The sequence below is a fragment of the Melanostigma gelatinosum genome (genome assembly GCF_949748355.1).
Source record: "Melanostigma gelatinosum genome assembly, chromosome: 6".
In the NCBI taxonomy this organism is placed as follows: Eukaryota; Metazoa; Chordata; class Actinopteri; order Perciformes; family Zoarcidae; genus Melanostigma; species Melanostigma gelatinosum.
Genome location: NC_136639.1, coordinates 11132001 through 11274175, shown reverse-complemented (window position 1 = coordinate 11274175; position 142175 = coordinate 11132001). Strand labels below are relative to the sequence as shown.

General features: G+C 42.9%; 11 protein-coding genes across 12 annotated transcripts in view; 5 read left to right on the top strand and 6 right to left on the bottom strand.

Moving 5' to 3' along the window:
* The window catches only part of LOC306779206 (non-POU domain-containing octamer-binding protein-like), a 1598-nt gene extending 310 nt beyond the window's left edge, over nucleotides 1-1288 (top strand). The window contains exon 1 of the mRNA XM_079271023.1: nucleotides 1-1288. This exon is cut by the window's left edge and continues 310 nt beyond it. Within this exon, the coding sequence (XP_079127149.1) occupies nucleotides 1-1122 (1122 nt within the window). The 3' untranslated portion in view covers nucleotides 1123-1288.
* A 4826-nt stretch (nucleotides 1289-6114) lies between these two features.
* On the top strand, nucleotides 6115-16438 carry npc1l1 (NPC1-like 1; the record flags this gene model as incomplete). Its single annotated transcript, XM_079270758.1, has 21 exons — nucleotides 6115-6156; nucleotides 7045-7206; nucleotides 7367-8272; nucleotides 8465-8758; nucleotides 9379-9602; nucleotides 9716-9816; nucleotides 9918-10090; nucleotides 10260-10388; nucleotides 10698-10880; nucleotides 10980-11094; nucleotides 11217-11482; nucleotides 12050-12139; nucleotides 12235-12425; nucleotides 13613-13740; nucleotides 13848-13980; nucleotides 14072-14127; nucleotides 14217-14367; nucleotides 14535-14766; nucleotides 15095-15208; nucleotides 15911-16073; nucleotides 16182-16438. The coding sequence occupies 21 exons, from the start codon at nucleotides 6115-6117 to the stop codon at nucleotides 16436-16438; spliced, it is 4110 nt and encodes a 1369-aa protein (XP_079126884.1).
* Nucleotides 16439-17429: 991 nt separating this feature from the next.
* Nucleotides 17430-34774, bottom strand: LOC306778061 (rapamycin-insensitive companion of mTOR-like). Its single transcript, XM_079269419.1, has 37 exons — nucleotides 34699-34774; nucleotides 34523-34570; nucleotides 33451-33548; nucleotides 31288-31352; nucleotides 31073-31204; nucleotides 30839-30902; nucleotides 30129-30255; nucleotides 29817-29986; nucleotides 29378-29445; nucleotides 29022-29089; nucleotides 28851-28933; nucleotides 27855-27942; nucleotides 27511-27601; nucleotides 27338-27404; nucleotides 27082-27162; nucleotides 26809-26909; nucleotides 26401-26566; nucleotides 25885-25986; nucleotides 25750-25796; nucleotides 25504-25639; nucleotides 25189-25388; nucleotides 24948-25074; nucleotides 24579-24743; nucleotides 24267-24343; nucleotides 24080-24158; nucleotides 23851-23960; nucleotides 23672-23759; nucleotides 23448-23540; nucleotides 23232-23338; nucleotides 22630-22859; nucleotides 21393-22479; nucleotides 20409-20668; nucleotides 20115-20321; nucleotides 19843-19995; nucleotides 19476-19599; nucleotides 19241-19379; nucleotides 17430-19136 (listed from the first exon to the last, which is right to left on the bottom strand). The coding sequence occupies exons 1-37, from the start codon at nucleotides 34745-34747 to the stop codon at nucleotides 19056-19058; spliced, it is 5178 nt and encodes a 1725-aa protein (XP_079125545.1). The 5' UTR covers nucleotides 34748-34774; the 3' UTR covers nucleotides 17430-19055.
* Nucleotides 34775-39582: 4808 nt separating this feature from the next.
* On the bottom strand, nucleotides 39583-42574 carry cUnh5orf34 (chromosome Un C5orf34 homolog). The gene is made up of 11 exons (XM_079269481.1): nucleotides 42269-42574; nucleotides 42027-42116; nucleotides 41564-41929; nucleotides 41231-41493; nucleotides 41030-41128; nucleotides 40745-40865; nucleotides 40565-40656; nucleotides 40411-40489; nucleotides 40239-40321; nucleotides 40118-40164; nucleotides 39583-40008 (listed from the first exon to the last, which is right to left on the bottom strand). The coding sequence occupies exons 1-11, from the start codon at nucleotides 42470-42472 to the stop codon at nucleotides 39827-39829; spliced, it is 1626 nt and encodes a 541-aa protein (XP_079125607.1). The 5' UTR covers nucleotides 42473-42574; the 3' UTR covers nucleotides 39583-39826.
* Nucleotides 42575-44389: 1815 nt separating this feature from the next.
* Nucleotides 44390-50152, top strand: rnf34a (ring finger protein 34a). Of its 2 annotated transcripts, XM_079269970.1 has the most exons (8): nucleotides 44390-44548; nucleotides 45060-45278; nucleotides 47241-47630; nucleotides 47881-47943; nucleotides 48483-48687; nucleotides 48864-48893; nucleotides 49131-49172; nucleotides 49661-50152. In XM_079269970.1, exons 1-8 carry the CDS (start codon nucleotides 44543-44545, stop codon nucleotides 49846-49848), a joined length of 1143 nt encoding a protein of 380 aa, XP_079126096.1. In that variant the 5' UTR covers nucleotides 44390-44542; the 3' UTR covers nucleotides 49849-50152. The 2 variants fall into 2 exon arrangements, with proteins under 2 accessions (XP_079126096.1, XP_079126097.1); XM_079269971.1 differs by lacking the exon at nucleotides 49131-49172.
* An 18134-nt stretch (nucleotides 50153-68286) lies between these two features.
* On the bottom strand, nucleotides 68287-77052 carry kdm2ba (lysine (K)-specific demethylase 2Ba). The gene is made up of 10 exons (XM_079269866.1): nucleotides 76935-77052; nucleotides 74032-74259; nucleotides 73717-73860; nucleotides 72886-72972; nucleotides 72208-72498; nucleotides 71297-72120; nucleotides 71033-71196; nucleotides 70780-70941; nucleotides 70181-70399; nucleotides 68287-69512 (listed from the first exon to the last, which is right to left on the bottom strand). The coding sequence occupies exons 1-10, from the start codon at nucleotides 76986-76988 to the stop codon at nucleotides 69331-69333; spliced, it is 2355 nt and encodes a 784-aa protein (XP_079125992.1). The 5' UTR covers nucleotides 76989-77052; the 3' UTR covers nucleotides 68287-69330.
* Nucleotides 77053-78994: 1942 nt separating this feature from the next.
* LOC306778206 (calcium release-activated calcium channel protein 1-like) lies at nucleotides 78995-82636 on the top strand. The gene is made up of 2 exons (XM_079269642.1): nucleotides 78995-79328; nucleotides 80409-82636. The coding sequence occupies exons 1-2, from the start codon at nucleotides 79215-79217 to the stop codon at nucleotides 80952-80954; spliced, it is 660 nt and encodes a 219-aa protein (XP_079125768.1). The 5' UTR covers nucleotides 78995-79214; the 3' UTR covers nucleotides 80955-82636.
* A 1276-nt stretch (nucleotides 82637-83912) lies between these two features.
* LOC306779016 (histone-lysine N-methyltransferase SETD1B-A-like) lies at nucleotides 83913-92179 on the top strand (the record flags this gene model as incomplete). The annotated part of the gene is made up of 17 exons (XM_079270757.1): nucleotides 83913-84050; nucleotides 84188-84292; nucleotides 84390-84660; nucleotides 84758-84870; nucleotides 85009-85420; nucleotides 86280-86875; nucleotides 86980-87096; nucleotides 87192-87270; nucleotides 87373-87554; nucleotides 87711-87843; nucleotides 87934-88314; nucleotides 89101-90158; nucleotides 90458-90616; nucleotides 90698-90823; nucleotides 91270-91389; nucleotides 91765-91902; nucleotides 92006-92179. The coding sequence occupies 17 exons, from the start codon at nucleotides 83913-83915 to the stop codon at nucleotides 92177-92179; spliced, it is 4302 nt and encodes a 1433-aa protein (XP_079126883.1).
* Nucleotides 92180-92960: 781 nt separating this feature from the next.
* Nucleotides 92961-120662, bottom strand: LOC306779015 (4-hydroxyphenylpyruvate dioxygenase-like; the record flags this gene model as incomplete). Its single annotated transcript, XM_079270756.1, is given in 15 exon segments — nucleotides 92961-93071; nucleotides 93150-93266; nucleotides 93516-93632; nucleotides 93636-93638; nucleotides 93722-93793; nucleotides 93893-94055; nucleotides 118501-118578; nucleotides 118665-118768; nucleotides 118878-118967; nucleotides 119113-119189; nucleotides 119493-119535; nucleotides 119816-119920; nucleotides 120231-120293; nucleotides 120450-120476; nucleotides 120648-120662. Coding segments are annotated over 15 exon segments (1173 nt in total). The 5' UTR covers nucleotides 120651-120662.
* On the bottom strand, nucleotides 104978-107267 carry LOC306778954 (sodium-dependent phosphate transporter 1-B-like; the record flags this gene model as incomplete). Its single annotated transcript, XM_079270695.1, has 5 exons — nucleotides 104978-105194; nucleotides 105325-105409; nucleotides 105500-105685; nucleotides 105766-106021; nucleotides 106799-107267. 5 exons carry the CDS (start codon nucleotides 107265-107267, stop codon nucleotides 105039-105041), a joined length of 1152 nt encoding a protein of 383 aa, XP_079126821.1. The 3' UTR covers nucleotides 104978-105038.
* Nucleotides 120663-130442: 9780 nt separating the features above from the next.
* Nucleotides 130443-132088, bottom strand: aplnra (apelin receptor a). The gene has a single exon (XM_079270971.1). It carries the CDS (start codon nucleotides 132066-132068, stop codon nucleotides 130980-130982), a length of 1089 nt encoding a protein of 362 aa, XP_079127097.1. The 5' UTR covers nucleotides 132069-132088; the 3' UTR covers nucleotides 130443-130979.
* Between the last annotated feature and the right edge of the window lie 10087 nt (nucleotides 132089-142175).

The window sequence follows — 142175 nt, the reverse complement described above, 5'->3', positions numbered from 1 at the left end:
GTAGGGAACCTACAACCCGGAGTTGCCGAGGTGGATCTCGAGAAGCTGTTCAACAAGTATGGCAAGGCAAGTGAAATCTTTATCAACAAGGAAAGAGGTTTCGGCTTCATTCGCCTGGAGACCAGGATCATAGCAGAGATAGCCAGAGCCGAGCTGGATGATGCTCTGTTCAGAGGGAGGCCCATACGGGTGAGGTTTGCAACACACGGTGCTGCTTTAACTGTGAAAAATCTGCCTGATTTTGTGTCCAACGAGCTGCTGGAGGAGGCCTTCGGTTCCTTTGGTCAGATTGAAAGAGCCGTGGTCATAGTGGATGACCGAGGGAGGCCCACGGGGAAGGGAATAGTGGAGTACACCTCGAAGCCAGCTGCAAGAAAGGCTCTGGATAAGTGCAGTGATGGTGCCTATGTTCTCACAGCGTTTCCCCGACCTATTACAGTAGAGCCTATGGAGCAGCTCGACGAAGAGGAGGGACTGTCAGAAAAAATCATAAACAAAAACCAGCAGTATCACAAAGAGCGTGAGCAGCCGCCACGATTTGCTCAGGCGGGCTCCTTCGAGTTTGAGTACGCCATGCGTTGGAAGGCCCTGATGGAGATGGAGAAGCAGCAGTATGACATGGTGGACCGCAACATGAAGGAGGCTCAGGAGAAGCTGGAGGCTGAGATGGAGGCCGCCAGACACGAGCACCAAGTGATGCTGATGAGACAGGACCTGCTGAGGCGGCAGGAGGAGCTGCGGAGGATGGAGGAGCAACACAACCAGGAGATGCAGAAGAGGAAACAGGCTGAGATCCGGCAGGAGGAGGAACGCCGGAGGAGAGAGGAGGAGATGAGGATGCGCAGTGAGGAGATGCTGAAGAGGCAGCAGGAGGGCTTCAGAGGCAACTTCTCTGAGACTAGGGAGCAAGACATGAGGATGCACATGGCCAATCACGGGATGAACAGAAACTCGCTGGGCGGCAATGCTGGTCCTGCAGGTACTCCCGGCATGGCCGCTGAGAATGCTCCACTGATTCCGGGGCCGGGGAACAACAACATGCCCGGAGGAGGCCAGGCTGGCTTCCCTAGAGGCCTCCCTGGGCCCGGAGACTATGGACCTAACAAGCAACGCAGATTTTGAATGTCTCTATTGTCACAGCCCGGCTCAGAGACTCGCTCACTGCATTTTAAAGTTCAGGAGTGTTACTTTTTTGAAAACTGTTGCATGTATTATTTTTCTTCATGTACCTTTTTTATTTCTACCTTGAGTTGTGTTTTTAGTACTAAAATATCATACCTCTAAATGAGCCATGTCTTTCACTTTATCTTTTCACCTTTAGTGTGTTTTTCATAGGGATAGAAAATGTTTTCGTCCTGGACATGTTGACTATTGTGGAATAAATTCATGATTCCGTAAGAACTTTGTTTCGACATTAAAGATTTCTCTGTCTTTCAAAGCAGCGTGGAGCCTCGTGTGTCACCATCAAACACCGTTTGTCTACATGTCGGTAATGTACACGTAGGGCTCATTCTGGCCTTTGGTTTACTGCGTATAGTCACAGCTGTCGGCTGGGTTTCTGGCATTGATTAGAGTATTGATTTAAGGAGCACTGATGAATCAATGGCCTGAAACACAATTCCAAGGCAGCATATAATCAATACCATCCAACGCCATTGAGTCAGGCGTAATATGATGCCACAAGTCATGTAAAGTAAAGGTTTAGCAGTACAAACTAGTGTGCTGACATTTTTTTCAACACAGCTGGAGCTAATCTAGTTAGTTGGTCAGTCTAAGTTAATTATACTTGCCTCACATTAAGGTGTGCCATCCATTATGGCTTCCTGGGACCTGAAGTTGAAACGGGGCTTTTCCTGCTATGGCATCATAAAGTGTGTGTGCTGTTATAAAGGCATGTAATGCTCACAGATTTATATTGATTGTCGACTCTCCGGGAAATCCTCCACCTACTAAACTAGATGTTTTGTGACTCATCCACCCTCTAGCCAAGGAGGAAGCTTAGAGAGTTGCTAATCACTCTGACTGAAGAATAAGGCACAGTCCAAACACTCATGCCCACACAATGTGTGCCACTCAGGGCAATAACACCTGCGTACCTACACAGTGACAGCAGTATATGTGAGTGTCCTAAAATGTCACAACCCACTGACTGCAGACAGAAGGACGGTGAGTGTTTTAAATTGGCAGTAGGAGGAGGGTGTGCTTCAGATGCACATTTTTCACAGTTTAATAAATGGGATGGATGTGGCTCACCACACCAGAAAAAGTATAGATGGTGTCAATTAAGCATTCAAACGTTAAGCTTTTCATTTACAGCCCTGTGATCGACTCAGTTTTAAGGTCAAAGTTCATTGATCTCAGTGTAAGACACAAGTATTTAAAGTTTTCAAGCACTGTTTCAGCTTGAGATGAAACCCAAACAGCATGCAGAGGAAGTTAATGGTAGTCGACTGAAACTGTTAAAGCTTGCATCATAGTCAAACAGTTGCAGCGTGCATGTGCCAGACCAGTGCAGTGAAAGGAGCCAGGTTATATCATTATACTTTGTCGCTCTGGTTGAGCAACTGCCCGGTACAAACCAAACATCAATGTTAAAGTCAGGGAAGTGACCGTTAGAGAATCAAATCAAGTATCTTAGAGTCTCCTGCTAAACGTCTTAAGTGTCAAAACATCCAGCTGTTAGATGATGGAAATTGAAGATAATTGAAACTGAACTTTATTTTTATTATATAGCACCTTAAAACAAACATGCAGCCCAAAAATGTATACATTTTGTCGCAAGACTAAAATCTACAACAATGAAACAATAAAATGCTAAAAATCAAAGTAAAAAGAATCACCTGGGATAAAATAAAATTCTGTCAAAACAATGATTAAGGCCTAAAAGCGAATGCTATAACATTACCCTAAATTAAAAGCGTTATTAAAAAGATGGGTCTCTAATTTCCTTTAAACATTCAGAGGGAGCTTGTCTTTCGGTTTAGGGGCAGAACAGGGGACACTCACCGCTGCTTTTAAGGGGCACAAAAGGAACGCAGTGGTGGAGGAGCATAGTGATTCGGAATGAACATAAAATGAAATGAAATCTCTGAGGGTTAGGTTGTTTAAAGCTTTATAAACTAGTACAAGAAGTTTGAAATTGATTCTAAAAGATAGAGGTAGCCGGTGCGTCTTTACATGTTGTATCATCATTTTGAAGTTATATCACGTACAATTGTTTGGGCACTACTTTGCAAGTATCTCCATGTTTTTAAAAAGAACAACATGACAAAGGTTTTACATCTTCTCAGACTGTTGTCAGCTGATAGCAAAGACCTTTCTGAAGAAACTACCCTTCACCTTTATCGGAGTCCAAAAAGTCAAGACCGTCCTGTCCGCCCAATAAGAGATCAATAAATGGTTATTGATAAGGATTCTATCATAAAGAGGGGAAAGTGTGCATTATCTGGATGTGAGATCAGCAAGCGCTCCGTGAACCTCGGAGGACAGCTGGCAAGAGATTTTCTACAGCTCTCTCTGTAAGATTTTTCTTTTTCATTTCGATCATGAAAAGAACGAAAACTGTCTGAAAAAGAAAAGCACCGTGATTCCATGGATCTTTGTCACCAATTATTCCTTATATTTAACATTCTGTATATGCAGTACATAATTATACATGACCATTTGCATAATCATTTAAAGCCTTCATGATTATATAAATGCAATAGATTTCAGACTATAATAAGTATCACACCATGCAGTATAATATTAAGTGTTTAACCTTCAAACAGCATTTACACAATACATACTAATACATAATATCAGTTCTTATGTCTGAATCTTTTTCATTTGCACCACAGAAGGACACGTTACACCCATATGCACCACGGGAAAATGTTAAACAGTGTCAGTGCACAGAACATTTAATGCACTTGTTTCTGTCACTTGTACAATTAATCCACAGAAATATGCATTTTGATGAAAGTACAATATATGTATTATCAGCACTAACATATATTAAACATAAAAGTTCTTATTGAGTGAAGTAGTAATTTTCCATTTCAGTGTTAAAACACAACAACCAAAAAAACAAACTAAATAAAAATGTAATAATGTAATGTGACTGGTGTTGGTTTAAATGAACAACTGTATCATGTTTTATGAACACGATCATATGCTTTCCATGTAAAAGCGTATTCTATGCAATTTTAGTGATGAGATAAATATAGTGTAACAAAAGTATAATGTTTTCCAAAAAATGTAATTAATAAGTGTAGGAACTTCCATGTTTGTAATCCTTTATTAATGTATTTGGGACAATGGGAACAACAACAGAACAAAAGGTATAATACAATGCAATCAGATCCACCATCACAACAACAGAACGATACAAATGACGGTAGCTTTAAATCAATATTTCTTTGACAGCCTCAACAGAAATGTAACATTATCAAGGTAAACATCGAGGTATAGAATGAATTCTACCTTCAAAAGGTATCTTAAAAATGTTGATTGTTGTTGATAATCTTTGTGTTGTATTTTATTTTTTATTTTATTCCCTCAAATGTTTTTGTTTTGTTTCCTCTCCTCAAGGAACAACTGGTTAGTTACTCTTAATTACTTGGTATTATGGTGCTCAATCAAAAAAGGTTTATTACCAACAAAACATGAATGTTGTATGCAAACCTTTGCATATATAATACATCTGTTGACGCTGTTGTCTGTTCTTGAATATTTAATTATTCTTCATAAAATGTATTTTTGTACATTTAAAACCTATACAGTATATGTAGGCTTTGTAATCAAGACCTTACTGTTTACGCTGAAGCCCACAATGCAGCAGCACACATTCAAATCTAGCCTGCGCACTGGGTTTTGGGATTTACCAGGAAGTTGATTATTGAATTTTGCAAAACAATTTCATGAATGGGCAGAGTCCCTTGCAAATGTGGAGATAGGCACTCATAAAGAATGGGTGCCAGTACCTCTCAAGGTTATTCAAACATGATAATAAGACAGTGGGAATAAAGTGATGAATAGATCAACAAATAACAATATAAATTGTTTTATTCACAGAGGTAAAACACTGTAAATATAAAAAGCAAGTACTTTTTCAAAGTAATAAATTCAAAATAATTTCAGCGCTGCACAGCCACTGTTACACATGATTTTACATCAGTGATTTGAATAGTGGGCAGTTTTTGGTTTGCTGAGGCCAAGTTACAAAATTCGATGTGTTGTCGTGACTTATCAGCATAAGAAAGAACAATGAACGTCACCATATCTGCCCCATTACTTCTTAACTTTTTTACCATCTCTGTTTATCACAAATTGAAACGCTTATCGCCCTGATAGCTCTGATGCACCTGCGACACGATCGTGGAGTCTTGGTTGAAAGTCTTATCTCAGCCATGTCCTTGACATGTGTTAACACAATTTAAAAACAGTTGATCAGATATTGTGGGATGTGATCAAGGACGCGATTAGTCATGTTCACTTAGAATTAAAGCCTGCTCATTTCACTGGGTTTGTTGTAAGATGTTTATACCAAAAGTGATTAAAAAACATCTTGTTGGGACATGAGCAGATATGGTCCTCTCTCCGTACATTACAGATCAGATAGCCTGCGCACACCTGTGTCACTTAGATGATGGTCTAAAGGTCGCATTCAGTGAACATATATTTTTTAGGTCAACCAAATGTGTGTATGTGTCTTCAATGGGCCAAAAGTGACGGAGCGTTAGTAAATATGAAGTGAAGAACTGGGTGCGGTTGTTATGTCAGGTTTTCCTGTAGTTTCTCACTGCTGCTTCGGATCTCCTAAGCAACGCTATCAAAATTCCCCTTATCAGACAGGAATTTAGTCATCCATAGCTGTGATTGGCCAGCCGCCGCATCACACCAGATAAGAAAGGTGTGACATCACAGGGCCGATGACCCTGTACATGTCATGATGTTTCTCCTTCCCGACCCCTATCACTGTTGGACGGGCGGACAGACGATAGGAGAGACTGTCTCTCACTGTCTTACTTTGTCTGATGTATCGTCCAACAGGGCAGAAGTGATTTATATTCTCAATTACATACTGTACTTGTGGAGCCTGACTCTTCCCGTGCTGAAAATAAATCTGGAATCATGTTCTGTGTCGCAGCCCTGATCACCTTTCTGTCTTGTGTGGTAAGTTGGTGCGGCCATTTTTCTTTGGAACCTGTGACTAAGTTGTGTAACTGTATTCTCAACACTGTACACTTGTTTCAGTCAACAGCATAATAACTTCACATTGCTTTGTCTTCATACTCCAGCGTTAACATTTTACAGGGCTTAACTAGGGTATGATCTGGGACCGGGATTGAAAAGTAGAGTAGAAGTAAAATGACTTCAGTTGAATTTGTCTCAGCAGTAAAGCGCCTTAAAGTTCAAAGCAAAACTGGTATTAAAGTGTATTGTCACGTCTTTGATTCATAGCGAAGGTTAGAGAAGTGTTCTCTAACAAAGACCTATAGTCTGTTATATAAATATTTCCTCAGATAAAATGGATAAGTAACTGTCCTTTTTACTAGTTTATAAATCAAAAATGTAACTGCAAGTAAAGAATATCATGCAAGACTTACTTTAATATGAAAATTAATTATCAATTAGTAATGAATGTTTGGATGTTGTTATCTTCTCTTGTTGCCACAGATGTGCATTGTGGGTGTAATAACGTTTAACATACGCAACATATTTCAACTCGAACATACTTGAATATTTTTCGTTTTATTTGTCTCGCTGGCATTAAGAAGCTGCCATGGCAGCACACAGTAAGCCCATTGCGCTAAAGTCATGAGTCACTGAACTTTTTATTCATGATTATTGTATTTATGTTGACGACAGTGTTTCTTTTTAAAAACATGGAGATACTTGCAAAGTAGTGCCCAAAAAAATGTACGTGATATAACTTCAAAATGATGATACAACATGTAAGGAGTTGAGATGTCTCGAATTGTCACAAGTGTGCCTTCTTCTTCAATTACATACAAGCACAATGTGATTTCCCCTTCTTTGATAAATCCTTCTTCTGTGCAGGTGCTGTCACAGGCCCAACATGAGCCGGGCTACTGCGCTTTCTATGAGGAGTGTGGTCTTAACCCGTCAATAGGAGGATCTCTACTCCCTCCTATTGTCCCCTGTTTAGACTACAGCCGTGCCCGAGCCCTCACAGGGCAACACTACAGCAGGCTCAAAGAGGTCTGTAGATCCTGCTTAGCATTTTAGTGAGGAACAGGATTGAATAAAGCCTGGTAGAGCAGGTTTATTCTTAAGTTTTTTTTTGTATGTTCTTATAAAATCATTTTCAAAGTGTATTTGAGTCTGTCAGTTTATTAAACCGCCCATGTTCTCGCTGCAGGTGTGCCCCATCTTGGACCATGGAGAGAGCAACACTTACGCCTGCTGCTCCATGAAACAGTTGTTGTCCCTGGAAATTAGTCTGACCCTGTCCAAGGCGGTGCTGGTCCGCTGCCCTTCCTGTGCTGAGAACTTTGCCCACCTGCACTGCATCAACACCTGCAGCCCCGACCAGAGCCAGACAGTAAAAGTTGTAAAGGTGATGAACGTCACTAGCGATAACGAGACGAGGGAGGCCGTGACAGGTTACCAGGCGTTCCTAAGCACCGCCTTCGCAGACGGCTCCTTCCAGTCGTGCAAAAATGTCAGGATCCCCGCCACAGGAGGCTTCGCCATCGCCGCCATGTGTGGCCGGTATGGTGCCACGCTGTGCAACCCCCAACGCTGGTATGACTTCCAGGGAGACTCCAGCAACGGCCTGGCTCCAATGGACATCGACTTCGAACTGATACAAGAGGGAGACACTGAGGGACTACCCAAGGGTGTGATTCCCTACAATGGACGTGCTCTGAAGTGTAACGAGATCACATCATCCGGAAGTCAGGGCTGCTCCTGCCGGGACTGCCAAGAGTCGTGCCCGAGCATGCCACCTCCTCCAGTGCCGCCCGGCCCCTTCAGACTGTTGGGGACAGACGGATTCCTCGTGATTTCTATCATCATGCTCTGTCTCCTGATGTTTGCCTTCATTTTCTACCTCCTTGTGTCTTACTTGGTGAGGTCTCAGAAAAAAAAGGATGAAGAGAAAGGAAAGGGAAAAGGCAAAGATCAGAACAGTAACGATGTGACTCAGCAAGTCATTGATCCGTCAGAGGTGACTTGTGCTGACAGGAACAGCATGGCTGCTCAAGCTTTCCTAAGCTTAGAGTTTCGCCATTGGGGAACCCTCATGGCCACTTATCCTCTCACGGTTAGTTTCACCAAAGTACTTTTAACCAGGAAAACGTAGAACACATAATATCAGGCATTGATACAGGCATTGATACAGACATCTGCTTTGTTGATTTACTTGAAAGGTTCAATACTGTGTAACTTTTGCTGTCTAAAAAAAAGGTTGTCAGCCAGATGGTATTAATATGTTCATATTTTATCTTTATTCAAGGTGCTCCTGCTGTCGGCTGTAGTCGTGGTTGTTTTCTCTGCTGGCCTCAAGTCCATCGAGCTCACCACGGACCCAGTCGAGCTGTGGTCTGCTCCAAACAGCCGCGCCCGCCAGGAGAAAGACTTCCACGACTCACACTTTGACCCGTTCTTCAGGACCAACCAGCTGATCTTGACAGCGCCTGGCAGAAAAGGCAACATTTACGACTCTTTGCTGTTTGGACCGCAGAACTTCAGCGGAATTGTATCCAAAGATCTCATCATTGAGCTCCTGGAGCTCCAGACACAAATCCGGGTAAAGAGACCAGAATCCAAATTGACAGTCACCATGTGTACACAAAGAGAGTACACCACCATGACTTGATAGTCACATTATAGCGTATCTAATCTAGGTTTACCCTGCCCTCATCTCCTCTCTCTTTCCGTCACTTCCTTCACATTCCCCTTCCCTACTATTCTCTCTCGTCTCCCCCTTTTTTCTCTTCTTTATTGATGATGTGTCACTTGTTTTTCTTGAACAATAGACTTCTACATTGATAGAGAACCACCCTCCCACCCTACTGAATAGTGTAACAGTGTGCAAGCTGCTGACAATAACCCTGATGAAGACCAATGTTGCTGCGCGTAGGTCATTAGTCAGCGTCGTTTTATGTTCATATTGCCATATAAAATAAAGGTATTGTAAACCTTAGCGTGCCTTAGGTTGTATTTGACGAATACCTGCATTTTATACTTTTATGAGACTATATTTAACCCATGCAATGAATCCTTTACAAGATTAAATAAGCACGGGACACCTGAAGGCTCCAAAGAGCACCTGTACATAATCACCACAAAGACACAGTTGACAGCATTTAAAAAAAAAGTTCAATGTATGATTTTAACACTCTGATGCCTCTTCTATGCCCTCTTTAGGACATTGAGTTCTGGTCAGAGGATCTGAACCGCACAGCGAGTCTGAAGGATGTGTGTTTCGCCCCACTGAACCCATCCAACCCCGCCCTGACGGACTGTGCAGTCAACAGCTTGCCACAGTACTTCCAGAACAGCCTGGACAACATTAACGCTAAGGTGAACATGACAGCGCTGGGAGTGACCAAAGAGGTGGACTGGAGAGAGCACGTAATCTACTGCCTTAAGTAAGGATTCATCAAACAGACTTTCAAATCAAAAAGGAAAAACTCTGATCGATCTGTGATTGCTCAGAAACTTGAACACAACTTTCCCCTTTCTTCTTCCATCGCTTCTCAAGCTCTCCCCTGTCCTTCCAAGACATCACTGACTTACGTATGAGCTGCATGGCTGATTACGGAGCCCCCGTCTTCTCCTTTCTGGCTGTGGGAGGCTATGAGGGTGAGTAACTTTCGGAACTATCGTCTACACACGAAAAACAGCTGTACAATAAACACAAGAAGGGCGGCCCACTTGAACATTATTCTTCTTGCTTTTGCCAGATAACGACTTAACCAATGCCGAGGCTCTCATCATGACCTTCTCCCTCAACAACTACGCTCGTGACAACCCCAAGTACAAAGTGGCAATGCAGTGGGAGACAGAGTTTCTGAAAATTGTCCAGGCCTACAAGAAGAACCCAGCGGCCAACTTCACCTTTGCGTACATGGCAGAGGTGCAGTAGAATATGGACTCTGGCACATAACAAAAACATTCACAACTGTGCATTTTCCTGCTGTCACAGCTTTTTTAAAGGGGCATGTTGAGTTCTTCCCTCCTCTCTACCATCTCTATTTTATGCCCATAATTCTTTTCCTGACTCTGGTTTCCCCCTCGGTCTACAGAGGTCTCTGGAGGATGAGATTAATCGGACAACATCAGAGGACATCCCCATCTTCATGATCAGCTACGCTGTAATCTTTCTTTACATTTCTGTGGCACTAGGAGAGTACTCTTCATGGAAACGCATACTGGTGAGATTTCAGAGCGTATCTATCTTTTGTAATAATGCAATATTTTACTTTTACTCAGCTTTTTTTTTGGTCGGTCCACTACTTTGGCTAAGTCTCCACCAAGAAAGTAAAACTGATAAAGCAATACTTATCACATACACAATAGGGAGAGACTGCAGTATTATGGCTGGGTCAACTGCATAGCGCTTATCGTTATGGTGACAATGAAGTTATACAATACAGAAGACATGATACAGCAAACTTTATGGTACAGAGAAAGGGTTCACTGAGTTGAATATGCATCTGGATTATTATCTCTGCCTACTATAGGTGGACTCCAAGTTCCTGGTGGGTCTGGGTGGGATACTGGTGGTCGGCTGCTCTGTCGTGGCCTCTATGGGCTTCTACTCCTGGATCGGCATCCCCTCCTCGCTGATCATTCTGCAGGTCGTGCCTTTCCTGGTGCTCGCTGTTGGAGCTGACAACATCTTCATCTTTGTTCTGGAGTACCAGGTGTGTATACTCGTGTGCACAATACATGTCCAGCGCTGCTGACTCTGTAAGAGAAGTATATCATTTTTAGTGACGTTACCCTTCGATCCCTTTCCGCAGAGAGATGTGCGGAGGCCCGGAGAGAAGAGAGAGGAGCAGATTGGTCGTGTCCTTGGAAACATAGCTCCCAGCATGCTCCTGTGCAGTGCCTCCGAGTCTATCTGCTTCTTTCTAGGTAGGAATATTTGCACACGCCACATGAGCAAAGCACTACAATTCTGTGCACATACAGTGTGTAAGAAGGGACCATTGAATTTGATGCGTTAATCTCTAACTGTGTCTGTTCTGCTACCCAAGGGGCCTTGTCCACCATGCCAGCAGTGAAGTCCTTTGCTCTGTACGCTGCTCTGGCCGTAGTCATGGACTTCTTGCTCCAGATGACAGCCTTTGTGGCGCTGCTGTCCCTGGACACCCGGCGTCAAGACAACAACCGCTGTGAACTGCTCTGCTGTGTAACAGTGTCAACCCAGCGTCCCAAAAAGCCAAACGAGGGCTTCCTGCTGCCCTTCATGAGGAAATACTACGCCCCAGTCCTACTGAACTGTTACACCAGGATCATAGTGGTAAAGCTACTAACCCTTAAACTATGACATGAGATTATACTTCATAACAGTTAATCTCAACCCGTTACCTCTGGTGTGCCTTTAAAGTTCCAGTGTTTAACATTTAGGGGCATCTACTGACAGATATGGAATATGATCAAATAAATATGTTTTCTTTAGTATATAATCAATGTTATAGAGAAAAGAAAACGTCCTTAGGACGAGCTGTTTATTTCTACATACAGAGCGGGTCGTCTTCGCAGGGCCGGCTGCCATGTTTCTACAGAAGCCCAGAGGGAACAAACAAAACACTGGCTCTAGATAGGGCCATTAGCATTTCGTGATATCGTAGTTCCCCTATACGCTTGGCACGCGGGGGAAGTTTCAGTCGGTTGCGATTTCCTACCTCACCGATAGATGCCGCCAAATCCTACACACTGCACCTTTAATGAGTTGGCATTGACATAAAATCTAGCAAACTGAACATAAACTCATGCTCTCGTAAAAAAAAAAATGATTTGCTTATCATGCACCAAGGCCCTTTAACTGGATATTTGTTGAAGACATCCTGCGCTGTGTTCTCTTCAGATGGTGGTTTTCATCTTCATGCTCTGTGGGTCCATATTTCTCACGTTTAATGTGACCGTGGGTTTGGATCAGGAGCTGGCTATGCCTCAGGTCAGTAAGCACTGCTTCATCAATATATAGAAATGAATGCCTGCACACTCCTGTTTCAGTGTAACCTTACAAAGATTATTCTGTTTTTGGTGCAGGGCTCTTATATGCTGGACTATTTCCAGTATCTGTACAAATACTTTGAAGTTGGAGTCCCTGTTTATTTCGTAACAAAAAAGGGCTTCAACTTCACCACTGTGGCGGGCATGAATGCAACCTGCTCCAGCGTGGGCTGCGATCAGTTCTCACTCACCCAGAAGATCCAGTACGCCACCGACCACCCTGAATTGTGAGTTTCTTCATTTTCTTAATATGGACAAGAGAAACGATAAGCTTTTAGACAAGCACCCTTTTTTTATTACAGTATTAACAATGTGGCCGCTCAGCTAAACTCTATAGTACATCAGCCAGTTCCTCTGCTCAGTTCAGTGAAGCGTTTCTCTCCCTTTGTCCTTCACGTTAGTATTTTTCATTGACAGATCCTTGAACCTGCTGATACCATAGTAGAAACCTCTTTCTTACATACTGGCCAATCAAATCAGTTTATGATGAACTTGGTTACATGAACGCCTCTGAGCAGATAAAGGGTGCTTCTAACTGATCGTGCCAGAGAGCAAACACCTAAAGAAATCCCCTAAAATGACTGGTTGTGTTTTATTTAAACCATTGTGTTGTGGTTATGGTCAGGATGATTCATAGAGTACTACATTTATGACTGTATTCTGCAGTATAATATGTATGTTTCCACGAAACAGATAAGTTGTGACGCATGAATGCATGCCAACACTTACAGTAGATAATTATATTACCTGGGGATCACTGTGACACTGCTGTCAGTATGATATCCTATCAGCTACAGATGACTTGAAGGGGATTTTTATAGTTAGAGGGATTATAATGTATCTGTTTGTTTCCTCGAGATAACAAAGATTATGGAGCTAATTTATCATTGGCATTATCCGTTACTTAATGTTACTGGCAAACGGTAAAGCTCTTCTCATCAAGTGGGAATTCGCCAGAATTCTAATATCATATAAAATTGAAAGATAAAAGGATAAAAAAGCTGGATAAGGAATGTATAGGTTATTCAATTTAACGTTTAGTTTCCAAATGCTGGCTTAAATGAGCTCAAATGGTGTTAACTTCAATAACGTCAGTGTCACTGTCAAAAGGTAAAAGAATAGTTTAGATTTTAGCTAAATGAAAAGACAACAACATCATTCCTGTGTGGCTGTCTCCCCGTTTCCAGTCTTGATGATGAACTAAGCTAACTAGCTGCCAACTGTAGCTTGATTTTTATTATACAGACATTATTTACATCTCAGTCTCAGTAAGTATTAATGGACGGACACTGTTGTTTTTGTTCTATTCGTGGGATTTGGTTACAAGAAAGATTTAGAATAATACTTGTCTTATTCTGAAATACGGACATTTATATTCCTGCCTTCCTAAACCCACTGACGATGTGATCTGTAGATCCTACTTGGCTATTCCTGCTAACTCCTGGGTGGATGATTTCATTGATTGGCTGAACCCTGGATCCAGATGTTGTCGTCTGTATGCCTCGGGTCCAAATGCTGGACAGTTCTGTCCAGCAAACGAATGTGAGAATTACCACATTAATACACGTTCTTTACTGTGAATTACCTGATATGATGAAAGACATTACCCTTCTTTTATTAACACCTGCTCTGTTTCCATGTTTCAACAGCTGCTGCTTTCATCTGTCCCCGAAAGTGTATGAGAACTCCTTCAGATGGCGTCCTCAGGCCCAATGTGGACGAATTCAACCGCTTCCTCCCTGACTTTCTGGCTAACAGGCCTGACCTGCAGTGCCCCAAAGGGTGTGTATGCTAGTGGAACATGTGCACATTATACACAAAAACAACAGAACATGAAAACAACTTTCTCACTGCTTATCTGCCCTTTTAACAGTGGTCTTGGAGCATATGACAAAGCTGTGGTGAGAGATCAGAGTGGAGAAATTATAGGTAAGTCATCTTAAAGCAGTCTCGAGCTCTTTTAATCTTTTAATGGAAACGGTGAAGTAAGTGAACCTTTTCTTCCCCCGTGTTCCCAGCCTCTCGGTTCATGGCTTACCACACACCTTTAACCAACTCTCAGGAGTTCACTGCTGCACTGCTGGAGGCCAGAGAGCTGGCCCACAACATCACAATGGGCATGAGAGAAATACCAGGCACCTCACCTGACTTTGAAGTGTTTCCTTACACGTACGTACTTTTACTTCCAGCAATCCATCGAATCTTCCCTCCTCTACAAGAACCAGCATTGCTTCTACAACTCTGTGGGCTCTTTTCATTATTGACATGGCGATTGCCATTAAACGTATGCAGTCTTGTCATTTCTGACTAATATTTCTCTTCCCTCCTTCTCCCAGGGTGACGAATGTATTTTATGAGCAGTACCTGACTATTGTGCCAGAGGGACTCTTCAACATCTCCCTGTGTCTGCTGCCGACCTTCGTAGTGTGCTGTCTGCTGCTGGGTTTGGATCTGCGCTCTGGTCTGCTCAACCTGATCACCATCATCATGATCACAGTGGATACCGTTGGTGTCATGACACTGTGGGGCATCGATTACAACGCAGTGGCCCTTATCAATCTAGTCACAGTAAGAACACGTCTGTGATGGGGATTAAAGACACACTCCACCGATTGTCCAAATTAAGCTTGTTGTATTTGTCATGAGGGGCACTACTCATCCAGTACAATGTGTCCGGTCTCTCTAAAGGGAGCGTTTTAAAGTTTAAACAAAAAGCAATCTTAAAGATGTCATGGTGACGGGGTTATCTTGACTTGGGCGAGGAGACTTCAGATTTATGATAGAAAGCCTGTGTTACAAATTGGAGGTTTGGAGTTTGAAAAGCATGGGTGTTCACCAGGTTCCTACCTAGTGAAAGATGCTATTGTTCAGGTCCTTACATTCTCTTTCTTTGCAGGCGGTGGGAATCTCTGTGGAGTTTGTGTCTCATATGACAAGAGCTTTTGCACTCAGCACTAAACCCACACATGTCGAGCGAGCTAAGGAGGCTACAGCCAACATGGGCAGTGCGGTAGGTGAACTTTAAAGTGGACACTGTTAATCCCTCACTGTGAAGACCTCTCTGATCCACTGTGGTCTTTGTCCTGGCAGCTCTTTGTCTTGCAGGATCTGGGTCTTCAGTTGATGAGCCACACCTGGGCCCGGTTTGGGTCTGGCTATAAAAACTCACCACCTTAACATGGAGTCCATTTTTCTCTCTTTGCTGACCTGGTTGCTTTTAAAGTTTTGTTTAAGACATTTTCACACATCCAAACATGCTTACATTACTGATTACAGACCTCCACACTGCAACACAAATGAAGAATCAGAAGAGTTAAAATGAATAAACCAACAATACATAAACCAACCATGGAAGTCTGTAATCAGTAATGTAAGCATATTTGGATGTGTGAAACTATCTGACGCTAAACCAAACAGCAGCCGTGTCAGCAAAGGAAGAGAGGGGACTCCATGTTAAGGTGGTGAGTCTTTATAGCCAGAACCAGACCAGGTCCAGGTCTTGCTCATTAGCTGACGACCCAGATCCTGCAAGATAAATAGCAGCTGGGACAAAGAAGACAGACCCCTAATGGATTGAAGGGGTCACAGTCACATCGAACTATTTAAATGAACTTTTAGTGACACACACAGTGGATTGTATAAATATACACATACAAAAACAGGTGTTATATGTGTTCAATATATATGTATATATATTTTTTGTACTCGTTAGGTGTTTGCTGGTGTTGCTATGACCAACCTGCCGGGCATCATTGTGCTGGCATTTGCCAAAGCACAACTCATTCAGATCTTCTTCTTCCGATTAAATCTTGTCATTACCCTTTTGGGGATGGCTCACGGACTCGTATTCCTCCCTGTGCTGCTCAGCTACTTTGGTATGTACTTTGTATCTGCCTGTTTATTTATGCAACAAAGCGGTTTGAAGAACTACTGTATATTAAAACAGGGTATTGTTTTCACATCTTGATGTTTCGTTTTCTCAGGTCCTGGTGTGAATAAAGCAGTGCTGCTGCAGCTCCAGCAGGAGAAAGCAAAGGCCAACCAGGAGCTGGAGCTGAAAAACGGCATGAGACAAATCTATGATAACATGAGCTATGAAGACAATGAGATAAAACAGGTCCCAGACTCAAACTCCACAAAGGCCCCCACAGACGCCCGCAGACCTTCACAAATGATGGAGAACCAACAGGAGGCGAGAGAGGAGAGAGAGGAGAGAGAGGAGAGAATTGACCATTTCTGAGCACCAACAACAGAACAGTTTTTTAAGCTCTGATGAGTGAATACCTCTGTAACTGAACAAGGATGGACAGAGAAAAGCACAGAGATCGCAAACAAAGAGTCATGTGTTTGTCTCTGTATGGAAATCATTAACTTCACTATGCACCTCAATCAGAAATGGGACGGTGGGTCTGAAGTCAACAACAAACAGTTGCACAATATTTCTGAGCAATGCAAGAGTGGGCTATTGCAATGAGAGTCAACCTTCCTGTCACAATGTGGAGAAACTACACGCCTGTCTTCAAAAGCACTCCAGTTATTGTTCAATTGTGGAAGTATATGGGACAGGAAGTCGACGAATGTTTTTGAATTAGTAATCTTGTGTCTTTTGTATTGAATGTAATTTTCTGGTGTGTGAATACTTCACATTAAGCACTGTTAAGAGTGAATTCAGAGGAACACACTCCAGCTTCTCATATTATAGTTTCCAGTAAGGTGGCATTGCTGTAAAATGTGTAATCAGTGACAAAATATTAAATACGTTTAAACATTTGGCATCGGAAGTTATTTATGGTACTAAAAACAAGCCCCCATACAATAGACTCTTCTTAAAAATATGACAAGTCAATTGGCTGTGTAATTAAATAAATTATGCAGATGTGTTTTTATATGTACCACCTGTTAATGCCCTTCCAGCATTTAGCAAATGCTTTAAGCTAATTGAACAGACACTTAAATGCAATGATTTCTATATATAATTATTAATAGCAGATATATTTTCATTACATCTGCATTTTCTGTGAGGCAAAGGATTTGTCTGGTCACGAGAGCGTCGTGCTCTAAATGTCACCAGCGTTCACCGTCTCCTGATCCAACATACGTGTCACAGCTGATCTTTAATGTCTTGGCTGAAACTGTTTGTTTTTTTTAGTTGCCGTGCATGACTAAATTCAGATAGGACTTACAAATGAAGAATACAAATAAATGATTAAAGTGGCAAACGTTTTGGGTATTTCAAATTTTGTTTTATTAACAATGCATCCCTTTGATAGAATTGTACGTTTCTTTCGGTCATCAATGCCCCCCAGAAACATACCGCACACATTATGCAAGGGAAACCACAATTCAGGCAAAAAAATTAAAAAAAAAAGAATAAAAACTAAGTTTAAATTATAATACAGTCTTGAGGAAAAAATATAAATAACTTTTTTTCTTCTCTGGTTGAGCTCACTCTATGGTACAGACATATAATAAATAGATCGGATCTGACATTACTCAGCTGATCTATGAATCATCTCTCTATGAGTCCACTTGTGTAGCAGCATTATAGCAAAAACAAGCCAATGGAAACAGAGATCCCCGCTTCCCTGGAAACCTTTTACAAATCCTTTAGTCGTCGTCGTCATCTCCCCCCCCATCATCTCAGCCAATGACAGACAGTGATATTGCATTGTGGAAACAGATTCAGGGGGAATTATATTCCTACAATGTAATGGCATCATTTAATGGCAACCTACTTATTTATCTTTTTAAGTTTTACAAGCAAGAAACACGTTAAGGTGACATGACAACTTTGCCATGCTTGTTGCACATGCAGCGGAAGTGAAGCACAGAGGTAAGAAGGGACAGAGTTGGGGTAGCTGCTGGGCTTATTCAGGTTTTGCAGAGTTTGGTACTAAATCTGTAATGAATCATTCTACAGACAACTTGTACAACTGAGCATCTTTCCATAAGATCAACCCACCATCTGAGAAGCTTACCAGTAATGCAATGGCTGAAGAAAAACATTAAAAGGTCCTCGGCAAGTAAAGGATGGCATAAACTAGCTTGGAATTACATGCTGTTCTCCTCACGTACTGTGTTGGGGTGGCATATATAGTGCTTTAGAAAATACAATACTGGTGATGTTTGATTGTCTGAGATATAAGAAATAGAAAAGTAATTGGCTGTCTGTGCGGACGAGAGGCTACAGGTTGTAGGAAGTGTTTAGGCAAGAGAAGCAAAAGCACACATCTGGCTAGAACAGATCACAAGTCGGGGTGGGATATGAACCAGAGGCTCCGGATACGTTTTAAAAACAGCAGGACCCCTTCTGTAGTGTGTTGTTTCATAAGGAAAAAAGAACGCGGGGGTCCGAGGAATCACTGGGTCGACACAACAACATGCCTTATTCATTTCATTACAGAAAAACACACACACCACCTCTGGAAAGAGATCAAATGTTGATAGATTCTTTTCTTTTTCTTCTTTTAAACACATGAGTCTTTGTGTTAATGATCCCGCTTGTCCTTTAGCATTATGTTGATGTATTATTGAGTGTTGCTTAAGATTGCCAACCAATCTGAAAACAGTATTTGGTTAAACTGCTCCCCCTTTTTCCTGTTAAAAAAAGTCTTAAACAGCATTAGGCGTGTCGGGTTAAATTTTGTTAACAGATATCGACATCCTCCGTTTCCAACAAAGGCGAGCAATGACCACCTCCTCCTCTTCCTCGGCTATGGTTCTCTGTTTTGAGCAACAGAAACATGCCAGACGCCTCCCCAACCTTATAACTTATATACTAATCGGTCGTTTGTTTTCTTCCATGTATGGAGGGTGGCAGGTCCGAGGCTGTGCAGGGAACACAAGGGAGAGGATGATCAGGATTCTGCAGGAGGGTCACCATCTTCTTCAACAGGTTTTGGTAGCTTCGTCAGGATTGCCTCTGCTTCCTCATACATCTGAAAAAAAAAAAAAAAGGAAATGGGAATATAATACATGGGATGGCAAATACAAAGATGTAGAGTCTGAGAAAACGCAGAAGAACTGGGGTATAATGTCTTACAGGCATGAATTGCACGTCCTGGAAGAGTTCCTGTATGAAACGTCTCGACGTCAGGCGAAACATACAGTGGGCTAAGAGGTGGGAAACCTCGGAGTACAAGCAGATGTCGTCAAACGCATTGGGAAACTTCTCCTTTATGCTGCAGGAAAGAATAAGTTAAAAAACAACTTATATTGTTCTGCAATTGAACATGAATCTCAAATAATGTACAGAGAATAAAGAGGGGGAGCTTTACGTCAGTAGTCCTGTTTCGTGGCCTTTGGTTCCTACAGAGGAGCTGAGGTTGATGATGAGGCGGAGCACCTCCTTCCTCAGCAAGACCCGGGAGGCGGGGCCGTCTTCTGATATCGCCTTGCTGCCTACAAACATTCAATATTCACCACAATGAATACAATATAAAGCAATGCCACGCAGAAAATCCTTTTCTGGTTTATTTTGTTATGGAACTAATTATATATTGATAGAATCAAAACACACACTACAACTGCTTCACTGACCCGACAAAGGAACAAAAATTAATTTTACAAATGAGACATGTTTTTTGTTGTTGTGTAAAACATGGACCTCACACCCCAGCAGGTTGTAGTTACTCGTGTTCTTACCTATAACAATATCATTAGGCGTGGGCGTGCTACAGATTGAGCCCTGTGACACAGCAGCGTCGCTGCAGCCCGACACCCCGGAGAACTTGGACTGAGGCATCGCCTCCAGACGATGGCCGCTCTGCCCTCCCCATGATGGGAAGTCGACAAAGTCTGACACAAAAAAAAGAAAACAACACAAAACATAATTTGTTATATTCTGCACAGAGTTGAAAGAATGACTGTGTGTGTGTGTGTGCGTGTGTGTGTGTGTGTGTGTGTGTCTCTCTCACCCGTCCGAGGGTGTGTGCTGTTGATCTGTGGCTGTTTGGGGTATCCGAGTACGCTGGCTCCTACACAGTAGAGGCAGTTTTCTTCAGTGTGTTCCTGCAGCCCCGTCTCCTCTGAACCCACCGTGTGGTTCTGGGTATCACCTCGGCACACAATCAGCTCAGTGATACTAAACTGTTGCTTCAGTGATGGTAGAGCAGGGCGATCACCTACAGAGGGGGAAAACCAGGCTGAGCACAAACACAACCATCTGTTTTAATTAAAACGTTTAAAATCAGGCATAAAGTTGAACTCACCGTCTCCATCGCCAAAGATGAAGCGTTTCCGCTCTTCCGACGGCGGGCTGACCCTCTGCTGAAAGTAAGCCGATTCTCTGATGTGGAACATGTCGTTGATGTCCATGGGCAGCGCTAGGCCAACATAGTCGTCATTACACCCGTAGGTGGCGCTAGAAACCATGGAGCGCACTGAGGAGCAGCGGTGCAGAGTGCTTTGGTTGATGGGACTTAGTAGATCCTCTTTATCCAGAGAGGCAAAGCTAAGAGCCTTCAGAAACCTAGGGAGGGCAAGAGGAGAGGTACGTGAGAGGATCCGGGGGGAGAGACTGCGACAGAAAAAGGATCATGAGGAATAAGTGAAAAAAAGTGTTGGATAAAAAGCAGAGACACAGACTTAGTGAACAGAAAGTTAGAAGGACGTTGGGATCACGACGGGTTCTGAAGCCTGAACCACTGCAGCAAGCTACCAGGCAATGCAATGTCAAGTACCTAGAGGCACAGCTTTAAATACACTAAAGCAAGGATTAGAAAGTTAAAGCTACACATGAAAAATACCTGGAGGGAACAACCAGCTACTGAGCGTCTACACGTGGCTTATTCACACTACAGGACTGCAGGAGTCAAAGCAATGGGAACACAACTGCAGGCATAGAGCTAGAGCGAGGACGTCTTTGTCTGGATCTGTGCTAGAAGCTACATCTCTACTGAGGAGGACACTGGGTCGGTCCACCCACCGCGGTGCAAGTGTTCTGGACAGCCTGCGGTACGGATTTAAGATGCTGGGGTCTGGACAAGTACCCCTCCTGTCTGATATCCTGACAGACACAGAAGGTGCACAAGAAACACACTCACACCTGTTATTGCCAAGGAAGTCAGAAGTCTACGAGACAGAAGTCTCTAAAACGACTTAATTCACATCTTTTCATTCATGTGACGACAAACATATTCAAAAACAAAATAATACAGATGCTTTATGTCATATTGTAGCGATGGCTGACTTACCTGCGAGGCGTTAATCTGGAGTCCAGGCTGCCGGTCTTCATAGTGATGGTGTCGGTGAACAGCACGTCTTTGGCTGGCGAAGCCAAAGCGTCGCTGTGAGACAGAGACGGGTGTATCCTCTGCTGCTGCAGCCTCTTCAGCGTAGCGTAGCCCAGCGCGTCCCGTGGGCTGGTGTACATGAAGCTGCAGTCCGCCAGGCTCTTGATGGTGGTCACTGAAGGAGACTTGAGGGACTGAGCTCGTCGGGGGAGAGTGTGCGAGGAGCCGGGCGGTACCAGAGAGACAGTTGAGGACTTGGACATGTGGTTGGTCTGAGCCTGGGGGGTGAGAGAAGAGAGCGTTTTGACAGTCTTGGCTGACACCACTGTGTTGAGGCTCACGCAGTCGGAGGAGTCTGGTTCGGGTTCTGGATTCTCGGGGTTTCCCACCGTCTCCCTGGAGGGACTGGAGCTCATGGAGCTGATGCCGCTGGTTGTGGTGTCCGTGTTAAAGCTCTGGCTGCGGCTTTTAAACTGAGTACCTCCGCCTCCTCCCACATTGCCTCCGCTAGACGAGGAGCCCCCATCTCCTGCCAGACGCTCTCGGCTGCTCTGCTCCCTCTCCCCGCTGGGGTGCTCCACGGCCCCGTGCCCTCCTAGACCACTTAGTCCAAGGCCTGAGCCTCCTCCCCTGGCCAGCCTGCCCTCCACAAGCTGCTCCTCGGAGCCCCCCCTGATCCCAACAAAGGATGTCTCCAGGCTGACTGTGGGACTCGTCGGCATTCCTCTGCCATTAAACACGGTGGTGAAGACGTCCCCCTGGTTTGGGCTGTAGACGGAGGGCTCCGTCACTGTCCTGTTCCGCCTCATACTCCCCGTCTTGAGTTCAGTAGGTGTGCGAGAGCCTGCTGGGGTCTTGGGGTCGCTGGTGGAGCGCAGCTTCTTGCTGGGGAGGGACAGGGAGTTGAGGAAGCGAGTGCGAACGAAGCGCGTGGAGGCCAGGATGGTGAAGGGGCTGCGGTCCTTGACTGGTTTGGAGTGGAGATAGAAATTGGGCTCGTCTGACTGGTCCAGAAAATCACACTTGTCATCGTCCAGGATGTACATGTCTGAGAGCACAAGGAGTGAATTAAGAATACAATAGCAGCATAAGAACGTCTATCATAATTCCCAGAGTACCTCAAATGCACCTGATTACTATGATAGTGTCCGTCTACAAACAGTGGCACTAAAGCACAGACAAAGTAACTCCTACGCACTTGGTTGAGACTCGCTCTCGCTGTTGTGGCGCGAGCTGGTGGATTCAGAGTTCAGACTGAGCGTGCTCGGTACTGAGGAGAGTTCAGAGGTCAGCTGTGCGTCGACCTCTTCTGGAGTGACAGGCCACAGCGTCCTGCGACTGTGTCTGACTGAATCCCAACCATACTGCTTCAGCACCTCACAACCCTGCCGGGTCTTGGAGATGACACCCAGCACATAAACACACGTCCTGTGGATGAGAGAGAGGACAGTTAGGAAACACACTAAATGTACAATTGAGTTCCGTTGACCCATTACATATTCCCAGAAATATGTCATTGCTTGATTTTGTTTTGTGCTGTAGATGTTTCGCGACTAAGATGTTTTATATGACTAAGGGCAGCTGGAGTCAAGATCCTCATTTCACAATAGTTTTGGCAGACTGAGAGACCAGAGTATTTAAAAAAAATAGAAATTTCAAAAATCAAAAAATGCAGATATATTTTTAAATGCCTCAATGCCTTTGGGGGCTTTCATAAGCAGCTCGTTTCTATTTTTTGCATTTGACTCTAGACAGTTTATATATAGATATTTTGAGTTTACTGTGAAATGATCAGCCTACCCTCGTACTGACAGCACGTCACAGTGCTGAGCCAATGTGAGGATGTCAGGAATGACATTCTCCTCCTGCAGGAGATTCAGTCCCCAGTTTGAAGAGCCAATGTTGCCCTGCATGGGAAAAAAACCCCAAATGAACCAGAGCCATCTCTTTGTAGCTATTACTGTTATCAGGACAGAGTAAGTGAGGTGCCATAAATTGATAGCAGGTGATGCTGACCAGGGCCCAGAGAGCAGCCTTCAGCTGTTTGATGCCTTCCCAGGTGTCCAGCATCGGGGAGCGAACCGTGTAGCTGAGGTCAGGAACCACACTCTGGAGACAGGCAGGGAAAAAGACGGCCGTTAGGAAGAAAGGCCGCTAAATCTGCAGAACCCACCGCTCCCCAGACAGCGAATGTAGAAAATGAAAGATTTGAAAGCCAACAAATAGCCTGAAGCAGTTACCTGAGCCTCCAATAGATGACATCCTGTCTTATCGTGGACCAGCTGACCATACAAGTGCACGGGGAGATAGACATTTGGTCTTTGTAACCTGGAGACGACACAAGCAGAGAAATTAGACACGCACTCTACAGCGTATCCTGTGACCCGTCGCCAGGTGATGACACACTCCAGCTTCTCACCTTTGGTTGCTGCGTCGGACGTAGTTGTCTCCGTCGACAGGTTTGCGGTAGGTTGTTAGTGCTTCGTTAAGCTGCTCCTCTATCAGGTCCACGTACTTAAGGTTGTATTCCTGCAATCAAAAAGTAAAACAAAAACCTCTATTGAAGTGTAGTCTTAGTATAATATAGCAGCCAAATCGAATTAAATGTGACTTTCTTTTTGTGCTGTATGCCAATGTCCTGATAATACCTTCTGCCATTTGTCCAGCTGTTTGCTGACGTAACCTCTCTCATTGAGGTAGGAGAAACCTTTGGGAATGGACAGGAACCTAAACAGCAGAAACAGTGTATTCAAGAAGGCTTTTGTACGACATACAAGGACTGAAATGATTTACTCTCAGCTACTTCTGATAAGCAGCGCTGCTGTAAACACCCACCTGAGGAGCAGCAGGAGACCCTTGTCTCCCAGGTGGGACAGAGCTGGTTTCAGTTGGATTAGAGCATGGAGGTTGGCCTGTGAAGCAGCACGACATACCGAGTTAGACAACAGGAAGGGTGGACACACGGCCACTGTGAGACAAACACCATCCACTCAAACTATTTGCATTTCAACACATTCAAACTAATAATAACCATGAACACTTTTCAAGTAAAAGTTTGTGATCTTTTTTACTGCTCAATAGAGGGAGTAATGCATCCTAATCTGACAAACTGTACTGACAGTACTCAACAGTACTTCAGGCAGTCACCTTGTCCTCGCAGGCCTCGTCCAGTATGTCCAGGGCCTCCATGGACACAGCCTTGCTGTGGTCGTGAAGCTGTGTGACCAGCAGCTCCATGCCCCAGCTGCTGAAGAACTCCACGTTCGCACGCAGCAGCACACGGAGGTGTTTGGTGGCATACAACCTGCACGCCTGAGCCATTGTGGGAGAAAGAGGGGACATCAGGATGCAGATCTTGTGGGTGGAACAATGCAGCAACGAGTGCATCATTTTGTATCCAACAACTCTATAATTTTCACAATCTGGGGTGATTGAATACTTGAACATGTCCTGCTTTGGACGTATTTATTTGTTGTGGTTGTATGCAACGCCCTCTTGTTGGTGTGGCTTTCTTACATCAGTAGCAGCAGTGAGGATCTTGGAGAGGATCACTCTGGCCAGACCGTCTCTGCTGTAGTCCAGTGTGGATACAGCGAGTTTCAGCACAGCATCCTGGTTCTTCACACAGCACAGATTCAGCAGGCTGCAAAAAACAGAAAAACAACGGAGTTGTCGGCAGAACCTCAATAGAATTCGTCAATTTCTCGAACAACCATTTCTGAAATCCTCACGTTCTGCAGCATGTCTGTACACTTACCACTGAAACAGGCCACATTTCTCCAGCAGTTTGACTCCCTGCGGGTGTGCAGAGAGTGTCCCCAGGAAGAGGAAGTAGTGTTGGCTGAGTGTGGTGAGCAGACCGTTACTCTGCAGACAGCGCTCAGGCTTCAGCCCTGAGGACGAGGACAGCCATGACACCATGTCCCTCACCACGTCCTCCAGGTAACCCTGGCCATCCTGGTGACAGCGGGAGGAAGAAGACAGAAAGGGTCGACAGGAGAGCCAGGTTACAGAAAGACAAAAGGTGAAACAGGTTTGCGTGTTTTTCTGTGTACTTGCACACTTCTCTAACCTCGTCTGACTCCATGAGGAACTCGATAAATTGACAGCCAACCACAGTGAGTTGTCTGGCCTTTGGGTGATCCAACGCCAGCCCTGCGTACAATTTACTACTGGGCTTATAAAAGTACAGCAGCCTTCGCACAAACCTGCATCACACAAAAAAAACAAAAAAGGTATTTAAAATAAGAGGTCAGGAAAATGACATCAAAGTATTTTAAATGCTGCACTGGGTTTTGATGATATGAAGGAGTCTTACTTGTGCATATGTTCATCTTTGTTGTTCCTGAGGTTTACATGTGGCCACTAGTGGAGAAAAAAAACACAACTACTAAACATTGAAGAGGAAAAAAAATACACAACAGTCTGTGGTGCTCCATGGCATCATCCTCACCTTAAGGATGGTGGCAATGAGCAACCAGTTCCACTCCAGGTTCTGCTTGTGGTTGAGAATGTGACTGTCTCTAAGGTTCATCATCAGCGCTTCCTCTGTGTCCTGAACACAAACACAGAAAACAGGGATTTGATCAGTAAAAAAGGGAATAAAAAGCTGTAAAGATATTAAGAAGCACGAATAATAATGCAGCTCTGATAGCTTTGCACTATTTGTATTCATTTCTTTAAAACATCTGCTTTATATTGTGCCAAACAGCATGTTTAGAACAAACGCTGACAACCTGTAAATAAGACAAGAGAAGCGAGGTATTTATGTTTTAATCTGTGATGGAAGCTGGCTTCTTCTCACTTTTCAGTGTTTGTGCCAAGCTAAACTAAACACAACCCAGACCTTCGTACTGAAGATACATTAGATGGAAAATAAGCATGTTTCCCAAATGTGTTCTTTTAAACTACTTCAACATGCTGCTGAGACGCAGAGGGTAGAATCTGGGAAAAGCATGTTCATGTTTACCTTAATGGCATAGATGTCCCTGTGGACACGCGAGTGGGACTCTCTGCGGTTATGGGAAGACACAGACTTGCGGATGATGTGGTCCAGGTAAAGACTGTGTGGTTTCAACCCTTTCTTCTTCTTCTCATGGAAACACTTGAGATTGTTGACTGCTGCGCTTGCCCGACTGTAACAATAACATACACGGGGGAATGTTTGGATTTTTCAGAAGTTAGGTTGAAAAATGTTAACAGACGTTATGGTCATAGTTCACTTCTGTACTGCGTTCACTGTTACAAGAGCCATTCTGTTTACCTTCATGAGAGAGGAAGTTCAGAGACAAATATGTACTGCAGTTCTCGTAAATAGATTGGGGAGGACTGAAAATAATACAGACAGATGCACACATGCAATTCTGAGTGTACTTACAGTCGTTTCTGCTGTGCGATATCAAAGGAGGCTGCCATGTTGATGAGGGTGGGAAGGCAGTGCAGGTGGTGACTGTGAGAATGGGGAAGGATGGTGTTTGCCTAAACAAGAGAAGGGCAGGTGGGGGAAAAAGAGGGGATGCATTTCATATAAGAATCACAATACCTCAGGCGTAGCAGTGACAGACAAGCACAAGCTGTAGTTTGTTCTCTAGATTTCATTGTGGCAAACAACATAAAAGTGTTCGAGACGCATTTTGCATTTTAATATCACCATGTGTAGAAGTTCTCCCAAGAGGATAGTGGCTCTTATAGCGAGCTGATCATCGCTGCTGGTCACAACTTCAACAATACCCTATGGTGATGACAGAGAGAGGATATAGTTTAAGAGCAACATGGTGTGAAACTGTAACACAATACAATCAGAGAGGCCATGATGTGCGATACCCCTAAAAAACATTCAAGCTGAATATTTGATACATCAGCCCTACGGTGCAACGGTCTAAAGAAGACACACTGCGTCAGCTCACCTCTAACAGCCCGCTGGAGATGAAGGCAGAAAGAACAAATGCCAGGTAGTTGTCCATCAGATCAGGCCTAATGACGCAAACAGGAAAAGAATAACTCCGTGGCTCATATAAACACTGAAGTAGCCGTTTTGTCATATTATTTGCAACTTCTATTCTCTCATATCATCTCCCACCTAGAGCGGGCTCGATGGGGCAGGATGACTTTGGCCTCAGCAGCAAGAAACCCATCAGAGAGTCTCCAGCTGTCCTGGAACCTGGCGGGGTCTGAGGAAGACCAGAGCAAAGATGAGCTTACTCTGTGTGCCTAAAGCATGGACTTATTTGGGTTGAAATAGTACCAACGCATTTTAGAATAACACTTTGCAGTATGCTTTCTGTCATGATCAAGGCCACAAAGTCAAACTGCAGTTCCATATAAATAAAGTACTGCAAGTTAAAACACCCAAATTACTAGGAACAAGATGCTGGCAGGAAGTGTAAAAAAGAATTCTGAAGATCCAAAAGATGTTTCTCTCACCAACACTTAGAAGAGCTTCCGTGAAGTCTTGAGTTACGATGGGCACAGGGAGCCTGAATATCTCATAGAACACCTCCAGCAAGCCTTTCTGCAGGGAAACGACATGAGAGCAATCAGACACACAGTTGACTCGGCACAAACTACATCTGCGAGCGCTCAAAAGAGCACTTCTAATACCTCAATGTTGGGGCTGTGTCGTGCAATACTCAAATTACTAGAGAGCAGCCGTAATCTTTCCCTGAAGCCACGGGAAACACAGTCATAATGTAATATCGGTGCCACGGCTGCCTTCGAGTACACGTATGTATCTCACTCTGTGCTCTGATACTCCAACCAGACTCGACCCAGTTAAGTGATCCATGTTAAAAAAAACAACACAAGTGAATATGTTGTAATGGGTGTGGTGGAGGAGTTTAGGCTGTTGACCATATAAATTAGTGTGAACGTAACAGTAAAGCAGCAAAATGTAGAGAGTTGAGGCAAAATCTCTACAGGCAAATTACTGATCCATTGAGCCCTAGCTAAGCCCCCCCCCCCCCCCCCCCCCCCCCACTGCTACTCCGTCAAGCTATCAGCACTAACGCTGCTATGCGTTTATGGATATATCCAGGATGTCAAAGTGATGCAGCAGCAAAAAAGGTTAAAAAGATAAATATAGAAGCTAAAGCTACAGATCACAGTGTAAAAGTGAACCATCACATCAGCTGGCGAGGCAGAACAACACTGTTCCCGTTAAGCCGGGTAGGTCTTTATTCACTGTTACAACCATTGAAAAGCAAAAGCAAGTGTAGGCTTTTTTTTCAGGGTTTTTTCTGCCAGAGAGGGTTCATTTTAACCCAAACCAGGATCTTTCCTTAAACCTAATTAAGTTGGTTTGTTGCCTAAACTGAAGGAGATTTCTGGCAGATGAAAGTGAACGTCTCCAGGTCGGACCCTGATCTGTGATTGGCCAGTCTGTGTTCGAGGGGAAAGCATTTCAGTGTTTTAATAACTCACCCTAACTTCCATATTTGGTATGCAAAGTAAGCCAATTAAAGATTGGATTCCAGAATTTCCAGCCTTGCATAGGTTGATAATCCCTGAGAAAGAAAGAGACGAAAAGTAAAGTCAAGCAAAAGTCAATCTATTTACAAATAACTACATTTATTACTACATCCAAGTCCTCACCAGACCAGGAGCGAAAGGCTGCCACTATGGCCATTCTACTCGACAAGAAACGGGCCTCTCTGTCCTCCCTGTGAACAGGAAACCGCACACAAACACATTAAAAACACGACACCACAAAGGAAGGGTTCAAACTACACCACGTAAGAAAAACACTGAAGGACGTCAGGGAGAACCACAAAAAGGCCTTTTTATATAAAAGCTAATCTTCCAGAGTGATTTAAGAGATTATCGTGATTTAGCCTGCTTCACATCCTCGGGCAAGTCATGCTGAAGTCAAGCAGCCCTGATAACAAGGGTCACATCAGACGACCATCTTTTCGTTTCTAGTGTAACAGTGACATTCTTCACACACTCACTTGAGCTGTCCTTCGGCCGTGTCTGCGTTGTGACGGTAGTGAAAATCTGTGAAAGGCGCGAGGATTTGCTGGAGGGCCGAACACAGACAAGAGAGGAATGAGTGCCAAACACAACAGACTTCATTCGTTCTTGAACATTAAGGGGAAGCATTCCTAAAATACCCCCCACGAAACATCTTGCAGTGATTATGAAGCTGCCTCAGATCTCATATGACATCCGTGTGGATGGTATGAATGAGGTGATGAAATGCTTCTGTCCCAGGTGTCTGTTTACAGACCACGAGGCTTTAGAGAACTGCTGTAACTGATTACTGTAAGCTCCATGGGAAAGAGACGGGCAACCTGCGGCGGCTAATCCTGACCGGAATGACTCCCAGCACACTGGCTCATTTAGAAACAGCAGCTTCCCCAGAACTCATATATCTGTGTGTGTGTGTACCTCCAGTTCTACGTCAACACGCACGTACTGACGGGTGCGTGGGTGGTTGAGTAGATGGAGGATGGTGGTGATCAGAGCTTCGTTGATGCGACTCAGCTGACAGTCAATCACACTCTTCAGGATGGTGCTGAGGCCTCCACGTTTGGCCACCACCTCTGGGTTCTTCAGAGCTACACAGTCAGCGACAAAGAAATATTAGTGGCTTTTTCACGTTCCACTGACGTCGTGACTTCCCTCACAAAGTGTGTGCAGAATGAATGGTTCGTTTACATCGGCGTTGTGTGTTTCCGTCTCAAAGGGCCAGAAACTCACCTAGCTCACATACGATGGCGATGGCCGCGCGGACCATGCGGTCTCTCTCCTGTAGTCCATCGGTGCCCACGGCGATCAGAGAGTTTGCAACAGAGGAAGGGAACAGCATCGCATTGACGGTGATAATCTACAGAGGGAGGGAGAGGAGGACGATGAGAGTCATTAAACAAGTCCAAACAGAGGCACAAAAATAGCTTTTGCGTTGCCAGTTTTTCTAGGACTCTAGAAAATGAAGATACTTTTGCATTCTAAGAAAAAACAAATGTGATAAGAGAAATGTATTTCATAAGAGGCTATGTGTCATGGAATGAACAGGGGGGTTGTTTCACTGCCTGGATTGCCAATAGTCCTTTTCTGAAACCAGACCCTGACTCTGTGTGTGTGTGTGTGTGTGTGTGTGTGTGTGTGTGTGTGTGTGTGTGTGTGTGTGTGTGTGTGTGTGTGTGTGTGTGTGTGTGTGTGTGCGTGTGTGTGAGAGAACAGAGAGTTTACAGTAAACTACAGAAAGGGCTATAAATAACTGTGTCTGCAACCTTGTGCAAACTGTCCACACACTGACACTGCTGCTAAACACAATGATCTTTCTGGTGGCACTAAGGCTGAGCACTGGGGGCCTCTTTCTTTAGCATTACACCAGTGACTGAATCAATTGGTGAAAGGCAATGAAGGTATGGAATAAAGAATAAAAACATAAATACATATGAGCTTACCTTTCGGACTAATCTCAGAGCCTGAGTCCTCTCCCCCTCATTGCTCTGCTGGATGTCAATACATCTAAACAAGCACACAGGCTTAATTAGTCATGACTTTCTTATTACTACAGCCAGCAAGCAGGAGAAAAACATGTGTGACTGAAGGACAACATGTCAAAGGACCTGGAGGGAAAAAAAAAAAGGATTATTATTTGAAGCAAAGAATGAAATGTTTCCAGAGCAGGATCTCACCTTGCTATCAAATAGTCCACCTGTAGTCTGAGGACCTTCTGCAGCACGGTGGTGTCTCTAATGAGGTAGCGGAGCGCCCGCAACCCTGCAGCACGCACTTCCTTAGCCTCATTCAGCAGAGCTAGTCGCAGACTAGAGGTTCAAAATCAAACACTTAGACGAGCATGTCGATAAAAAAGTACTTGGTGTACAATTAGTGACTACTGGTCACCTACCAAATGATGATTTCTTCGTATGTAAACCCGAAGTTTTCCTCACGGTGGCTAATGCTGCATAGCAGCTGTAACACAGAGACAGAACAAAACATACATTAGTTGATTCATACAAGGAATGCATTGACACGGCTTTGGTCAAAGATATTGTGGTAGCACTACAGCCACTCAAGGTGTTTATAAGAGAGTTCAACAACTCTAAAATGACACCATCTTTCAGCTGCAAAGCTCAATGTTTTACAATGTTTGAGTCAAAAAAAGCATCAAACTAACAGACAATCTAATCTAACAAACAGTACAACACTATCCTGCCGAGTTCTGCAGGGGCCATGCCGGTGTGTTTGTTATATTTTTCCACTTGTCTGTTAAGTGCAGACTCGTTTGGAGTAGGTATTGTTTTGCTTTCACTGGTGGTAGATGGAGGTTATTATCACAAAAGCGTTGGGGCAACACGTTCACGGGTCCAGTAGTGAGAGTCAGCTTGTTGTTTATGAGTGCACTTGCACTGTATCTGAAAATAGACAGCGATAACAGAAAGTAAGAAATAGGTTATGTTGTATTATTCTGCCTGTAGCCTATTAGTTCCTGCTTTCTGTACCCTATGAGGCTTAGCAATGGAAAACAGAAACTGCCACTTTTAGAATGTTCCTCACCACAACTCCTCCGTCATGAACGGAGCCCACACACAGCTCGTGTAAACAAGATTCAAATTCCGTGCACACAAAAGCCGTTCATTTCAAAAACAATAAGCCTTCAGCGACAGTCAGTGTCAACCAGCAGACCGAAGCTAACGGCACAGTCTGAAACTCATATGCGCAAAGCAATGCGCTCCTTCGGCAAATGATGCTGCCACCTTTTTTTTTTTTTAATCTGCACCCTGAGGCACCTTAGCTCTCCCAACAAGTCAGCGCTACTCCATCACAGTAGTTCAGTCCACCCTCGCTTGTCCTGATGCAGCAGCAGAGGGGCCAATGGGTGACTTGAACAGGTAATTTTAGCACATCTTCTTCCTTAAAGCAGACCGTAAACCTCATCTCTCCTTTGTCATAAAGCACAGAGGAAAGTAGGAGGAGAGACGGAGAACGATGGGTCGGCTGATGAGAGGCATGGTGAGTAGGGGGTTGTTCTAAACCAGCTGTGATGTCAGAGCTCAAGCAGGGAGGAGGGGAGAGGTTGGGGAGAGGGGCATGTGACACTCTCTGGGGGGGGGGGGGGGAGGGGGTTAGGTCACCCTTGCAGTCCTGGAACCCTTATAAGGAATCAGAGGCATGAGGCACTCACACACACACACACACGTCATGGCTATTACCCTCCTGTCAGTTGTAAACAAGAGAGTTAGGCCCACACTCAGCCTTTATCCTGCTACAGTGGCAGCTGCAGTTTTCTGGAGGCCAGCACTTATTGGCTGCACAGCTTCCAACGAATGGTCAAAATATGTCCACCTTGTCTGCCTTGGTTAAAAGCGGCAGGTCGCTCAGCTGAAATCAGCAACGTCTGGGCAGGAACTGAGGATGGAGTAAATGGCTTCGATGCCTCCTACTGTCCATGATCACTTGTTTTATATTTCAGTTCACCTGCGCACACACACACGATGCTTTCATTGACTTGTGATAAATTTGGATACACACCGCACCATATGTACCGGGGAATCTTTGCTTTTACCATCACCACTGCAGTGCAAAACTAAGACAGGACTGACCGTTTATCATCCGTGCACAAAGCGCTCACATTGAAACCGACCGATTGGGGAAAAACAGACGTTTTAGAAATGAGAGCTTGTGAGGTTCATAAGAACGTTAAGATTAGAAATCCCAAGTTTCAAAGTCAAAGTGTTGCTTGTGACGCACATAAAGTCAGAGAGCTTTCCCATCCCTAGAGCTCCGGTTACACTCACTGTCAGCGTCACAGTGACAGGCACAGCTAGGCCTGCTGGCAGCAACACCCAAGAGGAGAGGATCAAGGAGAGGTTAGTGGTGACACTACAGAGGAGGGGGGAGCACTGCTAGTCTTCACAGATGTGAGAACAGAGAGTCCATCTTCTTGAAAAAGCTGCGTGTTTGTATCCACAGCTTCAACGGGGTGTTGGTTTTGGTAGATAACTCATTCTCAGTGTTGTCAACTTCTGCCCAGAGTAACAAATAAAACAGCATAACTTGACAACATTACCTTTATGAAGTTATTCAGGTGGCCCAATTTTCGCATGTTACTGACTCCATGTGGTTTGGCCACATTTTGAAGGATTTCATGGAAATTTTCTGATGGTTCTGCCGGAGAAAGAAAAAGGAAATACAATGTAACTAAGACAAGCATTTAGCCATAATATTGGTTGATGAACCGTAACTAACATGTTTTCATTTATTGATAAGAGAAAATTACTAAACCGAACACTCTGTGATATTAGATTTGAAGAAATTAAACAAGCATTGAAAGGGATTTTAAACCAATAAGAGGTAACCAAATGTGCATTTGATGTCAGGGCAGTGATGTGAAATCTATCACGATGGGATCGTACAAAAACTCTTGTGACAAACCACCATAATGTTTTACACACAAATGAGCTGAGCTGAAATGAAACATTGAGGTCGACCAACATCCTTCACACAGTTATGTTTCAAACCCATGATGAAACATCTCACAGATTGAGCCCATCCGTATTGGCCTAAACTTCTTTTTTTGGTGTTGCATTTATCTGCAATTTCGGGTGCAAAATATCCTCTGGTTTACACGGTTACATCATAAAAACTAGCCGGTGTCTGGGTTCTACAGACCGCTGCTCCATGTAAACAAACTGCTGTATGTACTTGCTGCTGTAGAAGTCACTCTGACCAAAAAAAAAAAAAAAAACACCCTGCGCTGTCTAAATGCGACTCATCTCACAGCCTTGTAACCCACTTTATCACACAGCCAGCAGATGAACGACGCATGACTACAGCACGTATTGGCTAAATAGCAGGCTACTCACGCCAATCAAAACAACAAAGCGTCGTCATGGCTGGTTAGCCTTTGCAAGCTAGCTAACGCTAAATCAGCTAGTTAGTTAGCCCGCTGCCTGTGATGATACCGCATTGTTATTACACGAAACAGAAAGAGAAAACCGAGGAAATGACCACAGCAGCGACAGGACAACTGCACAGACTAACTGCATTTTCACGTAATAGGGCTAGTGTTTGCAGAGGAGCCCCTCATCCATTTTGAGCAATAATCTCTTTGAGGGTGATGTGATGAAGCTTCACGTTACCTCTGGTAAGATCCAGCGGTACGTTCTCCTCTCCGCTGTCATTCCGACCTGTAAAAAAACACACACACCGGGGACACGGTGAGGGCTCACACCGGGGTCATCACGTGCGCGATAACGTGTATTTTTGTAATATGCCATGATTACAGACACCACCGTGTCGAGTTGTTCATGCTCACCTCGCATCCGAAGACTCCGGATAGGACGGCCACGGAAGCTGGCCGCCATGTTTCCAGGAACATACACAACACCGGAAACTTCGCGGCTTCGCGCGAGACAAGAAAACAGACAACGGGGGGGGGGGGGGGGGGATGTCGCGAGCAGAAAGCAAGCAGACTTCCCAGATCTGAGATCAGGTGGATCCTGCTCAATTCCCCTCTAAATCAGTCTAGATCAGATGATCTAGACTGATTTATGGTCAGTGAAGAAGACGCGAGCAGCTTGACACCGGATAGTTGTACATTGTAATTTCAAATTGAGTCAAAATGAACTTCACCCAATCATGAATGTGTGCATATTTATTTTTGTATGCATTACCAATGAATAAACCATGATGAAATTATTTTTTACATATTTGTAAAAGCAGGTCAGACTCTTTAGAAGCTCAGCGCCACCAAACTGAATAATATAAAGTGAAAGTAACAAAAGGGTTACTTTGCATCATTATAATGACCAATATCACGTATAAATCATAACTCCATTAATACATGCATTATATATGTAGAGAATCTTTATTAACTATGTTCACTCTTCAAGAAAATGCACAGTGATTTGAAACATGAATGACAGTCACTAGATTCAACAACAATGTACAAACATTGCAAATGGCATTAAAATGATCCAGGGTTCTGATCCATGCCCTTTACATTGTCACAGTCATTACTGTAGACAATTTCATAGATACAGTCTGTAGAAAAACGAAAACATTTGAAGTAGGTTAATCTTTTTTTCTTTTTAATCTTTGTTTACAATGAATCCCAATGAATATTTGTTCTGCAGGGGAGGAAGATGTATGCCGATCCTTTACATTATCACAATGTAAAATGTACTCCATTCAAGTAAAAGTAAAAACACTGTATTCAAGTTGTGTAAAAGTACAGAATAGTTATCAGTTGACTGACTTAAAAATGCTTAAATGAACGTTTTTTTGTTGTTGGAAAATCTGAGTTACAATATGTTAATGCATATTAACAAGTAATAAATCAAATGCAGTGGAATAAAAATAACAATATCATCCCCCCCCTCTCTCAAAATTCCACTCAAGTACTTGAGTTGCCTAATTTTCCACCTCAGACCGCTGGTCTATTGATATTATATTTTGAGTAACTCAAACATACCTTCTTTGACAGTAACATAATCAATGTCCTCATAATCAACATCATCGTAAACATCATCTGTGGGCACAAAGACAATTCATGTTTCGTATGTTATATTGCCATGTCCTCCATAGTGCCAAACACATAAGAATAAATGTGGACACATTCACCTCCATCTGTGTTTGGTTGTGGCAGCGGAAAAACTCTGATGGGAAAAGAGACAAATCATTATGAAGATGCTGTGTGATGCGGTTGAATCAGAACTGAGGGTTGTAAATCTAAAAGTTTAAAATAAAGTGTACGGACAGAATACCATAAAAACATGCAAAAAGGATTGTCCTGGCGTAAAATGTACACTTATCTGACTCAGTCTCAACAAAAAGTGTACATTATAAGATCCAGTAGCTATTATTTGTATAAAGGCATTGTGTTGTATTCAATTACTTCACACACATTTGAGATTTTCAAGGTTTCAGCTGTAAAAGCAACATGGCAGCAGTTTATGATAGCTGCAATATGCAGGTCAGCCACTAGGTGTCACCCATACATAACAATCCGCATTGTGTCAAACTGGACTGGAGCGGACTGGAAAAGGATGGAACTAACTATTTTAAATAATTATTGTCACTTGCACTATAACAGCATTTCTTTAGACTGTAAATCACATTTATTTCTGTGTAGATCAATTTGGTTGGTTCTTTTAAATGAAATTACTTCCATTTTTTGGTTAAACACTGACCTTTTGTCTCCCATATCATTACTTTAAATGCAGCCACTACAAGAGTAACGAATGATCAAATGTGATCCGTCCATTCAAAACAAATACAAAAAGAGTGCAACCGTGGGTCTGGATTATTAACATTAACATCATCCTCCCTGACTGTTTCAAAAACAAGAAGGAAAAAATGTGAATGTGTATTGTCATATTTAAATGAAATACATTTAAAGCAATAGAAACTGCTGATAATGTTGCACGTTAAGTCCACTAAAGAGGACGTTAAAAAAATCGTAAAATTAGCAGAGATCATATGTGTGACTGAGAAACGTAACATATATTTTTGTCTTTAAAGATGTTTGTGGAGAATTTAGAGGCATTTTGCACCTGCAAACCTCAGCTGGTTCTCCGATGTCATCATAGATGTCTGACTCTGGTTCAGACTGGTAAATCCTAGTCCCGTTCTCCTCCTCTTTTAAATCGCCATGGCCTGTTTTGACAGACTCATTCTTCACATAGTCATCTGAAAAAACATATGACAAAACATCAGCATAGATCATTGCTTGGGCATTATGTTAGTGTATATTTCCCCATCACCTCCTTGTCCTCTACATTGTGTTGCTGTTAGTGAGCACAGTTGTCGCGCTGGGCTACCTGTTTTGTGGACATGGTTTGCATCCTCTCTTCCACTATTCTTTGCTTGTTCCGTCCTTTTATGAAAAAAAAGATGTAGTGTATGAGTATACAATTCAATATTTGCCTTATTTCTGCCTGATTCTTACCATCTATGATTGACTTCTTCGTACAAGTCTTCTCTCATATCTGCCTGTAGAGACAAAAAAAGATCAAAGTGATGAAAACGAACATAAATATAATTTCCTCATTGAACCAATCACATTGGGTCACTGGCAGGATGAATAGATTACCTCTGCCCTCTTTAATGGATATTCTGTGAAAACAAAGCAACAAGTAATTCAGCAAGTCACTGATTAAAATAATGGTAAATTTATTGAGTAAAATGAAATAAACATAGGCACGACCTGCAAGGGGGAGCGGTGGAGGGTTCATGATGCCGACATCTTCATAGCTCTCATCCTCGTCCAACTGTTGATTCCTTGATTATGGTCAGAAAGAGATTTTATCAATTCAAACTATTCATGGGCAGACTGGGAAGTATTTTATCTTTGCAAGTGTGCATAACAAAAGTCACATTTCTTCGAGGGTATTGATGAGACTAAGGTTCTGACAAACGACAACAGCTTCCTGTGAGAGGCAGCAGGCAGAGTACTGCAACCGTGAATCCACAGTGGATGAGATTGATGAAGCTCATAACCAACGACCATGATGACAGATGCTGTTATAATTTGTTACAGCAGCTCTACAATATGGACACTTACAAAGTAGCTGCATGGCTGGATAATGGGCACGGATGTAGACGTGCCGGTAGAGGTGGAGGAGCAACAGGACGTGGTATCTTCGTCCCCAGTCCTGTCACACCAAAATGCCATCTTAATTTAACACTCCATCAATGAACGTTCGACTACATTATAGTATTTGAAGAAAACAATCGTGTGGGAACAATCCAGCATTTAAAGTTGTTTCTTACCATCATTGGCATATTTTAGATTCATTCCGAATCGATGAAGGTCTACACGAGGAGGCCTCAGAGGCTTCAGAGGAGGGCTTCCCAGAGCAAGCAGAGCAGGAAGCCTCTTCACAGGAACAGTGCTCTCTCTTTGGAGGTTATTTTGGGTTCCACATGTTCTGATGTAGTTGGGTTTCTGCGTTTTGGGAAGTTTGGGGGGTTTAGTGCTGATGATGTCCACCACTCCATCATTTCTGTGACTCAAACTTCGCTGTGCCAGAGATAGTTTGTTGTGCTGGTTCACTTTGGGAGACAAAGGCACATCTAATTCCTGGGTCTGTGTTTTCAAATCTCCCTTGAAGGCAGCTCTTTTAGCTTGAACAGAGGATACAGCGTGCACGTTTTGTCGAACTGCGGGTTTATAGGAAGCATCTGGCAAAGAGTTGCAACTTGTGTTGAATTGAGCCATGAGTCCCGAGATGTATAGCTGTCTTCCCTTTAAAGAGAAGGAAGACAATCCTGTTAAATCCTGTAACGTCAAGACAAAGATTACAGATTAACAAGCATGAAAATATGGAACATCACATGCACTCGTCAGGAGGCACAAAGATGAGAGAACTATGAATGAGGATTTCACAAAGTGCACAATTGCTTGAAAATAAAATGTGTCAGTAACCACTTACCAGATCTTTGATTCTGGTTTGATGTGCTGGTGTGTGTCTGTGTGGCCAGAGGCTGTGTGATACAGCTGTTTAATGCTCCACCTATGCAGGAAGTAGTCACTCTTAACAGAGTGAGAAAAGGCAAGTGGTGTCTGCTTAGTGTGATTCAACTAACATCCACCTTCTGATTAGCCTTTAAAAATGAATGATTCAATAATTCAAGACATACAGTATCTGAGAATTTGTGACCTTTATGTTGAAAAAGACTGACTGTAACGGGAATGTTCAGATCCAAATACAGAGAATAAAAGTCATAGCATATGAAATGATATACCAGATTAATAACTCTTGTTTACAATACAAAATGCACTTAAAAGTACCATTACTAACTCCATGCAGCAGGCTTTGGACACTGGAATCCTTTCTCCTAAGAGCAGGAATTTGCAGTTTTCCTTTTATTATTTTAATGGATTTCATAAAAACATTTTGGCGACACACTGTTACAAAATAAGATTCTGGTCCCTGACATGCACATTGCACCTGAGGCATGTGGTTCAAAGGAACACCACAGCAACCTACAAGAACACTCATGCACTTACGTTTACAGCCCAGAAATAGTCAAAACTGAGGTCTTTTTTTATTAGTCACACCTTTTACATTGCAACCACAATGTGTCATGTGTGTAGGCAGGAAATAAATGTTAAAGCTATTTTCTACCACTGCAAGTTGACAGGAAGGGATTGTGTGGTGATAAAGACATGGTAATCAGCAACTGGGAAAACATCATCTGTGTGAATGTTGTTGGAGGCATGCCAGAGTTTGTAGTTTTGGCAGTCAGTACTTAAATACAACCTTTGACAGTTAATAGTAATTCCAAAATAAAAGCCATGTACCAGCATCGATATCGATAAATCTTTATTTCGGTCTCAACAAAAAGCAGTAAAATAGGTTTACAGCTTTTAAAAAAGGCATCAATCTAATATGTTGGGGTTTTGTATTCTGAAAACGTTTCTCTGAGGCAGGACTCTCTCAAGTCAGTGTGGCTGCAGATATGAGAGCATCAATGTCCTGTATGGCTTTGGATGTCTTCTCAAGAGCCTCAGCGATGCAGTTTTCATTCACTGGTTCATGAGTCACCTCTTCTGCAGAGCTACCTTCCGGTTTTGCACAACATTTCTCACTTCTTAGCAGGTGGTTGTTGTCCAGCAGAACTGGGCAGAGGTTGTTAAAGAGCATGCACGATGTTCCTCAGCATTATCTACCAGCTGATATGACAATATAACATTTCTAACTTGTCCACAGCCCCTTTGCAAAGGATACAGTTAAATCGTTTTATCTTCTCCAGTTCTGCAGCTACAATATCTGACCTACATGGAATTGAAATAATGTTAAATTACACATTTATTGATAAAATACCAAAAGAATATAAAATATAACTCACCGACTTTCTACCGTCTGTGTGACATTTACACGCCGCTCAACCAGATTTTCTTCAATCCTTGCTGGTTTAGAAATACGTCTCCCCTGGAAACAAAAATTGGCAACAATTTAGAAGCTTGAACACTGTAAATACCGCAGATATTAACAGTTGAAGTAATGTGGGCAGGGACTACTTCATTGACATCTTGCAAGCAGCTGGGAGTGACAGGGAGCTTCAGTGATTGCTTGGCCTCGTTGTAGCAAGTGAGGATCCTGAAACACAGTGACGTGACGGTCATTGACTGCGAGTCGTCAAAATCATCCGACTGTGATGAAGCGGCGGCTCACCTGCTTGCACGACTCACAACCGAGCTCACAGAGTACAGCTGTCCGGGTACGTCCGGTTGAAGGTTGTTCAGGTGGTATGTTATCTCTTTCGCCTGTGAGATAGACACAATCAATTAATGCCCGATTGGGGATATTTTAATTAAATTTAAGACACTTATATGATGAGAGACTGAAATTTACCCGGCGTGACAGGAGATCAGGTTTGTAATGGGTAAAATAAGTGTTGAGGACACCATTGGAGCGGATGACTGATCCGTCTCCCGGGCAAACCTCGATGACGGAGACCGGCTCACTCAGTATCCTACACAGGAGACATACAGGTCAACTCCGTCACAGCACAGCTGTGTATATATATCAGGCATCCCTTCATTTAATTGCAAACAAGCTTATATTGCCATGTTTTATCCTAACAATCCGTTTAAAATCAGAATCAGCACAAAATCTTTCCGGTCCTTGCATACCGACCTGTAGGTGACTCCTTGACACCACATCACTTTCACCAACTCTGTTGGAAGATCTTGGTCTGGATGTTCTTTTTCGGCCAGTGGTTCTTTAACCTTCCACCTTAAATAAATGAGTAAGTAAGGAAGCTTAAATCAGTCGGTGAACATTGTTAGATAGTGCTCTACATGTCTGATATTTACGCAAGTGACTTGATCATTCAACCTGTGCCAGTGAGGTGATGAACATGTGAGAGGCAGCGCCTGAGGAAGGTGAGACCGTCTCTCTTTGATGGATATGTCTGACATTGTTATTCTCCCCTGTGCCTTTGCGAGATCACTGGTTCCCTCTACTCTGACATCTTCAGGTTTAGAGAGACGAGCCGTCCAGAGATGGCGGGCCAAGGTGAGAGGGTAGCACCAGATGGGGGCAACAGCGCAGCAGGAGTGATGCTGGACCACTGTGGTGGATTGGTACATCTTCTCTGGCTGGGGGGGAAGGTAAAATATTGAATAAAAGCCATTATACAAGCAGAGAAATATTACTGTGAAGCACTACCTTTGGCTGAGCAGTGCTGATGATCCGAGGAGAACAAGACATCGGTCTAATAGACTCATTCCTTGTGCTTCCTCTTCCCTGATGAACCTCTTGGTTCTCGCCATCCGTGGTGTGACAGATCAGATTGCTTCCTTGCTGCCGAATGCCTGAGCTACTGTCAAAGTCTCTGCTGACCATGCGGCGCTGATTTTGAGTCTGACTGAGGCTGCATGTAAACTCGACGGAGAATTCTTCACCTGAGGGCGACAGCATCAACACAGCTCGTCCTCCCTCCGACCCGATGATAGTCTCTCCTCCAGGTCCCAGCTCACCATCGCAAGAAGACCACTCAGGCCACTGCACGTCAGAGTCAATGCTGAAAAAAGGCTGCAGGAGGAGAAGCAAAAAAAAAAAAAGGCTGCAAATATCATTCCCTAAAATAATTTGAGGTACTAATAGTGGACTAGGAACGAGCTCTTGGTACCTTCTTGTGGTCAACGGGGATGAGCTCCTCCGGCAGATATGGTTGAGTAGCAAATTTATTTCTAAATGCCAATGCAGCTACCATCAACTCCTGTAAAAATGACACCATAATATTGAATACAGGGGCTCTCTGCATAATACACATGACAGCCTAAGTTAACTGTGTACATTTTTCCCAGCAAGCCTCAATTTGAGCCTTTTTTTTAACTGGGACTACCAACCAATAACACTTCATGGTTCCACCTTATACGTGCTGATGGTGAACCTTGTCCTTTGTCGGATCCTCTCAGTGGACTGCAGAGGATGTCCGGAGGGATCCGTGGGTTTAACCAGCATGAACTCACAGCCACACGGAGACAGTTGTAACTGGGCTCCGTTTCCGTAGCGAACATCAACAGACTCGTCCTCATACATGACCATCGAGCTGACACTGGCTGTGGTTTCCATCGTTAAACCTGACAAGGGGGCCTATTTTCCTTGGTTTGGCTTGTGGACCATTGATATATGTAAAGTGAAGAGTTGTGGACGCGCTGAAACTCAAAACATGGTGACGCGTCGTACTACGTCATCAGGTGGAGACGTTTGCTATTGGCGCGGACTGAAATGTAGCCCTTGTGGGCAGAGCCGTGTGAAGAGAGAGTCGCGTTCACGGAAGTTAAAAATGCTTGAATGTCACATCATTTACGTAACAGTCAGATCGTTCTGGTAGAAATCGGTACTACACACACCATGGCATAGACTGTCAGAACCAACAATGAGACAGAATTGCGATGTTTGCTGATTAAAAAAACATAATTGTTGGAATGCTGTTAAGCATTCTAACTGTTGCATAATTCAGCTTTCTGATATCTTTTCCACTTTTTGAACTGCAGCAATTTAACTTTTATGATTTTTCAGCCCTTTTCTGACTTTATAATGGCGGTGTATTGCGCAGCTTAGAGTGCGTGATGTCACCGCTAGAGTGAAGAGCAGCTTGAGATTCTGTGAAAAAATCATTTGTATTTGTATGTATGAGCCAATTAGTGATGTTGATGAACACACATGCACTCTCTCTCTCTCTCTCTCTCTCTCTCTCTCTCTCTCTCTCTCTCTCTCTCTCTCTCTCTCTCTCTCTCTCTCTCTCTCTCTCTCTCTCTCACAAATTCTTTCTTCTCTCTCTCGCTAATTCTTTCCTCTCTCTCTGTCTGTCTCTCTCTCATACAGTCATTCAGGTCTTAGAGACTTTTAGAGGACCCCCCCACACCCCACACCCCATTTCAAAATAAAAGCCCCAAAGAGTGAATTCTAATTGAAATGCTTGTGATGAAGCCAGGCTTTTAATAACCTCTGTTTATGTGTGTCAGACATTATGATTATGTCTCCTCTCCCCCTCGCTCCCCCACCCAGTCCCACCCTTTCAAAATAAAAGCCCCATGGATTAACTGTATTTAAACAAGCTCAAAATTAGGCTTTTTTTGTTAAAAAAATGAATGCTCTTACTAATACTGCGACAACTACTACTGCTGCTGCTAATATAGTATTACTACTACTGCTACTACTACTTCTACTATAACCTTTGCTGTTGCTGCTATTACTACTACTGCTACGACTGCTACCATCAATATTATTACTACTACCACTACTACTATTACTTATACGACAACTGCTACTACTACTGCTTTTCATGCTACTAAAAGTAGTAATACTACTACAGCTATTAGTACGACTGCTACTAGTACTACTACTACTGCTATATCTTCTACTGCCATTACTATTACTACTACTACTACTGTGATATTAAATACTATGACCAATACTACAGCTATTACTATGACTACTGATACTACGTCTTCTACTACTTCTAATTACTAATACTTCCACTACTAATAATACTTCTACTACAACTACAACTTCTACTACTACTACAAATATCACTACTACTACTAGTGGTACTTATTCTAATGCTACTAATACTTCTACTAATAATACTTCTACTACAACTTATACTACTACAAATATCACCACTGATGAATTTTTTTAAGCCACAGAAACTGTTCAAATATCAAAATGTTCAGCTCTTTCAGGAGAGGTGTGATATGACTTTTCATATTTGTAATCTTTAAACTCTTTGAATTCTTAAGGTTTTTGCAATTTGTTTTTGAATTGGATATCTATTTTCAGCAATGTTTTTGCGATTCATTTCAGTTTTCAGCATTCCAACGCATTTTCAGCAGGAAATGCATTTTCTAGTTAGACTCGACACCTGCCCAGTGTTGATGACTGGTGTCAAGTATACTAAACTAAATTCTACCTATGAGCTGTGGAGGGCAGCAAAACCATGCCAGTGCCTCCAGGCTGCTGCATCAGACAGAAGAAGCAGCAGCATTAGTAACTGTTAGCAGTAGCAGTGCTTGGGTCTCCACCGTTTTTCTCATCACATTGAGACAAGAGCCATCCAGGCATATTGGAAGTGATGCTCCATGTTGCAATGTTTACACCGTCAACCTCCACTTTCTCATTCGACGCACCGGAGCTGCAATGAAGGTGTCATTTTCTTTACGTAGCCTGTGATCCAATGTTAGCTCTGATTGACTGTCGCTAGCAGCAGCTAACTAACGGTAGCTTTAACTACTGGTACTCTACCGGTACACTTAGCGACTCTGACAGCTGTCACGTAACATCTAACGTTACGTTTTCGTAATGTTAAGCTTGAAGATATTTAGGTAAATTTATTTGAATGTACGTTATGTTTCTGCTGTCAGCTTGTTATCAAAAATATGTTTAACTATGCAGCTAACGTTAGCTTAATTGTCTTGTTTGCTCTGTTGCAGTGTTTTGACAGTTCTGGCTTTTTGCTCTTCCTGTCTGCATGGTTTGTGCTTTATTGTTTTAAACTAAACTAGCACTACCTCATCTATAACAAGCACCCATAAGTGGGCTCTATACAAAGAATAAGACTTGTTAACCATGTGCATGAATGATGCTTTTAGCATGCTGTAGTTAGTACAGTCTTCAACATCAACTAGAGTGGTAAATACTGTTTTCTGACTGTCAGGCAGGGGCCTCGTCCATGTGGGCATCATGCTGTGGTCTGCTGAATGAAGTCATGGGTACTGGGGCCGTCCGAGGCCAGCAGCCAGGATTTGGGGCCGGTGCTGGACCCTTCAGATTTGCCCCCAGTGCGGGATACTCTACATACCCGCCCACCAGCTCAGGGACTCCCAGTCTTGTATGCAAGGGCTGTGGTCAGGCCTTCTCAGTGTTTAAGAGGAAGGTAGGTGTCTGGATCCTCTGTGTGATGCCAGTGTATGTTAATTAGTCCACTGACTTATTTAGAAGGAAAAGGTGCATAGAAGCAGAGGGGCAGGAAAAAGGATAAACCTAATTTAATTTGCACCCAGGGGCTTCTTATTTCTAAGATAAGATAAGATAATCATTTTTTGGTCCCTCAGTGGGGAAATTACAGGATTACAGCAGCATTGCTCACAAGTAAAAAATAAAAGATAAAAATCAAGTAATATAATAAACTAAACAGTAAAACAGTAATAAAATAAGACAGTAAAGAAGAATATTAAATATACCAGTATATACAGATGGAATAAAAATATAAGATAAATACTTAAACGTATTGGATATTGCACGGGATTGCACGGATTAGATATTGCACCAGGTGAATGAATTAAAGTGTTCAAAGTGTTTGTGTTCAAGTGTTCATGTTCAAAGTGTTAGTGGTCTACCGAGAGAGCAGTTTGTTGTGCAGCCTGACAGCAGCGGGGAGAAAGGACTTGCGGTACCTCTCCCTCAGACACCGGGGGTGAATCAGCCGGTGACTGAAGGAGCTGTGCAGAGCTGCCAGAGTGTCCTGCATGGAGTGGGAGGCGTGGCTCATCAGGGATGAGAGCTTCGCCATCATCCTCCTGTCTTCCACCACCTCCACAGTATCCAGTGGACACCCCAGCACGCTGCTGGCCTTCCTCACCAGTTTGTCCAGTCTCCTCCTGTCAGCTGCCGCGATGCTGCTGCTCCAGAAGACCACTCCATAGAAGATGGCTGATGCCACCACGGAGTCGAAGAAGGTCTTCAGGAGTGCTCCCTGCACCCCAAAAGACCTCAGTCTCCTCAGCAGAAAGAGTCTGCTCTGACCTTTTTTATAAAGAGCGTGAGCGTGGTCAGTCCAGTCCAGTTTATTGTTCAAGTGCACACCCAGGTACTTATATGACTTCACGACCTCAATGTCCAGTCCCTGGATGCTCACCGGTGTCGGAGGAGGGCGTTTACCCCGGCGGAAGTCCACCACCAGCTCCTTGGTCTTGCTGGAGTTGATGTGGAGGCGGTTCCGCTGGCACCATCCTAAAAAGTCCTGGTTTAGTTCCCTGTATTCTCTGTCATCATCGGCGGAGATGAGGCCGACGATTGCAGAGTCGTCAGAGAACTTTTGCAGGTGGCAGTTGGCAGAGTTATGTTTGAAGTCCGAGGTGTAAATGGAGAAGAGGAATGGAGCCAGAACGGTTCCCTGTGGGGCCCCTGTGCTGCAGGACACCCGATCTGACTCATACTCTCGTATCCGCACATACTGTGGACGGTTGGTGAGGTAGTCCAGGATCCATGCAGTGAGGTGGTGGTCCACCCCGGTCTGCTCCAGCTTGTCCCTCAGAAGCAAAGGCTGGATGGTGTTGAAGGCACTGGAGAAGTCGTAGAACATGACTCTCACAGTGCTTCCAGCCTTTTCCAGGCTGTGTCGTTCTAGCTGATTGCAGAGACAGATGGACACCATACTCGCTCTGTAATATCTTCACTGAGTGCTCATGTTCATGTATGGCTCAGGGTCTCATTTTGTCTGAACCCTGTGCTTCACTCGCTCACTGTGCCAGTCTAATCCCACGTCTTGCATTTATTACCGTTTGATGTTTGTCACTTAAAAGCAATGAGCTGCCTCCTGTCTCTGTGCCTGGAGAGGTAGAGCAGATGTGAGTGATTGAATAATGAAGGAAAGGTCTACTGGCATTGATATGCTTTCCAGTTTAGTTAAATGTTTAGTTAAATGTTGTCTCTCCACTCTTCCTGTTTTCCTCATTTTAATGTCATATCACAATTTAATGATAAAATAAGGGTTGTTTAAAAACGTTTGTCCACATTTGTATGTCAAATGCCGAGTTATATTTTCAGGCAGTTTCGGAAGAAATTGTCCCCAATCTGAAATTACCTCATTCCCATTACCTTGTTTGTTTTTCTGCAGTATATTTGCTGCGACTGCAAGAAGAGCTTCTGCTCTCTGTGCTCCGTGCTTCAGGAGAATCTGCGCATTTGTGCCACATGTCATTTGCTGAAAGCGACAGCCTTTCAGCGGCCGCGGCTAATGCGCCTGCGAGTCCGGGACCTGCGTCAGTACTTGCTGCTTCGTAACATCCCGACCGATACCTGCAGGGAAAAAGAGGACCTGGTGGACTTGGTGCTCTGTCACCAAGGCATTGAGGAAGAGGAGGAGCCCGACACGAGCAGCCTCCGCTTGCGCTCCCTGTACACGCAGACTCCTTCTACCACGCAGTCGGCCTCCGAGCTGTCTGCGTTAGTCGCCTCTCAGGAGGAGCAGCAGCTCAGCAGGAGTGATAGCTCCGATACCAACCAGGTCAGGACCGACTTTAAACCATGTATGGTCTTTAATAGCACCACACATCAGCCATATCCTTGTAATACAAAAAGTAAAAGAGAGTATAAGAAGCACCACAGCTGGCACTATAGGGAGCTCAGCTTCAATCAGCTTGGATCCACTATAAATACTTGTACTTGGTCCGTTTAGGGAGCAGTAAGCTTTTCTATGAATGGAAGGTGCGAGACATTGTTGTTCCCAAGGAGTCATTATTGCTGTTGTGTTGCAGGATATTGGTGATGCCACTTCTGTGTCTCTCCTCAACTTGGACGCGAGTGAACACACACCTGAGGTGATTTGTGACCGATCAGATTTCGTGCTGTCATTGTGAAATCATTCATATGTGAAGTATTGTCATTTGCATTTCAATTATGTATTCCGTGGAACTTCTAGAGTGCAAGGAAAGCAATGTAGGGATTGAAAATGAGATGATGCGTAAAAGTTCTTTGCTGGATCAGAATTTTAATAAACAATAAAACACAATTTACATGAGATTCAACTGCAAACCAGTTTAACATTTTTTAAATTTTAGTCAAAAAGTGCTTTTTTTGCACAAAAGAAGCAGGAATAAACCCCTTGATGATACACAAGTATCAAGTGACGTGCATTCTTACTTTTCAACACACGGAGGATGCTGAGAAATATCAGCTGTATTTTAATCTTACCTTCATACTGACTCCTTCAATTGTTAATGATCCTGAGTACAATTTCTGTCACTGCGTGTCATGTGATGTGCTATCCCACTCACTGTTTTTGCACGAGGCTAATCTCCCATGTTTGTCATGGGAATCTCTTCTTTTGTCCCTAATGTCTGGATTTCTGCTCCTTCAGGTCAGTCCTCAGACGCGGCGTCAGGCCAGAGGGTCTCTCTCGGACCTTTCCAGCTTGCAGGACATCGAGGGCCTGTCTGTCAGGCAGCTGAAGGAGATCCTCGCCAGGAACTTTGTCAACTATTCAGGGTGCTGTGAGAAGTGGGAGCTGGTGGAGCGGGTCAACAGACTGTACAGAGAGAAGGAGGAGAACAGGAAAAAATCATGTGCGTCAACTTTGTCAGAATAAATACCATGTGCCTTAGTTGTTGACTTTACATTTTTTAATATTGCTTTAATAAAGTAATTCGATTAAATATAGAATTTATTGACTGTATAAGCTTTAATCTAATATTTCTTGCTTGTAAGTTGCTGTATTGATTTTGTTTTGTTTTTCTTGCAGTGGAAAATGTGAGCACTACTGTAACCACAGGTAAGCTGTCACTCAACTGTGTGTGCACTGTCCTCGATGTCGGTATTGTAAACCACGTCCTGTTTTTATAACCATAAAAACCTAATATCTCTGCCTTCTCCGACAATATGATATACTGTCGATAATAATAAAATGCAATAAGATGCACCAATCATAAGAAGAGTTATTCAAATGAGTTTTCTCATTCAGAATCATGATGGTATGTCTCTTGCCTGCTTTACTCCTCCCACACTAAAGTGGAGCCCCTCCCCCCTCCTATCTGCAACGGGGCCCTCTCAGGTAAGGCTTACAGATCCCATGTTCACATGCACTACCTGTGACTCGCCCCTCCATCGTACGAACAGTGTCGCCACCACATCTGTATTCACCGTGAAACCCATTCTCATTCGTTAATCCAACTGTCCTCTTTATGAAATCCTTGCATGTGGTCCTCCCTGTGGAATGCCATTCACTGTGAGGGTCTCCGGACATTTTACTGGGGATGAAATGATTAAATCATCTCTCGAAGTACAGCCATTTCAGTTCTGTCATGATCCAGGAACATTCATCCACCGTGAGGTTAATCTCCCTCTGTCATCTACTCACGTGCTTCAACGTGTGAAGCACATCATACTGAGAACTGCAGTATGTCAGCTGTGTATATTCACTCTGTGTTGCCGGCCCTTTGTCCTTCCTCAGTGCATGTTGTATCACTTTTTTTTGTTTTTTAGCGCTGCGTTAAAATCCGTTTCCCAACATTTCCAATCACCGATCTGTGTCTTTATCAGACGGTGAGAAGGGTCCACTGACGATCCAAGACGACAACCTCTGCCGGATCTGCATGGACGCGATGATCGACTGCGTTCTCCTGGAGTGCGGTCACATGGTCACCTGCACCAAGTGCGGCAAGAGGATGAACGAGTGCCCGATCTGCCGGCAGTACGTCGTGAGGGCCGTGCACGTCTTCAAGTCCTAATGCATCACTGCAACGCCGCAGCAGCTTAGACTGATACTGCACCTTACATCCACCATGCAGCTCATAACCTTTGGATCCCCAAAATACTTATTTTGTGGATGCTCTTATGTTTGTATTCCTCTCACATTATTTGCACATTGCAATATTACGACAAATGTGTTTTTCTTCAGAAATTGTCTTCAGTTTCACTAGTGGACAGGAGCCTATCTGTCAACTCTCAAGAAAACATATCTGATATCTGTGTTCATTCCAAAAGTGTCTGTTTTGCTTTTCTGGCATATTTTTTCAAAGTAAAGAATGTTAGAAGTAAAGAGTTTCTTTTCCTGTTACTCAGCCCACAAAGGAGCAGGTGCTTTGCCTTTGCGACTCAAGGATATTGGTGATTTTTTGATTATGTCAATGCATTATTAATTATATTCACTTATTTGTTATATAAGCGCATATTGTCATGCATTACACGTTAAAATGGTCGTACAAAGTTTGTATATATATATTAGAGATTAGTGTCACACTGAATGGGGGGGGGAGCAGGAGAAAACCCTAAATGTGAGCCCCCCCACTCACTCAGTGTCACACTGAATGGGGGGGGGAGCAGGAGAAAACCCTAAATGTGAGCCCCCTCACTCACTCAGTGTCACACTGAATGGGGGGGGGGGAGCAGGAGAAAACCCTAAATGTGAGCCCCCCCTCACTCAGTGTCACACTGAATGGGGGGGGGAGCAGGAGAAAACCCTAAATGTGAGCCCCCCCTCACTCAGTGTCACACTGAATGGGGGGGGGAGCAGGAGAAAACCCTAAATGTGAGCCCCCCCTCACTCAGTGTCACACTGAATGGGGGGGGAGCAGGAGAAAACCCTAAATGTGAGCCCCCCCACTCACTCAGTGTCACACTGAATGGGGGGGGGGGAGCAGGAGAAAACCCTAAATGTGAGCCCCCCCTCACTCAGTGTCACACTGAATGGGGGGGGGGGAGCAGGAGAAAACCCTAAATGTGAGCCCCCCCACTCACTCAGTGTCACACTGAATGGGGGGGGGGGGAGCAGGAGAAAAGCCTAAACATCTCTTCTCTCTGTCTCTCTCCCTATTTGCTAATATTGATGTCTTCATCTTGCACAATTCAGTCTCTCTATCCAGCATCTTCTTAAAGGGCCATCTGGACGCCCTCTTTAGTGATAAACAGATGTCCTCCAGGAGCCTGTTTTCTTTGTGCGCCCTTCGTAATACTGTCAGCCGCCTGTCAGCCGTGACCTTCGCTTCCTCTTTCAACTCTCGTTGTTCCGTCTCATTCCTCTTTAGCTTTTCATCCACCTGTTTAAATTTCTCCCCCAATTCTCGTGTTTCGGCCTGCTGCTCTTTAAACCTACTAAGCAGGGCTTCGTAGCGAGACTGCCAAGCTGCTGTTCCGGAGTCCGTGGTCGATTCTTTGTGTCTCCACCACTGGTCCATGTCAGCCTTCTCCAGAGTGTTGTATTTAGCAAGGAGGGCCTCATGTTCAGCTCTTTTGCTTCTCAGCTGATTTTTCAGCTGCTCAGACCCAAGACTCTCCAGATCCGCATAGCTTGTTCCGACTTCACCTTCGCAGGCGCTGCTGCAGAAAGTCTCCCTTTCAATCAGGTTGCTGAATTGATTAATCAGACTGATGGTCTCGTTGTGTTTTTGAGCGAGAGACATTTTAAGATCATGTAATTGGGTATGTCCTTGACGGTCCTGAGGCTTGTTGTCCTCTTTCAACTCTCGGAGTTCTGTCCCCTGGATCCGTTGTGTCTCAGACAGGTGGCATTTCGTCATTTCGAGCTCCTCAGAAAGACTTTCATTTGCTTTTCTTAGATCCAGGATCTCAGAGTCTCTCTGCTGGATCTGTTCCTCCATCTGGTTCACCTTCCTCTGGTGCTCAGCCTGAAGTCTGTCCAAGCCCTGTTGGTTCAGAGCGTTGGAGTTAGCAACCTCCAGAGTGTTGGAGTTAGCAACCTCCAGAGCGTTGGAGTTAGCAACCTCCAGAGCGTTGTATTTAACAACCAACGCTCTGGAGTTAGCAACCTCCAGAGCGTTGGAGTTAGCAACCTCCAGAGCGTTGTATTTAACAACCAACGACTTTATCAGAAACCTGATCTCTTCGCTAACTTGAGTGAGAGCCATTTCCCGGTTATATACTTCTTGAGGATGTCCATGAAGGTCCTGCAGATCCTCATCCTCATTTGTCTGTTCTGTAAGGGACATGATACGAAAAAGACTGGTGTCTGTTTAAGACTGTAGACTGGAATGGTATGTAGACTGGTATGGTTTGGAGTGTCAATGCAGAGTTCTAGAATTCTGGCCAGTTGATTTGATGTGATGTCACAGAATTCTTAATGTCACAGATTGAACCCAGCTTTGATGATGTCACAGATAGAACCCAGCTGTGCTGCAGGTAAACATTCCATCACCATGGATACTAGTGATGTCACGAGATGTGCCGACGCTTCGAAGCGTGTGTCGAGTAATGGAGGGGGCGTTTCCTTGAAGCGCGTATCGAGGCGTGCTTCATTTAGGGGAGGAGCCAAAAATGATGACGTCCGAAGCCTCGCTGCCCGGCGGTACCACGTGACTGCTTCGGGAAGTGGTTCAGAGTTTGCCGGGAGGTTCGACAGCAATATAAACCACTCAGGCTCCATTCAAAATGTGGGTTGTTGGTGGAGAGTTGCGGTCAGTTGAGAGTTTGGATAGTTTGGAGAGAGAGAGATAGTTTGGATAGCGTTTATATAGTTTGGAGAGTTTAGAGAGAGATAGTTTGGAGAGTTAGGAGAGTGAGGAGAGAAGGATAGGTGATGGAGCCAGCTAGGAAGAGGAGGGTTTCCCCTGTGTGGGAACACTTTGATTTGATAACTCCTAATAAGGTAAGCTAAAGCTAACTCTATTTCAGAGACATTAGGTTTGCTTATCAAGAACTGTATTTTTCACAGTTTCTTCTTTTATTCAAAGGTGAGGTGTTTATTGTGCTCCAAGGAGCTGGGGTACAATAACAACACCTCATCCATGCTAAGGCATCACCGTGCCTTGCATGAGAATAAGGAGGAAACTGGAGCTTCAGCCAGCCATTGTAAGTGATTACAATATTACAAATGCACCATCACAATTTGTCCCTGTTCACTTTTGTGTATTGTGCAAATTAAGACAGGTAACAGACACTGTATTTATTCTCTTTTAACCAGCCACCAGAACACAAGAGCTGGATGAAGCCCTCGTCTCCATGATAGTGACGGACACACAGCCCTTCAGTCTTGTGGATGATGTTGGATTCAGGGCATTTGTGTCCAAACTGGATCCTAATTATGTTATCCATACAAGGCAGGTATGTATGGCTGCATGCATGAAATTGAGAAACTGTTATTTCTGAATAAAAATGAATAAAATGTCCCGTGTCCTGTACATCACTGTCCAAGTTCCACAAGCATATTCAGTCCCCTCTTCCTAGTTCCACAAGCACTTTCACTGTCCTCTGCCTGCTTAAGCCCATGCCATTTTCCTAAAGTGGCATAATAACATTATTACACAACCTGCCATATCATATGATACTCCCATTTTGGGAAAATGTACACACACAGAACACATTAAAAAAATATTTTATTATGCACATATGTCATAATTTATGTACAGAAATGATTTGGTCATACATTTTTGTAATTCAGTCATTCCCAACAGCCATAACAGACACAACAATTCAATGCATCACATTATGTGGTTCAGATACAGCTGCCTGTGATTATACACTTGGCCAGTAGGTGGTATCGTGTGCACATGAAGCATCGAGTAATGAACCCTTTCTCGAACCAATTGGCTAAAGTGTTACGAGGCCTCATGAGGCTTCATCTCGCCATCACTAATGGATACATTAAGGACTACAAACCAACATGGCGTCCAGTCAAAGACTACACTGTAAAAAGTGATTTTACTTGTTTGTTAATTTTAGAATATTATTCTGTCAGTATGACAAAAGATTATTGATGTTGTCGTGATAACACAGAATTACTAGTTAGCAACATCTCAATGACAAAACAAATGTTAACCTGAAAATTCACATTTAACTGAATTAGTAGTGTAAATCAACTTGATTAAGGAGGTGTCATCACGTTTTTACGACTTTTATCAAAGTGCATTATGGGAAATTGGCGGGCGACGTTGACTTTCCTCCCGTCCTGTAGGCTACCTGTTTCGGACCAGGCTTGGGTGTCGTCGTCGGCTGAGACTGTTTTCGAGGTGAGTGAAATCACAAGTGTTTATATATACGTGATATATAAGTTTATATATGTGATGTATGAGCTATTATGCCATCGCAGGGACCAACATTAAGAGCCAGTAAAAAGTTACAATGGGCCAATAAGAACACTCCATAGCATGCATTTCCTTCCTGAATGGGATATTGTGAACATGTGTAGAGGAAGAAAGTCTCAACCCTTTGCAGATTGTTTATGCATGTTGTCACGAACGGCAGTCTTTTCCCAAACATTACGGGTAAAGGTGGTGTTGATCTTATTTATATTTACCCATAGTGATAATACTTAGTCGTACTTCCCTGTGTTACTTTTAGCCCATAGTATAATGTAGCGACCCTTGCTCAGGAAAGCTACGAGACGTTAGTTTCTTGTGGTCCTTTATTTGCGGACAGTATACTGTGGGCCGTAGCCTACGCCAACAAACAGGCAACACTGTTAACATTCTTGAACATCTTTTACCATCAGCTCCCCGGTCATAGCCTCTCTCTCGCTCGTTCCAGCACTCAAAAACCACAACATCCCACAAGGCATGAGGCCTTCACTGACCTCCGTAAATGCAAGAACCAATCTTATATAACATCTTAGAACACTTCCTGTAAACACCATAACACCTAACATAACAGGTTAACATTATATGTCCTCAGTCCGTTACACTACCCTCCCCCCACAAAGTCCCTCGCCCCTGAGGGAGCAAACAAAGTCTCTCAGGTGGCCAGGGGGCCTTCGGTTCCTCTGAGGCCGCCGTCGGCCTTGGGGGGAAGGGGTCGAGGGGACGCTGGGCCCATGGGCAGGGGATGAAAGGGCTGGGCCAAGGACCCCAAGTTCAGTCTGTGAAGGGCCGGGCGAGACACTGGGGTTATTGGAAAGGGTTTGGGGGGTAGTCTGGGCAGAGTCCAGGGTTCCCTGGAGGCTTCAAATAAGCCCAGTTGGCTTTCTGTCTCTTCCTACACTGTGATATTCATTTATCTCTGTTATGTTTGATTATTTAAAATGTTGTTGTTTGAATTGTGCAAAATAAAAAAATTTAAAAAAGAGACAATGCTTGGTTGGACCACTTGGTGGAGAATGCTGTGATGGAGCTGTGAGTCATCCTGAGGTTTGCAGGCACTCGGTGCCATTGGAACCACCACAAACCTAACCTAAACCTAACCCTAACCCTAACCTGGGCAGAACAGAGGGGCATTAGAGGTTTTGGGTAAAGATTCAGTTTTCTTGGCTTCAACTGGTTATAAATTAAACTGATATATTTCTACTCGATCACAAGTTGATTCGTGAATTACAGCTGAGAATCGTACAACAGATTTTTATATTAACTTTCAAATATCAATATTGGTATCTTTAAAATCCATTAGGGTCTAGAATCGAATACTTCATATTATCATGTCAATATTTCTTTAAATTATTATCATTATTACAAACCTAAGATAAGCTATAATCAAACTGTTTAAAATGTGATGAGTTAGGTCTATGTCAGTGCCATACATATAAGTAGTCAAATGTGTTAAATGTTTAACATGTTGACCTTTCTACTTACACCATCATCATACAAATGGACGACAGTGACTATGTAATAGTGCCACACATCTCTTATCACTTCCATGCACACATCATGAAATCTTTCCATAGCCTTTAGGTTGCTGAAGACCTTTACTATGACACTACCCTCTGGCCAATTATTCCATTTACTTCAACACGACCTCAAAAGGTCAAACAGAATCACTAATTGTGTAACTTGACTTTTATCTTATAATTTGGTTCTTTGTACAACATTTCAGTCTTGTTTCAAACAGGTAGAAAATCTAATGTTCCTGTGTTGCAATGTTCCTGTGTTTTCAACATCATAATGCTCTCAGATCAATATGTAGCAACTAAATACTTACTGTTAGTAACACATCAACAGTTTCCACTTGTATTTATTCAGCACAATATAAATATAAACAATGTTCTTTATATACAACCATAATCTCTTTTTCCTGCTTTAAAAGTAGTTTTCAAAGCCACACAGGAGATCTGCCATATTTTCAACCTGGACATCTGTAAATAAAACAAGTATTAGAAAAACATATTGACTTTTAGATCAGTTTTGAAGGTCTCTTCACCGGAGACCATAGATGTATTTTAAACGTGTTTTCAACAGAACGGTGCTGACCTGGATATTACACAATATATTCTTTATATTGTTTGTATGATCACCTCAGAAGTGTCACAAGACGCACTGCAACTTCTGACCTCTGCTCCTAATACAGATCAACCTGGCACATGAAGACCGACAAGACTCAGCAGTGGTACAAATGAAATTATTTTAATGCATATTAGCACTTAGTTTTTGGATTTACAAATATAAACATTATCACATTCACCTGAGGTGATCGGTTACAGCACAACACACCCCAAGATACACACAACACCTACTGTATGGAGTCATTATTTAAACCAAATTAGCAATACGAAGAAGTGTTTCTCAAACCTGTTTGGAGCAACCACGCGCGTGTGTGGTTGAGAGCATTATAGACAAGTCTGTTAGATGAATCGTCAGTCACACGTTTGCTATGGCTGCGACTTCCTTCCGCTGACTTTTGGGGCGATCAATTATTTGCAAGCATTATTTGACCCAGCTCTGAGAGATCCACGTGAAGTTACTTAATAAAAGGAATAAATACAGACTGTAAAAATAAATCAATAAATTTACCTTGAAATGTCGGAGAAAAGCCTGTTAAACACAACACTCAACACTTCATTAAAGTATTAAGGTAAGTGACGACACGAGAGTGGAACAGGGATATTCAATTTGTTTTTAAATCATTCTTGAAATACATTCTAAATATTTGGGAAGTAGTTATGACAATTGAATCATATTTATATCTGTACAGCTTATTTTTTGTCTGATATTGAAGTTACATTAATGTCAAATACAGATGTTGGCACACAGAAGACACTTTTGTATAAAGGCAAACTTTTCAGTTCACATGCAGTCTCTCCGTGATATTCATCTCAAGAGACACTGAAACTCGAGAAATTATACTTGTATAAAAAAAATGCTGCGTTTTCAAACAGTTAAAGAATAAAAATAAAACAACCCGAAACTGAAATACAAGCACGTCTTTATAAAAGTACAATCGCAACACAAATGCATGCATGCCGTCTCCTCTTTATCTGTCCAGTGAATGTTTGTCACCTCCTTAAGTCCATCCAGGAATCCGTCTCTCGGTTCAGTTCCTTTACTGTGACATTGATGCAGAGGACTCGGGACATAGGACCGGTTTAAAAAGAAAAAACATGTTCCATTAAGTGCAAAGACAGTCTTTCGTTCATTTCTGTTGTCCCGTTAGGACCTAGCTGGTCTTCTGCAGCAGTTTGTCCTCTTTCAGTCTGAACGGTACGCTGACAGACCCCCCCACTCACTCAGTGTCACACTGAATGGGGGGGGGGGGGAGCAGGAGAAAACCCTAAATGTGAGCCCCCCTCACTCAGTGTCACACTGAATGGGGGGGGGGGGGAGCAGGAGAAACCCCTAAATGTGAGCTCCCCCACTCACTCAGTGTCACACTGAATGGGGGGGGGGGGGGAGCAGGAGAAAACCCTAAATGTGAGCCCCCCCTCACTCAGTGTCACACTGAATGGGGGGGGGGGGGAGCAGGAGAAAACCCTAAATGTGAGCCCCCCCACTCACTCAGTGTCACACTGAATGGGGGGGGGGGAGCAGGAGAAAACCCTAAATGTGAGCCCCCCCACTCACTCAGTGTCACACTGAATGGGGGGGGGGGGAGCAGGAGAAAACCCTAAATGTGAGCCCCCCCTCACTCAGTGTCACACTGAATGGGGGGGGGGGGGAGCAGGAGAAAACCCTAAATGTGAGCCCCCCCTCACTCAGTGTCACACTGAATGGGGGGGGGGGAGGAGCAGGAGAAAACCCTAAATGTGAGCCCCCCCTCACTCAGTGTCACACTGAATGGGGGGGGGGGAGCAGGAGAAAACCCTAAATGTGAGCCCCCCCTCACTCAGTGTCACACTGAATGGGGGGGGGGGGAGCAGGAGAAAACCCTAAATGTGAGCCCCCCCACTCACTCAGTGTCACACTGAATGGGGGGGGGGGAGCAGGAGAAAAGCCTAAACATCTATTCTCTGTCTCTCTCCCTATTTGCTAATATTGATGTCTTCATCTTGCACAATTCAGTCTCTCTATCCAGCATCTTCTTAAAGGGCCATCTGGACGCCCTCTTTAGTGATAAACAGATGTCCTCCAGGAGCCTGTTTTCTTCGTTCACCCTTCGTAATACTGTCAGCCGCCTGTCAGCCGTGACCTTCGCTTCCTCTTTCAACTCTCGTTGTTCCGTCTCATTCCTCTTTAGCTTTTCATCCACCTGTTTAAATTTCTCCCCCAATTCTCGTGTTTCGGCCTGCTGCTCTTTAAACCTACTAAGCAGGGCTTCGTAGCAAGACTGCCAAGCTGCTGTTCCGGAGTCCGTGGTCGATTCTTTGTGTCTCCACCACTGGTCCATGTCAGCCTTCTCCAGAGTGTTGTATTTAGCAAGGAGGGCCTCATGTTCAGCTCTTTTGCTTCTCAGCTGATTTTTCAGCTGCTCAGACCCAAGACTCTCCAGATCCGCATAGCTTGTTCCGACTTCACCTTCGCAGGCGCTGCTGCAGAAAGTCTCCCTTTCAATCAGGTTGCTGAATTGATTAAACAGACTGATGGTCTCGTTGTGTTTTTGAGCGAGAGACATTTTAAGATCATGTAATTGGGTATGTCCTTGACGGTCCTGAGGCTTGTTGTCCTCTTTCAACTCTCGGAGTTCTGTCCCCTGGATCCGTTGTGTCTCAGACAGGTGGCATTTCGTCATTTCGAGCTCCTCAGAAAGACTTTCATTTGCTTTTCTTAGATCCAGGATCTCAGAGTCTCTCTGCTGGATCTGTTCCTCCATCTGGTTCACCTTCCTCTGGTGCTCAGCCTGAAGTCTGTCCAAGCCCTGTTGGTTCAGAGCGTTGGAGTTAGCAACCTCCAGAGTGTTGGAGTTAGCAACCTCCAGAGCGTTGGAGTTAGCAACCTCCAGAGCGTTGTATTTAACAACCAACGCTCTGGAGTTAGCAACTTCCAGAGCGTTGGAGTTAGCAACCTCCAGAGCGTTGCATTTAACAACCAACGACTTCATCAGAAAGCTGATCTCTTCGATAACTTGAGTGAGAGCCATTTCCCGGTTATATACTTCTTGAGGATGTCCATGAAGGTCCTGCAGATCCTCATCCTCATTTGTCTGTTCTGTAAGGGACATGATACGAAAAAGACTGGTGTCTGTTTAAGACTGTAGACTGGAATGGTATGTAGACTGGTATGGTTTGGAGTGTCAATGCAGAGTTCTAGAATTCTGGCCAGTTGATTTGATGTGATGTCACAGAATTCTTAATGTCACAGATTGAACCCAGCTTTGATGATGTCACAGATAGAACCCAGCTTTGATGATGTCACAGATAGAACCCAGCTTTGATGATGTCACAGATAGAACCCAGCTTTGCTGCAGGTAAACATTCCATCACCATGGATACATTAAGGACTACAAACCAACATGGCGTCCAGTCAAAGACTACACTGTAAAAAGTGATTTTACTTGTTTGTTAATTTTAGAATATTATTCTGTCAGTATGACAAAAGATTATTGATGTTGTCGTGATAACACAGAATTACTAGTTAGCAACATCTCAATGACAAAACAAATGTTAACCTGAAAATTCACATTTAACTGAATTAGTAGTGTAAATCAACTTGATTAAGGAGGTGTCATCACGTTTTTACGACTTTTATCAAAGTGCATTATGGGAAATTGGCGGGCGACGTTGACTTTCCTCCCGTCCTGTAGGCTACCTGTTTCGGACCAGGCTTGGGTGTCATCGTCGGCTGAGACTGTTTTCGAGGTGAGTGAAATCACAAGTGTTTATATATACGTGATATATAAGTTTATATATGTGATGTATGAGCTATTATGCCATCGCAGGGACCAACATTAAGAGCCAGTAAAAAGTTACAATGGGCCAATAAGAACACTCCATAGCATGCATTTCCTTCCTGAATGGGATATTGTGAACATGTGTAGAGGAAGAAAGTCTCAACCCTTTGCAGATTGTTTATGCATGTTGTCACGAACGGCAGTCTTTTCCCAAACATTACGGGTAAAGGTGGTGTTGATCTTATTTATATTTACCCATAGTGATAATACTTAGTCGTACTTCCCTGTGTTACTTTTAGCCCATAGTATAATGTAGCGACCCTTGCTCAGGAAAGCTACGAGACGTTAGTTTCTTGTGGTCCTTTATTTGCGGACAGTATACAGGCTACTGTGGGCCGTAGCCTACGCCAACAAACAGGCAACACTGTTAACATTCTTGAACATCTTTTACCATCAGCTCCCCGGTCATAGCCTCTCTCTCGCTCGTTCCAGCACTCAAAAACCACAACATCCCACAAGGCATGAGGCCTTCACTGACCTCCGTAAATGCAAGAACCAATCTTATATAACATCTTAGAACACTTCCTGTAAACACCATAACACCTAACATAACAGGTTAACATTATATGTCCTCAGTCCGTTACACTACCCTCCCCCCACAAAGTCCCTCGCCCCTGAGGGAGCAAACAAAGTCTCTCAGGTGGCCAGGGGGCCTTCGGTTCCTCTGAGGCCGCCGTCGGCCTTGGGGGGAAGGGGTCGAGGGGACGCTGGGCCCATGGGCAGGGGATGAAAGGGCTGGGCCAAGGACCCCAAGTTCAGTCTGTGAAGGGCCGGGCGAGACACTGGGGTTATTGGAAAGGGTTTGGGGGGTAGTCTGGGCAGAGTCCAGGGTTCCCTGGAGGCTTCAAATAAGCCCAGTTGGCTTTCTGTCTCTTCCTACACTGTGATATTCATTTATCTCTGTTATGTTTGATTATTTAAAATGTTGTTGTTTGAATTGTGCAAAATAAAAAAATTTAAAAAAGAGACAATGCTTGGTTGGACCACTTGGTGGAGAATGCTGTGATGGAGCTGTGAGTCATCCTGAGGTTTGCAGGCACTCGGTGCCATTGGAACCACCACAAACCTAACCTAAACCTAACCCTAACCCTAACCTGGGCAGAACAGAGGGGCATTAGAGGTTTTGGGTAAAGATTCAGTTTTCTTGGCTTCAACTGGTTATAAATTAAACTGATATATTTCTACTCGATCACAAGTTGATTCGTGAATTACAGCTGAGAATCGTACAACAGATTTTTATATTAACTTTCAAATATCAATATTGGTATCTTTAAAATCCATTAGGGTCTAGAATCGAATACTTCATATTATCATGTCAATATTTCTTTAAATTATTATCATTATTACAAACCTAAGATAAGCTATAATCAAACTGTTTAAAATGTGATGAGTTAGGTCTATGTCAGTGCCATACATATAAGTAGTCAAATGTGTTAAATGTTTAACATGTTGACCTTTCTACTTACACCATCATCATACAAATGGACGACAGTGACTATGTAATAGTGCCACACATCTCTTATCACTTCCATGCACACATCATGAAATCTTTCCATAGCCTTTAGGTTGCTGAAGACCTTTACTATGACACTACCCTCTGGCCAATTATTCCATTTACTTCAACACGACCTCAAAAGGTCAAACAGAATCACTAATTGTGTAACTTGACTTTTATCTTATAATTTGGTTCTTTGTACAACATTTCAGTCTTGTTTCAAACAGGTAGAAAATCTAATGTTCCTGTGTTGCAATGTTCCTGTGTTTTCAACATCATAATGCTCTCAGATCAATATGTAGCAACTAAATACTTACTGTTAGTAACACATCAACAGTTTCCACTTACAGGACAAAAGACCAAGTGACACAGGCAACAGTTCATTTGTATTTATTCAGCACAATATAAATATAAACAATGTTCTTTATATACAACCATAATCTCTTTTTCCTGCTTTAAAAGTAGTTTTCAAAGCCACACAGGAGATCTGCCATATTTTCAACCTGGACATCTGTAAATAAAACAAGTATTAGAAAAACATATTGACTTTTAGATCAGTTTTGAAGGTCTCTTCACCGGAGACCATAGACGTATTTTAAACGTGTTTTCAACAGAACGGTGCTGACCTGGATATTACACAATATATTCTTTATATTGTTTGTATGATCACCTCAGAAGTGTCACAAGACGCACTGCAACTTCTGACCTCTGCTCCTAATACAGATCAACCTGGCACATGAAGACCGACAAGACTCAGCAGTGGTACAAATGAAATAATTTTAATGCATATTAGCACTTAGTTTTTGGATTTACAAATATAAACATTATCACATTCACCTGAGGTGATCGGTTACAGCACAACACACCCCAAGATACACACAACACCTACTGTATGGAGTCATTATTTAAACCAAATTAGCAATACGAAGAAGTGTTTCTCAAACCTGTTTGGAGCAACCACGCGCGTGTGTGGTTGAGAGCATTATAGACAAGTCTGTTAGATGAATCGTCAGTCACACGTTTGCTATGGCTGCGACTTCCTTCCGCTGACTTTTGGGGCGATCAATTATTTGCAAGCATTATTTGACCCAGCTCTGAGAGATCCACGTGAAGTTACTTAATAAAAGGAATAAATACAGACTGTAAAAATAAATCAATAAATTTACCTTGAAATGTCGGAGAAAAGCCTGTTAAACACAACACTCAACACTTCATTAAAGTATTAAGGTAAGTGACGACACGAGAGTGGAACAGGGATATTCAATTTGTTTTTAAATCATTCTTGAAATACATTCTAAATATTTGGGAAGTAGTTATGACAATTGAATCATATTTATATCTGTACAGCTTATTTTTTGTCTGATATTGAAGTTACATTAATGTCAAATACAGATGTTGGCACACAGAAGACACTTTTGTATAAAGGCAAACTTTTCAGTTCACATGCAGTCTCTCCGTGATATTCATCTCAAGAGACACTGAAACTCGAGAAATTATACTTGTATAAAAAAAATGCTGCGTTTTCAAACAGTTAAAGAATAAAAATAAAACAACCCGAAACTGAAATACAAGCACGTCTTTATAAAAGTACAATCGCAACACAAATGCATGCATGCCGTCTCCTCTTTATCTGTCCAGTGAATGTTTGTCACCTCCTTAAGTCCATCCAGGAATCCGTCTCTCGGTTCAGTTCCTTTACTGTGACATTGATGCAGAGGACTCGGGACATAGGACCGGTTTAAAAAGAAAAAACATGTTCCATTAAGTGCAAAGACAGTCTTTCGTTCATTTCTGTTGTCCCGTTAGGACCTAGCTGGTCTTCTGCAGCAGTTTGTCCTCTTTCAGTCTGAACGGTACGCTGACAGACCCCCCCACTCACTCAGTGTCACACTGAATGGGGGGGGGGGGGAGCAGGAGAAAACCCTAAATGTGAGCCCCCCTCACTCAGTGTCACACTGAATGGGGGGGGGGGGGGAGCAGGAGAAACCCCTAAATGTGAGCTCCCCCACTCACTCAGTGTCACACTGAATGGGGGGGGGGGGGAGCAGGAGAAAACCCTAAATGTGAGCCCCCCCTCACTCAGTGTCACACTGAATGGGGGGGGGGGGGAGCAGGAGAAAACCCTAAATGTGAGCCCCCCCACTCACTCAGTGTCACACTGAATGGGGGGGGGGGAGCAGGAGAAAACCCTAAATGTGAGCCCCCCCACTCACTCAGTGTCACACTGAATGGGGGGGGGGGGAGCAGGAGAAAACCCTAAATGTGAGCCCCCCCTCACTCAGTGTCACACTGAATGGGGGGGGGGGGGAGCAGGAGAAAACCCTAAATGTGAGCCCCCCCTCACTCAGTGTCACACTGAATGGGGGGGGGGGAGGAGCAGGAGAAAACCCTAAATGTGAGCCCCCCCTCACTCAGTGTCACACTGAATGGGGGGGGGGGAGCAGGAGAAAACCCTAAATGTGAGCCCCCCCTCACTCAGTGTCACACTGAATGGGGGGGGGGGGAGCAGGAGAAAACCCTAAATGTGAGCCCCCCCACTCACTCAGTGTCACACTGAATGGGGGGGGGGGAGCAGGAGAAAAGCCTAAACATCTATTCTCTGTCTCTCTCCCTATTTGCTAATATTGATGTCTTCATCTTGCACAATTCAGTCTCTCTATCCAGCATCTTCTTAAAGGGCCATCTGGACGCCCTCTTTAGTGATAAACAGATGTCCTCCAGGAGCCTGTTTTCTTCGTTCACCCTTCGTAATACTGTCAGCCGCCTGTCAGCCGTGACCTTCGCTTCCTCTTTCAACTCTCGTTGTTCCGTCTCATTCCTCTTTAGCTTTTCATCCACCTGTTTAAATTTCTCCCCCAATTCTCGTGTTTCGGCCTGCTGCTCTTTAAACCTACTAAGCAGGGCTTCGTAGCAAGACTGCCAAGCTGCTGTTCCGGAGTCCGTGGTCGATTCTTTGTGTCTCCACCACTGGTCCATGTCAGCCTTCTCCAGAGTGTTGTATTTAGCAAGGAGGGCCTCATGTTCAGCTCTTTTGCTTCTCAGCTGATTTTTCAGCTGCTCAGACCCAAGACTCTCCAGATCCGCATAGCTTGTTCCGACTTCACCTTCGCAGGCGCTGCTGCAGAAAGTCTCCCTTTCAATCAGGTTGCTGAATTGATTAAACAGACTGATGGTCTCGTTGTGTTTTTGAGCGAGAGACATTTTAAGATCATGTAATTGGGTATGTCCTTGACGGTCCTGAGGCTTGTTGTCCTCTTTCAACTCTCGGAGTTCTGTCCCCTGGATCCGTTGTGTCTCAGACAGGTGGCATTTCGTCATTTCGAGCTCCTCAGAAAGACTTTCATTTGCTTTTCTTAGATCCAGGATCTCAGAGTCTCTCTGCTGGATCTGTTCCTCCATCTGGTTCACCTTCCTCTGGTGCTCAGCCTGAAGTCTGTCCAAGCCCTGTTGGTTCAGAGCGTTGGAGTTAGCAACCTCCAGAGTGTTGGAGTTAGCAACCTCCAGAGCGTTGGAGTTAGCAACCTCCAGAGCGTTGTATTTAACAACCAACGCTCTGGAGTTAGCAACTTCCAGAGCGTTGGAGTTAGCAACCTCCAGAGCGTTGCATTTAACAACCAACGACTTCATCAGAAAGCTGATCTCTTCGATAACTTGAGTGAGAGCCATTTCCCGGTTATATACTTCTTGAGGATGTCCATGAAGGTCCTGCAGATCCTCATCCTCATTTGTCTGTTCTGTAAGGGACATGATACGAAAAAGACTGGTGTCTGTTTAAGACTGTAGACTGGAATGGTATGTAGACTGGTATGGTTTGGAGTGTCAATGCAGAGTTCTAGAATTCTGGCCAGTTGATTTGATGTGATGTCACAGAATTCTTAATGTCACAGATTGAACCCAGCTTTGATGATGTCACAGATAGAACCCAGCTTTGATGATGTCACAGATAGAACCCAGCTTTGATGATGTCACAGATAGAACCCAGCTTTGCTGCAGGTAAACATTCCATCACCATGGATACATTAAGGACTACAAACCAACATGGCGTCCAGTCAAAGACTACACTGTAAAAAGTGATTTTACTTGTTTGTTAATTTTAGAATATTATTCTGTCAGTATGACAAAAGATTATTGATGTTGTCGTGATAACACAGAATTACTAGTTAGCAACATCTCAATGACAAAACAAATGTTAACCTGAAAATTCACATTTAACTGAATTAGTAGTGTAAATCAACTTGATTAAGGAGGTGTCATCACGTTTTTACGACTTTTATCAAAGTGCATTATGGGAAATTGGCGGGCGACGTTGACTTTCCTCCCGTCCTGTAGGCTACCTGTTTCGGACCAGGCTTGGGTGTCATCGTCGGCTGAGACTGTTTTCGAGGTGAGTGAAATCACAAGTGTTTATATATACGTGATATATAAGTTTATATATGTGATGTATGAGCTATTATGCCATCGCAGGGACCAACATTAAGAGCCAGTAAAAAGTTACAATGGGCCAATAAGAACACTCCATAGCATGCATTTCCTTCCTGAATGGGATATTGTGAACATGTGTAGAGGAAGAAAGTCTCAACCCTTTGCAGATTGTTTATGCATGTTGTCACGAACGGCAGTCTTTTCCCAAACATTACGGGTAAAGGTGGTGTTGATCTTATTTATATTTACCCATAGTGATAATACTTAGTCGTACTTCCCTGTGTTACTTTTAGCCCATAGTATAATGTAGCGACCCTTGCTCAGGAAAGCTACGAGACGTTAGTTTCTTGTGGTCCTTTATTTGCGGACAGTATACAGGCTACTGTGGGCCGTAGCCTACGCCAACAAACAGGCAACACTGTTAACATTCTTGAACATCTTTTACCATCAGCTCCCCGGTCATAGCCTCTCTCTCGCTCGTTCCAGCACTCAAAAACCACAACATCCCACAAGGCATGAGGCCTTCACTGACCTCCGTAAATGCAAGAACCAATCTTATATAACATCTTAGAACACTTCCTGTAAACACCATAACACCTAACATAACAGGTTAACATTATATGTCCTCAGTCCGTTACACTACCCTCCCCCCACAAAGTCCCTCGCCCCTGAGGGAGCAAACAAAGTCTCTCAGGTGGCCAGGGGGCCTTCGGTTCCTCTGAGGCCGCCGTCGGCCTTGGGGGGAAGGGGTCGAGGGGACGCTGGGCCCATGGGCAGGGGATGAAAGGGCTGGGCCAAGGACCCCAAGTTCAGTCTGTGAAGGGCCGGGCGAGACACTGGGGTTATTGGAAAGGGTTTGGGGGGTAGTCTGGGCAGAGTCCAGGGTTCCCTGGAGGCTTCAAATAAGCCCAGTTGGCTTTCTGTCTCTTCCTACACTGTGATATTCATTTATCTCTGTTATGTTTGATTATTTAAAATGTTGTTGTTTGAATTGTGCAAAATAAAAAAATTTAAAAAAGAGACAATGCTTGGTTGGACCACTTGGTGGAGAATGCTGTGATGGAGCTGTGAGTCATCCTGAGGTTTGCAGGCACTCGGTGCCATTGGAACCACCACAAACCTAACCTAAACCTAACCCTAACCCTAACCTGGGCAGAACAGAGGGGCATTAGAGGTTTTGGGTAAAGATTCAGTTTTCTTGGCTTCAACTGGTTATAAATTAAACTGATATATTTCTACTCGATCACAAGTTGATTCGTGAATTACAGCTGAGAATCGTACAACAGATTTTTATATTAACTTTCAAATATCAATATTGGTATCTTTAAAATCCATTAGGGTCTAGAATCGAATACTTCATATTATCATGTCAATATTTCTTTAAATTATTATCATTATTACAAACCTAAGATAAGCTATAATCAAACTGTTTAAAATGTGATGAGTTAGGTCTATGTCAGTGCCATACATATAAGTAGTCAAATGTGTTAAATGTTTAACATGTTGACCTTTCTACTTACACCATCATCATACAAATGGACGACAGTGACTATGTAATAGTGCCACACATCTCTTATCACTTCCATGCACACATCATGAAATCTTTCCATAGCCTTTAGGTTGCTGAAGACCTTTACTATGACACTACCCTCTGGCCAATTATTCCATTTACTTCAACACGACCTCAAAAGGTCAAACAGAATCACTAATTGTGTAACTTGACTTTTATCTTATAATTTGGTTCTTTGTACAACATGTCAGTCTTGTTTCAAACAGGTAGAAAATCTAATGTTCCTGTGTTGCAATGTTCCTGTGTTTTCAACATCATAATGCTCTCAGATCAATATGTAGCAACTAAATACTTACTGTTCGTAACACATCAACAGTTTCCACTTGTATTTATTCAGCACAATATAAATATAAACAATGTTCTTTATATACAACCATAATCTCTTTTTCCTGCTTTAAAAGTAGTTTTCAAAGCCACACAGGAGATCTGCCATATTTTCAACCTGGACATCTGTAAATAAAACAAGTATTAGAAAAACATATTGACTTTTAGATCAGTTTTGAAGGTCTCTTCACCGGAGACCATAGACGTATTTTAAACGTGTTTTCAACAGAACGGTGCTGACCTGGATATTACACAATATATTCTTTATATTGTTTGTATGATCACCTCAGAAGTGTCACAAGACGCACTGCAACTTCTGACCTCTGCTCCTAATACAGATCAACCTGGCACATGAAGACCGACAAGACTCAGCAGTGGTACAAATGAAATAATTTTAATGCATATTAGCACTTAGTTTTTGGATTTACAAATATAAACATTATCACATTCACCTGAGGTGATCGGTTACAGCACAACACACCCCAAGATACACACAACACCTACTGTATGGAGTCATTATTTAAACCAAATTAGCAATACGAAGAAGTGTTTCTCAAACCTGTTTGGAGCAACCACGCGCGTGTGTGGTTGAGAGCATTATAGACAAGTCTGTTAGATGAATCGTCAGTCACACGTTTGCTATGGCTGCGACTTCCTTCCGCTGACTTTTGGGGCGATCAATTATTTGCAAGCATTATTTGACCCAGCTCTGAGAGATCCACGTGAAGTTACTTAATAAAAGGAATAAATACAGACTGTAAAAATAAATCAATAAATTTACCTTGAAATGTCGGAGAAAAGCCTGTTAAACACAACACTCAACACTTCATTAAAGTATTAAGGTAAGTGACGACACGAGAGTGGAACAGGGATATTCAATTTGTTTTTAAATCATTCTTGAAATACATTCTAAATATTTGGGAAGTAGTTATGACAATTGAATCATATTTATATCTGTACAGCTTATTTTTTGTCTGATATTGAAGTTACATTAATGTCAAATACAGATGTTGGCACACAGAAGACACTTTTGTATAAAGGCAAACTTTTCAGTTCACATGCAGTCTCTCCGTGATATTCATCTCAAGAGACACTGAAACTCGAGAAATTATACTTGTATAAAAAAAATGCTGCGTTTTCAAACAGTTAAAGAATAAAAATAAAACAACCCGAAACTGAAATACAAGCACGTCTTTATAAAAGTACAATCGCAACACAAATGCATGCATGCCGTCTCCTCTTTATCTGTCCAGTGAATGTTTGTCACCTCCTTAAGTCCATCCAGGAATCCGTCTCGGTTCAGTTCCTTTACTGTGACATTGATGCAGAGGACTCGGGACATAGGACCGGTTTAAAAAGAAAAAACATGTTCCATTAAGTGCAAAGACAGTCTTTCGTTCATTTCTGTTGTCCCGTTAGGACCTAGCTGGTCTTCTGCAGCAGTTTGTCCTCTTTCAGTCTGAACGGTACGCTGACAGACATCTCTGCGATGAACCGTTCGCAGGCCGTCTTGGACACCTGCTTGCAGAAGCGAAGGTCGATCTGACAGATGCTTCCACAGCGCTTGAAAAAGTTTAGGGAATGATCTGTGACTCGGTTACAAACTAAAAAGGAAAACAGAGAGAACAGAAATCTGTCACAAACTTGGTATACTAAAAAAACGGCACATCATTTTATCTTTCCCTCTCTCTGTTCTTGATGCATGTCGTCAACATTAACAGATTTATGGAACAAAACTCTTACACGGTCCTGTCATGTCCCCCCATGGCCTCTACTGAAACTGGACCCAACGGACAGTCTCACTTTACAATGATGACGGGCAACTACAGCTTTGACCGTTAACTATATTCCATTTCATGTGGTGGCATTTGTTCAGTAGCAAATGTGTGAAAACAAAACAAACTTGAGGACAAAGTTACGTATAGGACAATAAACATGACCCAGGCAACTCCCCATCCTCTTGTTCTCTTCTAATTAATTGACTCTGATGCCTTTGGATTGTAATTTGGAATATCCTGCTTTAAACTCTTTATCTGTTAACATAATTTTTATCTTCAACTGCTGATTTCATGGATTACTGAGGATGTGATAGACACTGCCTGGTCTTTAAAAAAAAACCTCAACATAGCGACCGGTTCCTCTGAGAAACTGACTTGTGAGTGGAAGCATGGAAGCATCTAACTTACTGCTGTATCACCCTTTTCAGGCCCCTTTACAACTCATGAACCACTCCAATAGTTGTATTCCTACTCTACTTTTGCCCTGGTCTCACCTGACAGGTTGATATCTGTGAGGGAGTCTCTGGTCGTGGTCCCTGCTGCCGTCAGCAGGTTGACCGACTGGTCGTTGATGTGGTTGCAGTAGCTCAGGTCCAGCATGGACAGAGAGGGCATCTGCCGACTGATGAGACGTAAAGACGTGTCGGTGATGTCGAGCCCCGCGAGCCGCAGGTCCTCCACATTCCGCAGCTTGCAGCGGTTATCCAGCTGACCTGTCGACATAAGAAACATCACGGGTCAGTATCTGTATTTGGTCAACAGGTGTATGACAGTCTACAAGGATCTTTAGGATGGCTAAAAGCTGGAAATGAGGAGTCACACTAAACTTTATTTTTAAAGCTGTGTTTTAGTTCTAAAACCTAAACCTGAAGGAGGTCTGAGCAGAAAAAAAGACCTGTTTTTCAGGCAAAATAATCCATTTTACAGAATAAACCTCTAATTTGGAGTATGCACTGGTAGGTAACAGGTGCAATGTGAGCCCCCATGACTGAATTAATCCCTAAGAGTTGTTATAAATACATTAAAGCATGGGAGGCAGGAATAAAACCCCTCATCCATGGCAGTGCTTGTTCTTTGTTGCCCCACGAGTTACCTGGTCTGTTGTCTGTGGGGGGTGAAAGCAGGTCCCTCATCTGCGGGTCTTTGAGGCCCTCCACCCACTGGACATCCAAGGTGCGCAGCAGAGGGCAGCTAGAGGTGCAGAGCGCAGACACAGCAGCCCAAGAGCACCCCGATAGCCGCAACACTCGCAAACCTGAAAAACACAGCAGCACTTTCAAATACTGCCGCACAGCAAGAGACACACAAAGAAAAAAGGAGATCAATAATCACTCTTAATTAGGTACCGGGCAATCTATTAATGAGCCAGCTTAATTGTTTCTTGGAAATGTTGGTCCAGCTGAGGTCCAGAGAAAGTGGCTGTCGGCGGATAATCCCACTGAGCATGAGCGGAGTGATGGAGGTGCAGCGGTTCAGATCGATCTTCGTCCAAAGTCTCTTATCACAACACCTTGACATCAGAAAGAAAGATTTCTGTCACATATTATTTCTTTAAAGATTTGTACATTAAAATGTAAACATGCAAAGTTAGGTGTGCGCCGTGCACGTACCATCTGTTCCACGTCTTGCAAACTCTCATGCAGACACACAGCTCCTGGTGCGTGAGATAGCCAAAGATCTTCATCCAGACCTCGCGCTGTATCACGTGCGTTTTACCGTCTTTTAGAGGCAGTCGGTCAGGAGGCGGGCTGATCGGAGGGGGCCGGATGACGTGCCGCTCCATTTGGACACACTTGGGTGGGGAGTGTGGGGGTACCGGCCGGTTGGTCGGGGTGCTCCGGTTGAAGCCCAGCGGAGTGATCTGACTCGGGTAGAAGTGGCGCAGCTCCCAGGGGGTCCCGTTCATCTCTTTGGTCTTGAGGTGGGGCCTCTGGTCCCCGAGTTCACTGCCGTTGCGGAACAACCTCTTGGGCTCCTCGTTCTCCGTCTCCGGCTCCACCTTGAGAGGTTGGCGGTTCTCGTTGGCCAGGCAGTCCTCCGTCTTCTGGATTTCCTGGTTCAGTGCTTTGCTCAGCTCCCGGCTCAGCTCTCGGTTGGGCAATCGGCGCTTGCGGCGAGCTTTAGGACACGGCCCTTTTTCCTGGGTCTCACTTCCGCCCTCGCTGCTGGGGCCGGCCTGCGGAGAGCTGCAGAGGGACTGGTCGCTGTCGCCAACAGGTGTTTTAATGCAGGGATTCAAAAGTGCATTCCTGGAGTCCCTTTCATCCCCTTCTTCTTCAGTGTCTCCAAAACGCCCTTTCCTCTCTAAAACGCCCCGGAAGTGAGGCCCCCTTCCTTCGTCGTCGTCGTCGTCCTCGTAATAAGTGTCTTCGTCATCCTCTTCGGTCTTGATGTGGTGTAGAAGTTTGGAAAAATAAGGATCATCGGACTTTTCCTTCAGGAAAAAAATGAAACGGTATGAGAATCACTTGCATCTAAAATGTCTAAAAATGAAATCAGTCCCTCTGTAAAAGACACAAACCTTCTTCCTCACACCGAGATCCTCTTCCTCATCGTCATCAAACAGTTTCCTCTTCTTCCTCAGCTTGTCCTCGGGCCTGGGCCGGGGCAGGTTGCTGGGGGAGAGCAGTGGTGGCTGTCGGTGGAGAGACTCCTCGGGTCTGTACCTGGGCGTCTCCTCTCGGTCCGGCCTCTTCTTGGCTGCAGAAGAAACGTCGCCCCCCTCCTCCTTCACAAGCTTCTGCTCCCTCAGCAGAGAGCCAGGGAGGTTGGAGGCGTACTTGAACCCCGGACCCCTTTTTTGCTTCAATACCAAGGGGGACAAAAAAATTGCGAGACAACTTTATACCTTTAGCCTATAGCGGACAGGCAAACCGACTGTACTACAAGTGGGCCTGAGGTTTAATAAAGGGTGTCACTGTGTTCAAAACATGTGTTAGTCAGTGGTTTCCTGCTTCTGTGGCAAACAAGAGTCACATGTGAGTTACTTTCACAAAGTAGAAAAGTATAAACAGGAAGTGGCACACATAAATTGAATTACTGCAAGCAATACAGAAGAACAAAATCACCTGTTCTCTATGAGTAATACACAATCTCCGAAGTAATTATTTTACTGCTTTCAGAGTGAGCACACTTCCAACACTTAGTAAACTGTGACATGACCTAAGGCTGTGACAGGCATGCACCGCTTTGTACTCACTTTTCCACTTTTCCCAGCATGGTTGCATTTGGGACATTCCCAGCAGTTTGGAAGTTCATCGTTCACCACTCCTGAGGCTTCGCTCACCTGACAAACAGACATGGAAATGAGCCGGATTCAAACCAGAACAACAAGCTTTAACGGTCTCCTCGGTAGAGTTGTTTTGTTTTTAAACACAAACAAGACAAGGGAAGTGAAAGAGACCGTCTGCTCGGCAGGTTAGCACAGTTTAACCTCAGCGAACACACTCTTGCTTCATGCATTAAGTAGAGAAGGGAAGTAGAGTCAAACACTCCGACTTGAGACGGTTAAATAAGCATCTCTGAATGGATATAATGTCCAAATTGGTGTTTGTTATTATGTATAAAACATGAATAAATATCTTAGTTGTTGCTTGCTTCTAAACAACTAGACAGTGCTTGTCTGAAAAACTGGTTTGACCGAGCCTGTACACGCCTGGTTACAAACAGGGCGTGTGCTGCTTTACATTTCGGCTTTTACGTCACGAAATGGTTTTACTAGTATGGTCCGATGCTTCACATCCTTTTGAGGCGGCATTTTTGGTGACTCAGTAAATACTCGTATTCTTGATCACTTGTGTTCTTGAGCATGCGGCCATAACATTTGAGCCATAAAAACATAAATGTGATGAGTGTGTTCAGTTACGTAAACAACACCACATCCAGTGACTACGGTCCAAACGTCTGAGTCACTCACATTACGTTACAAAGAACTGGGATTCCTGGCACACACTCATCAGGAATGAGTCAGCCAGAGAGTGACTTAACTACGGTGAGGTTGTTCGACTGTTCCCAGCCTGGCCCTCTGTACCTTGAGACAGTTGGGATGGACGATCTCGTTGCAGATGGAGCACTCCATCAGCATGAAGTTGAACTTGTCGTCCTCCTCCTCCAGTGTGTCCTCTTTCCCCGCCTCTTTGCACACCACACACACCGCTGTGTGAGGCAGAACCGGCTGCACGAAGGAGAAAAAATACATTTAACTCAACAAACCACATTATATAATGACTTTTGTTTTCTTTTTCTATGACTGCAGATTGCTAGTTTTTGAATACACAGCCGTTGTCAAATATAAAAACGGGTAAAAATGAAAGTGCTACCTTTTGAAGATGCCAACAAAACTTACTGCAATGCATTGTCTCATGATGCACGACTGCTTCATGCGCCCCGGCCCTCCGAACTTCTTCATGTCCTTGCAGAAGTGACACTCTCCACACTCGGTCCGGAGGCACGCTTCACACTTCCGACATCGTGTCCTCCGGCGTCTCGCTCCGGATGAGCTGCGATTGGACGGCAGCTTCACGGCCGACGACGACGTCCCCACCTTAGGCTTCGGCCGGTTGGCCGCTCGCTGCTGGAAGACAAAACGGAGAAAGAGAGAGGTCAGATGAAAGATACAAGTTTATTCCTGTAAAGAACAGATGTGTCAGCAACTGAATGAGGGTCTTTGAGCAAGAAAATGGTTCAACATACTGTATACTAGAGTTTCTGAATCTGACCATCAGGACGGATATCATATGTGTCGTAACACAATATACACCCGATTCATTTTAATTATAACAGGCTGTTACTGCAAGCATGTTCACATTTGAGAAGCTGGAACCAACCAATGCTTAAAGGATGACTCGATAATCAAGATATTTCTGTTGATGGACGAATTAATTCGATTTGAGAATCTGAAATGATCCCAGAATTTATCAGGTGAAAACTATACGTTTATATGTGAAGAAGTAAAAGTGCCTCCAGCCTCACAGCTGCATACATATCAATGTGTGAGTCATGGGAGTAAAGAAAAGAAAAGGTAACATGGATATTAAACTCATCTTACTCACTAAGTACACACACACACACAGCTTTGAATCTATGATCCAGGTTTGATATTTGTGAATTTCTCACATGTATTTTAAGTCTCTTCCCTGTTGCCATGGCAGGACAAATCAGAAACCATTTTAGTGATTCTGGTTCGAGAAGGAGAGGAGGTTACCTTGGCAACACGTTTTGCCTTGCTGGTGGCAACTGTGAACAGACGGATAAAAATAAAGTGCAGTACGAAGGGTTTGATGTGAGGCTGTGAACACATCCCTCATGTCATGTCTTCTCCTTCTATTATTGATTATTACTACTACTGCTGCTGCTGCGTGGCATTTCCGTGTATGCTAATTCAGTTTGTAGATAACAAAGCTGGAGAGCTGCTGACGGGTCAAACAGGTAACGCAGGATGCAAATAGAACAAGACGTTCCAGACGAACGACAATGAAACGAATGCTGTCAGAGAGATGTAAACAGAGGCGAGGAACCATCCCTGACTCTGCTGACGTGCACAAACCGTCTCAGTAGATCATTAATGTCGTATTGATTTCCTTATGTTCCCCTCAAGGAGGACTTTGGAAAGATTGCGTCTTTGAAATAAGTTTCTTTTAAATTGTAGGATTACCTCGTGTTTTGCCTGATGGAGAATTTTAGTGGAGATAGGGAATAATCCTTCTGACAGTTTTCCATAAATCCATCTGACTACTGTGGACATTTGGGAGGGAAGCATCAAAAGGAAGGTTTGCTGCTGCTGGGTGGTTGACTGTCAACATCAGCGGCCTCTGTTTTTATCATACCACACCTAAAGTCAGCCTCCGAACACAGCTACTTAAAGTGTCCATGCAAAGTTTTGACCGCAACAAATAATAAACATTTCGTACACTCCCTGAATATGTGGGACACCTACATTCCTATTGCACACTCATAACCGTAAATAAGTGGCATAAAAATGACACGTCAGAGCCTGGTTCCAACTATCAGCTGACCTGTCTCCACTATAACGCTGTGCAGTAATATGTCAGGAATTTGGGATTGGTTCCTGAGGTCTGCAAACAAAAACATGCCCTATATTCAGAGCTATACGGTCTTCTGACTCAGCTCGAGCGTGGATTTCAGGAAGGAGGAAGTCACCGGGCTCATCGTTTGTTGCTCAGCGGTTCCTCAACACAAACAAACAGCGTGTGTTACGGCCTTCAATGACGTGTCACTACAGAGGAGGTCAAAAATACCATCTCTGGTGTGGCGTTGGTGGGTGTTAACATTGTGTAAGCACAAGAACACGGCTCTTATGTCAGCACCTCTCATATTTCGCAACTTGTGCAATACCCCATGAGCCCCGGTTAGACAGCATTCATGCAGTGAACCCCACAATAAATGCACTTCATAGCACAAATATAAACTTCTGAGTGTATATATATATATATATTATAGAAATCATGACCATATTCCTCCTCCTGGTGCAGAACAAGTGGACAAAATAGTGTTGAAATCAAACCAACCACTATTTCCCCCCCCCCCCCCAGAGGTTTGAGGGGTCACTGGACCCCAGTTTGGGAACTACTGGAAGTAGAGCCACTTCATTGTTCCCTAAACCCATCCCCCTCCTTGGTCCCTGCCTAGACAATATTTTTGCCTAAAGCCTTCTTAAAGGCACAGAGTGAAGAGGCAAGTTTAGGAAGTGTGAGGAAATGAATCACATGCATTTGTTCTGTTCTTACAGGACATGTGTGAGGTTAACGTACATGTGTGAATCACAGCTTTTTTTTACCAGTATTAAAGTTGTGTGCTCTTAACAGCTTAATGGGGGTACACGGAGGTTCTGGTTCACAGCCACACAATAACAGGATGAGGTGTTTTAAGAGGTGGTCAGTACGAACTGGGTCAGTTATGCTAACATGATAGATGGTGTCCGAGGAGGAGAAGACACGGTGTGTTTTGGACGTGCAGGGAATCAATTCTGACGAGTCTACAAACACTCCGTGAACACAACATTTAGCTCAGCAACGTTATTCACCTCTATAACCCGGTTAAAGGAGGTTTTAACCCGACTGAAAACAGAAGAAGAAGAGCGGGTGAGAACCTCACGTTAACCTGAAGCAAACTGGAGAGAAAAAAAACACACCATTCCGCTCACAAAAGGCTTTCTTTCTCGCAGCACACTTTTGACAAAAACACCCGTGTGTACACAGAGGTTATGTAATGAAATGTAGCAGCTCTGACCTGCTCAGACTCTGAATCATATTCCTCATCGTCTCCGCTCAATGACAAGGCCATGGCTCCTCTCTCTCATCGTTCGTGAACAGCAGAGAAAACTAACATGGCTGAACAAGCATCCAGTTTAGCACACTCCCCCTCCCTCCTCCTTCACATCGCACCAACACAGGCAGCTGGTAATTGTGCTGTGTTCAGGAACCATGGGGAATACCAACTTCCTGGTTACTTTATGGACCTAGATGCAGCATTTGGGTTAGCAAAAACAAATAGTCGAGTAAAAAGTTGATTATACAGGTTTTTTTTAAATGTGAAATAGTGTATATGACAGTTAAGTAAGGCAACTATACAAAACATGGCGCTTCATAGCGTCGCAAAAACCTTGACATTCGGTGCACCGATTATTAATGTATAACTTGATAGCAGCATCGATGCAACAGGAAATGCAGCTCAGCAGGAAACACAAGATGGTTCACTCCTACACACGTCCGTCTTAGCTTCTTCTGTTTTCGTGGGAACAGGTTAAATTCAGGCCGTTTAATTTAATTACTAGATGTGTCATAAAGGGTTGGTGTCGGTAAGGATGATTCAAATTATGGACATGCTGTTGCTTAATGGTGAAACAATGTAAGTGGTTTTGTCTGACTTCAGTCCACCAGGTTTCACCTTCTGAACACCAGACACAAATAATTCAAGAGTCTACTGATGTCTATTAATCACAAACATCATCATTGATTGCACAATATTAGCTGTTGGATGTTAAATAGAATGACTTTTTGATAATCTGCACAATACATTGTGTTCATTTTTTTTAAAATTTTGTTCAGATCTGACTTTAATCTCAACGTTATTGCTTCATTTAAAATCCAGTATACTTGCGCACAGAGCCAACACAACAACAAATGTGTATCTGGCTTACTCAGGATTGGACTGCATGATATAATGATGATGATAGCAAAAGGAATCATGTAAAGCCATTATGCTCTTACTCTGGCGTCATCCAGTGGTAGTCTGAAGAATATGTTTTTGGCAGACAGTTTGTTGTTTTATAACATAATTCAGTGTATTACAACCATGTCAAGGAAGGTTATTAAAGCTGGTGTAAAAATAAAGTTAAAAGGTGTATTTCGGGAATTAATATTACAGATTTTCTGTCTTATGCTTGTATTTTGTATTACAAGCCATACATGTTTATTTTAAAGTTTCTCAGCAGCAGGGCCCCATTTCAAATTCTTTCATTTTTTTGTGAATTAATTGGTACAAATTTGTCCCTCAAACTCTAAGAAATTACGCTTTGCTTGTTCTATTGTCTTGAAAAATCAACTCCACACTTTAGATTGTTTCCCCTGAGATGTTCTGTTTGTCTGCCCTTAGGTAGTGGAGGACTCACTGCCAATGGAGTACTCTTGCCTTGTTTACTTGCTCTTACCAGAAGACGTGGTTGGATGTGTGAACTCACACAGGGAGACTTGCAAAAACCTCCTAAATCTCACGGAAACAACCTTCAAGTGACAGAAGAATTCAAATTACTCTAAAGTGCCCCCTGTGCTGCAGCAGAACAAAAACAAGCTTTTAGTTTTGTTGTGTTTAAAACTTCAATTTAATTGTATGTTTGTATTTAAGCCTATTGTTGTAAAATGTATCTATATATCTATTATATTCTGGAGACAGTTTATATGAATGAGTTTGTAAGTGATATCACTGTTAATTTAAAGGGGGACAAGGCAATGTCTTTACAGATGGTGGTGTTCATTGTAATAAACTTTAATGTCTGTTTTAAAATAAAATACATCACCAGACTGTTGGATTAATATATGTATATTTTGGCTTAATTGCTCGGATTTCCGGATTAATTCTAAACTGCTGGGCCAGTGTGAGCAGCAACGACAAGCCGCTCGTAATTGTACGACAGTGAATGGCATAATTCGGGTGTATTTTGAGGAGCAATGAAAAGACAAACCATGCTTCATGACGAATAACTTGCGCGAGGAGGCGGACTGCAGCTCCGGCTGCTCGTGAAGAGCATTGGATTGTGGGTATCTTGTGTTTCCTGATAGACTGACGGAGTCGGTCAGCTGTTGCAGAAAAGTTTCGACATAGTTTGATAGCTGCCTGTGCTTAACGTTACTGTTCATTTCATGCTGTACTTCATCGGAACCAAATTCCCCGCGCGTGCCTTTTCCATCCATCTACTTCATCGAGTGTCATTCTGTAAATCAATCCGGTTCATAACTACATATTTGAAGAAAAAAAAACAGACAGTAGCCTAACTTGTAGCCAACTTTCGGAATGAGTTTGAACGAGCACTCCATGCAGGCTCTGTCATGGAGGAAACTGTACTTGAGTCGAGCCAAGTTAAAAGCCACCAGCCGCACTTCAGCTCTGTTGTCCGGATTCGCGATGGTAAGTTCGTTTTTCACTGGTTCCTGTTGCTCTGCAGCCTTTTTTAACTGCATGAACGCAAACTCAGTGTAGGCCATCGGCATGAGCTGCACACATACATGTGACGCAGGTGATTGTTTTGCAAAGGCCAGCGGCGATCACGACACTTTACAGGCCTGATGACGGCTCCTGTGCGCTCATAGTTACTGCTTTTTATTACCGTCTGATTTCTGCACGGACAGCGGAATTGAATTAGCAGGCCTACGTGGAAAAAGACGAAGGTCACAATATCTCAAATAAACGGTGCACTCGTACGTTTTGTGACGCGTGACTTTGCACGAGATGTTTCTCACGGTGCACCAATGTTGACGGATCAAGACCACACTGTTTCAACTTCAGAGGGTTTGTGTACTCACCATCATGTGTGGGCTGATCTTACGCCCTAACAACTAGACAGACCGCACAGAGGCACTTTATTGATTAGTCTTCCTTTTTTTTCAACGTACAATTTAATATATTGACACACAAAAAGTTTACAAATAGCCATATTTATTCTTGAAATGTAGTGTTAATGACTCAGATATATGAACCTTGCTCCACGTGTCTCTCTCTAGGCAACTCTTTAGTGACCATTTGCAGTTCTCTTTTGGCTTATCTGCATATAAGGCTTGGCATGCATATGATTGATGTATAAATCGGTCTGTAAGCGGTGCATTTACAATAATGCAGTTGTCCTGCTCTTATTACAATTCAGGGGCCCTCAAATAGCTTTATGATAATACCTAGCTTTGAACTTTTGACCACGAGCTGCTATTTGGTAAGATTTAGAAGAAGCTGAGAAGACTTTCATTGTTACATTTGATGTGATTGATTTACATAATCCTTACTGTATGGTGGATAACAACTGGTAGAAAGCTATGAGTGATTTAAAGTTGTCTTTATTAGACTATGTACACATATACAGTAATATAAATATGACAGCCATGTCCATCGTGTTACTAACTGATGCAGTCTGGTTTAAAAGGATTTCGGCAGTTGCACAGTCATATGTTGATATTCATAAAGTGGGGAGGAGACATTTTCCTTCTATGATGTTCCCAGGTTGCCATGGTGGAGGTACAGCTGGAGCCGGATCATCCGTATCCTCCAGGGCTGCTGATAGCCTTCAGTGCCTGCACCACAGTTCTGGTTGCCGTACACCTCTTCGCCCTTATGGTCAGCACCTGCATCCTTCCAAATCTCGAGGCGGTCAGCAATGTTCACAACCTCAACTCCGTCAACGAGTCTCCCCACGAGCGCATGCACCGCCACATAGAACTGGCCTGGGCTTTCTCCACGGTCATCGGCACCCTCCTCTTCCTGACGGAGGTGATGCTCTTGTGCTGGGTGAAGTTCTTACCCCTCAAAAACAAAAACGACGACGACAAGCGCATAAGTTCCGGTCAGGCCGCAGCCATTGCCTCCACCTGCATCATGGTGCCGTTTGGACTCGTTTTTATCATCTTTGCCGTCCACTTTTACCGCACGCTCGTCAGTCACAAAACGGACCGGCAGATCAAAGAGCTGGAACAGGTCATTCAGCTCCAGAACCAGCTGGACCACAGGGGTGAGAATGACGACCTGAAGTCCGCCATCCATTTCCCTTGATTACAGCCGGCTAGCACACAGCGGACATTCAACAATGCCTTTATTGTGAAATCTCTTGTAAAAGCTTTATTTACTGTGCTCCCATGTCTTTTTTGGGGGGGGGGGGAAATGCAAGCTTGATCTGTCAAGCTTTTTAGGGTCCACATGTGGCCTTGTTACTGTCCCGTGGTGGATTGCATTGATTTCTCCTGTTTGCCTGGCTTTAAATTCGGCTTTGTAGGGCACCTTGCCTTTGTCAGCAACACAGATGGACGACCCACTCTACCCACAGCTGATAATTCATAACCTTGAATATGAAATACTATTATCAAAATCAATTATATTACCACTGGCTAAATGCACTAAAACTAAGGAGCAAGTTGCGTCCTTTTAAAACATTTACACGGTCTCTGTGCTGGTGCTATTTTTTGTTTTATACACACGCTCAGACTCACCGGACTGAAGGGTTGCTATAGGAACTTGCAAAAAACAAATGGAATGTATCAAACCCAGTATTTTTGTACAATCTGAGGCAAAATATCACTTTCTAAAAATAGCTAAGGGAATGCTTTTAACCAAAGTGTCTTACTGCAGTGCAAATAGTTCTGTAGCAAGGGTTTAATGACAACCAAAATGAGTTATGAAGGGCAGCATTTTGAGCCTGATGGCGAAGTCTGTGTACTCTTGTGAAATCAATCTCTGGTAAAAAAAAAAGAGAAATTTTCTCTTTCACGTTGTGAATATAGTGTAATCTGTACACTTGTTACTGGCTTTTTAAAAAGTATTGTTGAATGTATTATCACAAAGCATGCACGTGTTGGAAATGGGTTTGTATGTTTTGTACTTGTCATAGTTTACAAGCTTGAGCGTGTTAGCACGTTGTTTGGGTTACAGTTTGCATGTGTGAAATATAGAATGTGTTCTTTTTGTCCCGTGGCACATTTCTACATAGTTTTACGTGGCTTTGACCATTTCATGTACTTTTCTTCATCATCTTTACTGCTAACTTGATGACAGAAACTCAAATAAGAAAATGTGCACATATTTAGAGCTAATTCATTTTCATCAGTTATTGTCATGTGATGATGTCATGACATTTTCATAATATATCACATCCCATAGTTGTAACATACTGTAATTATATCACGGTAATGCCGTGCTCATTGTAGTGTCAGTTCACCTCCTACACATGCTCTGAGTCATTGTTATGTACAAGCTCCAAAAGTTGCGTTCATATGGTCCCGACCGGATGATAATATCTCTGTGACACGTAGCAGAGAACAAGGAGCCGTAAGGGGTTTGTCCCTGACAGACTGTTTAGTGAAATGGTCGTTGCGCCTCTGCAAAGCACTGTTCATCTTCAGTCTTAAAGACTTCACAAGGAATAAAATGAAGACATGGTTCATTCATGTGAACTGCACACACTCTGGAACACTTCTGATAGTAATTGCCTGACGCACCTTCTTTAGAAAAAGATCAATGCAAACGAAAGGCATTTTTCTTTGGTTCATTTTCTGTGGTTTATTTATAGGTTTGTATGTTACTGTATATGGAGAGGTCAATGCACAGCTTTAAAATGTTTTATTTTTTAGTAAATACTGTATTTTAAGTTTTGCTTTTGTGTGGTGTTTTACTGTATCCTGTTAAGATCAGGACTTTTTTGTGGTGGTTACCGGTTTGAGAATAAAACACATCTGAGATCATTTGAGTTTTTTTTATTAGTATTTACTTTTGTATGTATTGCCAAAATGCCAGGAAAAACAAATAGAAAAACACTTTAATTGTATTGCATAAATGTATTTAAAACTATGGCGTCAGAAGGAAAACCGCACAGGAAATGTGTCAGACATGCAGTTGAAGTGACATTGACGAGCGTGCATCACAACAAGGCACACAAACTCCCCCGCTCTCTGACTTTTTCTGACACTCTTGTCACCATTCCCGCTTGTTTTGTTGCTTGTCTGAATAAGTCGTCCACATTTTCCCTGTATTTGGCTGAGCACCCTTAAGTATAGCACGGCATTGTTTTTCCTTCTGGCCTCTTCTCCCTGTCAGAGTAGAGTTTAATTGCCACAAATGAATTGTGAATAAAAGTGTTTGACTTTTTAGTTCTATCCAGTGATCACACACTAATAGTCCATATCACTCGTTAAAAGTAATAACGATGTAGTAGGTGACATGAGTTGGGCCCATGAGGAGTTTGTGTAGCTTGATAGCTGAATATATTTGTCTTGTTGTAAATCTGCTCTGCACCCAACAAGAAAGGATGCACCTCAGGGTACCACAGAAAGATAGTATTACAGTATTATCATACATAAACACCACACTATATATGTACACAATACAAATATGACTATGTGATATGTATATTAATATCCTTGATTTTATTCAATATCTATACATCGTCATCTATATATAAATATAATCTCCAAATAATCTACTTTGTCACTTTTTCATTGTTTTATTGTAGTTGTAAGGCACAATTTACAATATTAAATGTAGGCCTACTTGTTGCCATTCGATGTACGATATGAATCGTCAACAACTGCCTGTATTATAAACTCCCGGAGGTGCGTGGAGACACACCTGTCACCTGTTAATACACCTTCCTCCAACGCTTCGTGTTCCTCCGCCTCACCGAAGGATCTATATTCCGTCTCTGTCTCCGGGCGGATGGATCCGATGTCCAACCTGTGCGGCTAAGTGTGAAAACACCGAAAAGCACAGCTGCTTTTCCACAATGTTGCTCCACCAAAGGATACAACTTTTGAACAGGTAAGCAAGATAACCATCGTTTTGTTCGACTTCACTGTGTTTTGACGTGTTCCATGTCACAACCAGGTTATCTCTTTTATAAGGAGAACGTTACAGGTGATGCCCTCCATCACCTGTTGGGGCGTGTTAACCTGCAGTGAGCTAGAGCTAACAGCCATGTTTATCGCGCTATTGTGTCATATTTCCAAGGTTTTGACGAATGTGATGGAAAGCGAACAACAAACTACTGAGAGAGAGACACCGCCTCAGCACTGGAGAAGTTGCAAGTTGATTATTGACCCTGCATTGACCAAAGGACTGTACAAAGTGTACCGTTATGACGGACAACAGTTTAACATACCCGTGAGCATTATTCAATATATGTGTGTTGTCTGTCTGTCTTAGATAATTGCTTGTCAGCATATTTTCGCGCTATAATATTGCGCCAAACAAGCATGCATGTTTTCCATTGTAGTGATGCGCGTTGTTTACATCAACAGGTGGAGGACTTAGGTCTGTTTCCTGTGGAGACCGTCAGAGATCCGCGCGTCTGCCGCCTGTGGAGCAAATGCAGCAAGACTGACCTTTTGATTTCTAAATTGAAGGTAACGTTTATAGACATCATATTAATCACTATAGCAATACAGATACAACAATAACAATAATAATAATAATACATATTGTTTACCTCTGTCCTTTCAGTTTGATGAATGGTATGTTGGCCCTGTTCCTCCCAAAGAAGTGACATTTTCCAGGTTGAACGACAATGTGAGAGAGACGTTCTTGACCAATATGTGCAATAAATATGGGAACATTGAAGACGTGGAGATATTTTACAATCCTAAGAACAAGAAGCATTTAGGGGTCGCAAAAGTCGTCTTCGACACAGTGCGGGCTGCAAAGGAAGCTGTTCAGCACCTCCATCAGACGTCAGTGATGGGAAACATCATTCATGTGGAAATAGATCCCAAAGGTAATTACTTAGGAATACCTTACACCTTTTTTATGTGTTGTATAAATATGAATTTAGCTGAATTTGTGGATTGATTGTAACATGCAACCTTCCTCAGGAGAGAACAGGGCGCGGTATCTCCAGCTCCTCTTAAGTTGTCTTCCTACTCCGTGGACGCTGCCAGTGGGCAGCAACGAGCGAGCTATTCAAAGCTTCATCGACAGTTTGCTGGTAAACATTTTACATCTGCTTATAATTGTGAAGTAATCGTATATTCAATACCTATCAACCAGTTGAATTCATATTTATTTTAGGGATAATATTTCTCAGCGGTTATCTTGTGTCCTCTGTGTTATCCATGTCTTACAGGGCAGCACAGCCACACAGCGACGAGGGAGTATCTCCAGCCCCACCAGCATCGCCACACCCCTCTCTCTGGACACAGCCTACTCCAGTATTTGGCACGATACACCTTGCAGCGTTGGGCTTACGCCACGTTCTCAGGGAACCCCCCGTACTCCTTGCTTGTCTGCAACTCCTCTCTCCCAGGACTCTTGTTACTCCAGCCTTCAGGCAACTCCAGTCCTCCAGGGGGAGCCCTCCACCTACAGTGTTCACAAACCTTTAAGGCGTGAGCTCTGCCATCGCAAACCTGCAAGGTACCACAGGGGATCTGGTGAAGTCTCAGATTTCAACTTTATTTTGAAACATTGCCAACCACAGGCCCCACACCCCCTCTCTTCCCAAATACAAACTAGCAGCCAGCAGCTTGCTCTGTGGGGTCACAATGCACAATCCTCTTCTCACAATAACACAGACGCTTCCTTTAGCCTTGCCTCCCCGTGTCAGGAGTCCGGAGACAATTCTTTTAGCATCGTGAGCATTAATTTCACAGTTGACCGGCAGACAGCAGCATCTTCCCCACACGATGACCGTGCATGCATATCAGACTTATCTCCATCTGCTGGTAACTGTTCCTCTAGTAGCCCCCAGCCAGAGGTAGAGAGTTTGGACTCACGCATTGAAAGTTTGCTGGTAAACAGTCAGATATCTGACCCTCCATACTTTGATAGAAAGACTTATGAGGCTGATGTGCACTCTCAGGACAGCCCAACTTCACCTTGCTCCGCCAATTCCTCCCCTCTCTCGGATGACTCGCTTGTTGGCACTCTGACGTCTTGTGACTTCACAACCGGCCACCAGCACTCCTACAGCGATCTGGTGGATGTCAGTCCAACACCACTCACTGAAAATGAAGAGGACGAAACTACTCAAGCTGTTTTGTTTTTAACAAGGAACTCGGAGACTCCATCTGATCTCACACATTTTGAGAGGAAGGCTCACGCAAACCACGAAAACGAGGAAGAAAGGCTCCAGTCATTCTCACGTCCAGAGGTAACTCCTCCAGATATTTACATAAACAAGTTATCATGTTGGTATAGAAGTATTTATGTTGTGCCGCAAATTAGTGACTCATATTTGTTTGTGACATTCTCAGGATCGTCATGCAGCAAATGAGAATAAGAAGCACTCAAATAACAGACCTTCCAGAGCTTTGACGCCTGCAAAACAGACGTCCTCTCTTCTTCAGCCTCTGTCGTTTTCTCTCAATAGCACTCATCAACTCTGTACCTCCATAGCTCCTCCTGCCATTAAATATGGGTGCTTCCATCCACCAGTCACCCATTTCCCTTTCCCCATTCCTCCCTTTCCCCCATCTGTTCCACCTGTCCCACCTCGACTGCCAAATGGCACCATCCCCATCCCACCTCCAGGTTGGATCCCACCTCCAGGCCATCACACCGGCATCTCCATTCCTCCTCCACCTTTTCCAGCTCCTTCTTCTATTCCTCCCGCACCAACTTTTCTCAGACCCCCTCCAGGTTTGATGGTGCTGCCCTCTGTTCCTCCCCCTGTGCACACCTACCCCTTACCCATGGGTCCTGCACTCCCTTTGGATAAGGGGAATCCTCCAATGCATGGCGGTGCACCTTTACCGTTCCCTGGACCACCCTGGCCCGCTCCACATTTCCCCAGGTTTAACCCCTTTGTGCCACCCCCAGACTACCCGCTTGTGTGGGTAAACCCTCATAAAGTCACAGTCGACAAAGTTTTAGAAGTCATCATGGATGAACTGAAGTCAATCATTAAGAAGGACATGACACGTAGAATGATTGAAGGGGTCGCTTTCAAGGCATTTGAGGACTGGTGGGACTGCCAAGAGAAGAAAAGAAAGGTAAGTTCTTTATTATCTCATAGAATGGTTAATGAAATGAAGAAAAAACATGTCTGACCTTTTGAAGCCTATAGGTTCATTATTATTGTTGTTTAATTCACAAGACACAAGTACCTCCTTTGAAAAGTGGAGCAGCAAGTGTTGAAGAGAGGAACAAACGAATAAATCCCCCAAGTCACATCAGTGGGCAGGGCAAAAAACCTCCACTCCCCTCCTTCAAGGTAAACTATTGTACTTACTGTTATATGAAACACAGCAGCATTCGACCGCTGAGTGATGCATACATGAACGTAATGGAAAACAACTTGTTATGCAGGTAAAAAGGAAAAGAGCCAATGATACTGCTACATCGGAAGAGATAGAAAATGGGTCGTGTTCGACTCACGAAAGCTCAGGTTAGTGCTTTTAATGCAATTAACCCTCATTTACTACATTATAACTCATTTGTCTCTTCTAGACTGCAGCTTGATCAACTGTGTTGCTCTCTTTCCATGAAGATGTGAATCAGGGGGAGGACAAAGTGAGACCTGCCTCCGAGAGAGCCAAACGCAGACATGCAAGACCACACGAGCTCGACAGTGATCATGATGATGAAGGGAAAGATGAAGACAACACACTTCAAGATGAAGAAACAACATCAGACAAAGTGGAGCCAGTTGATGATGATCATCAAAATCTGGTGAGTCGGGATTTTGAACAAAAAGTAATTACAAACGAAGCCTGTCGTTCAGAGCCTGTCATTTGTTTTCAGTTCTTAAAACAAAAATCTGCTTTCAAATGACTTAAATCACGTCTTGATCTATAGATTTCAAAATATAACTTGTGCTCTAATTAGTGTGACAGAGATGATGACGATGGTGATGATGATGCCGATAGTCACCCGGAGGAAGACAAGGAGTTGGCTCAAAAACACACAGAGGATAAAGATGCTGTCATCTTCCAAACGAGTGATGGAGTGCAGTGCTTAGGTAGCGGTACGTTAAAACGGTCATACAGTTCAAACATTGAACACTTATGAACAAACCTGTGAGTACATATTTTATGTTTCTCTGTCACAGATACTTCTTCAGAGAGCAGCTCCTCAGACGAAAGCGAGTACTCGTCAGACTTTGACTCCTCTGACTCGTTCTCAGAGAGCTTTGAGGACTCGTCCTGCTCTGACCTCAGTCCGGAGTATGAAGAAATGGAGGAGGTGTGTATTGTCATATCGTCCGATGAAGAGTCGATGGAACTTCAGCCCCCCGTCACCCCCTCAGCCCCGCTAACCCCTGGGGCTCAGCTGGAGCTGGGCCTTCAGGATTGGTCAGGTCCATCTCATGAGGAGGAAACTAAGGAGAACCAGTACACATCCTGTCAACAGGACGCCTGTGACTCGGATGTCATGATGGAGCTCCAAAGTAGCGAACCTCAGAACCATCTGTCACCTATAGGACGTCCAGGTGCTGTATAGTAGTAGATTAAAACACTTAATAATAACCATCATCAATATGTGTCAAATTAGTTCATAGATATTTTACTGTTAACGAACAAGAAAATCACAATTATTAGTAATATAGTCTATGAATGTTATAATCTGTGTGAAACAATCAACTCCTAACACATAGTTTACTAATATAATCACAATGCAATTGGTATCATCTCCTGATCAGCTATTTTAGTAAAGTTTAACTGATTATCAATTAACAGTTTGTAAATGATGGTTATTTTAACATGTTACTGTTTCAAGTAGATCTTATTTTTCTGGCCCCTAATCGGGACAAAATGAAAAGTAAAGGTTTAGGAGACGTTGTTTGACATACAGTAGGTATGAAGTATTAATCCTCAATGTGCATGAATGTCATTACAGAACATTCTAGTAACTTTTAACAGCCATGCTAGCTGCTTTGCGAGGCTGTATTGAGGAACAGCGTTGCTTTGAGCTAAATGCTAAAAATCTGCACGCGCCATCTTAGTTCAGTGTGTTAGCGTGCTAACATTTGCCAGTTAGCAACAAAAACAAACTACAGCTGAGGCTGATGGGAACGTCATTAGCGTTGCAGGTATTTTTTAGTAAGTAGGTATTGTAAGTAGATGTAAGTATTGGACACAAACAAGTTATTACAATTCCTCCTCTGGTGTGTACACAGTTTCACGGTAAATTGTGTGAACAATGGAACAAACGTGTCGAGAGAAAACGGTGGTGAAAATATGATTTTGTAACACGTTCTTCTTATTTATCTGTGTAGCAGCAGAGCTACACCTTGATGTGGAGATGGAAAGCCCTGACTGGACGGAAGAGGAAGAGTCATCCGGGATCATAGAAAACCTGAGGCCTCTTACTCCGACTGGCTGCTTCCTGGACAGTGACCCTGATCTTCTGATGAGAAGCAAACCCACATCCCCTGAGGAGGAGGTGCAACAACCACAAACACCAGGCAAGGGGATAGTGGCTGAACTGGAAAGCGAGGACTCGGCCGATGAAGTCTTCTCCCTCTTTCCGACAGGCACCGAGCTCAATCTAGCTCCCTCTGATCCCCCCGCCTCGTACCCATCATACCAGGATATGCCCAAAACTCCTGGTAGAGAGGACAGACGTGGATGGACGCAGGATAATTCTGGGAGAGCTCCAGCAACACCGGGCAGAGAGATAACCATGTCATCAGGAAGCACAGTGATGTGCCCAACTCTTTGTAGCCCACCACCTGTGCCACACCTGTCTAGCAATCCATATGTCACGGCCCCAAAGACTCCTGGAAGAGACATCGTCCTACCCCGAAGAGCCATAGTCCACAGGAGGAAAACACAAACGGGGACGACCTTTCAGCCCCCGTTGTATGATTCTCTCGGAGGGTCTCCCATCTCAGTGTCCTCTCCATGCAGCCTCTCTTCATCCGACTCTGCCGACGAAAAGGGCACGCGGATCGATTCAGGTGTGAAAAAGAAGCCCTTGCAGGGACTGGAGAACATGCCTGGGCTCCTGGATGAGGAGAACAGCAGAGAGACAGAGAGATCCTCGTTGAGGAGGAAACAGTGGAGGAGGCTAAAGAGGAGGTGGAGAGTCCATCATCGGCGGAGATCGCTTAAAAGGTTGACTGGCTCTCTCACCTCTCACGGTCATCTTCACAGGTGGCGCTCACTGTGTGAGGAGAGGAGGATACTGCATAGTGTTTGGAGGGAGGGCCTGGATGAAGAAGATGAAAGGCTGCTGCAGTGTACACATGAAAGGCTGCAAGTGCGGGATAATGGCTTGGGGTGGATCAGTGACACCCTGTGGACATCTCACCCTCATATCCTTTTTAACAGAGTTTCATGTTGAAATGAAATGAGGTCAACAGGAGTTTACAGACAGTGAACTAAGAAACTGATGACGTATTCATAGATTTAATCATGTCCAATACACAAATGGCTGTGATTAATTCCCCAATGTAATGTGTTAACTATCAAATGTGCAGTTCTGTTGCACATTCCTTGGAAGGTTTGCCATTGAAACATCAATTTACACATAAATAATGAATTCCGATAAATCAGTAACCTCATGTGCTTGACACACAGTATTGTAAGTAATCTGTGCTTTACATCCTTAACTGCTGCTCACTGACAAAGGTCCTCACAGAGAAGAGTGGGGAACATAAACCCTGGCAGCCAAAACACAGGACCGGCTCTGCTCGCAGTGAAGGATTCTATAAAATTAGCAGGAAAGATAAGATGAAATACCTCAACAACGCAAAGCTGACCTCTGAGCTTCCATCTACCAGTACTCAGGTATTAATGAGGGGAAACTGTGAGGATCTCTCTGCCCAGTTTATTCCATTCAGTGCTTAATATCAACATATATTTCAGCAGGGAATGTGCATCCCAGCTCAGCAACCGGTTTCACTGCGTGCTGGATCTGACTTCAGGTCTGAACAGCGTCGCCTGCTGTCCTCTTTCAGCTGTGACAGTGACCTGGTCAAGTTCAACCAGCTGAAGGTAAGATATTAGATAACTACACTCAACTGCAAAAACCCTGACAACAACCCGAAAAAAATATTTTTATCGGAATTTGTTGTTCTAGCATTCCTAAACCGCATACTTTATCTGAATAGAACAAAAACAACGGAACGATCTTTTATCAGTGTGCAAGTCATGGTCTGTTTCATATAAATTTGATTATATCTCATTATATCTCTTATATATATATATATAGCCATTGAGATGGTTTCATTTTAACGTGAATGTGAATGTTTGTTTTGCTCAAAACACTTTGCTAAGTCCCACGTCTGTCCATATGCACAGACCTTGTTGTGGTCAGTATTTTTTAGCCGATGTAGACGTAATTGAATGATTACCTGAAAGGAGTAAACTGCCATGTCAGCATTTGCAGCAGTTGGAGCCCGTGTTAACAAATGGCCTTATTTTGTCACGACATACATCAGTTCCGAAAGAAGAGGATTCGTTTCACCCGGAGTCACATTCATGAGTGGGGCCTGTTTGCAATGGAGCCAATAGCAGCAGATGAGATGGTGATTGAGTATGTGGGCCAAATCATCAGACAGGTAAGACAAACGTAAACTAATTACAAAGCGTGGAAATAAATTCATAATGCACTCACCCTTCGTGAAAAATAGGGTTCATTATCGGATCATTTTAATGATATCTGCTCTGGGCGCATCACTGTCTCTCTCAAACACAAACTAAGCGGTATTGGTATTGTAAGTGAAATATCCCGAATCAAATCGATATTGGGTATCAATGGCGATACTCAGCCCAAGTAACAAATTTCCGCTTCTCCCCTGTTCGTTTCCCCTGACTTGGCCCAGTGGGCCACTGGGACCCACTGGTTATTCTGGGTACTTTCCCAGAGTGTGAGGAGGGTGACAGTGATAAACAACACACGCATGAATCGGCACATCTGTTTTCTTTCTCCTTAGGTCATCGCTGACATGAGGGAGCAGAGGTACGAGGAGGAGGGCATTGGAAGCAGCTATTTGTTCCGGGTTGATCAGGACACCATCATTGATGCTACCAAATTTGGGAACTTAGCCAGGTTTATCAACCACAGCTGCAACGTGAGTATAAGCTGCGGTTGGAGATGAAAGTGATTAAAGAGAAGATCAAGATTTGTTTAGTAAGATCGTTAATGAAAAACAAAAAAAAAAAATTGTCTTGCAGCCCAACTGTTATGCAAAGATCATCACTGTGGATTCTCAGAAGAAGATCGTGATATACTCCCGACAGCCGATCAGCATCAATGAAGAGATCACATATGACTACAAGTTTCCCATCGAGGAAACAAAGATTCCTTGTTTGTGTGGAGCAGATAGCTGCCGGGGCTCCTTGAACTAATCTCGAAGGAAGTGTTGTGATTATGACGCCCAGAAGATGTGTAAAAAAAGCCATTTTAATACTACCGGTATTCAAAACTCTGTACAGTCTGGAGGCCTTACAGGAGCTCACTGACGAGTGGTGGTGCTGCTCAGTGAATAATGGTTTAATAAACGGTCCTAAACAGCATGCAAGACAGTAATGGATTATCAATAGAGGCCCAGCATGAAATCATAGTGTAAAGTACTGGTTACCACTGTTAAAACAAAATCCTCATTTTCTGGTAAAACATTACAAAACACAACATTTGAATCTATATTACAGTTTATAAACACAAATTGTGTTTATAAACTGTATAAATACAAAAAGGCCTTTGTTCCTTCTGGTCCAAATGTCCAAACTGAAGTGTATCGTTAAATGTTTTCGTTTATGAGAGCTGACATTGTGTTTTTGCTTGAGTCAAGCTTGTATCAATAAAATGAGTTTTCTTGCTAACATTTTATGAAAAGAAAGTGTTGCATTATGATTAAATGGTGATTAATAAACAACTCATTTGGTGGTCTTTCATGAACATCAGGAGAGATTATGATGACTTTTTGACAGATAAAATACATGTCACATTGTAATAAAACAATGCAAGTCACAAAAAACAACACCCTTTGCACATTATTATTGTGTATCTCACAACATCAAAGCATTGATGTGGCACATTATTAGTAAAATACTCTTCAACAGAAAGTGTCTTTTCATAGTTAATTTATAGTTTAGACTTTCCGTAACTAAAGCAATTGCAAGACGGGGATCACATGTTCTTTGAAACTCCATTTGCTGTCAGGATCGTCAGATTTCCCCGAGCATTCTGATCTGCTTCGATGGCCTCAAAAAGAGCCTTGAAGTTTCCTGCACCGAAGCCCTGTGGATAAATCATGCCTTTAAGTTGCTGTATACTGCATATCCCTTGTAAAGGTTATCTATCCAGTGGCGCCCTCACCTGGTGGTTATGTCTCTGAATGACTTCCAAGAACACGGTGGGGCGATCCTGAACCGGCTTAGTGAAGATCTGAAGTAAATAGCCATTGTCGTCGTAGTCCACCAAGATCTTCAGTTCCTGGACATGAGTAAGGTCACAAGATACAAATGAAGAACTGTAATTCATTTCTCCACTTGTTTTGGTAATGCTGAATAGCTATGTGTTGTCATTTCGTTTGCTCATTACAGCAGTTGATGCAAATTATGTTCTCAGACTCATACACTACAAATACCAAACACTTAACAAAGGAGACAAACAATACAATCAATGCTTTGACCAAACATAACATGATGCTCAAATTTGTTCAAATACGATCTTCGATCTGACCTGCAGAACATCGAGGTCCTCTGAGATTTTGACCTTTGACTCTTTCAAGCTCTCCCTGAGTTGGTGGTAGTAGGTGTCTGGCACACATATGAACTCCATCCCACGCTCTTTTAGGTTTCAAATCTACAAACAAGGGATTCATCAGAGATTTATTGTCGCTGTGTTTTGGAATGCATCCATAAGGCCAAAGTGTCTCGTAGGCTTACTGCAGTGATGATATCTGATGTGTTCATGGCTATATGTTGCACTCCTGGACCTCCGTAGTACTCCACATATTCCTGTGAGTGAAAATGTAGGGACAGGATTACCTGTTATTTGACCATTATTGTGCAAGTAAATTGTTTCTAGTTCACATGTGAAAGTGTAAAGAACATTGCCTGGATTTGAGACTTTCTCTTCCCCATGGCAGGCTCGTTGATGGGCATCTTCACAGTCTCCTCGTAGTTTGCCACAACAATGGAGCTCAGGGCACTGAACTCAGTCTGAAGCTGCTTGTCATCTACCGACCAGAAGCGGTGAAAGAGAAGGTTTCTTTGATACCTGTTAGATCACAAACCAGAGACCAAGAGCTGCAAGTTCAAACCTCATGTGGTGGGTCAAACAGGTCAAATCATTTGAAATGTTTAGTGTTTTTTACTGGTGCATAGTCAACACAAGTTGTATTTTAATTCTTTACATGCCCAGAACTGCTGCAGATCAATTATTTGCAAGCATTATTTGACCCAGCTCTGAGAGATCCACGTGAAGTTACTTAATAAAAGGAATAAATACAGACTGTAAAAATAAATCAATAAATTAACCTTGAAATGTTGGAGAAAAGCCTGTTAAACACAACACTCAACACTTCATTAAAGTATTAAGGTAAGTGACGACACAAGAGTGGAACAGGGATATTCAATTTGTTTTTAAATCATTCTTGAAATACATTCTAAATATTTGGGAAGTAGTTATGACAATTGAATCATATTTATATCTGTACAGCTTATTTTTTGTCTGATATTGAAGTTACATTAATGTCAAATACAGATGTTGGCACACAGAAGACACTTTTGTATGAAGGCAAACTTTTCAGTTCACATGCAGTCTCTCCGTGATATTCATCTCAAGAGACACTGAAACTCGAGAAATTATACTTGTATAAAAAAAATGCTGCGTTTTCAAACAGTTAAAGAATAAAAATAAAACAACCCGAAACTGAAATACAAGCACGTCTTTATAAAAGTACAATCGCAACACAAATGCATGCATGCCGTCTCCTCTTTATCTGTCCAGTGAATGTTTGTCACCTCCTTAAGTCCATCCAGGAATCCGTCTCTCGGTTCAGTTCCTTTACTGTGACATTGATGCAGAGGACTCGGGACATAGGACCGGTTTAAAAAGAAAAAACATGTTCCATTAAGTGCAAAGACAGTCTTTCGTTCATTTCTGTTGTCCCGTTAGGACCTAGCTGGTCTTCTGCAGCAGTTTGTCCTCTTTCAGTCTGAACGGTACGCTGACAGACCCCCCCACTCACTCAGTGTCACACTGAATGGGGGGGGGGGGAGCAGGAGAAAACCCTAAATGTGAGCCCCCCTCACTCAGTGTCACACTGAATGGGGGGGGGGGGGGAGCAGGAGAAACCCCTAAATGTGAGCTCCCCCACTCACTCAGTGTCACACTGAATGGGGGGGGGGGGGGGAGCAGGAGAAAACCCTAAATGTGAGCCCCCCCTCACTCAGTGTCACACTGAATGGGGGGGGGGGGGGAGCAGGAGAAAACCCTAAATGTGAGCCCCCCCACTCACTCAGTGTCACACTGAATGGGGGGGGGGGAGCAGGAGAAAACCCTAAATGTGAGCCCCCCCACTCACTCAGTGTCACACTGAATGGGGGGGGGGGGGAGCAGGAGAAAACCCTAAATGTGAGCCCCCCCTCACTCAGTGTCACACTGAATGGGGGGGGGGGAGCAGGAGAAAACCCTAAATGTGAGCCCCCCCTCACTCAGTGTCACACTGAATGGGGGGGGGGGAGCAGGAGAAAACCCTAAATGTGAGCCCCCCCTCACTCAGTGTCACACTGAATGGGGGGGGGGGGAGCAGGAGAAAACCCTAAATGTGAGCCCCCCCACTCACTCAGTGTCACACTGAATGGGGGGGGGGGGGAGCAGGAGAAAAGCCTAAACATCTCTTCTCTGTCTCTCTCCCTATTTGCTAATATTGATGTCTTCATCTTGCACAATTCAGTCTCTCTATCCAGCATCTTCTTAAAGGGCCATCTGGACGCCCTCTTTAGTGATAAACAGATGTCCTCCAGGAGCCTGTTTTCTTTGTGCGCCCTTCGTAATACTGTCAGCCGCCTGTCAGCCGTGACCTTCGCTTCCTCTTTCAACTCTCGTTGTTCCGTCTCATTCCTCTTTAGCTTTTCATCCACCTGTTTAAATTTCTCCCCCAATTCTCGTGTTTCGGCCTGCTGCTCTTTAAACCTACTAAGCAGGGCTTCGTAGCAAGACTGCCAAGCTGCTGTTCCGGAGTCCGTGGTCGATTCTTTGTGTCTCCACCACTGGTCCATGTCAGCCTTCTCCAGAGTGTTGTATTTAGCAAGGAGGGCCTCATGTTCAGCTCTTTTGCTTCTCAGCTGATTTTTCAGCTGCTCAGACCCAAGACTCTCCAGATCCGCATAGCTTGTTCCGACTTCACCTTCGCAGGCGCTGCTGCAGAAAGTCTCCCTTTCAATCAGGTTGCTGAATTGATTAAACAGACTGATGGTCTCGTTGTGTTTTTGAGCGAGAGACATTTTAAGATCATGTAATTGGGTATGTCCTTGACGGTCCTGAGGCTTGTTGTCCTCTTTCAACTCTCGGAGTTCTGTCCCCTGGATCCGTTGTGTCTCAGACAGGTGGCATTTCGTCATTTCGAGCTCCTCAGAAAGACTTTCATTTGCTTTTCTTAGATCCAGGATCTCAGAGTCTCTCTGCTGGATCTGTTCCTCCATCTGGTTCACCTTCCTCTGGTGCTCAGCCTGAAGTCTGTCCAAGCCCTGTTGGTTCAGAGCGTTGGAGTTAGCAACCTCCAGAGTGTTGGAGTTAGCAACCTCCAGAGCGTTGGAGTTAGCAACCTCCAGAGCGTTGTATTTAACAACCAACGCTCTGGAGTTAGCAACTTCCAGAGCGTTGGAGTTAGCAACCTCCAGAGCGTTGCATTTAACAACCAACGACTTCATCAGAAAGCTGATCTCTTCGATAACTTGAGTGAGAGCCATTTCCCGGTTATATACTTCTTGAGGATGTCCATGAAGGTCCTGCAGATCCTCATCCTCATTTGTCTGTTCTGTAAGGGACATGATACGAAAAAGACTGGTGTCTGTTTAAGACTGTAGACTGGAATGGTATGTAGACTGGTATGGTTTGGAGTGTCAATGCAGAGTTCTAGAATTCTGGCCAGTTGATTTGATGTGATGTCACAGAATTCTTAATGTCACAGATTGAACCCAGCTTTGATGATGTCACAGATAGAACCCAGCTTTGCTGCAGGTAAACATTCCATCACCATGGATACATTAAGGACTACAAACCAACATGGCGTCCAGTCAAAGACTACACTGTAAAAAGTGATTTTACTTGTTTGTTAATTTTAGAATATTATTCTGTCAGTATGACAAAAGATTATTGATGTTGTCGTGATAACACAGAATTACTAGTTAGCAACATCTCAATGACAAAACAAATGTTAACCTGAAAATTCACATTTAACTGAATTAGTAGTGTAAATCAACTTGATTAAGGAGGTGTCATCACGTTTTTACGACTTTTATCAAAGTGCATTATGGGAAATTGGCGGGCGACGTTGACTTTCCTCCCGTCCTGTAGGCTACCTGTTTCGGACCAGGCTTGGGTGTCGTCGTCGGCTGAGACTGTTTTCGAGGTGAGTGAAATCACAAGTGTTTATATATACGTGATATATAAGTTTATATATGTGATGTATGAGCTATTATGCCATCGCAGGGACCAACATTAAGAGCCAGTAAAAAGTTACAATGGGCCAATAAGAACACTCCATAGCATGCATTTCCTTCCTGAATGGGATATTGTGAACATGTGTAGAGGAAGAAAGTCTCAACCCTTTGCAGATTGTTTATGCATGTTGTCACGAACGGCAGTCTTTTCCCAAACATTACGGGTAAAGGTGGTGTTGATCTTATTTATATTTACCCATAGTGATAATACTTAGTCGTACTTCCCTGTGTTACTTTTAGCCCATAGTATAATGTAGCGACCCTTGCTCAGGAAAGCTACGAGACGTTAGTTTCTTGTGGTCCTTTATTTGCGGACAGTATACAGGCTACTGTGGGCCGTAGCCTACGCCAACAAACAGGCAACACTGTTAACGTTCTTGAACATCTTTTACCATCAGCTCCCCGGTCATAGCCTCTCTCTCGCTCGTTCCAGCACTCAAAAACCACAACATCCCACAAGGCATGAGGCCTTCACTGACCTCCGTAAATGCAAGAACCAATCTTATATAACATCTTAGAACACTTCCTGTAAACACCATAACACCTAACATAACAGGTTAACATTATATGTCCTCAGTCCGTTACACTACCCTCCCCCCACAAAGTCCCTCGCCCCTGAGGGAGCAAACAAAGTCTCTCAGGTGGCCAGGGGGCCTTCGGTTCCTCTGAGGCCGCCGTCGGCCTTGGGGGGAAGGGGTCGAGGGGACGCTGGGCCCATGGGCAGGGGATGAAAGGGCTGGGCCAAGGACCCCAAGTTCAGTCTGTGAAGGGCCGGGCGAGACACTGGGGTTATTGGAAAGGGTTTGGGGGGTAGTCTGGACAGAGTCCAGGGTTCCCTGGAGGCTTCAAATAAGCCCAGTTGGCTTTCTGTCTCTTCCTACACTGTGATATTCATTTATCTCTGTTATGTTTGATTATTTAAAATGTTGTTGTTTGAATTGTGCAAAATAAAAAAATTTAAAAAAGAGACAATGCTTGGTTGGACCACTTGGTGGAGAATGCTGTGATGGAGCTGTGAGTCATCCTGAGGTTTGCAGGCACTCGGTGCCATTGGAACCACCACAAACCTAACCTAAACCTAACCCTAACCCTAACCTGGGCAGAACAGAGGGGCATTAGAGGTTTTGGGTAAAGATTCAGTTTTCTTGGCTTCAACTGGTTATAAATTAAACTGATATATTTCTACTCGATCACAAGTTGATTCGTGAATTACAGCTGAGAATCGTACAACAGATTTTTATATTAACTTTCAAATATCAATATTGGTATCTTTAAAATCCATTAGGGTCTAGAATCGAATACTTCATATTATCATGTCAATATTTCTTTAAATTATTATCATTATTACAAACCTAAGATAAGCTATAATCAAACTGTTTAAAATGTGATGAGTTAGGTCTATGTCAGTGCCATACATATAAGTAGTCAAATGTGTTAAATGTTTAACATGTTGACCTTTCTACTTACACCATCATCATACAAATGGACGACAGTGACTATGTAATAGTGCCACACATCTCTTATCACTTCCATGCACACATCATGAAATCTTTCCATAGCCTTTAGGTTGCTGAAGACCTTTACTATGACACTACCCTCTGGCCAATTATTCCATTTACTTCAACACGACCTCAAAAGGTCAAACAGAATCACTAATTGTGTAACTTGACTTTTATCTTATAAAAGGTACACGGACCTTATTTGACTTTGGTTCTTGGTTTTTCCATTTTTGAATTCAGAACGAAAAACGGAAATACGACCGCCCATTTCCGTTTTCCCGTTCTTGGTTTGAAACGAAAAACCAGAATACCATGGTATTTCCGTATTTTGGTTTTTCCGAATTAACGGTAAAACAGATCACTAAAACGTACACGGTCCGGTCTAATCTATATCATGAATTAGGTTAACGTGACTTCAGACGGGGCCGCTCTGTAGGTCTGCCAACGCCGCTGGACATGCTGCTCGCTAATCTGTGGGTTCTGGGACCCATATTTGAGAGATTATGGCAATTCTTGCATATGTCAAAAAATCCACTCATATAAGGGAATAAGGCATCAATTAAGCCCTTTGGGGCTGTTTTTGGGGACCTTAACTTGCAGCTACGAAGTCCAGATTATAGGTAGGTAATGGTGATGAGGGTTTCCCAAGGAGAAAATTAGTCAAATCTCTACCCTGATTTAAAGTATAAAAAGTTAGAGAAAAGACTGGTGAAAACTGGAACGTGGCGGCTATTTTGGAAACGCCCTCTACCACGTATTCTCTCTCTGCCCCTCCTATAGTTATTACGTGGCTGGAAAGGAGCCGGTTTCCCTCCCTCTGCGCCCAGCGTCATCTGCTGGACAGCTTGAAGCATGGCAAGTTGAGCCTTCTCTCCCGCTTGTCCCAAAGTGTCTAACATAAAAACAGAGTCTTGATGAATGATCAAAGTTTCAAGAAGTCAATTTAATGTTTGCAAACAGAGAACACAAAACACAACCACGTATTGCAGTGAACTGTGAATATGCTCTAAAGACACAAAATCCAAACAAGATATTTATACCGGCCGGCAGAGAGGAACAGATAAAACACAGGAGACTAAAGCAGAAATGTTTAGTCTAACAAGAATCAGTTGATATAGAGAAAGACCACGTCGGCTGTTTATCCCGACTGGGAAAGAAAAGTGACCTTCGTCCTAGACCAAATAGGTCAATGTGTTCAGACATCCAGACGCCCATACAGATGAACTTTCTAAACAGCAATATGTCTCACAGATAATAACATGAGGAGGTTGAAACATTTTTTATCATTACAGTATCAATAACCTAGAGGCACCGGTAAATATGACTAAATCTATGGTTTAAATACACTTATACTGTCATCTACTGGTAAAACTGGTAAACACTTTGACTTTGCATCTACTTCACGTTCACTAAATCAACAGCAAAATACGGTGGAAAAATAAATATCAGTGCCTACAACTCTGAACACGAAAATTACTTTGATTAAACTATATCACGAACTGTATTGCATCAAATGCACCGATTAATCGAAAACTTAATTATTGCTGTGTACATAGATAAATGAATATTAAACAGCATATAGTCAACTACTGATGCTAACGCACTCCCATCGGCCCAGATTAATTAATTAATGTATAAAGTTCTTGAAATATTCTTCTTTCCCGGTTACCTGCTGTGCTCTGTGTCTCGTTTTAAATGAAAAAACAAAAAAGGGATTTGCAAAAACGAGAATACCATGGCATTTCCGTATTTCCGTATTTTTTGACTGAACGGTAAAACAGATGACTAAAACGTACACGGACCTTATTTGACTTTGGTTCTTGGTTTTTCCATTTTTGAATTCAGAACGAAAAACGGAAATACGACCGGCCATTTCCGTTTTCCCGTTCTTGGTTTGAAACGAAAAACCAGAATACCATGGTATTTCCGTATTTTGGTTTTTCCGAATTAACGGTAAAACAGATCACTAAAACGTACACGGTCCGGTCTAATCTATATCATGAATTAGGTTAACGTGACTTCAGACGGGGCCGCTCTGTAGGTCTGCCAACGCCGCTGGACATGCTGCGCGCTAATCTGTGGGTTCTGGGACCCATATTTGAGAGATTATGGCAATTCTTGCATATGTCAAAAAATCCACTCATATAAGGGAATAAGGCATCAATTAAGCCCTTTGGGGCTGTTTTTGGGGACCTTAACTTGCAGCTACGAAGTCCAGATTATAGGTAGGTAATGGTGATGAGGGTTTCCCAAGGAGAAAATGAGTCAAATCTCTACCCTGATTTAAAGTATAAAAAGTTAGAGAAAAGACTGGTGAAAACTGGCTTTCGGCCATTTGGGAAAATAAGTGCCATCTGGTTCGAATCATCTCTGTTGGGTGCATTTGAAAAAACTTGGAAATGGCTTGTTGTCCTAATATTCACATATGATGGACAAAAGAGGACCCTCTTTAAGGCTCAATTGGATTCAAGTCATTAGCATGCTGCTAACAGAAGTTAGCTTTCCCAAGGGTCTGCAGAGATCTTGCTTTAGATCCTGCATCATGTTATCACAGGGGAATGATTTATGCAAAATTCAGGCAGTTTCAACCTTTCTCTCAGATTTAATGGGCCGTTTCTCACTTTCCAAAAACAGGCCGAAAGATAAGGCAATATGCCTCAATTTTGACCTTTGGGGCTGTGTTTGGGGACCTTAGTGTCAGGATCCAGGATCCCTGTCTGACCTGACGCCTCCCATGGCCACACCCTTGAGTGTGCACAGCTGAGGACACTCCAGCTGATCACCTCCTGCTGCCTGACACACCAGACTCAGGGCCCGCTAATGAGGCTGCTGGCACTACATAAGCTCTGGCCCTGCAGTCTGGGGTTGTCAGGTCGTACCGTCTTTCACCCGCGTCAACCCCGTGGCGTCCTCTGCCCGCCTTGTGTGTACGGATTACACGCCGCCGCGCTGCCCTCCTTGTGTGACACGGACTACTCTCGCCGTCAAGCTGCCAGCCCTCCGGTGTCGAGCCACGGGCCTCACACCGTCGCTCTGCCACTCTGGTGTCGGACCACGGGCTCCACACCTTCACCCAATCGAAATAAAACCTGTTCATAGTAAACTTCTGTCTCCTGTGGTCTTGCGTTTGGGTCCTACCTGCGAACTCCCACATAACACTTAGCTTGCATCTACGGCCGCAAAATTTGGGGGAATTCATATTCACTAGCCCCTCTTTAAGGAGGAAAAGGATTCAAATCTCTACTTTGATTTAAAGAGTAAAAATTGAGAGAAAAGGCCATTTCGGATCATAAGTACCATTGGGTTAGAATCCTTGATGTTAGGTGAAATAAACAATCAATTTCCAACTGATATTCGCATCATTTAATCTGTGGGCAAAGGTGGAATGACTGTGAAAATGTCAGGGTCCTAGCCATTGTTTTCTATGGGTATTTAGGCTGAATTGGGTCAAATATCCTTAGTTCACTATGGGAAAAGTGTTTGGAATTTCCCATTGATTTTCATACCACTTGATCTTTGGCCAAAGGTCGATTGACTGTAAAAATTCCAGGGTCCTAGCCCATTGTTTTCTATGGGTATTTAGGCTGAATTAGGTAAAAAATCCATAGTTCACTATGGGAAAAGTGTTTGGAATTTCCCATTCAAATGCAAGAATCACGGTATGGATTTTTGTTCATATTACGGTGTATTTCTGTTACCAGTACAATGTTTAGTACATTTAACAAACTGAATATTTTACGAACTATAAACGAAAAAAATACGGGGCTGGCTGTATTTCTTAAAAGTAATGAATGCAAAAATCACGGTATGGATTTGTGTTCATATTACGGTGTATTTCTTTTACCAGAACAATGTTTAGTACATTTAACTGTGACAAACTGCATATTTTACGAATGATAGATGGAAAAACTACGGGGCTGGCAGTTGAATGTATTGTGAATTTTACCTCAACTGGCAGTGCAATGGTCCGTACATTTAACAATAACACAATGTATTCTTTAAAAGTAATGAATGCAAAAATCACGGTCAGGATTTTTGTTCATATTACGGTGTATTTCCGTTACCAGTACAATGTTTAGTACATTTAACAATGACAAACTGCATATTCTACGAATAATAGATGCAAAAACTACGGGGCTGGCAGTTGAATGTATGATGCATTTTACCTCCATTAGCAGGGCAATGGTCCGTACATTTAACAGTAACAAAATGTATCTTTTAAAAGTAATGAATGCAAAAATCACGGTATGGATTTTTGTTCATATTACGGTGTATTTCCGTTACAGTACAATGTTTAGTACATTTAACAGTGAGATACCGACTATTTTACGAATAATAAATGCAAAAAAAAATACGGGGCCGGCTGTTTAATGTATGATGCGTTTTACCTCCATTGGCAGTGCAATGGTCCGTACATTTAACAGTAACACAGTGTATTTCTTAAAAGTAATGAATGCAAAAATCACGGTATGGATCTTTTTTCATATTACGGTGCATTTTCGTTATCAGTACAATGTTTAGTACATTTAACAGTGACAAAATGTATTTTATACGAATAATAAATGCAAAACATACGAGGCTGCCTGTTAAATGTATAATGTGTTATTTCTCCGTTGGCAGCACAGTGGTCCGTACATTTAACAGTAACCAAATGTATGTTTTAAAAGAAATGAGTGCAAAATGTACGGTATGGATTATTTTTCATATTACGGTGTATTTCTGTTATCAGTACAATGCGTAGTACATTTAACAGTGACAAAATGTATTCTATACAATAAATACATGCACAAATTATTGTTTTAGCTGATATTTGTATTTACGGTGTTTCACTGTCCGATAAACTGAATATAACCGATTTACAATTTACGGTCTCTTACTGTTGTGATTTAACAGTTTATCACCGTAAAATTCACTGACTTTTCTTACAGTGTATATATATTAGAGATTAGTGTCACACTGAATGGGGGGGGGGAGCAGGAGAAAACCCTAAATGTGAGCCCCCCCACTCACTCAGTGTCACACTGAATGGGGGGGGGAGCAGGAGAAACCCCTAAATGTGAGCCCCCCCACTCACTCAGTGTCACACTGAATGGGGGGGGGGGAGCAGGAGAAAACCCTAAATGTGAGCCCCCCCTCACCCCTACGATAGGCCAGTCTACATAATGGGTAGCCTAATTTGTAGGCACTTTTAGCACACGCACATACACGGTAGTGTGTTTTACAAAAAAGTGTGAGGCTGAGAATGCTTATAGTTGCAGATCAGTGCTGAGCTTTTTTCTCCTTGAGAGTCAGTTGCAATACATTTGCTTCATGTGCAATTTTATTGTGTTAGCAAATGAAAAAAACTGTAAGATGCTGATGTTAATGCCAGTAACATTAGTTATGAAGTGATACAAAGTGAGAGTACTGAGCACAGACTTATTTCCTCAGTTATGGACCCTGAGTAAAAGTGGTTTCATGAGAGATTTGACGAATTTCAAAAATCTGACTTAAACCAAATGATGTCTTTAATCAATGCTTTAGGGCAGATTTGACCCCATAACGCTGATACTTTTCTGCAAGTGTTATTATTAAACACATGGGTGTCAGGTTATAAGAAACTACATTAAAAGGGGAATTTAAGAAAATATGCAAAAATGGAGTAAAATACATTGAAATTCCTTAAAATCAAGCAACGCGTTGTTTAATAACATCCAAATAAGCAAACATAGAATACAACCGTTTGTTCTTTTTCAGTGAAAATTGAATTATTTGATTTTAATTACATATTGCTATTATACAAATATACATTGGAATATACAAAATCATAGGATATTTGAACAGTGTTATTAGATCCTACATCATTCATGGACATATTCTATATGAGATAACATCATTGCCTTGACCTCAAAAAACACTTTGAATTATATTATAAACATCATTAAAAGAAATCAACTGGAACATGTTTGTTAGCACAGTTTAATAAGTCAGTCAAACAAAAACTGTTGGTTGCAGTCCGTCAGTTGGAGTCCCAGCGTAGCTGGGCAGTGTGAGGCTCACAGAACTACATATATGAAGAGCGCCATGATGGCAGCACTGATCAGCCCAGAGATAGGAACCGTCACAAACCAAGCGATGAAGATGTTCCTGAACAGACGCCAGTCGACTGATTTCCTGGAGCGCAGCCATCCTACAGCCACCACAGATCCCACCTGCGTCAATGTAAAAAAGCATTGGGTTCATGAATATGCAATACTGTGTTAACACATGCTCAAATCAGAACCTACTTTTGATTATCATACTCTATTTAGGACGACGTTTGAGAGTTTTAAGTATCGTTACCTTGCAGTGGGTTGTGCTGACAGGAAGACCAACATTGGATGCCACAACAACTGTGAGTGCTGATGCTAGCTCAATGCTGAATCCACTAAATTGGAAGAAAACATGTTAGTACGCTTATACTATCAAATATATTAGAATTGTAGTTGTTATAGGATATAAATGTGTCCAGGCATACCTGGAGGGTGTAATGGGTGTCAGGTCTTTGCCGAGGGTTTGCATCACTCTACGTCCCCATACCCAGAGTCCAGCGCAGATGCCCACTCCGCCGTAAAGAAGCAGCCAAATGGGGGTAGGTGCGCTGGACACCACAGAGCCGCTCTCATACACAAGCCAGAGGGCCACCAGTGGACCAATCGCATTGCTAGTGATAGAAATGGTTTATGTTACAACTCAGAAACAGCACATGCATAAATTCCTCAGGAGAAAACCCCCCTTGCCTACCTGACATCGTTCCCTCCGTGAGCAAAAGAGCCAAAGCACGCTGTGAGTATCTGCAGGAACTGGAAAAGCAAGGAGACGGCTGGTTGGTCGACCTCCAGCTCATCCTCTTCCAGAGCGATGTCCCTGCCAGCTTCCTGAGTCACGCTCTCTTCCTGAACTGCACTTCCATTGGTCACTGCTGAGCTGTAGCTGCTGTAACTGCCCACCCTCAGTCTTCCTTGCAGCTCACCATCCTGGTCCTTGTGTTTAGGATCTCCTTGAATGCCATAAATTGCCAACCCCTAAATGTGAGCCCCCCCACTCACTCAGTGTCACACTGAATGGGGGGGGGGGGGAGCAGGAGAAAACCCTAAATGTGAGCCCCCCCTCACTCAGTGTCACACTGAATGGGGGGGGGAGCAGGAGAAACCCCTAAATGTGAGCCCCCCCACTCACTCAGTGTCACACTGAATGGGGGGGGGGGAGCAGGAGAAATGCCACCGGTTAGTGCTCACTTGGCGGTTCCTCCTGAGTTTCTTTATCTCTTCTCTCTGTCTCTCTTCCTATTTGCTAATATTGATGTCTTCATCTTGCACAATTCAGTCTCTCTATCCAGCATCTTCTTAAAGGGCCATCTGGACGCCCTCTTTATTGATAAACAGATGTCCTCCAGGAGCCTGTTTTCTTCGTTCACCCTTCGTAATACTGTCAGCCGCCTCAGTCGTGACCTTCTCTTCCTCTTTCAACTCTCGTTGTTCCGTCTCATTCCTCTTTAGCTTTTCATCCACCTGTTTAAATTTCTCCCTCAATTCTCGTGTTTTGGCCTGCTGCTCTTTAAACCTCCTAAGGAGGGCTTTGTAGCGAGACTGCCAAGCTGCTGTTCCGGAGTCCGTGGTCGATTATTTGTGTCTCCACCACTGGTCCATGTCAGCCTTCTCCAGAGTGTTGTATTTAGCAAGGAGGGCCTCATGTTCAGCTCTTTTGCTTCTCAGCTGATTTTTCAGCTGCTCAGACCCAAGACTCTCCAGATCCGCATAGCTTGTTCCGACTTCACCTTCGCAGGCGCTGCTGCAGAAACTCTCCCTTTCAATCAGGTTGCTGAATTGATTCATCAGACTGATGGTCTCGTTGTATTTTTGAGCGAGAGACATTTTAAGATCATGTAATTGGGTATGTCCTTGACGGTCCTGAGGCTTGTTGTCCTCTTTCAACTCTCGGAGTTCTGTCCCCTGGATCCGTTGTGTCTCAGACAGGTGGCATTTCGTCATTTCGAGCTCCTCAGAAAGACTTTCACTTGCTTTTCTTAGATCCAGGATCTCAGAGTCTCTCTGCTGGATCTGTTCCTCCATCTGGTTCACCTTCCTCTGGTGCTCAGCCTGAAGTCTGTCCAAGCCCTGTTGGTTCAGAGCGTTGGAGTTAGCAACCGCCAGAGCGTTGGAGTTAGCAACCGCCAGAGCGTTGCATTTAACAACCAACGACTTTATCAGAAACCTGATCTCTTCGCTAACTTGAGTGGGAGCCATTTCCCGGTTATATACTTCTTGAGGATGTCCATGAAGGTCCTGCAGATCCTCATCCTCATTTGTCTGTTCTGTAAGGGACATGATACGAAAAAGACTGGTGTCTGTTTAAGACTGTAGACTGGTATGCAATGTTCCCTCTAAGCTGCGCGCTTGAGCAATCGCGCACTGCTCGCACATTCTCAGCGCACAAGAAAATCTATGCAGCGCATAAAATAAAATTCAACATAAACGTATTAATTAATATCTAATATTAGTCCTAATCTTATCTAATCAATTAAACCAATAATAATAATAATAATAATAATTTTGTTTTCTGTACTATTTTGCAACGTAACTCAGTGAGTGACAGGTGTCCAGCCAATGATACGATTCGGTTCACTTACGCTACGCAGCCAATCATAGCATTGACACTATTGCCCTGCCCATTCGCGCCGTGCAGGTTAGCTAGCTATCAATAGTGCGGCGGAGTTACGAGACGCAAATGCCCCTTATCCCCCCTTATCATGGCGAAACGAACGGGCAGCGACATAAAGTCAAAGCAAGAAGCAGACGAAGCCATCAACCTGGACAAAGTGTACAACCATTGGAGAAGTGAGAAGGACAGACGTGAAAAATAAGGTAAAATTTAAGTCAGATTTGTGCATATTCTAGTGACATTTATTAAGATTTTTTACTTATGGATATTAATCATTAAATTATGTTACTACTAGATAATTTATGGGTAGTAGAAATGATAATAAAAAACTGAGTAATTACATATTTTACAGACAGAGTTACAGGAATTTACACTGTATCACAAGCTACAGCACACGTCATTCTGCAAAATGTGAATGTTTTAATGTGAACAAAATGTTATGTCTGAAAGGTGTATATGTATAATTTCTTCCACAACAGGACCTCACACAGGCCAAAGCAAGACTCTTCCCATGGCCAAGCAGGACTCTCACATAAAACATACTACACATCTCATGAACAACAAGATTTTTGTCTTTTTCCTTTAAAGTTTGTCAAATCACTTATATTAAAAGTAAACTAGTGGAAATTGCTGCTGTAATTTGATTCTTTGAATAAGCCATGTAACTTGCTATGATCCAAGGTTTTGAACAGGTGTGATACTGGTGTGTGGCCACAGCGTGCACATCTGATGTTGCTCACAGTGGTCCTCAGTGTGCTCAGGGAGCTTGTGTGTATGCCCAGACACATGAAAAATTAGAGGGAACATTGCTGGTATGGTATGTAGACTGGTATGGTTTGGAGTGTCAATGCAGAGTTCTAGAATTCTGGCCAGTTGATTTGATGTGATGTCACAGAATTCTTAATGTCACAGATCGAACCCAGCTTTGATGATGTCACAGATAGAACCCAGCTTTGCTGCAGGTAAACATTCCATCACCATGGATACATTAAGGACTACAAACCAACATGGCGGCCAGTCAAAGACTACACTGTAAAAAGTGATTTTACTTGTTTGTTAATTTTAGAATATTATTCTGTCAGTATGACAAAAGATTATTGAAGTTGTCGTGATAACACGGAATTACTAGTTAGCAACATCTCAATGACAAAACAAATGTTAACCTGAAAATTCACATTTAACTGAATTAGTAGTGTAAATCAACTTGATTAAGGAGGTGTCATCACGTTTTTACGACTTTTATCAAAGTGCATTATGGGAAATTGGCGGGCGACGTTGACTTTCCTCCCGTCCTGTAGGCTACCTGTTTCGGACCAGGCTTGGGTGTCGTCGTCGGCTGAGACTGTTTTCGAGGTGAGTGAAATCACAAGTGTTTATATATACGTGATATATAAGTTTATATATGTGATGTATGAGCTATTATGCCATCGCAGGGACCAACATTAAGAGCCAGTAAAAAGTTACAATGGGCCAATAAGAACACTCCATAGCATGCATTTCCTTCCTGAATGGGATATTGTGAACATGTGTAGAGGAAGAAAGTCTCAACCCTTTGCAGATTGTTTATGCATGTTGTCACGAACGGCAGTCTTTTCCCAAACATTACGGGTAAAGGTGGTGTTGATCTTATTTATATTTACCCATAGTGATAATACTTAGTCGTACTTCCCTGTGTTACTTTTAGCCCATAGTATAATGTAGCGACCCTTGCTCAGGAAAGCTACGAGACGTTAGTTTCTTGTGGTCCTTTATTTGCGGACAGTATACAGGCTACTGTGGGCCGTAGCCTACGCCAACAAACAGGCAACACTGTTAACGTTCTTGAACATCTTTTACCATCAGCTCCCCGGTCATAGCCTCTCTCTCGCTCGTTCCAGCACTCAAAAACCACAACATCCCACAAGGCATGAGGCCTTCACTGACCTCCGTAAATGCAAGAACCAATCTTATATAACATCTTAGAACACTTCCTGTAAACACCATAACACCTAACATAACAGGTTAACATTATATGTCCTCAGTCCGTTACACTACCCTCCCCCCACAAAGTCCCTCGCCCCTGAGGGAGCAAACAAAGTCTCTCAGGTGGCCAGGGGGCCTTCGGTTCCTCTGAGGCCGCCGTCGGCCTTGGGGGGAAGGGGTCGAGGGGACGCTGGGCCCATGGGCAGGGGATGAAAGGGCTGGGCCAAGGACCCCAAGTTCAGTCTGTGAAGGGCCGGGCGAGACACTGGGGTTATTGGAAAGGGTTTGGGGGGTAGTCTGGACAGAGTCCAGGGTTCCCTGGAGGCTTCAAATAAGCCCAGTTGGCTTTCTGTCTCTTCCTACACTGTGATATTCATTTATCTCTGTTATGTTTGATTATTTAAAATGTTGTTGTTTGAATTGTGCAAAATAAAAAAATTTAAAAAAGAGACAATGCTTGGTTGGACCACTTGGTGGAGAATGCTGTGATGGAGCTGTGAGTCATCCTGAGGTTTGCAGGCACTCTGTGCCATTGGAACCACCACAAACCTAACCTAAACCTAACCTGGGCAGAACAGAGGGGCATTAGAGGTTTTGGGTAAAGATTCAGTTTTCTTGGCTTCAACTGGTTATAAATTAAACTGATATATTTCTACTCGATCACAAGTTGATTCGTGAATTACAGCTGAGAATCGTACAACAGATTTTTATATTAACTTTCAAATATCAATATTGGTATCTTTAAAATCCATTAGGGTCTAGAATCGAATACTTCATATTATCATGTCAATATTTCTTTAAATTATTATCATTATTACAAACCTAAGATAAGCTATAATCAAACTGTTTAAAATGTGATGAGTTAGGTCTATGTCAGTGCCATACATATAAGTAGTCAAATGTGTTAAATGTTTAACATGTTGACCTTTCTACTTACACCATCATCATACAAATGGACGACAGTGACTATGTAATAGTGCCACACATCTCTTATCACTTCCATGCACACATCATGAAATCTTTCCATAGCCTTTAGGTTGCTGAAGACCTTTACTATGACACTACCCTCTGGCCAATTATTCCATTTACTTCAACACGACCTCAAAAGGTCAAACAGAATCACTAATTGTGTAACTTGACTTTTATCTTATAAAAGGTACACGGACCTTATTTGACTTTGGTTCTTGGTTTTTCCATTTTTGAATTCAGAACGAAAAACGGAAATACGACCGCCCATTTCCGTTTTCCCGTTCTTGGTTTGAAACGAAAAACCAGAATACCATGGTATTTCCGTATTTTGGTTTTTCCGAATTAACGGTAAAACAGATCACTAAAACGTACACGGTCCGGTCTAATCTATATCATGAATTAGGTTAACGTGACTTCAGACGGGGCCGCTCTGTAGGTCTGCCAACGCCGCTGGACATGCTGCTCGCTAATCTGTGGGTTCTGGGACCCATATTTGAGAGATTATGGCAATTCTTGCATATGTCAAAAAATCCACTCATATAAGGGAATAAGGCATCAATTAAGCCCTTTGGGGCTGTTTTTGGGGACCTTAACTTGCAGCTACGAAGTCCAGATTATAGGTAGGTAATGGTGATGAGGGTTTCCCAAGGAGAAAATGAGTCAAATCTCTACCCTGATTTAAAGTATAAAAAGTTAGAGAAAAGACTGGTGAAAACTGGCTTTCGGCCATTTGGGAAAATAAGTGCCATCTGGTTCGAATCATCTCTGTTGGGTGCATTTGAAAAAACTTGGAAATGGCTTGTTGTCCTAATATTCACATATGATGGACAAAAGAGGACCCTCTTTAAGGCTCAATTGGATTCAAGTCATTAGCATGCTGCTAACAGAAGTTAGCTTTCCCAAGGGTCTGCAGAGATCTTGCTTTAGATCCTGCATCATGTTATCACAGGGGAATGATTTATGCAAAATTCAGGCAGTTTCAACCTTTCTCTCAGATTTAATGGGCCGTTTCTCACTTTCCAAAAACAGGCCGAAAGATAAGGCAATATGCCTCAATTTTGACCTTTGGGGCTGTGTTTGGGGACCTTAGTGTCAGGATCCAGGATCCCTGTCTGACCTGACGCCTCCCATGGCCACACCCTTGAGTGTGCACAGCTGAGGACACTCCAGCTGATCACCTCCTGCTGCCTGACACACCAGACTCAGGGCCCGCTAATGAGGCTGCTGGCACTACATAAGCTCTGGCCCTGCAGTCTGGGGTTGTCAGGTCGTACCGTCTTTCACCCGCGTCAACCCCGTGGCGTCCTCTGCCCGCCTTGTGTGTACGGATTACACGCCGCCGCGCTGCCCTCCTTGTGTGACACGGACTACTCTCGCCGTCAAGCTGCCAGCCCTCCGGTGTCGAGCCACGGGCCTCACACCGTCGCTCTGCCACTCTGGTGTCGGACCACGGGCTCCACACCTTCACCCAATCGAAATAAAACCTGTTCATAGTAAACTTCTGTCTCCTGTGGTCTTGCGTTTGGGTCCTACCTGCGAACTCCCACATAACACTTAGCTTGCATCTACGGCCGCAAAATTTGGGGGAATTCATATTCACTAGCCCCTCTTTAAGGAGGAAAAGGATTCAAATCTCTACTTTGATTTAAAGAGTAAAAATTGAGAGAAAAGGCCATTTCGGATCATAAGTACCATTGGGTTAGAATCCTTGATGTTAGGTGAAATAAACAATCAATTTCCAACTGATATTCGCATCATTTAATCTGTGGGCAAAGGTGGAATGACTGTGAAAATGTCAGGGTCCTAGCCATTGTTTTCTATGGGTATTTAGGCTGAATTGGGTCAAATATCCTTAGTTCACTATGGGAAAAGTGTTTGGAATTTCCCATTCAAATGCAAGAATCACGGTATGGATTTTTGTTCATATTACGGTGTATTTCTGTTACCAGTACAATGTTTAGTACATTTAACAAACTGAATATTTTACGAACTATAAATGAAAAAAATACGGGGCTGGCTGTATTTCTTAAAAGTAATGAATGCAAAAATCACGGTATGGATTTGTGTTCATATTACGGTGTATTTCTTTTACCAGAACAATGTTTAGTACATTTAACTGTGACAAACTGCATATTTTACGAATGATAGATGGAAAAACTACGGGGCTGGCAGTTGAATGTATTGTGAATTTTACCTCAACTGGCAGTGCAATGGTCCGTACATTTAACAATAACACAATGTATTCTTTAAAAGTAATGAATGCAAAAATCACGGTCAGGATTTTTGTTCATATTACGGTGTATTTCCGTTACCAGTACAATGTTTAGTACATTTAACAATGACAAACTGCATATTCTACGAATAATAGATGCAAAAACTACGGGGCTGGCAGTTGAATGTATGATGCATTTTACCTCCATTAGCAGGGCAATGGTCCGTACATTTAACAGTAACAAAATGTATCTTTTAAAAGTAATGAATGCAAAAATCACGGTATGGATTTTTGTTCATATTACGGTGTATTTCCGTTACAGTACAATGTTTAGTACATTTAACAGTGAGATACCGACTATTTTACGAATAATAAATGCAAAAAATACGGGGCCGGCTGTTTAATGTATGATGCGTTTTACCTCCATTGGCAGTGCAATGGTCCGTACATTTAACAGTAACACAGTGTATTTCTTAAAAGTAATGAATGCAAAAATCACGGTATGGATCTTTTTTCATATTACGGTGCATTTTCGTTATCAGTACAATGTTTAGTACATTTAACAGTGACAAAATGTATTTTATACGAATAATAAATGCAAAACATACGAGGCTGCCTGTTAAATGTATAATGTGTTATTTCTCCGTTGGCAGCACAGTGGTCCGTACATTTAACAGTAACCAAATGTATGTTTTAAAAGAAATGAGTGCAAAATGTACGGTATGGATTATTTTTCATATTACGGTGTATTTCTGTTATCAGTACAATGCGTAGTACATTTAACAGTGACAAAATGTATTCTATACAATAAATACATGCACAAATTATTGTTTTAGCTGATATTTGTATTTACGGTGTTTCACTGTCCGATAAACTGAATATAACCGATTTACAATTTACGGTCTCTTACTGTTGTGATTTAACAGTTTATCACCGTAAAATTCACTGACTTTTCTTACAGTGTATATATATTAGAGATTAGTGTCACACTGAATGGGGGGGGGGAGCAGGAGAAAACCCTAAATGTGAGCCCCCCCACTCACTCAGTGTCACACTGAATGGGGGGGGGAGCAGGAGAAACCCCTAAATGTGAGCCCCCCCACTCACTCAGTGTCACACTGAATGGGGGGGGGGGGAGCAGGAGAAAACCCTAAATGTGAGCCCCCCCTCACCCCTACGATAGGCCAGTCTACATAATGGGTAGCCTAATTTGTAGGCACTTTTAGCACACGCACATACACGGTAGTGTGTTTTACAAAAAAGTGTGAGGCTGAGAATGCTTATAGTTGCAGATCAGTGCTGAGCTTTTTTCTCCTTGAGAGTCAGTTGCAATACATTTGCTTCATGTGCAATTTTATTGTGTTAGCAAATGAAAAAAACTGTAAGATGCTGATGTTAATGCCAGTAACATTAGTTATGAAGTGATACAAAGTGAGAGTACTGAGCACAGACTTATTTCCTCAGTTATGGACCCTGAGTAAAAGTGGTTTCATGAGAGATTTGACGAATTTCAAAAATCTGACTTAAACCAAATGATGTCTTTAATCAATGCTTTAGGGCAGATTTGACCCCATAACGCTGATACTTTTCTGCAAGTGTTATTATTAAACACATGGGTGTCAGGTTATAAGAAACTACATTAAAAGGGGAATTTAAGAAAATATGCAAAAATGGAGTAAAATACATTGAAATTCCTTAAAATCAAGCAACGCGTTGTTTAATAACATCCAAATAAGCAAACATAGAATACAACCGTTTGTTCTTTTTCAGTGAAAATTGAATTATTTGATTTTAATTACATATTGCTATTATACAAATATACATTGGAATATACAAAATCATAGGATATTTGAACAGTGTTATTAGATCCTACATCATTCATGGACATATTCTATATGAGATAACATCATTGCCTTGACCTCAAAAAACACTTTGAATTATATTATAAACATCATTAAAAGAAATCAACTGGAACATGTTTGTTAGCACAGTTTAATAAGTCAGTCAAACAAAAACTGTTGGTTGCAGTCCGTCAGTTGGAGTCCCAGCGTAGCTGGGCAGTGTGAGGCTCACAGAACTACATATATGAAGAGCGCCATGATGGCAGCACTGATCAGCCCAGAGATAGGAACCGTCACAAACCAAGCGATGAAGATGTTCCTGAACAGACGCCAGTCGACTGATTTCCTGGAGCGCAGCCATCCTACAGCCACCACAGATCCCACCTGCGTCAATGTAAAAAAGCATTGGGTTCATGAATATGCAATACTGTGTTAACACATGCTCAAATCAGAACCTACTTTTGATTATCATACTCTATTTAGGACGACGTTTGAGAGTTTTAAGTCTCGTTACCTTGCAGTGGGTTGTGCTGACAGGAAGACCAACATTGGATGCCACAACAACTGTGAGTGCTGATGCTAGCTCAATGCTGAATCCACTAAATTGGAAGAAAACATGTTAGTACGCTTATACTATCAAATATATTAGAATTGTAGTTGTTATAGGATATAAATGTGTCCAGGCATACCTGGAGGGTGTAATGGGTGTCAGGTCTTTGCCGAGGGTTTGCATCACTCTACGTCCCCATACCCAGAGTCCAGCGCAGATGCCCACTCCGCCGTAAAGAAGCAGCCAAATGGGGGTAGGTGCGCTGGACACCACAGAGCCGCTCTCATACACAAGCCAGAGGGCCACCAGTGGACCAATCGCATTGCTAGTGATAGAAATGGTTTATGTTACAACTCAGAAACAGCACATGCATAAATTCCTCAGGAGAAAACCCCCCTTGCCTACCTGACATCGTTCCCTCCGTGAGCAAAAGAGCCAAAGCACGCTGTGAGTATCTGCAGGAACTGGAAAAGCAAGGAGACGGCTGGTTGGTCGACCTCCAGCTCATCCTCTTCCAGAGCGATGTCCCTGCCAGCTTCCTGAGTCACGCTCTCTTCCTGAACTGCACTTCCATTGGTCACTGCTGAGCTGTAGCTGCTGTAACTGCCCACCCTCAGTCTTCCTTGCAGCTCACCATCCTGGTCCTTGTGTTTAGGATCTCCTTGAATGCCATAAATTGCCAACCCCTAAATGTGAGCCCCCCCACTCACTCAGTGTCACACTGAATGGGGGGGGGGGAGCAGGAGAAAACCCTAAATGTGAGCCCCCCCTCACTCAGTGTCACACTGAATGGGGGGGGGGAGCAGGAGAAACCCCTAAATGTGAGCCCCCCCACTCACTCAGTGTCACACTGAATGGGGGGGGGGAGCAGGAGAAATGCCACCGGTTAGTGCTCACTTGGCGGTTCCTCCTGAGTTTCTTTATCTCTTCTCTCTGTCTCTCTTCCTATTTGCTAATATTGATGTCTTCATCTTGCACAATTCAGTCTCTCTATCCAGCATCTTCTTAAAGGGCCATCTGGACGCCCTCTTTATTGATAAACAGATGTCCTCCAGGAGCCTGTTTTCTTCGTTCACCCTTCGTAATACTGTCAGCCGCCTCAGTCGTGACCTTCTCTTCCTCTTTCAACTCTCGTTGTTCCGTCTCATTCCTCTTTAGCTTTTCATCCACCTGTTTAAATTTCTCCCTCAATTCTCGTGTTTTGGCCTGCTGCTCTTTAAACCTCCTAAGGAGGGCTTTGTAGCGAGACTGCCAAGCTGCTGTTCCGGAGTCCGTGGTCGATTCTTTGTGTCTCCACCACTGGTCCATGTCAGCCTTCTCCAGAGTGTTGTATTTAGCAAGGAGGGCCTCATGTTCAGCTCTTTTGCTTCTCAGCTGATTTTTCAGCTGCTCAGACCCAAGACTCTCCAGATCCGCATAGCTTGTTCCGACTTCACCTTCGCAGGCGCTGCTGCAGAAACTCTCCCTTTCAATCAGGTTGCTGAATTGATTCATCAGACTGATGGTCTCGTTGTATTTTTGAGCGAGAGACATTTTAAGATCATGTAATTGGGTATGTCCTTGACGGTCCTGAGGCTTGTTGTCCTCTTTCAACTCTCGGAGTTCTGTCCCCTGGATCCGTTGTGTCTCAGACAGGTGGCATTTCGTCATTTCGAGCTCCTCAGAAAGACTTTCACTTGCTTTTCTTAGATCCAGGATCTCAGAGTCTCTCTGCTGGATCTGTTCCTCCATCTGGTTCACCTTCCTCTGGTGCTCAGCCTGAAGTCTGTCCAAGCCCTGTTGGTTCAGAGCGTTGGAGTTAGCAACCGCCAGAGCGTTGGAGTTAGCAACCGCCAGAGCGTTGCATTTAACAACCAACGACTTTATCAGAAACCTGATCTCTTCGCTAACTTGAGTGGGAGCCATTTCCCGGTTATATACTTCTTGAGGATGTCCATGAAGGTCCTGCAGATCCTCATCCTCATTTGTCTGTTCTATAAGGGACATGATACGAAAAAGACTGGTGTCTGTTTAAGACTGTAGACTGGTATGCAATGTTCCCTCTAAGCTGCGCGCTTGAGCAATCGCGCACTGCTCGCACATTCTCAGCGCACAAGAAAATCTATGCAGCGCATAAAATAAAATTCAACATAAACGTATTAATTAATATCTAATATTAGTCCTAATCTTATCTAATCAATTAAACCAATAATAATAATAATAATAATAATAATAATTTTGTTTTCTGTACTATTTTGCAACGTAACTCAGTGAGTGACAGGTGTCCAGCCAATGATACGATTCGGTTCACTTACGCTACGCAGCCAATCATAGCATTGACACTATTGCCCTGCCCATTCGCGCCGTGCAGGTTAGCTAGCTAACAACAGTGCGGAGGAGTTACGAGACGCAAATGCTAACCCCTTATCATGGCGAAACGAACGGGCAGCGACATAAAGTCAAAGCAAGAAGCAGACGAAGCCATCAACCTGGACAAAGTGTACAACCATTGGAGAAGTGAGAAGGACAGACGTGAAAAATAAGGTAAAATTTAAGTCAGATTTGTGCATATTCTAGTGACATTTATTAAGATTTTTTACTTATGGATATTAATCATTAAATTATGTTACTACTAGATAATTTATGGGTAGTAGAAATGATAATAAAAAACTGAGTAATTACATATTTTACAGACAGAGTTACAGGAATTTACACTGTATCACACAAGCTACAGCACACGTCATTGTGCAAAATGTGAATGTTTTAATGTGAACAAAATGTTATGTCTGAAAGGTGTATATGTATCATTTCTTCCAGAACAGGACCCTGACACAGGCCACAACAGGACCTCACACAGGCCAAAGCAAGACTCTTCCCATGGCCAAGCAGGACTCTCACATAAAACATACTACACATCTCATGAACAACAAGATTTTTGTCTTTTTCCTTTAAAGTTTGTCAAATCAGTTATATTAAAAGTAAACTAGTGAAAATTGCTGCTGTAATTTGATTCTTTTAATAAGCCATGTAACTTGCTATGATCCAAGGTTTTGAACAGGTGTGATACTGGTGTGTGGCCACAGCGTGCACATCTGATGTTGCTCACAGTGGTCCTCAGTGTGCTCAGGGAGCTTGTGTGTATGCCCAGACACATGAAAAATTAGAGGGAACATTGCTGGAGACCCACTGAAGAAATGCAAAGTCATGCAAAGTCTTTTCACCCACTGCTTTGAAGAGCAATGTTGTTATCACACAGCATGCTAAAGTTTCTAAAATAAGTAGTTGATTAGTTGATAGTCTTTTACCAATCCACCACTGGGACCATCTCATCATGCGGTTGGTTTCCCACAACGTGATCAATGAAGTTCAGTTTTCCACTTGGTCTGCACGGAAGCAAAAGCACACAAACATAAGCTGTTGTTCTGTCTTCACCGTCTTATGAACATTATAATGACTTATGTACACTCACAGTTTGGTTAGTGAAGGGTCCTTGAAGTCAGGGCGCTGGAAGCCTGGCAGAAACAACCCACTGTATCCGGCCCTCTCCACAAACGTGTGTGTGGTGTCGCCATACTGCGGCACACACAAGCAAGTCTACAATTCTGGCATTTTTTCTAAATCGACATAGAAAATAAATGTTCAATGTAAATTCATAGGATTCATGCTTAGAGACTTGTCTCACCGTTTGAAGCACGGCCAGCCTGACTTTACCATGCTTGTCCTCCAGGGTGCAGGGCTCCTTTACAATAACTGCACCTTGCTCTCTGGCTTTCTGTGAACAAGGACATTTGGTAAGTAAAAAATATTACTTTAATAGCATTCTTTCACAGCAATTAATTATCAACTCAAAAGTATATAGTGCTTTAGAAAACAGCTAAGAATGCACTTAAATGGAAAACCTGTTGTGTTCCCTGTACAAGGAAGTCACAGTCCTGCACTGTAAATGCAACATCCTTCACCCCATCCCCATGTTTGACTAAATGATCACCCATCTCTGAGAAAATATGAGAAAAATGAATGGACAAATAAAACAGTGACTGATCAAACCATTTCATAGTAAGTACAAGTTTGGTTTGCCAAAATATGAGTGATCTGTATTGTGGCAACTCCTTTATTTGCTCTCTCAAACAAATGTGTTTTATATTCTTAGAATTGTGACTTAAAAATTTGTTGATGAAAATGTTCATTTCAAACTTAAAAAATATACTTTTGTATTTATTAAGTATGTATTGTTGATAGTGACATGTGACATTTTGACAAACACAAATAACTACTTCAGCTATGAAAGGATACGTACCTTTGTTTCCACGATTGAGGGCAGATGAGAACACATAAATGATCTGTGAAATACAAAGTATCAAAACGTTCATTTGATTTGCAAAGTCACAATTTGAGTCCAATATAGCTATTTATTTAAAGCTAGTGTTACAATCCACATTACTCAAGAAAACTACAACATTTTGAGATCAGTTGTGTAATTAAACACATTTCTATTACGTATACTCACTAAAAGTCAAATACCTGCACAATACACTGTTTGTCATTTTTGTTTTGTTGCACTAAAATAAATCTTGCTGATTGTCTCATGTGTGCGCTGTACTTCCAGACACGATTCTTTACCTTTCCTTGTTTGACGACATGGGACACCACGTCACGACTGTCTGTCTCCAGATCCCGGTAAACCAGAGGCTCGAATCCCAGCTTGTTGCAGTAATATGATGCAGCCTGTTGAAGACAATGATTTATATTCAACAGAAAATCATGGCAATTTCTCTTAAATGTCACAGTTAACTGAAATTGGGCATGATAGCCACATATTGGCCTTAAACTCTTCCTTGCAATAATTTTGGAGAGATTGTTTTTGCTGTCTGCACTCAAGTTGCATCACATGTATGTCACCTGGGGTTTTACATGCTTTGTCCCCTCCACCCCTCAGGACAACCAATTCACTTTGTGTAGTCTACTCCTTCATTTGTGTGAAAGTTGGTCAGAATATATGTGCCCGAAAAACTGGACACAGAGCAGTTTAACTTACCTGTTTTGCATTTCCAACCCAGAAGGTTATGTGATCAAAGCAGAGGAACCCTCCCTGCTCATGCTAAGGACGAGAACAAATATTTAGCTTTAGTCATATGGAGTCAAAACATTCCCCTAACGGGAGAAAATCACATAGAAGGTTGAAGTAAAAACGCATGTTGAAAGGGAAAGACAATCGATAGAAAAATGAACACAAACTAAAGTTTTATCAGCCTACCGTTTCGCCTTTATCTGTGTATGTTGTCTATAATTAAAAAAAAACATCATGACGTCATTGTATTACAAAGAAAAGCAACAGCCATGCTGAAGTACATTGACAGATGTTATGACCGTGCAAACACATGGTCTCTTTATCACAGTTAATAACAAGATAAGAAGTCATCTGAAAATGACTCAACAGTGAAATGTAACTCACCATCTTGCTCCTGTTGACCTGACTGTCAGAATGAAATCAGCAGTGAATCTGTGAATTTAAAGAGAAGGAGGTTTCTAGATCCACACCCACCGGTGAGGAGGAGATATTTGAGGAGAGGGAGGAGGAGGAGGGATAGTATTAATTCTTCAGGCTTTTTTCCTGTTATACGATGACTACTTGGGAACAAATGTTGAAATACCACAGGTCTCATTATCACTCAATGCACTGCCACTCATTTTGTTTTGCATATTTAATATCGTCCCTTCATAATCCCTCCTAAATACAAAACAACTTTTTTCCCCCAGAAGGCAGCCATATGTGTTTAAATGGAGAGAGGAGGTTCGCTCATGCAGGACTCTCATTGGCCTGCTGTGGGTGAGCTGAGTGAACACAAATGCCCCCCTCTCATTGATCCTGCACGCATTCCAATCATTGTGATTATTTCAGTTAAAGACTTACAGAAAAGAAAGCAAAGCTATAATATTGATACTAAAATCCATTGGTAGGGATTGAACTCTGTTTTTGTGACATTATAGGTTGAATTCATGGATTCCAGCTGTTCCCAAAGTGCAGCTTATTTTGTGCACATTGTTGCACCGAAATACAACAGTGCAGTATCTGAAAAACTGTATGGAATCAGACTTTACTAATTTATTATACTATGTCCATTATGACATATGTGAACAAACGACAATATGAAGATAATAATAAGTTATGTTGAATTCCAATTTGATAAGTAGAACATATTTCTACAGAAAATACATCAAATACATGCACAACTACAACTTGCAGCTGCAGTATTACAGCCTGCCATATACAGTAACAGCACTTTCTTTGAGAAAAAAAGAAAAAGTGCAGGTGTAGTGTTACATCAAATTCATTTGTACACATTACATTTCAAATGCTTTTTTATTGATTTGTTAAAATCGTAATCATTCATCACACAACAAGACACTTTTTTTCTGATAGCTCAGTGTGCTTAAATCATACAACACAAATTTCAGATTTAAAAGAAGCTAAGCAGCGTTCACACTGCCAGCACCGGCCTCATGCCTTGGTTATTAATCACTCAGATTATTCTATCCTAATAATTCAACAACTACTCGGTTTACCTTTGTCATGTTTGGTATAATTTTGCTTCTCTTACAACCTTCCAAATCTGTCATCAGCTATGTTCCATTAATTCTAAAAATGTAAATCAAAATTGTATTTTCAAATATAAAAAAGAGAGAGTAATGGTGCAAAATCTCAGAAGTTAATGATATGCAATGACTTAACATATGAGTGACATTTATAACTTTAAAAGTAATCTTAAATTGCCCTTTTAATGTTGACGTTGTGCAATTCTGATCAACATTCATATTTGTTCAATACTTTCACTTTTTATTTATTCCAAGTGCCCATTTATCTTACAGTATCAGAGCTTTTATACTTTGTTGATATAGTTTGTCTGTGGATATTTTGTCTCTGTTGTGTTTTTGTTCAGTTGTAGTTGTAGGTACTTGTGAGGATGTCTGATATAATATTACATCATAATAACAGATAATCTTAATAATACCTCTCACAGCTTGCCACCGATACCCCCTTTGCATACAGACTCCTGTATTCTATCATTAAATGTGTCCTTATTGGAGTATACTAAAAGTTTTTACTTAGTTACAAAGTAGCCCCTCAGTATGTCGTGATTATGTATAAGTCAGCTTTCAGATTTGACCATTGACCTGTGTGGAAAAGGCAATAACTCCAAACACAAACTTCTTCCACAAAGTGTACTGAGTCTGAACATCTAGCAAATCAATATATAGTCTAAGAGACCTGTAAAGAAAACTGAATTGTAAAGTGTGGCCAGAAGCCTATTCTTGATACATATTTAGTCAAGTCCTCCATAGAGCACGTGTTGAGCAGCTTTACGAGAGTAATACATGTTTGTTAGTTGTGTGTTACAGCTCCACATTCCAGTAACAGCGCACTAATGAGAATTCTGAGCCCACCTCTCATTGCTCCCACTGCGACTATCCCTGAAGATCTTTGTTTTTCATGCTGTTACCAGGAGGTTCATTGTCATGGGATGCAACTACACACATGCAGACAGAGGAACACAGCGTTTATTGTTTATTAACTGGATCCCCATAAGCTGAGCGATAGCGGCCGCTAATATTCCTGGGGTCCACGGGAAGGACAAAATATAACACATACAAAACATGCAAAATATGATGTGAAACAAACAGTTCAAAACAGTACAATCAGAATAATATATTTCTTTAAATAATAGCAGCTGTTATTAAATAATAATAGCTGCTTTACATAGCTACATCTATTTAAATTGATAATGTGATATGGGAGCTGTATAAGTAGTTCTTCCAGCCTTTTAATGGTCTCATTTAATTGAAAACTTTTGATAGATTTAATGTTTCAGCTGGTTGAACTTGCATTGCCATTGTCTCACTGCAGTGTTTAAATATTATCTCATACATAATGCTGCATTACGCTAGACTGTAGGCTTAAATCCCGTGGTATTCAGTCTCTCTCAGGACAAACTAATCAGGTCCTTCCCACACCAGCACTACCCACATTGTTGTCGTAGCTCAGTCGAAGGGAACAGAACAGCTGTCGAGACAAGAAATAACAATGAGCGAACTATCATCAAAACTAAATCCGCAAATACTATTGAATGGTGAACAACAGAGGCACCAGCAGGAGGATGCTGCTGCAATAGAAGGGCAGATGTCCTCTGTCGGTCTGGAAGATGCATGTTTGGAAGACAGCGTTGCTGCAGAAAAGGAGACACAAGCAAAGGTGCAGTCTGTTTTCCAACAGGTACGTAACCAGATCAGATCACAAGTGGGTATGAAGGCCCCAAAAAGTAGCATGCTGGAGCTGGTGCAAAGAGTCAAAGACAGAGAAACGGAGATTGCACAGATGAACGGAGAACCTGAGGGCAATAATGTCAGCAGCAAGGAGAAGAAACCAGCCGGGATGCTGACTGATGAGAGCAAAGATGGGATGGATCTAAAGGAAGAGGAGCTATGTGCATTTTTTGAAAAAAAGCTTGAGGTGGATAAAAAGGCCTTAAAGGTTGAGTTTGAAGTGAAGATTTCTCAGGTGCGCAAAGAAATGCGGGCCTACACTGACCAGTCTCTGAAAGAGTTGGAGTGTAAGATGCAGAGCTGGCAATCCCACAATCTACAACATCGCAAAGAGCAGCAAGACAGCAAAGGTCCAAACAAGATACAGAAGACTTCAGCAGCTCCGTTTCTGGCATCCAGACGAGGAAGAGTCCTGACTCGGACCATGACCAGCATCATCCCTAAAACGTGTGCCCCAGTCATCATGGGCCCACGCGCCAAATCAGAGACACTGAGCTCCTCGAAGGGTGCAAGCTCTCGACTCCTGAGGGATCCAGTGCTCTCCCTACCAGTCAACAAGTCTTGGCAGAGCCGCAAGCCGCTGCTCCCAGCTTGCCCACCACTACATCAGCACAAAAAGTTGTCCGGCCGAAAGCTAAAACAGGAAATCGACTCAACTCGGGAGATAAAAACGGATTAATGATCGTTTAGGCAAATGTCCTGATAGCAAACAAAGCATTCAGGTCAAAATTGTCAAATGTTTGAATGGAACCTCTGTTATTGCTTGTTCATGACTAATGCTGTACCTGCTAAACTGCTGTCCAGTTTATGATTTGCCAGAGGCGCTGTTACTACTACAGCACTTTCAGCCTGATTACTAACTTTATGTGTACATTTTAAAAAAAGTTTGGAAGTAACAATTGTAATTGTAAAAATAATAATAAAGCATATTGTGAGAGTTTGAAAATAGATTCCTCATTCACTTTAATACAGTCAATGCATTGTTGTGCTTCAGCTGGTATTCCCCAGTCCTCAACAAAATATCTTAATTTATAACCCAGGCACTGTAAATAAAATTGAAATTACTCACAAAAGGACTGAAAGATATCGCTTTAATGTGTTAAACTTACTTAAAACTTAACGTTGGTCCCCTGAGTGTTGCAATAATCTCATTGGCATATATCTGACGAGCAACCAAGTGTAAAACAAAACCGTGATAATAATTTATTAAATTAAAAAAAGAAAACATTTTCTTCAGTACCCAGTGTGACGAGACTTTACCCTTGAGGACACATATTTTTGGTAATTGTACAATCTGACCAACAGATGGCAGCAGTTCATTTCTATGCGCTGTCAAGAATCCCATCCAGGTTAATGTCACCTTGCTTGCAGAGAGTGATGAAGCAGTTTTATAACTTCTTGTAGCTGCAGTGGAGCAACTTGAAACTGTTTCGTAATTAATGGGTTGTCATGTGGCGCGCTAATATAAAAAGTAGAAATGTGTGTAACACCCTGAATAACAATTGGAAAAGCTTGTGTCATTAAACAAGCTGTACAATATAAAAACTGTGATGGGACAGTGAGGAGTACTTGACCCATGAAGTCACTAATTTGAAGCGAGAGATCAGCTGGAAGGTGAGGTAACCTCTTCCCTTATTCAAGTCTGCGGTCTGCTGCTGCTCCCCAGTGGCCAAGCAGAAGAGGACTGCTGCTCTTCTGATAAGATGGAAAGATGCGTATCTATGCTGAAGAGATGAAGGGTGGCATCATGCAAAGGGTGCGAAACCATTTGACTCCATTTTGACTTTGATGTGACTTTTTCATGCATTCATTTGAATTATTTCTCATCATGATGCTGATTCTGCACGGTCAGGACAGACGAAATGTTTTTATCTGTCAATTTCTTTTCCTGCAGAAAATGTGCCATTTCTTGCTTCTGATGAGGGACAAAAAGGGTTAAAAACAGCAAGTACTCGCTCCCTGTTGATGAAGGTGTTACTTGTTCAAGAAAGGTGATCTGCACCCTGTCATTTACGTCTGATATTTACTCATGCAGACCTGAGCACCTGAGTGCTTCCAGCAGCTGAACTGGCACTGGGACCAGTCAGTGACAGGAGATGCATTTAGGCCTGAAGCAGGCACAGGAGCCGTGTGGCTCGAGGCAGGCCCTTCTCAATGGACGGGATAGAGAAGGATGTGAAGAGGATCTTTGTGTAGAAAGGATGATGGGCCCTGAGCGACCATATCCGGAGGGGACGAGAGCCCATCACATTCAGGTCTGGCCAAGCCACGCTGTCCACGGAAGCAGCATCTCTTGCCTAACGATATTCTCCAGCAGCAGGGCTCATTACTATGCACCATGCAGCTGGTTCTTGGCTTTCATAGATAGAAAGATATATAGATAGATAGATAGATAGATAGATAGATAGATAGATAGATAGATAGATAGATAGATAGATGGATAGATAGATAGACACACACATATCTGCTGCATATTATAAGTTTAACCCCAGTCTTTACATTGTATGTCCTCATATATTTTCTCAGCTGACTAAAGTCCTCAGCCCATCAGATCCAATCAGTGCTGTAACGGGTGGAGCGGACATGACCCTGAACAACAGTGAATAACAATGACAGGGAGGCGACTTTGGGGAGACCCATTTCAAAGCCCAGATTTCCTAATCACCTCTCGAAACGTGCCAACAGATAACAGAATTACCATGAAAACACTGATCTCATGTAAATACTGTATTTTTCTAGGCCGTTGTTCTCAAGGTCTGGACAATTATTGAGAGGCCACTTCCAGGTTAAACCAGACAGATTACCGAGACAAGCTGATTTCAATGATTCTTGAGCAGACGTGGTAGCAATTTACAGCCGTCATACGGGCGAGAAGTCAAGGAGGGAGACTGGAGTGTCGATGTATCGGATAGTCAAGTGGCCACTTTTGTGAGGCATGATTAGACATGTAATACCCCATTATTTGTGAGACCTATTGATAAGATTTGTGGTGATTTGGCTTTGTTTCCAAGTGCCGTGGAATGCCATTGATCACTATCAGCAAAGGCAAAGGGGTAGAAATGTTGCTGTGAATGCAGTAAAATAGGAGCTTTTACTTTTGTGAGACTTACTTTTACTCCACTCCATTCTGCACACACTCTCCACTCTTATTCATATGTTCATATTCAGATCATTTTGCCCAATGAAATGAGGTCTTTTATCTGTCCAACATACCAAAACCCCAAAAACAGGTGAAGGGAGATATGGCAGAAGGAAACTGCTAAACTTTCCAGGTTCCGGCTTCAGGTTGGACTGATTTGTTCTTGGTTGATCAGAGGCTCTGCTGTCTAGACTGGTGCTGGACTCAGACCACCACCGTCTCAGACATGTTATGTTATTAACAGTACAGTGTGAGCCTTAATCCTCTGTACAGTTTCCCATCACAAAGCTGTCAATCCGGAGCTTAAAGGACAGCCCCTCGTACAAAAATCCTATGTTCATTATCCTACAGAGAAAAGCTGGAATTGTTAAGAGAATTGGCATTCAAATGGTGTCTGTTTTTTGCTTCACTTTTTTTTTTTTTGTTAGCAAAGATTATCCTGCAAATAATAAATTGGGTATTTCAAGAGAAATAACTAAAACAGGACAAACGTTGGCAGAACATGTGTTAATGACGACCCCCATTGCTTATAGTCAAAAGCTGATTGAGAAAATATGTTGGACCTTCAAAGAAATAAGGAGGGAGGAGGAAACGAGGAACACATACACTACACCCATGCGAACATACTTAGAGATACTTACCCTAATGTGTGTGTGTGTGTGTGTGTGTGGGTGTGTGTTATGGTGTGGCAACAGTTGGACGAATGCTACAGAGAAAGTAGGGTTAGCGTTGACAGGTCATGGAATATGTCAGATCTCTTGTTCACATGTGCATATGAACACACACACACACACACACACACACACACACACACACACACACGCACACACTGCAGAGTACATTTGTTGCTGCTTGGGTGGGATTGAACAGCAGGGAGATCTGAGGAGAGGTGAGCAGTTGTGTTTTGGTTCAGATGTCCCATTTGGGTGCGGCAGCTCACACTGACGACAGCACTCAGAGCAGGCAACTGTGTGTGCTGCTTTAATGTGTTCAACTCAGGCTGGAGCTGCAGAGTGATGGTGCTACCAGTGACATTAGTCTGGTGATATTCTATATTTCATTTATTGTCAATAATCCAAAACCAGAAATAAATTGCCTGATTCCTCTGTGCCATTGTTGTCCAAAACTATTAAAACGCATTGATGAACCACACAGTTGCACCAGGTGAAATGTTCCTTTATTACCTTCCTTCATGGGCATTATAGTTTAGTTTTAGTCAGACCCACATACACTGTTCTGCTGCTGCAATTACTGACTAGAACAACAAACTGTGTATTAATACATCAATGAAAATAGTCCCCTTCAAATGCTTTGCTCCCTTTTAAGTAACATTTGCTAATAACTACAGTGCCCAGCTACTTTCAGCGGAAATTATTTCGTCAATTTTGAAAATAAAACTACATATTTCAGACCAGTTCTTGCAGATGTACACCTTCAGGACTGAGAGCCACATACTTGTAGGAAAGTTGGAAAATATTGAAAGACAGACGTTGGTTGGTTTTGGTCGATTTTAACTGTTGACATTAACAAAAATGTAGAATATCACTCGTCTTATTCTTTACAGTAAGATGAAAGGGATCACATTATCGGTTGATCTTTATATATGACAGAAACTCCATAAAATAAAAGACAGTAAAACAAAACGATAGCTCAAAAAAAGAGGATTACAACAGTGAATGCACCTCATTTATGTGATTAAATTACCCGCACAATGTGTTGTATTTGTGAATAGAAGTAACCAGTCAGAACCAGTACATTAATATGTGCATGTTTATGCTCTAGTCTCCTAATGAGGAAGAAATAACATTTAAGGTGCCAGTGGGTTACCATGGTTGAACGCCCTCTAAGAATACTTTGGGAACACTGTAAAGCCCTCACACCCCAACATCCATACACGCAAACAGGCCACACAGGCCACACACGAACACATTTATGTGCATACAGAGGCCTACACAACTGTTGTGTTTGTGCTGGCGGTGTCCCCTGTGCACCCCCGGTGCTTTGCTCAGCTGGTATTCTGGGTGAGTTATCCCAAAGTGGACTTGCTGGCTAACAGCGCCAGACAAGCTGTCAGCCCAGCTCATCTCAATGACAACAAGTCTGGCCAGTCCAGCATGCATGATTGACTCCACCCTGATTCCACTGTCTTATTGTCATACGTTTCAAATGACGAACCAGATGAAGGCTGCATGCTTTTGTCACGGTCCTTATAGTGATGCTTTAAAAGTCTGTATTATGGGCTCTCGCTTATAAATCCGTCCAAATGGCATCTGACTCATCTATAAGAACAACTATGTGTTTAAGCAATCCTGTTTCTGTCTGCGTGTGATGAACAGGCTGAGGCCCTCACATCCATCCCGTGATCCGCTTCAAGCTCCTCCGCTGTCAAATGGACAATAAGTAACATGTGATCGCTCACACACAAAGACGAAGTGAATCATGCGGCTTCACATTCTCGCCATTTCACATAACGTTGTTACTTTAGAGTGCGATGCGAGACATAGTTGTGTAGCTGCAGCTATATTCCTCACCTTGTTCACTATTTTTCCTCTTTTTCTGAGCAAAGGCCCCTCTGCTCAGTGTGTTGGACCATCTGCAGTCAGACGCCCTCCCCCCCCCCCCCCCCCCACCCCCGCCCTGCACCCCAACAAACCACTCTAACTGCAATCAATTGTCAGCGGGGACAAATATTGACTTGTTCGGTGTCCCGACTTCTGCCAGGATTAGAGTCCCACTTCCACCCCCGCTGTCGCCATCTCTGAACGGTGATTATGTCCAACAGAGCTCATTACTGTCAAATCAAAGGATCCCTCAGAAGAGTCACTCATTGGTAATGACCCTATTATTCAGTGAGCATGTGGGGTTCGGTTGACGTTACGTCCTGCGGATACTTTTTTTTTTTTTAATAGTTTCACATGAATTGTAAGTACTTAAAATGGATTTAACTTGAACTAAAAAGAGATTACTCAAAATATTTGGAAATACCTCCATCTGCTGGCAATAAACACTATTAAATTCAAAATCCTGTGATTGTGACCAACAGGACTGTGTCATCAAATAGTTGAAGTACCACAGCTGATGGAAGTCACAACTGAGTATTGAATACACACTCAGGATGACGGTCACTTTGCATAATCCGGTTACAGTCTGGATACTGGCCGTGAATCAACAGAGATTAGAGATCTATTAGTCTGAAGGTGTAAACCAAATGCAAAGCATTCATAACAAAGCTTCAACCCTCTGGAGATACTTCACACTGGAATAACAGGACGGTGTAATGAAACTGCTGTTAAACTGCAGGAGTTTAATTTCCAAAAGATACAACTTTTGTGCAAATATTTACATTTAGTATAGGAACTTTCTCCCCTTTTTCAAAAAACATTTTCAAAAGTGTTAACAAAAGTATGCATTTTGGTCTTCACTCACACACACACACACACACACACACACACACACACACACACACACACACACACACACACACACACACACACAGTCTCTCTCAAGAAATCTAGTAAATCTGGTTCATAGAACACATCTTTAATACAGTAGTTAGTTACAGTGATGTCGAAAAATAAAACATATACATCAAATTGGAACATTTATTGACAGAGTTCCTTTGTCCTCTTTTAGTGCTGTGACTACACTGCGATATCCCTCCACCCCACCCCGTTCCTGTTCCCCAACAACATTTGTCAACTGCCATCTGCCTGTCTGCCCCCGTCTCCTCTCGACAAACTATATAATTAAGCTGCAACACCTTCTCTCCTCTTACGCGCCCCCCCCCTTCTGTAGACTTCTACCTTCAAAAATAACAAGCTTTAAAGAGGACACTGCTTTATTTGATTTCCCTGCTCACATATCTTTCGAACAAGTGCTTCTAAAACAAAACAGCAATATATCTGAACAAGAAAAACAATGCTATGGTATGAAAATACTGTACAGCTTTACGTTTCATCCAGTGTAAACAGATTTCTGTGTAAATTGATTTACAATTCCCAACATCAGTGTGAGTTTCTAAAATCATAGTTTTGCCCTCTTTCCATGATAGGAAATGAGGACTTTTGCAGAGCAGGACAAAACAAAAAATACTTTTTTTTCTCTGAGAATTTGACGGACAAAAAAGCAGCTAAGGAGCTCAGCCAGCTGGCGCAGATCCACACAACAAACAGAGCATCCACATCTTTCGCTGTAGAATAAGAACAAATTATGGATTTCATGACTGTGAGCAGTGAAAGTTCATCATCTCAGTTTTTTTTTCACAAGTGTTCCAGTGGTTGGAGCTGGGACCGGCCTGCAGCCACGCTCCACCTTTCCTTTTATCCTCTACACCTTGGTGGCCAGTGACTGAATCTCTGACTTCTGAGTCTGGGCGCTGAGCGTGGAGGACATTGAGCTCATCTGGCCATGTATAGCCTTCTTCAGGTTGAGCAGGCACAGACACTGGGAACGAAAGCGCAGGTCGAAGAAGGCGTACAAGAACGGGTTGAGGCAGCTGTTGACGTAGGCCAGGCAGGTAGCGTAGGGGTGAGCCAGAAGCAGGAAGCGCAGGAAGCCGCAGGAGTTCGGGGCCAGGTTCAGGTAAGAGAGGGCATCCATGCTCTTTAGCACGTGGAAGGGAGTCCAGCAGAAGGCAAACACCACCACAAGTGTGGTGATGATCTTCAGCAGGCGCTTCTTCTTCTGGTCCTCCTTGCGCACGTTGTTGAAGTGGCGTGTGACGGTGCAGCCGATGAAGCAGTAGAAGATGGTCATGGCCAAGAACGGCAGGAGAAAACCCAAGGCGGAGGAGGACAGGCTGAGCCCAGTGATCCAGAGGTAATCGTGCTTCTGGTTCATGGTGACCAAGCTGAAGTCCATGGCGCATGTGGTCCGGTTGCTGTTTTGGTCGTTCATAGTGGTGCGGAAGAGCAGCGTGGGCACAGCCAGCAGGCCGGACAGGACCCAAATAGCCCCCAAGGACGCCAGCATGGTGCCCCTGGAGCGCAGCCTGCTGCTGGACAGAGAGTGCACGATGGCCAGGTAGCGGTCAAAGCTCAGGCAGGTGAGGCAGAAAACACTGGCGTACATGTTGACCAGAACAACGTAGCTGCTGATCTTGCACAGAGCCACACCGAATGGCCAGTGGTAGCCCAGCGCTGTGTACACGGCCCAGAGAGGCAGGGTTATAACAAAGGTGAGGTCAGCAATGGCCAGGTTCCCAATGTAGACATCTGCAGCCCGACGTTTCGATTTGGATCTCCAGACGGTGAAGATGACCACACCGTTACCTGACAGGCCCAGGATGAAGATGAGCATGTAGAGGACCGGGATGAGGGAGTAAGAGGGCTCCCACTCTGAGAAGTCACAGGCAGTCTCATTGTCGTCATAATAGTAGTCATAGTTATCAACATATTCCCCCGTGGTGGTCTCCATGCTGCAGTGGAAAAGATCTTTAAAAAAAAAAAAATCCTTTGTTCTCAGGAAAAAAAAGATTGAGTCCTGTACAGTTCCAAGTCTTCAGAAGTGAACCAAAGCAGAGAATCACAGGAGCTGTAGGTTCTGCTGAGTTGACTGCTGGTAGGAGTTGGAGGAGGGCAGATTGTGTGAGAGAGTGAGTGACTGTCTGCCTTTTTAAACTCGGCCCTCCACACCCCTGGTTCCCTCCCAGGACGACCCCCTCCTCCTCCCCCAGTAAAGCATCCCTCAGCCCCCCCCCCTCCTCTCCCTCACCTCCTCTGGCGGGGCCCAACCCTCTGCCCAAGAACGAGGAGCCCCGATGTGGCAGGTGAAACCCTCTGACCAATGTTTTTTTGACAATGCGAAATTAATAACCATCTATAAGGAATTTTCAAGAAAATGCAATTAACGTAACTTCAGTACGTTCAGTAACTTCCCACAATTAAGAATTTGTAAACTCGATCCCACCCTGATGTCTGATCGAAGTTGCAGCTGGTGAATAGGAGACATTCATCAATCAATCAACTGATAAGTCAATGCATTTTTGAAGTGTTTTACTTGTTTTACTTGTAAAAAAACCAAACATATATTAATTTAAAAAAGCCTACATCATTTTAAATTTAAAACGCGGGCACGTTGTAATACCAATGGAAATAATCTAACAATAATAATGGTGATCATGTCATCGAACAGTTGATTTAATCAGTATTTTCCCGTTGACAGAGTGAATAAATGACATCATGTAAACAAAGCGGACAGACGCAGACCTGTTGGCTGCTCTGTCTCGCTGTCGCTTGAGAAATCTTTTATCTCTGAATCGGCATGAAAACGCTCCAGCGCTGCATTAGTTTACCAGCGACTTCGTTGGTAAAGGTGGATGTTGCTCAGTGTGCGGAACAAGTCTGGACATTTCAACGTATCTCGTTTTACATCACAATCACAATTTAAACGGCTGTTAAAAATGCAAACTATCGGATGGGTCACATTTTCGTCTCCTTTTGTCGCCAAATTGACAATTAACGAAAGGTTACTGTCAGATAAAAAAATGTGTTGCAGACTTAATCTGAAATAATATCCCATACCAGTTTGATTAGTTGCCTTGAAATGTCAACGTAATTAGATCGGCAGTGAATTGCAAACAGTTTGAAGATAAGATTAAACGTCAGCGGGCAGCTCAAGGGATGTGTGAATTCAATTCTCAAGTCTGGGGGTTTATTTCCATGATAAAAGGACAAGCAAACGCACCGGTTTGAAACAAAAACACATTGACGCCATCACTGTGCTAACAATGTCTATTTCTAAATGCTTTTCATTGAGCGTGTTGGTTGACGCATGCTCTTTGAACTGCTGATTGCATCGCGCTAGGAGTAAATGCAGTGTAACTCATAAGGAACATTATATTTTGTATATTATATAAATAAGTAACTGTCCAAAAATAAAACAAACCACTACAAGAAATGGGAAAAGTTGAGAAAAGGATTAACACCCAGCCGAAATATAGAAATCTGCATTATAGGAATTCATCAGCTCACAAAATAATGCTATTTGTTGACCGGCACCAATCTGAGCAAACACAAATTAATTAAATTCAGTGAAACAAAGAGTGGACAAGTCTGGGCAGTGCTGAGCATTATTTACAGCAGCTTTGTTTTGGATAAACTTTGATAATAATTGTAAGTCGCTTTGGATAAAAGCATCTGCTAAATGACTGTAATGTAATGTAATGTAATAATCTGTCCAAAACTGGGCCTCCTAGTGGTGATGACAGAGAGTTACTACTACATAAATCCTCACTGTGGATTATTTTACTGTAAATGCTTTCAGGAAGTTCTCTCTGGATCACATTTATCAGCTTGACCGGTTATTGTGCTGCACTCAGAGCCAGTTTAGGGGAATCTAAGATAGCATGGAGACTTTATCTTTCTTTCAACAACGAGGAGACGTTGCCGCCCAGTTTCTTCTCTGGAGAGTCAACTGCTGCACGACATCTGTTTACATGATTTTGTATTTGTCTGGCAAAAAATTCAAAGTTCAAATAAAAAAAGTGAAAGCAGTGATCCTCCTCAGATTGGCTTCGGTAAAAGAAAAATGCACCATGCTTATTCCGCTTGTAGGTGATCCTTGATCTTAGAAAACCACACACAAAGACACACACAAACAAACACACACCAGGTGGATCCCACCTCTACCTCATTCCCCGGGGAGAGGATTGGCCGCCTGCTGCTTGCAGACCCGGTATCCCTTAGACAAATAAATTAGCAAATTTAAAAAATAAAGGTGAGTAGATAAGAAACAGATGGTCAGATTAGACCGCCATCTTGATATCTTCAGAGGACCTCCTCACTTGTTAATCAGAGCCTTTATATGCCAAGATAAAGCCCTGCTGCTGATCCTAAAGTCAGTTTTACTGGGGGTTGGGAGGATGATCATCAGCTATGATGCAATTTATTCAATGTCAGTTTTGACCAGAAGTCACGGCATGCTTTTATTTTGTGTCATATTTTCTTTACACCCCATATATCACCATTGCTACCTTGTCACCTATCGCTGCATTGTGTCACAGGGTTTTCACTGTAGGTCTGGACCACAGATGTGTCCCTGCCACAGCTGTGAATGCTTTTGATCTGCTGTAATTGCCCTGTTGCTGTGATATGACTGCTTCTATCTCACTCTGACCATCAGCTGTATTTTGAGTTGAGGGATACCATGGATACTTATGCAGCCCTACGATGGAAAGTCACTGTTATTATATGATTTGTAGCAGCTGATATTTTTAAAGAGAGGGAGGTTTGTGATACTCATCTTTACTGAGTTCACTGGAGTCGATGAAAGGCGACTTGGGGGACGTTTTCAATGGACTCATGTCAGCTCCAGTCTAGTCAGAGGTGGAGATAAGTGATTGAAGGTGTAATCTGGGACCTGAGGTTTGTTTGAAGTGTAAAAATTGATGGCGGCACACAGATCCTCCTCTCGCCTCCTTGATTTGTGGCCGATACAGCAGACCCCAGGCCTCACAAATCATGCTGAGGCACCAAGGGACCAAGTCCAAAGGGTGTCTAGGGTCACAGTGTGGTATCATTTAAAGAGACAAGGTTGGTCCCTAAGCGCGCACCGTCCCTGCTGAAAACACTTTATGCGGAATAGAGATATCAATAACTCATAATGGACACCGATTTGTGTTTCCATCCAATCTTAAAACTAACTGTGAGCCACAGCCGCAGACCTTTCACGTCAGCCCGCTAAGTGCCGACTTTGCTGTGTCAGACGACATCGCACTCCTGTGCCGTGGAGCCAGTGCCACACCCTCAGATGTGCGAGGGCACTGCTCCAGCTGAGGGGTTTACTAATTGGCAGAGCAGCTTGTCAAACTGAAGTTTGTCTGAGGATCACTGGCTGTTGTGTCTGCTATTCCTGCTTGACAATTTGCTTCTTCGTGTCTGCATTTCCAATGCAAAAAGAAATCAAATCTCACAAGAAAGCACAAGGATAATATACATCCTCATAGTGTGAAATGGAAAGTTCTGTAAATAACTTCCAGAAGGCATTGTGCTGTGCTGCATGTGCCTAATTAAACCCTTAAGCTCGAGGTCACAAGCAGCTATCTTTCTCCCGCATCTGCCGCCTCTTGACTTCAGCATTGAACTGAATAGAGACCTCCACCCGGTCATGAGAAACGTTTGAGCTGATAAAGCTGCTTCATTGTTTCATTTTTGTCGCTCTAAGCACTAATGACCAATGCACCTGCAGTTAGAGGGCTTTTTAAAATGCCATCATGCATCTCAGATTACAATGAAACAGATGCTTTCAACATTAATAACTTAACTCTGAAGATATTCAAAACGGTGATCTAATCTACAAATTTACAACAAAAACTTATTATTTTTACTATTAAATTATTACAGTATTTCTGTCCATATAGTCAAATGCACCTTTATGACTTATATGGTGCACTAAAACTCAAAGAATATTGACTAAAACAAAATAAAATAAAAATGTATTTTAAAAAAAAACCTCTGCTGCTGCAGTCGAGTTGCATTGTGGGTAATGTAGGTGCCAGGTTGTGACAAGAAAGAAGAATGTGTGGATTCTGGATGTTCGGTTCTGCTGCATTGATTTTGCTACTCGACTCACAATGACACTCCATCGTGAGTCCGACAATGCTAAACCAGTGGAGTACTTTCATGCACTAGCTTCTCGCTGTTGTTGAGCTTGTTGCTTCCCATATAGCTGAGGCTGCAGTATGAAGAAGTAAATCCATCCAGATGTATGCATTTTTAACACTTATTTTGGTGTAAGTAAACTGGACATGTGCGTGCATCAAAGCAATGTTTTCCTTGGATGGAGACTTTATCTGCAGCAGAAGTCGTGCTGTCTGTGTCTGGGAGATAGTTGGCTTCGACATCCATATCAAAACCCAAACATGGCCCAGCCAGAGCAAAACTACAGCAGTGTTTGCAAGCTGATTACTGTTGTTGCCACAAGAGACAAAAGTCTGACTGTTTATTTATGACTTATCTACTTTCCTTATTGCACGTCTGCCAAGAAATTAAAACAAAACACACACACACTCAAACACACACACACACACTAGGACAGGATTATTTTGACATCCAATGCAGCCTCAATTAGTTAAAATTTGGCCTTTTTTTTCCACCTGATGAAAATGCTTTTAACACTTCATGAATGCATCAAATTTAAGCAGCTAATCACGATGTCAAATGTTAGCCAACAACAACTGATTGACCCAAATCAAGGCAGCTGCCCAGCGGTGCTCTCTCGTCCATCCTTGTTGTCTCCAGTTGCTTGGTCAGGAACAAGAGGGTCACAAGGTGTTTCCCCTCTCCTTTCTCAGGACTCTGGACCACCCCCGGACCCATCCTCTCCCCACTACACTGTGTGTGAGTGTTTGTGTGTGTGTGTGTGTGTCACTGGACAAAAGCGTCCAGCACCACAGGATGTGCTATAATAGGACCGTTTGTCCTCTCCAACTGAGATGCTTCGGTCAGATTATTTTCTAGCTGCTTACGGTAAACTGTAGTTATTCTCTAATTGTTTTTATCAGTTCAGTTCTTCTTTTTAAGTGTGTAGGCGAAACACTTAAGATTTATGTTTCACCTGCACTCACGGGGGAAGATAAGGAAGGAAATCCCGTAGAAACCGTAGGAACAATAACACAGGAGAAAATAAAGAAGCGGGAGATGAGTCTAATGAAAGAGAGGATGTGAGGTAAGAAATAAAGGGACAAAAGACAGGGCTGATGAGAGGGTAGTGGCTGGCAGGCAGGCCAGTTCTTTCTGTGTAGTAGAGTTAATGACAGGGATTAAGGAGCCGGGGGGACTGCTGGGATCTGCAGGCTCTGCTAGACTCCAGCCCGGCCCTCCCATCATCCCAGGAGATCTGCAGGAATCCGACTCCATTTGGCCCAAAATCTCCTGACAAAACAAAAACCCTGTGGCTCAATTAGGAGGAAATAAGTCTATCCTTCCACAGTTACATCTTACTGGAGCGTTAACATGATATTCAAAATCAATTATCTGGTCTGCTTTTAAGATAACCTGGCTGATCCTTTAAAGCTGGATGCTTATTCTTAATTGTTCAGGCAGTAGATGTATTCTGAGAGGAAATGTCTGGATGATTTTGGCCTGTTTCCCTTTAAACTACAGACACAGAAACCTAAATCCTATCCTGTTATGAGAAGTCCCAAACAGCAGCTCATGTGAAAACCAGGTGCGTTGCAGACTTTTCATTTAAAGTCTCACGAAGTCTGAGCGGAACTTTTATCTGTTATATGATCATTTCCTTCAGGACAGGAATGAAAGAGCTGCCACAGACCTGACTGGCACTGAGAAAGGCCAGGACGGAGCCCCTGACAGAAATGCTGGGTGAGCAAAACCATAAACTAAAATCTCAGACAATCAGTGGGCTTTAATTGTTAACTTTTAATCCAAATTTACTCGTTATATGATTTAAAGGACTACAAATGTGCTCTATGCAGCAGCGCACAAAAAGCACAAACAGGTTCATGGCAGTTAAATGGCCAACCAAACACTGGAGCCCTTTAGAAAAACTGCTAAAATAAGAAACAAGTTGGTTCACACAGTATGAGCATGTCGGGAATATCTAGACTATTAATATCTTAAAAGATTTACACACAAAATGACGTCCACAGACAAGCCCTGTGTTACATTTTTGTTCTTATTTCAGGACCACGTATGACAATGTTTTTCCATGAGTTTTAAAAAGCCCTTTTCAAATGTGAGCAGCTGCGTTTATTTACAATGTAGTTATCGTTCGGTTTCAGTGTGTAAATATCCTTTAACAGGATATTTAGCAGGTTGAATGGTCATCACAGGTACAACACAACACAGTGTATGCTCTACTGTTACACTTTTATGGGAGCTGTTAACCTTCCCATCAAACTTAACCTCTATAGGGAGCGGTCCTCAGCATTCTTGCCACTGGTGAAACTGCAAAGCATCTAAGAATGGCGACAGTGTGTCGGAGGCAGCACTGTTTTACCCATCTGTCAGCTGTTTGACAGACAGCAACAAACTGTAAATCAGTGAGGCTGTCTGTCCTTCTGTTCAGAGCAAACAAACCACAGGGTGTGTGTGCATCGTGGGCCTCCTTCATACGTGTCTACTCGACACCAAGTGGGGGAAATGGGGTCAATTCCTGTTGTATGTGCTGTGCATTTACAGACTGCTACTTTCCTAGGCAACTGTACTGCATCTAGGCTTATCATGAATCAATTTTGATACGGGATATAGAGTCTCAGCATAATTTGGAACCCAGCTTCTGCAGAAATGAGTCATTCCTAAAAATGACATAATTTGTCTCTTTGTTTGCGGTTGTGGTGCCTTCAAAATGGCTTATTTTCTTTTCTCATCTCGTGATCGGGCATTTTTAGATCGATCATAGGCTAAGTATTTTACTTTTTCTTTCCACAGTTGCAGTTTGTTTTTGCTTACTTTATGTCCCTGCTCACAAAGGGATTTTAGTAGTACAAGAGTATCTTTGCATAACTCTTGAGTTTTTGAATATCAAAATATCGTCTACATAAAGTAGAATTTGACTTCCTTGTGGTGGTTCAAATTTAGCTAGATTAGCTGCCATTACTTGAGAAAATATGGTTGGACTTTCACAATATCCTTGAGGAATCCGAGTGTAAGTGAACTTTTTCCCACCGAATTGAAACGCAAACCAAAACTGACAGTCTTTATGCACTGGCAGAGAGAAAAATGCGTTTGCTAAGTCTATCACGGAAAAGTATTAACACTTCGGATTAATTTCATTTAAAAGATGTGGATCTGGCACTAATGGTTTTTGTATTAGTATTCGGTGACTTTAAACTTTGTTTTCATCCAACAGAAAAAATGTAAACAAATTTTTCAGAGTCTCCTCTTTTGTTCAATGAGGAGACTCTCAAGTTTCTCAAATTAATACAAAACGCCACCAAGAGTTTATCTTGAAGCGCACATCTCCTTATATTCACATAACTGTTGTGGATGGAAACCTGCATTAAATTGCATTTTATTTTGCAGATATTCTTGAAAGCAACTAAATTCGGATAATCTTGGTAAATGCAGACAAATGTAATGTGCCATTACCTTGTCATTAACACTAGTTGCTGTTCAGTAATAGCGATATAGTCTCAAACTGAAAATTGTTTCTCGGAAGGCCAAGTACATATATATAATTTAAAATGAAGAAGGACAATCGTACCATCATAAAACCAATTGTACGACTTGAAACTGCATTTGTGCCTGAGTAGATCCCACCACTCCACACTGTGCCTTAGCAGGGACTGGTCTTTTTTTAGGCTGTCTGCTCTCAACTGGTCTGCAGCTAGAAGCGACGGCTCCTTTAAAAACTAACAACCGCTTTAAGGAGTCAAACAATAAAATCAACTTTAACACTCTGTCGACAACTTTGCTGTGCAATCACAAGGAGGGGAGGGGAGGGGGCTCAGAGTGGGAGTAAAAACATCCTCCAACTTGCCCTAATTCTTTCAGCATCTGTTTTGCTGTTGCTATCACCCAGACAGGCTGAAAACACGACTGAAAACACACATTCAAAGTTTCCACTCCGTCCATTTCCTTTAATCAAGCTGCCCTCAAAGCGATTGATTGCCAGACCAGACCTTGGTCTCGTCTTGCCCGTCTCTCCATCTCTGCTTACTGTACAACTCGTGTTAAACTCTACAAGGCTTTCCCCACAATAATACGTTTCTTTTCCCTTCAGGAGCAGCTGATCTTTACATTAACTCATTACAACTGATGATTATTATCACAGTATGTGACTGAGGGAAGAAAGGTAGGATTGGGCCATTAGGCGTAGTTTGTATTTGAGGAAGAGTCCGTGGCCAAAGCGTGCTAATGAAACGAGACCAACTGGCTGTGGAACGTGGCCTTCCCATTATACATGTACTTCAGGTTTCTAAAAGAGGAAGCGGGACCCTGTTAAAACACAAAAGGTCCAGATGTGAGGCCCCTTGAAACACATCCCACTGTCTGCCCTGTGTTGAATGCTGACAAATTGGCCTTTAACGATCCCAAAACAGGCCTAAAGTCAACGTCAAAGACATGTGCCACTCTTCTGAGCCCAGTGTGGGAAGGCTAAGTGCCTCCAAAAAGAAGCCGGGACTCTAAGAAAATATTTGGACAAAGCCCTGGACTATTTAAGCTTTCAAAATGGGTTGATCCCAATACTCGAAACTCAACACATGTTGTTGCACTTCATCTGGCTCCAAGGATTTAGGGGTTTGAAACACAGCTGAGGGATTTAGGACCTCTTGCATTTAAATGAATGAAAAAGACACTTCTAACTTTAAGAATACTTTTTCAACTCTAAAACTATCCATGCTCATAATACAGCATGCAGCCTGATCCTTTGAGCTACCAGGTTGTTCTATGAGCTGGGTGTCAGGGTGGCCATGATGCCAGCATATGCGATGGCTTATGAAGCCAAAGGTTTGCACCCTACACTTTGATTTAGCTGAAACAAACAGCTGCAGACCACATCCCTCCTGCCCTAACAGTGTCTCCTCTTTAATCTACTGCTAACCACCACAAAAAACACTGCACAGCATTGAGTTAAACATCACTCAAATGTGACAACCTTCCCTATATTGAGTAGTAGTCCATATACAGTATCAAGATGTGATACTGAGCATTAATAAGAAGTGTATAGTACAGTGTAAGGAATAGCTGTGGCCAATGCTGACCTAGATATGAAATATGCTTTGATCTCATGCCTCCTTACAAGTCTTTGCAGTTACTTTGTCATATGCATGGCTTCCATATGGCAGTAATATTGTGGAGCAATCTGGAAGAACCATCTTGATACACAATCTCTTCTTTCCAACTGAGACAGCCAGGTACATTCACAAAACAGCAGAGCAACATAGGCTGAGTTTCAACAATGTTTTTTCTGCAACTAATTGCATATATTACCGTGCCTCAATGTGGTTAACACTTGAAGAGTCTAGAACCACGTTAGCAACTCTGACTCTTCCAAATCTGGTATCCTGACGAGACTTTGCACGTCATGCAGCAGTTGGGTTGACTGTGGAGGTGTGACAGTTAGCATCCGAAACGTCTCGCTTAAGTTCTATGAATTCTTTGGGGAATGTTATTTTTCAAACGTGTGCACCATTATGCTAAAAACCAGGACCCTCCCTCTTGTGTTTATCCAATGTCTTCCTTTATTTGCAACAAGTGTGTGACAATGGCCTACCACAACAATCACACCTTTCCATTTCTGATGTCACAATAGGCACATCAGAGCCGTGATTTGAGAGTGTTTACATTGCCCTGCAGACCCCAAGTTTTTGCTCTCAGAGTGAGAATTCCCTGAGAGAGGAATACTTAAACAGGAAAAACATACCCATCATACTGCACTGACACTATACATACGATTGATGCTATGGCTGTAGGGTTCAACGGCTCAGCCCTTCCTGCCTTTGTTGGTCTTTGTTTAGGGTGGTACGCCTTTATCAACGAGGGTTGGCCTTGTGGGTGACCCTTGCTCTGCGGGTTAGTCCCGAAAGATTACGCTTTCTGTTGCACTTTAGTAAAAGTT

Coding starts and splice junctions, on each gene's coding strand:
- LOC306778061 (XM_079269419.1), bottom strand. CDS start 34,747: ATGGCGGCCAGCTTCCGTGGCCGTCCTATCCGGAGTCTTCGGATGCGA. Junction 26,910..27,081: donor TGGGAGAACTTCTACACATG/GTGATATTAAAA, acceptor TCTCTTGTTTAG/GCAAACACCATCCTTCCCCA. Junction 25,640..25,749: donor AAAGATGAACATATGCACAA/GTAAGACTCCTT, acceptor TGTGTGATGCAG/GTTTGTGCGAAGGCTGCTGT.
- cUnh5orf34 (XM_079269481.1), bottom strand. CDS start 42,472: ATGGAAACCACAGCCAGTGTCAGCTCGATGGTCATGTATGAGGACGAG. Junction 41,129..41,230: donor TCATCACCTCACTGGCACAG/GTTGAATGATCA, acceptor CATTTATTTAAG/GTGGAAGGTTAAAGAACCAC. Junction 40,009..40,117: donor GAAGATAAAACGATTTAACT/GTATCCTTTGCA, acceptor ACCTCTGCCCAG/TTCTGCTGGACAACAACCAC.
- rnf34a (XM_079269970.1), top strand. Junction 47,944..48,482: donor CGAGTGAACACACACCTGAG/GTGATTTGTGAC, acceptor CTGCTCCTTCAG/GTCAGTCCTCAGACGCGGCG. Junction 48,894..49,130: donor GAGCACTACTGTAACCACAG/GTAAGCTGTCAC, acceptor CCCACACTAAAG/TGGAGCCCCTCCCCCCTCCT.
- kdm2ba (XM_079269866.1), bottom strand. CDS start 76,988: ATGGCCTTGTCATTGAGCGGAGACGATGAGGAATATGATTCAGAGTCT. Junction 72,499..72,885: donor ATGCTGGGAAAAGTGGAAAA/GTGAGTACAAAG, acceptor TTGTCCCCCTTG/GTATTGAAGCAAAAAAGGGG. Junction 70,942..71,032: donor GCTCATTAATAGATTGCCCG/GTACCTAATTAA, acceptor TGTGTTTTTCAG/GTTTGCGAGTGTTGCGGCTA.
- LOC306778206 (XM_079269642.1), top strand. CDS start 79,215: ATGAGTTTGAACGAGCACTCCATGCAGGCTCTGTCATGGAGGAAACTG. Junction 79,329..80,408: donor TGTTGTCCGGATTCGCGATG/GTAAGTTCGTTT, acceptor TGATGTTCCCAG/GTTGCCATGGTGGAGGTACA.
- aplnra (XM_079270971.1), bottom strand. CDS start 132,068: ATGGAGACCACCACGGGGGAATATGTTGATAACTATGACTACTATTAT.